The sequence below is a fragment of the Azolla caroliniana genome, unplaced genomic scaffold (assembly GCF_043228905.1).
Source record: "Azolla caroliniana isolate FFs.n. ecotype wild unplaced genomic scaffold, voAzoCaro1.0.p SCAF_21, whole genome shotgun sequence".
Classification (NCBI taxonomy): domain Eukaryota; kingdom Viridiplantae; phylum Streptophyta; class Polypodiopsida; order Salviniales; family Salviniaceae; genus Azolla; species Azolla caroliniana.
In genome coordinates this window covers 5,815,494-5,959,672 of record NW_028230456.1, presented here as the reverse complement: position 1 = coordinate 5,959,672, position 144,179 = coordinate 5,815,494, and the positions used below count along the sequence as shown (strand labels likewise).

The 144,179-nt window shown below is 41.5% G+C and overlaps 8 protein-coding genes and 1 long non-coding RNA gene across 10 annotated transcripts; 4 read left to right on the top strand and 5 right to left on the bottom strand.

Annotated features, from left to right (window-relative positions):
• Window positions 1–31,524: 31,524 nt before the first annotated feature.
• Window positions 31,525–32,522, bottom strand: LOC147850511 (uncharacterized). The gene is made up of 2 exons (XR_015531692.1): window positions 32,036–32,522; window positions 31,525–31,913 (listed from the first exon to the last, which is right to left on the bottom strand). It is a non-coding gene; the product is annotated as an uncharacterized LOC147850511 (long non-coding RNA).
• Window positions 32,523–57,792: 25,270 nt separating this feature from the next.
• Window positions 57,793–59,651, top strand: LOC147850510 (cationic peroxidase 1-like). The gene is made up of 4 exons (XM_087336482.1): window positions 57,793–58,123; window positions 58,267–58,464; window positions 58,755–58,920; window positions 59,057–59,651. The coding sequence occupies exons 1-4, from the start codon at window positions 57,896–57,898 to the stop codon at window positions 59,467–59,469; spliced, it is 1,005 nt and encodes a 334-aa protein (XP_087192608.1). The 5' UTR covers window positions 57,793–57,895; the 3' UTR covers window positions 59,470–59,651.
• A 3,279-nt stretch (window positions 59,652–62,930) lies between these two features.
• LOC147850509 (pentatricopeptide repeat-containing protein At3g53360, mitochondrial-like) lies at window positions 62,931–65,577 on the top strand. The gene has a single exon (XM_087336481.1). The coding sequence runs from the start codon at window positions 63,318–63,320 to the stop codon at window positions 65,238–65,240; it is 1,923 nt and encodes a 640-aa protein (XP_087192607.1). The 5' UTR covers window positions 62,931–63,317; the 3' UTR covers window positions 65,241–65,577.
• Window positions 65,578–66,023: 446 nt separating this feature from the next.
• LOC147850508 (pentatricopeptide repeat-containing protein At2g33680-like) lies at window positions 66,024–70,442 on the bottom strand. The gene is made up of 2 exons (XM_087336480.1): window positions 70,118–70,442; window positions 66,024–69,793 (listed from the first exon to the last, which is right to left on the bottom strand). Exon 2 carries the CDS (start codon window positions 69,371–69,373, stop codon window positions 67,025–67,027), a length of 2,349 nt encoding a protein of 782 aa, XP_087192606.1. The 5' UTR covers window positions 69,374–69,793; window positions 70,118–70,442; the 3' UTR covers window positions 66,024–67,024.
• A 9,726-nt stretch (window positions 70,443–80,168) lies between these two features.
• On the top strand, window positions 80,169–86,727 carry LOC147850507 (uncharacterized). Its single transcript, XM_087336614.1, has 14 exons — window positions 80,169–81,463; window positions 82,070–82,130; window positions 82,219–82,281; window positions 82,377–82,440; window positions 82,537–82,630; window positions 82,708–82,791; window positions 83,098–83,187; window positions 83,395–83,422; window positions 83,950–84,386; window positions 84,730–85,012; window positions 85,100–85,161; window positions 85,246–85,361; window positions 85,551–85,638; window positions 86,361–86,727. The coding sequence occupies exons 1-14, from the start codon at window positions 80,189–80,191 to the stop codon at window positions 86,565–86,567; spliced, it is 2,952 nt and encodes a 983-aa protein (XP_087192740.1). The 5' UTR covers window positions 80,169–80,188; the 3' UTR covers window positions 86,568–86,727.
• Window positions 86,728–95,581: 8,854 nt separating this feature from the next.
• Window positions 95,582–100,229, bottom strand: LOC147850506 (ATP phosphoribosyltransferase 1, chloroplastic-like). Its single transcript, XM_087336501.1, has 12 exons — window positions 100,018–100,229; window positions 99,424–99,527; window positions 98,163–98,222; window positions 97,980–98,093; window positions 97,827–97,892; window positions 97,586–97,693; window positions 97,409–97,492; window positions 96,579–96,680; window positions 96,375–96,488; window positions 96,170–96,250; window positions 95,944–96,063; window positions 95,582–95,847 (listed from the first exon to the last, which is right to left on the bottom strand). Exons 1-12 carry the CDS (start codon window positions 100,202–100,204, stop codon window positions 95,749–95,751), a joined length of 1,239 nt encoding a protein of 412 aa, XP_087192627.1. The 5' UTR covers window positions 100,205–100,229; the 3' UTR covers window positions 95,582–95,748.
• Window positions 100,230–112,447: 12,218 nt separating this feature from the next.
• LOC147850505 (ACT domain-containing protein ACR9-like) lies at window positions 112,448–118,186 on the top strand. The gene is made up of 6 exons (XM_087336447.1): window positions 112,448–112,840; window positions 114,079–114,297; window positions 116,197–116,302; window positions 116,397–116,709; window positions 116,862–117,146; window positions 117,400–118,186. Exons 1-6 carry the CDS (start codon window positions 112,684–112,686, stop codon window positions 117,544–117,546), a joined length of 1,227 nt encoding a protein of 408 aa, XP_087192573.1. The 5' UTR covers window positions 112,448–112,683; the 3' UTR covers window positions 117,547–118,186.
• A 4,043-nt stretch (window positions 118,187–122,229) lies between these two features.
• On the bottom strand, window positions 122,230–126,502 carry LOC147850504 (uncharacterized). Its single transcript, XM_087336534.1, has 10 exons — window positions 126,442–126,502; window positions 126,075–126,319; window positions 125,084–125,287; window positions 124,896–124,993; window positions 124,140–124,233; window positions 123,837–124,046; window positions 123,461–123,714; window positions 123,281–123,371; window positions 122,804–123,002; window positions 122,230–122,704 (listed from the first exon to the last, which is right to left on the bottom strand). Exons 2-10 carry the CDS (start codon window positions 126,237–126,239, stop codon window positions 122,472–122,474), a joined length of 1,548 nt encoding a protein of 515 aa, XP_087192660.1. The 5' UTR covers window positions 126,240–126,319; window positions 126,442–126,502; the 3' UTR covers window positions 122,230–122,471.
• Window positions 126,503–128,286: 1,784 nt separating this feature from the next.
• On the bottom strand, window positions 128,287–139,369 carry MLH3 (MUTL protein homolog 3). Of its 2 annotated transcripts, XM_087336582.1 has the most exons (25): window positions 139,351–139,369; window positions 139,170–139,272; window positions 135,880–136,029; window positions 135,551–135,602; window positions 135,422–135,469; window positions 135,192–135,346; window positions 135,059–135,116; window positions 133,641–133,698; window positions 133,464–133,556; window positions 133,185–133,353; window positions 133,076–133,091; window positions 132,780–132,985; window positions 132,622–132,697; window positions 131,038–132,534; window positions 130,867–130,961; window positions 130,610–130,759; window positions 130,325–130,522; window positions 130,195–130,239; window positions 130,061–130,114; window positions 129,877–129,971; window positions 129,377–129,428; window positions 129,236–129,298; window positions 129,064–129,136; window positions 128,898–128,983; window positions 128,287–128,783 (listed from the first exon to the last, which is right to left on the bottom strand). In XM_087336582.1, exons 3-25 carry the CDS (start codon window positions 136,003–136,005, stop codon window positions 128,559–128,561), a joined length of 3,690 nt encoding a protein of 1,229 aa, XP_087192708.1. In that variant the 5' UTR covers window positions 136,006–136,029; window positions 139,170–139,272; window positions 139,351–139,369; the 3' UTR covers window positions 128,287–128,558. The 2 variants fall into 2 exon arrangements, with proteins under 2 accessions (XP_087192708.1, XP_087192709.1); XM_087336583.1 differs by lacking the exons at window positions 133,641–133,698; window positions 135,192–135,346; window positions 135,422–135,469; ... (2 more) ...; window positions 139,170–139,272; window positions 139,351–139,369 and having other exon boundaries at window positions 133,464–133,592; window positions 135,059–135,077.
• Between the last annotated feature and the right edge of the window lie 4,810 nt (window positions 139,370–144,179).

Below are 144,179 nucleotides of genomic sequence, written 5' to 3'. Positions count from 1 at the left end.
GGATGTAGTGTCGTTGGGAGATCATAATGTCGGCTGGAGACCAAATTTCTTCGATGCCAAGGAAGTAATGGAGCTCCTTCATGTCTGTCATCTCGAATTTGCTGGAGAGGAGGGACTTGACATTGTTGATGTCGACTAGATTTTCACCTCCGATGACCAAATCATCCACATATAGGATGATATGACAATTAGGCTTCCAAAATCGCTTCTTATGTAGAGGGAGTTGTCGGATTTCAACATTCTAAAGCCGATTCGATGAAGATATTGTGTTATCTTCAAATGCCAAGCATGTGGTGCTTGCTTAAGGCCGTAGAGTAGCTTCTTTAGTCAACAGACGACTTTCGGATGGGTGCTCGATTCGAAACCGGGTGGTTGTACCATGTACACCTCCTCTAATTCACCTTGAAGAAAGGCGTTCTTGATGTCCATATGATGGAGGTGCCACCCTTTTGCCGCTGCAAGTGCAAGCACGGTCCGCATAGTCGTCATCTTTGCCACTAGGGCAAAGGTCTCTTCATAGTCGACTCCATGTGTTTGTGCGTATCCTTTCGCTACGAGTCAGGCTTTGTAACAGTCCAATGAGTACCCTACGAGGATACACTTCTCTGACTTGGGATCTAGCTTTTGTCGCTTTTCGTCGGGAATGTGCACATATGCAAGTGAGCCGAATATCCTTACATGGGATAGATTCGACTTCTTCCCATAGTACTTCTCGTGAGGGCTAAGTTTGTGCACTCTAGATGTTGTGCACTGATTCATGAGGTAGATGGAAATATTTGCTGCTTCGGCCCAATATGAGTGAATCGGCATGTGCTTCTCGTTTCGCATGGCCCTTGCTACTTCGAGGATGTGCTTATTTTTGCATTCGGCCACTCCGTTTTCTTGCGGTGAATGTCGATTCTCTTATGCCATAGCTCTATGTCAATGTTAGCTTTGGTGCCTTTTGCAAACATGACCAATTTTACCTCGTTCGGCTCGAGGATAAACATTTGACCTTCCCTTCGACCATGAGCGATGAGTCGGCCCTCTTTTTCGATGAGGCAACCACCTTGGTTGAATTGGACTTGCATGCCTTGCTCCACAATTGGTCGACGAAGACCAAATTTTTCCTTATGGTCGGTACATGCAAGACATTTTTTATGCAAGTTCGTTCGCCTTCTTCCCCGAATGGGACATTGCCGATATGCCGAATCGGATGAGTAGTGTTGTCTTCGGTTTTGACATAATCGGGTCAATCCGGCTGTCAAAGTTCTCAAAACCATTCTTGATGAGAATTCATATGGTTCGAAGCACCGGAGTCAACGAACCATACATCTTTTGGACCGGAGGCACTAGTTGAAGTAGAAGTTAACATAGAATTTGTTCTATGTCTCATCACGAACATTCCGCCATGGTCGTCATAGTCGAAGTTGGTGGCGTAATTAGTTAGTTTTCGGCTTGTGGAAGCCGACTCACACTTCTTCAAAAGACATTATAATTGAGTGCAGATATTGTGGAAGCCGAATTTGGCACTCTTCTTCGTGGTGGCCGATTTTGCCACAATATCTGCACTCGATTGAGTTTTGTCAGCTTGGACCAGCATGGAAGCTCGCCCTTCTTCCGAAAGTTCCTCGACTGTTTCTATTTTCGTGCTGAAATTGGGAGTTATTTTCATACGTCGAACCTCATCCGCCTCGTCCATGGTCGAATCAGCCTCTTCTTGCTCGACCGCGTCCTCTTCCTCCATCTAAATGTGTGTAGAGCATTTGGCCTTCCGAGGTGTTACTCTTCTTTCGAACATGATTTTCTTCAACCAATAGCATTGATTGAAGATCGAAGAAAGAGGGAGGATTCTCCTTGGCTAGGACAACGGTTCTCATTGTGCCAAACCGTGGTGCAAGGCCGCCGAGGCATATTTGCACCATCTCATCATCATCCACGTTGACGCTTATTGAGCCGAGAGAGTCACAAAGTGCCTTGATCTTCAAGGTGTAGCTTGTGATGGACATATCCCTTTGTTAGATGTTGTTCAACTCTTGGAGGAGTTGAAGCTTTCATGTCTTCGTATTGGCAACGAATATCTTCCTTAGATTCTCCCATGCTTCCTTCGGCGACTTGGCTTCTCGAATGTAGCCAAGCATGTGGTCACGGACACCTGTCGCCAAGCAATACATCACTCGGCTTGTGGCTTGCTCCCATGTTGAGTATTCAGGAGTCGTTAGGTCAGGTCGATTTTCTTGTGCTCCTTTGATGTAGCTCCAATAGCCTTGGGTGACAAGGTATTGGCGCATCTTGTACTCCCAAGATGCAAAGTTGTTTTTGTCTAACTTCTCACTAAGGAGAGTGCTCACCATTTGAGTATTCATTATCTCGATGTAGATTTCCTTCTCTTTCGAACACGAGCTATGTAATGGCACTACAATAACGATGAGCCGATTCTTCTTGAACGTCGGTGTAAACACAACACATGTGAATGGGCTAGATTGAGCTACCAAATCGCTCTAATACCATGTAAAGAATTGGATATGATTATGTGCAACGGAAGAGATGTCTTGTGTGTGTGTGTGTGTGTGTGTGTGTGTGTGAAGAGGAAAGTAGAGGAGAGAAGCAAGGCACAAGATAGATTAATGAAAAATGAAGTACTCAAGAAGAAGGTGTATATTAACAAGGAGAATATGAAATACAAAAATGTAGCATTACAAGGGAGGACAACCGACACTTTATGAAGTAAGAGGGTGCTTTATATAAGGTCGCCCTCTCTCTTCATTAAACACTCACACTCTCTCTAGAGCTATAGAAGCTCATGGGGAATGGGGAATGTAGAAACTCATTAGTTATGTGTCATAGAATATGATTCTATGACAAATAGTTAATGTGTAGAGAGTAGTGGTGACTTTTGACCTTCGAGTGCTCATAGATTCTCAAAGGGCATGTTCACACACTAGACTAGGTTGAGCTCGATTCTCAACAACTCTAATATACCATCTTCCACTATTACCAAGATAGCCTTGACATTCAATTAAACTATGTATTTAGGATTTCTTTTCCATCCCAATGTATTATCCTTGAAGATTCCAACACCTTTGCTGCCAAGGAATTAATATCTTTTCTACACTCAAGGTGGCTCCAATTAAATAATTTCAAGCATCGCTGCCAAGAAAGCATTAATTGATGGACCATAATAGATTCTAAACATTTAAATGGCCGGGAACTATTAGCAACATGCCACCACGATGCATTAATTTTGGTTTTCCCATGGTGTGTACCAACCTTTTCCACAAAATAACTAATTATCTCTGCCCAAGGTTGGGTACCTACGCACATACCTTTTTGAATCTTCGAGCCACCATATGATCCTCCAAATTTAGTAATGTAATTTCCCCTAACCATTTTGGAGTACAGATATTGTTCCACGATACCCAACTCATACCAGTTTTGATTCTTTCTTCCACAATGTATATTTAAGTGAACGAACTAATTGATCAAGTGATTTCTTTGTCCAATGTAATAATGGCAAAAAATAGGCAATCATTGGAATCATTATCGCTTGTACCACTTTGAGACAAGTGTCACAACATAATGACATCAAATACGTAGTTAGTGAGGATTGAACCTACAACCTCACACCTACAAGATGTCATGCTTAACCATTTTGATATGAGCATGTACTTATATATAATAGTTTAGTATTATTATTCTAGCATATTGGACATTCCAGAATATTCTAATCTTTAGTATATTCTAGAAATATTCTATGGTGTAATCTAGATGGGTATATTCTAGAGATATTCAATCTCAGAACTTGTATAAATACTTGTAACCTCCTTGGTCCCTTTCAAGGGATTCAACACCAGTCATTGACACATCAATCTAGTATTCTCGTTTTGCCTCATCTTTGTCTCCTTGATTTTTATTTTTTTCTTCATGCCCTCATGTCGCTCACAACATCTAGAGTTCCTAGCCTCGTCACATCTAGCTCCAAGATCATCCGTCGCTCGTAGCCCCATCATCTGTGCTCCGTCCTAGTCCGCACTTGGTGTGTCCGTGACCATTTGAATCCCTTCCAACTGGAAGCATCGCCCATCTTCATCATTGCCCTTGCTTCTAGAATTACCATCATCACTGTTGTTGCTTCCAAATTTACTATCATCAACATCCTTGGTTTTAGAGGCACCATCGTCACCATAGTCACAGTCGTTCCTTCTAGAGACACGTCCTCATCATCATCGTCTTCATTGCCTTGTCTTCGACATCATCATTTTCAGCACCTCTTGTTGTCTTCCTCAAACTCTACTTCGCCCAACCTTCATTGTCATCAACACTACTTTGTGTGATCTTTGATTATCATCATTGTTCCGCCCTCTTCATTGCCATTGTCACCATTTATAGGTATCATTTTGCTTCACGATTTTGGCTAGGATTGATTTCGATCGCTCACCTTCACAATTTCGGTGGGGGTTACAATCGCTCACTTTCCTAGTGGGGATCAAATCATTTTTCGGTTGCACTCCACTCTCCTTTAACGAGGATCGATTTTGATCGCTCACCTTCTAGTTCTAGTGGGGGTCCCAACCACTCACTTTCCTAGTGGGGATCACGTTGGTTTCTCGCTAGCGTTACCATTTGTGTCGTGTTTGGGGTCAACCTCGACTATTTACCCTCTCATAATAGAAGAAGTCGAGTCGACCGCTTCACTTGCACTCCTTCACCTGTTCGTGTTCGAGTTCCCGGTGAGGGCCACATGGTCACTCACTCCCGTTCATGTTCCAGTTCCCGGTGAGGGTCCCATGGTCGCTCATTCTCGTTCGTGTTCTCGTTCTAGATGAGGGCCGCACATGGTCGCTCACGCTCGTTCATGTTCTAGTTCCTGGTGAGGACCGCATGGTCACTCACTCCCATTCGTGTTCCAGTTCTCAGTGAGGACAACATGGTCACTCATGTCGTTCGTGTTCGAGTTCCTAGTGAGGGCCGCATGGTCGCTCACTCCCGTTCATGGTCCAGTTCCCGATGAGGGCCGCATGGTCGCTCATGCCCGTTCATGTTTCTCGATGAGGACCGCATATGGTTGCTCATGTCTGTCGGTGTTCTAGTCTTTGGTGAGGACCACACATGGTCGCTCACACCCGTAGGGGTTCCGGTTTCTGGTGAGGACCGTACATGGTCACTCAAGTCCGTTGGTGTTCTAGTCTCTAGTGAGGACAACATTTGGTTCCTCACTCCCGTCGATGCTCCAATTCCCGTCCACCCCTACACCACGCTTTCGAAAAGGCGTTTTGGCCTAAAGGGGTGGATAATGTCACAACATAGTGACATCAAATACGTAGTTAGTGAGGATTGAACCTATAATCTCACATCTACAAGACGTCACGCTTAACCATTTCCATATGTGAATGTACTTATATATAATAGTTTAGTATTGTTATTCTAGCATATTGTACATTCCAAAATAGTCTAATCTTTAGTATATTCTAGAAATATTCTATGGTGTAATCTAGATGGGTATATTATAGAGATATTCAATATCAGAACTTGTATAAATACTTGTAACCTCCTTAGTCGCTTTCAAGGGATTCAACACCAATCATTGACACATCAATCTGGTATTCTCGTTTCGCCTCATCTTTGTCTCCTTGATCTTTATTTTTGTCTTCCTTCCCTCATGTTGCTCACAACATCTAAAGTTCCTAGCCTCGTCACATCTAGCTCCAAGTTCATCTTTCGTTCGTCACCCCATCATCTGTGCTCTGTCCTAGTCCGCACTTGGTGGGTCTATGACAACGAGTACTAAACAGCCATGCTTGAGACTTCCAATGCATAAATTTGTCTAAAATGGTCCGCAATATCCAATAAAACTTTGAGACGAGATATCAACACCAATAGGGTAACCTAAGTGCTAACACACATTGCCTTGATCCAATATTGGGCCACACCATCCAAGATCAACCAAATCACTCTCGGTGCATCTAATGAGCATCGACTTTTGCATATAATGCTCTCTCTCTCTCTCTCTCTCTCTCTCTCTCTTGCATACAAGTTGACACGGAGTAGAAAGGATTAAGAAGATAAGGGAACGTGAGCTACGTCGACTAGAAGCTATGGTTGGGGTACCTTTTACATTGGGGCCATGGGCCACATCCACATCGAAACCCTTTGACCTCTCGTTTCTCTTCGAGAGACTTGGATGGAAATGAAATTAGGCCTAGTATAACATCATTTTCATTGTAGAACATGTTTGTTATTTTACTAGAACTATTTAGCTTAAAACTCTATTTTTATTTTACTTTCAATGAATGGGTAAATATCCCATTTTTTGTTGTAAACCAATTGTCTCATGGACCAATTTTGGCGTTAGAAGACGTTAATATATCTTTCTTTCTCTCTCTCTCTCTCTCTCTCTCTCTCTCTCTCTCTCTCTCTCTCTATTCTATATTGTTGGTTGATACCACACATTCACTTGCATCTTGGTGCTATTTGTATCAATTGCAAAAGTTTATGTAGGCATATATGCACAATTAGCAAGATTCTTGGGCGTTTGTGTATGTGTGTGTGCGCGCGCCTCTCTCTCTCTCTTATGTATTCTTGGTTGATAACACTCTCACATCTTGCAACCATTTGCATATATGTATGTACAATTGGGAACATTTGTGTGTGTGTGTGTGTGTGTGTGTGTGTTTGTGTGTGTGTACGAGCAATTGGGAAGATTTGTAGGCGTTTGTGTGTCGCTCTCTCTAATTTCTGTATTATTGGTTGATACCCCACATTCGCTCACATTGTGGAACCGTTTGTATCACGGAAAGGGGAAGATGCATTTAAATGGGCAAACGAATGCTCAGATGCAGTCAAAAGACTAATAAGGATAACTTGGCTAAGATCCCATCATTGAAGCAACTAGACTACACACGTTTGACTTGATGAATATGTGCACCAAATCATGTGGATGTGTATGTGAATCACGTGAGCTTGTACGTGTTTAAGTGGTTGTGATTCAATGATTGTAAAACTTAGCCCAAGTGTGTGTGCATGAATGTATGATTGTTTGTTGTGTAACTATGTGTATGAGAATATGTGTACATGGTATACGTAAGTATGTGTGCATTACTCTGAAGTTTCTTGGTAAGTTCTAGGTTAACCTATGGGCAAGAAACTAGTCACGAAAAATACTTTACATGGCTGCATAAGATAGGTTTATCCTCTAGTTGTGCTCACTAACTCAAAAACATTGTCTATGGGACTGCATTGAATCTCAATTGGTATGGAAACGCCTCTTTAGAATATTTGCTAACTACTTTTCCCCATCGGCATTCACATGAGGAATGGTGGTTTGGACATCACTTGTCTACTCTATTTTCCATTACAACGTTGAATCTATGGACCATGGTTTTCACACTATGTACGTGTTCATGTACTTCAATTAGTGTCTTTGCAAATTTTAGGGATAAGGAAGGAGGTGCAATAATTATGGGAGATATTTAGTACTACTACATATAACATTTGGAAGGGTTGGTGCTCTGTCATTTTTCATCAAATTAGATCCTCATCAACTGAATTGGTAAATAATATTTGGTTGGACATGGTTCATACTTTGAAGGGTCAATAGGATTGTATTATTGGAGATTCTAACAATAAAGTTGCTCAACTCCATCAATTTCTTACTTTGTGGAAAGCTACTCTAGTTATGTCCTTGAAGAATGAGACTCCTTTTTGGCACTTTCAACCACCAAGGTAGGTTGTTCCCATCGTCGATCACTTAGGAATCACAACTTTGTAAATTGTTTACAATAATGAATGGATATCTTTTCAAGAAAAAAATAAGAGTATGTGTGCCCTTGTGTATACTTGTGATTGTGCGTGAATAATTATGTGCATTTTTCGTGTTATTGGTATTAATACAAGCTTGTGTGTGCGTGTGTGCGCACATGTGTGTTTGCATTAAGGTATGTCTAATTTTGTTTGTATGTCTGTATAATATTTATTGGAAATGGAGTGGTATTTTGAGATTTGCATTTAATGTTGGGCGTCGATTGTCAATGCTAACTTGCAACTATAGTGATAGTTGCAAACTTGCATAATATGGAGGAGCATCGGACGAGTTGCTCCTCATTTCTTCTCTATTGTTCGTCATTGAGCAACAAAACGGCGCCTGTCATCCCTCCCTCCTTTAACCTATGCTCATATGGAGGTTTCCACCAGGAGGGTCTTTGTGGAAGCCTCCACATGACCGTTTACCGGAAGAGTAAAGGAATACATGATCAAGTGAAGGCCTTTGAGTAATGTTGCAATCACTCAAAGGTTTTTTTCTCTCGGGTAATTTAGCTACCCAATGGTCCCTCGACCTTCAAAGTTTATTCTTTTCCCACCCCCATGGGATGCTGAAATGTGAACATTGCCTGATTGGTTGAACACCAGAATTCCCAACATCTAGTATTGCATGTTTGAATCCCACCATTAATGAAATTTCATTTCCTCTTTGAGACTTGGATTTCTTGTCTGATTTTTTTTTGTGTGGTCTTCATAGAAATGGCTCGTCAATGATCCATGGATCATTTGGAAGTTTGGGTCCAAATCTTGCCTCCCACTAAAAGTAACCAACATGGGTTGAATTTCCCCCCATGTGCTCAATTTTTCAAGTTATAAATTTTGCCAACATCCTTGTTCATCCAAAATCACCAAGATCATGATATATAATTCTTTCGAAATACAAATATGTTAAAATTCTAAGGCATGTGTAATTCTTGTAGATTATAAAAAACTTGAGGAATAAAAATCACAATAAGGTAGATTAAGGTAGATGAGTCCTCTACATTAATTAACCCTTTCTGTGGTGTGATTTAGAAATCAAGATAAGGATGGATTTCATGGGGTAGATTCCTCGAGTTTCGGCTTGACGAGTTTACATGGACATCCACACTGCCTTTTGTTGTTGTAGCCTTCCCATGAACCCTTGTGAATCAATACCTTGTGATCTCAATTAACATTGAAGCCTAATCACATGAACTCCAATACTGTGAACTTGACAATGAGTTCTCTTGCTCATTTTGATGGCATTTTTTGAGCTCCTTTTCATATTAAAATAGTAGTACCTCCAACCTCGTGTATTGTGCACCACTTCTTTTTCTTTTAGCATCCACTCAATCTTATCCTTGCATGGGCGCTTGTAACCAACAAAATGTTCACTAATGTGTTCATATACATCTTTCACTTCATTATTGTCACTTATGAGTTATAAATCATATTTGGCCCTATATTGCATAGGGTGCTAGTAGCAAGTTCAAAAGTAAAAGCAAAATCCTCTTTTCTAAAGGGAGCACGCGACACAAACAAATTGTTGAAGAGATGGAAAATGGCTACACTACTTGAAAGTTGAGACTTTACACATTTACGATATGATCACGATATCTGACACATGCATATCATATAAGAGATGTTATATGACAACATTACTAACGGTACATATTGATGATAGGCTCGCAATATCATCAACTTACTTGTGGAATGAATGAATTACTTATTAGCTTAAAACTTAATCGTACATGATGCTAATAATACTTCTAAGAGTTGCCATGTTATATGTGTTGTATGTGTTAATATAGAATTTAGAAAAGAGATCTCATATGACATTGTTAATTGGTACATTCAATCAAATATCTATGTTTCTTAACTTTCTTTAATTCAATCCTTGTTATCTATAGATTCTAAGTATTAACTAACAATTGAATAGATATTTAGATATCATATAAATGCTGAAGCATTCAAATATCTTTCTAAGCCCCAAGGACAATACATGTTAAACATTGAAACATGCCTTAAAGATGCACCCACAACTAGAATGGGATGAGGATGCTAAGAACAATTTGCAATAATACTACACATATCCTTGTTAGGAAGTCACCGATTCTAATATTGTTTCCGCATTGTGAAAATGGAATTTGGCGATGCCTAAGTAGTGTATACCATCTACATACTCTAGCCTACGTCATTTAATGTGAAAAGAAGAGACAATCTCCGTTGCACTCAAAATTGTCATCTTCAGATCGAGAATGGAGTTTAGAGTTGTTTAGTGATAGCACATTACATCTACTCACTCTAGCCCTTTCCATTTGGCATGAAATGGTCAAACACCCGCATTTTCACGTATAATCATGTTCTCTTTTTTTAAGAAAAAAACACTCAAAGGCTACAACTTGAATTTATCTGCCCAGAAGCTTCCAACTGTTTATGTACAATAATCCCAAGACCAAATATAGGAACTTGTCAAGGGTGTTGGAATTTGTTGATGTATATTGCCATGGTGTACTGATATTCAAGAAAGGATCCATGGAAGTTGATAGTTCAATTGAGGCTCTTGACCTGACATTGCGAAGAGGGCAACTTTCTCCGTAAGTAAAGAAACTTCTCCCTTCTCTTATTAACATTCTCTGGAGAACCATGCATATTGTCATATTGACCACTGACTACTGCTAGCAAGTTCTCCCATATCTCAAACAGTACATCTAAGAGATGAAGATTTGTTGCATCATAAAGTCAGTTATATCTACATTTCCATAATGCCCATAATGTTACCATAGTCACTATTTCCCAAACCTAGATAGATTGCATCTACTTTCGAGGTTGTTGAAAGGAACTAACTAATATCAACCTTCTATTATGTACCATCATGGCCTCGTGAACATTGTTTGCCTCATACAAAATCAAGCTAGAATGTAAAACTCCCCAAATCGTTGATCCCCATGAAAACTGGCAACCGACATTGATCGTTACAAATAAAGAAAGGACTTTATTCCATACTTGCTAAGCCAAAGGAAAAGACTAGAGGACATGCTTGGTAGTCTCCTGAGCAACATGGCAAAAGCCACATTGCCTAAACTTGGGTGTCACATTCCCTTTCAATGAATGACCAACAAGTAATGCCATATGCACTAATAACCATCTAAAGAGAATAAATTTAGTTAGCCCCTTGAATGACCAAATCCATCTCCAATAGGTTTTCAAATGCAAAGTTGAGATATCCCAGTTAGTCCAATGTTTCTAAGTTGTTGATATCGTTACATTCAGAGACATCAGGAATGACCTTCCAAGTTTCATTGAGTACTGAAAGAAGGGAACTTTTATGCTCTGTTCCCCCAAGGAGTGTGACCAAAACCAACCCCCTAGATCCCATATTAATCTTGCAACGGGTTCTTTTGCGCACAACCACAACATATCACACATGTGAGTGATGGAATGATTGGATTAGGACTTGGGATTTACGAGAAAGATAGACCACAATATACAAAACAGAAACAAAATACATAGTACACAACTTTTACATGGAAACCCTAAAACAGGGAAAACTATAGGGCAACATATTTTTACTATAGACAGAAGTACAAGAGAAACAGATTACAAATCTTTGAAGATCAGAGAATCCCCACTTAGGGTTTTGGCAAGTTCCACTAACTATGCCTACACTCACTCACTCTCTTGTCTCCTTCCTTTGTTCTATAACACTACTATATTGCACTATTCTTTTCTACACTCTAGTTTTGTCCTAGCTCCACTTATATATATATATATATATATAAAAGAAATAACCTATTATTATATTATAATAATAGTAGTAATTAATCGGCCAACTGGTCGACTCAACCGTCCGACCCACAAGTCAACAGTCAGTCGATTTAACTAGACTTCGACTCCTATGTCGGTTATCCAGTTAGTTCAACTAGCGGAGTTTGTCATTGACCATCAGGTCGGCCTAGTCTTCCACCATCAGGTCAGTCTAGTCTTCCACCATCAGGTCAACCCGACTAGTCAGCCTAGTCTTTCACTTGGATCATCCATCCAATACAATCGACTCTCCATTTCCTTTAATTGGATTATTCCTCTAATCAGTCGACTACCAAGTCAACTCGTTGGTCGATCCAATCGACCATCCTGAATTCAGCTTATCGATTCCTCCAATTCGACTGCCAACTTCTCCCTTTAGGAGGGACAAAACCCTAACATGGAATGATAAGGATCAAGCAACCATTTATTCCTAGTTCTAGCAATCACTCTGACAAGTGCATTTCGCAAGTGTTGTAGATAACTGCAATCAAAGGCATAAGGTTGCAATCTACTATTGTCAAGAACCATAAAATAAGAAACACATCCATTAGGTGAGACACCCTTGACAACCAACAATGTGTCATTTAAGAAGCATCAAACCACAAATGTTCCTGGATGGGTTGGAAGGTTGCACATATAGTCATGTTCTTGGAATGAATAAGGGAGCTTTGAGAGGCATATGGAGAGAAAATTGCATCCACACACTTTGCCTTGATTAAGGTTTGAGTATGAGGATCATCTATCAACTTTCATACCCATTTGACAGATGTTTCCCACAATCAATCATCACATGCACCAAACATGGACAATTTCTTCCGCTTGGGCACACTAAGCTCAGTCTCCTCGGTAACATATATGTTCTCTGTACACAAGCATATAAGTGATCTTAGGGAAATACATGAATCACATTTATTTAAATCCTCTACATCAACCAATGAGACTTGTTTGTAATTTTCTTTGTGAGTTCCATTGTTCATGTTTATGGGCTTTCAAGCATGGAAAAGTATGAATATCTCTATCTCCAAGGGAATTTTGAAAAAAGGGCATATTGTTCCCTAGGTAAAAGGATAATTAGCAATGTAAATGTGTTTATTAATACTAAGTGGGTACTAGAACTTTTGTTTCTAGAAATGTTCTCTCTCGTTAACATGATTGCTCAAAAGTAAATCTTGCCTTAAGATAAATGAAACATCTTGTTGAGTCTTATGGAGGATTACGACCTTGACAATAATCTCTTTCTACACCTTTAAAGATAGTATAAAATGTATATTATATGTTGTTATAGGTGGTAAAATAGAAAATTAAATTAGATGAAGACAATTCACATGTGTGTGAAGACTATCAATGAAACATGAAAGGGCACGAGGACAATGAATGAACCTAACAAGTTCACAGGAATTAGATCACAATGGCTATATTTAAAAACTTCCCATTGTAGCATGATGAAGGGAATGATTTATCATTAATCAAGAAGTTGCATGCATTTGTCTCTCTCTTCCCAACTTTTTTCGAAGGGGGATGCTCCTCATGGCTTTGTCCCTTCTTGTTGTTAACCATATTCAATTGTACAACATTCGTGCCCAAACCAAGAGCCCGTGATAAACCATAGTGTGAAATTGTGTGTGTTTTACAATCTACCATACTAATGGATATGTAAAACAATATGCATGTTGGGTAAAGGGGAGAACTTAGAGGTAAACATAGTTCTACAAGTGTGGATTCTATGCAAAAGAAATGGTTGCCTACGGGCAATAATTTTATATCGCTTTCTATTCCGAATACGGAGAAGGAATAAAATCATCTAGAAGGTGAGGGTGATGGTCAATATTTTGCTAAATTTTTCGAAGATGTTATTGACAAGGATTTGCAATTAATCCCGCTTATATGTCATGATGATCCATTGCATGAGGATAACAATAAGGTAGTGGAGCAAAGTCTCATGATCACTAACCTAGAGACTATAGAGGAGTCTCACTAGTTGGTGCCAAAGGTGATAGACTTGCAATCAGATGTTAGGATGCATCCAGAATTTAAAGGTTGTATGACGAGATCAAGAACTAAGAGCATGGTTGTCATTGGTGGTAGTGCATGTGTAAATCATGAGGAAGAACATACTCGATTGAGCATACATAAGTCTATTGTAAACAAATCCACTAATAAGATGGTTGCTAAAGGCTTGAGAATTTCAACACAAGCATGTGAGCTGAAGAAACATTCGGGGGAGAGTAAATGTAAGGTTTAAAAAAAGTTATTATTAACATATGGATAATTTTTTGGTGCTATCATGGAACGTGCACGGATTAGGAGTTGCTTTATGTAGAAGATTCAAGGCTAGAATACGTAGGGAACTTCATAAATTTCAGGTTGGAAGTTGTGATTTGATTATGTTACAAGAACACCATTTAGATGCAAGTGAAATACAGTCTTATGGTAATATGCTTCGTGGTGATTTGAGGTATTATTGGATTCCGGCATGTGGACAGTCGGAAAATAAAGGTGGTGTATGTATGATGCTTAGTGATAAATGGATGCAATTTGTTCTTCATTCCCAACAAGTGGTGGAAGGAACGTTTCATTATCTACTCCTTAAAATTAGTGATGTTGTTTACAGTTTTTTGAACATTTATGCACCAAATGTTAGGGGTGCTCGTAAGGGTTTCTAGACACAAATTGTCCAACAATTTCCACATGTTGATCCTTGGTGCATGGGCGGTGATTTTAATATGATTGACGCAACATGGGATAGAGTGGGTGGTTCTAATGTTGTTCTTGTTAGGATTTCGGTCCCTCCGGATGGGATATGAGAACCCGGCAACACAGACCCGATGAGAACCGGATGATGAGTACACGGTATGGAAGACCCGGTGAGAACCAAATGATGAGTACCCGGCAAGGAAGACCTGGTGAGAACCGGATGACGCAGGCCCGGTGAGAACCTCTCACTAGATGAAGGGACATATCTGGAAATATGTTTCTGAGAGCCCATTGGGGCTATATCTATAAATAGTCCTAATGTCATATTAGTATAAATATGACCTAGGGCAAACAGAGTGATGTGTGTGTATCATTATGTTGTCATTGTTTTGTATAGTGGTATTGGTGTAACTATTGTACAAAGTGTAACAAAAGAAGAGGAAGAGAAAGAGCGAGAGAGAGAGAGAGAGAGACAAAAACAAAGTAAGTCTCTGTTGTAACCACCGCCTGGTGAAGAGAGAGTGAGCACGAGGTTGTTGCCTCTATGCCCCCTGTTGTATTCTTTCTACGTAGTGATAGTTTGGAGTCTGTGGGCTCCCGTGGTTTTTCCCGTTCAGGGTTTCCATGTTGTCGTGAAGAAAACCGTCCCCAGGCGCAAACCGTGTATAGTGTGTGTGAACCGGCCCTTACACGTGGGCACTTCCCTTGTCGTATAGTAGATAGGTAGGCACAAAGGTGAAATCCTAAGTAGCAATATTTGTTGCAATTCCGTGCTCGGCCACAACCGAGGAACAGGATCGATTCGCAGAAAACGGGAAATACAAGAATGCACGAAGAACAACAGAGAGAAGAGCACACATGATGTTTACGTGGAAAACCCTAAATGGGAAAAAACCACGGGAGTCCTCTAACTCCAACTATCACTATACACAGAGATGTACAATGGTGAGGCTACAAGGCAACAACCTTGAGCTCGCTGTCCTCGCCACAGGCGGCGGTATTACACAGAGGCAACGACCTCTTCGTCTCTCACTCTCTCTCTCGGCTGCTCTCACTTCTCATGAAAAATGAGCAACAACATAAAACTGTTTGCCCTAAGTCATATTTTTACACATATGACTTTCGGGCTATTTACAAATATAGCCTCAAGGGCTCTTGGCAAACATATTCACAAATATGTCTCCGCATCCGGATCTCTCTCCGGGTACATTCATCATCCGGTTCCGTAACCGGGGTCTTCATCATCCGGTTCCGTAACCGCAACCGGGCTTGCCGTCATTCATCTCCGGACATCCCATCCGGAGGGACCGAAATCCCAACAAACTCCCCCTTCACTTCGGCATGGGATGTCTCTCCAGTCCGATCCTCTTCCGGCATGCTTCCAGCTTGTCGGGTGTGAGCACCTTGGTCAGCATATCTGACCCGTTCTCGTCCGTGTGGACCTTCGTCAGCTCGAACTCCTTGTCTTCTATCCTTTCCCGGATCCAGTGATATCTTCGCTGGATGTGCTTCGTCCGGGAGTGATAAGCCGCGTTCTTCGCAAGGTGGATGGCACTCTGACTGTCGCAGTAGAGTCGGTACTCCTCCTGCTGGATACCGAGCTCTCTAATGAAGTCCTTCATCCATATTATTTCCTTGCCGGCTTCAACAGCTGCCATGTACTCCGCCTCCGTGGTTGACAACGCAACCGTCTTCTGCAGCCTCGACTGCCACGAAACGGCTCCCCCTGCATAGGTCATCACATACCCTGATGTGGACCGGCTGGTATCTGCATCAGCCGACATATCCGAATCGGTGAAGCCGTCGAGTTCAGGCTTACCGGAGCCGAATCGGAGGCACACGTTTGCCGTGCCCTTCAGGTATCGGAGTATCCACTTGACCGCGTTCCAATGCTCTTTGCCGGGATTGCTCATGTACCGGCTCACCACTCCGACTGCGTATCCAATGTCTGGTCTTGTACACACCATTGCGTACATCAAGCTTCCGACAGCAGAGGCATATGGTACTTTCATCATGTCCTCCTTCTCAGCCTTTGTCTTGGGGCTTTGCTTGCTGGACAACTTGCAGTTTGCCGGGAGGGTCGATCCGACCGGTCTTGCTTCCGACATGTTGAACCGTTTAAGCACCTTTGTCACGTACTTTTCCTGTGACAGCCACAACTGCTTCTTGCTCCGGTTCCGGATGATGTGCATCCCTAGTATTTGTCTCGCCGGGCCCAAGTCCTTCATTGAGAAGGTTCGGTGAAGAGCCTTCTTCAGCATCCGTATCTTGACCTGGTCCCGTCCGACGATCAACATGTCGTCCACGTACAGGAGGAGTATTAGAGAGTCTCCTCCTTCAAACTTCTTCACAAACACGCAGTGATCAGACTGCGTTTTGTGGTACCCTTCGTCGGTCATGAAGGAGTCGAACTTCCGGTACCATTGCCGGGGAGCCTGCTTCAGTCCGTAAAGGCTCTTCTTCAACCGGCATACCAGGTGCTCCTTCCCTTTCTTCTCGAATCCTTCCGGTTGCTGCATGTAGATCTCTTCTTCGAGGTCACCGTGAAGGAATGCCGTCTTCACGTCCATCTGTTCTACCTCGAGGTCCATGCTTGCTGCTATGCTCAGCACCGTCCGGATGGAGGTCATCTTCACTACCGGGGCAAATATCTCGTCGAAGTCGACGCCCTTCTTTTGCTGAAACCCCTTCACCACGATCCTGGCTTTGTATCTCGGGGGGTTTCCGGCATCTCCCGGTTTCAGCTTGAACACCCACTTGTTTCGAAGTGCCCGCTTTCCTTTCGGCAACTCCACAAGTTCATATGTGTGATTCTCATGCAGGGAATCCATCTCGTCCTGCATGGCACTCAACCACCTGCGGCTCTGGGTGTCATGTTTTGCTTCTTCAAAACTTTCCGGCTCCCCCTCGTCTGTTAGCAGCACGTGCTCTGGTTCCGGAAATCTCCGGGGGGCCCTTCTCTCTCTTAGAGGATATCTCCGTTCGGGAGCTTCGGTAACCGGTTCTTCCGATTCTTCTTCTTCATCGGAATCCATTTCGGGATCGGGGCCGGTTCCGGTATCATTTTCATCTTCTTCGGCCGGTTCTGTTTCTTCACCGTCTTCGGCCGGATCCTCGAGTGCTAACCGGTCCCTTGCCGGTCGGGACTGCTCCTCGTAGAGTTGATCCTCACCGGTCGACTTTGAGCTCTTCATCTTCTTCTCCGACTCCCAGTCGGCGAGTGTCTTGTCCTCCATGAAGATGATGTCTCGACTCCTGAATATCTTCTTGTCGACCGGGTCCCATACTCGGTAGCCGAACTCGTCGTCACCGTAACCGAGGAATATGCATGGCCGGGTCTTTGGATCTAGCTTTCCTCTCCGGTCCTTTGCCACATGCACGTATGCGAGACACCCGAACACCTTCAGATGCCGGTAGGATACTTCCCTACCGGTCCACACTCTCTGCGGCGTGTCTCCGTCCAAAGGTACTGAGGGTGATCTGTTTATCACGTATGTCGCCGTCGACATCGCCTCAGCCCAAAACCCCTTGGGTAATTTCGCATGCGCCAGCATACTCCGGACCCTCTCCATTATGGTCCGGTTCATCCTCTCGGCCAGCCCGTTCAGTTCCGGCGTCTTCGGCACAGTAAACTCGAGCCGGATTCCCTTCGAGCGACAGTACTCCTGGAACTGCCCCCGGTATTCCCCTCCGTTATCCGCTCGTATCGCTTTCAGCTTCTTGCCGGATTCCCTTTCCACTCTCGCGTGGAGTTCTTTGAAGACGGACAACACTTGGTCCTTTGTCTTCAACGGTGCCGTCCACAGCTTCCGGCTGTGGTCATCAATGAATGTCACGAAGTACTGGGCTCCGCCATGTGACTTCGTTTCTACCTGACACACATCAGTGTGCACCAGCTCCAATGGTGCGCTACGTCTCGTCGGTGGCCTTGAGTGGAAAGAGGTCCGGTTTTGCTTACCGGCCAGGCAGTCGGTGCACTTCTCCAGGTGCACATGCTTCACTGGAATAAGGTTGTCTTCTGCAAGCCTCTTCATCCCCTTCTCACTCATGTGGCACAGTCTCTTGTGCCACAGCTCACCGGCAGTGTCGGCTGCCACGTTCAGCTCCTCCGGACAGAGCCGGGAATTCATCAGGTACAGGGTGTTGACCTTCCGGGCCCGAGCCACTATCAGGCTCCCTTTGCTGAACTTCATGACACCGTTCCGGATGCTACCCGTGTAGCCTTCATCGTCTAGCCTCCCGGCCGAAATCAGGTTCAATCGAACCTCCGGAACGTGTCGAACATCCTTCAGCAGCATTTTGCATCCGGTCGGGGTTGTCAACCACACGTCTCCTATGCCGGCAATCCGGCACGTACCTTCATTCCCCATCCGAACACAGCCATGCTCACCGGCTGTGTAGGATGAGAAGTATCTTCTCTCCGGGGTCAGGTGGAACGATGTTCCGGAATCGACCACCCAGGTCGTCTCATCGCCGGCTACGTTTAGTTCACATTCTTCGGTGATGAGCATGATTTCTTCCTCACTTGCCGCGAGTGCCGTTGTTCCTTTCCGGTCCTGCCCTCGCCGATCCGGACCTCTCCGGTCCGTGGCTCCCCGGTATGCACCGTTTCTCTCCGGTGACTTCTTCGAATCGGTGTCGTCGGCTCCGTTGTCCTTTCGGTAATGCCGACAATTCTTCCGGAAGTGCCCCGGCTTCCCACAGTGGAAGCATGTTGGCCTTCCTCTTGACTGCGACCGGGTCCCCGACTTCTCCCGTCTTTGCGGACTCCGGTTCCACTGTCTTCCCCGTTCCGATTCGGTAAGCAGCGCCTTCGAGTCGGAGACCGGTTCTTTATCTCTCCGACGCGCTTCTTCGTTCAAAATACTTGTCTTTACCGTTTGTAGAGACAAGTTATCTTCGGTGCAGGAGGTGCTGAGAGTCACCACCAAGTTCTCCCAGCTGTCCGGCAATGTACACATCAGGATGATGGCTTGCATTGCATCCTCCAACGGGAACTTGATCGCCGCAAGCTGGTTCACGAATCCCATGAACGTGCTTACGTGTTCCACCATACTCTCGTCGTCCCGGTACTTGAGGTTCACTATCTTCCTCATCAGGGAGGTCCGGTTCAACGCATTCTTCCTCTCATAGAGGCCCGACAGCTTCCGCCACATCTCATATGCGTTGGTGTCGTTCGCCACATGCTGTAGAACGCTTACATCGACATATTGTCGGATCGTCGCTACGGCTTTCCGGTTCAGGAGCTTCCACTCCGACTCAAGTACCCCCTTCGGTATTTCCGACCTGTCAATCGGTTCGTACAGGTCCCGAACAATCAGAAGATCCTCCATCTTGATCTTCCAGTCGGCGTAATTCTGCGCATTCAGCACCATCATGCCCGGAGGCCCACTACCGGCGCCTTCCATTTTCTGTGTTACCGTCGCTCTGATACCAATTTGTTGCAATTCCGTGCTCGGCCACAACCGAGGAACAGGATCGATTCGCAGAAAACGGGAAATACAAGAATGCACGAAGAACAACAGAGAGAAGAGCACACAGGATGTTTACGTGGAAAACCCTAAATGGGAAAAAACCACGGGAGTCCTCTAACTCCAACTATCACTATACACAGAGATGTACAATGGTGAGGCTACAAGGCAACAACCTTGAGCTCGCTGTCCTCGCCACAGGCGGCGGTATTACACAGAGGCAACGACCTCTTCGTCTCTCACTCTCTCTCTCGGCTGCTCTCACTTCTCATGAAAAATGAGCAACAACATAAAACTGTTTGCCCTAAGTCATATTTATACACATATGACTTTCGGGCTATTTACAAATATAGCCTCAAGGGCTCTTGGCAAACATATTCACAAATATGTCTCCGCATCCGGATCTCTCTCCGGGTACATTCATCATCCGGTTCCGTAACCGGGGTCTTCATCATCCGGTTCCGTAACCGGGGTCTTCATCATCCGGCTCCGTAACCGGGGTCTTCATCATCCGGTTCCGTAACCGGGGTCTTCATCATCCGGTTCCGTAACCGCAACCGGGCTTGCCGTCATTCATCTCCGGACATCCCATCCGGAGGGACCGAAATCCCAACAATATTCTATAAGGGAAATCGAGGAGTATCTCTGTCCGAAAGGACAGAGAATTAATGTGATGTAAACGGGTGAAACGACCTCCCTCCTTGAGCTATAAAAGAGAGGGAGACGGGGGAGAGAAGATATTGCACGCTAGAAGGAACGAAGTGCTGTCAGACTGGGACCGAGCTCTTCTTCTCTGTCGTTCTCCATAGCTTTCTTTTGCGCAGGTTCTCAGGAGGCTGATTCTGCTCCGTGGAACGCCCATGCGCTTCCGGCAGAATCTCCATCTTGCTCTCCTGTGTGCGTGGGTGATCAGGCGTCGGCATCCACCTCGCCGACCTGATCGGCTGTAACCGTTCGAGTCGTCTACATACATACTCTAGTGTTCTCAACTCGCGTCTCCTGTGTTGTTGTGCCGCGTCCCCGTGCGCTTCTTTGTCTATACGTGAGTGAGCGTCTCTCTCTCTCTCTCTTTCCTCACCTATTCCTCGGTCCAAGACCCCAGTGGTCCCGCCTTGTTCTCCACGCACGCGTGTAACAACGCGACATATTTGGAGAACCCGACGTGAACAAGCGGCAGAGGAGTAGAAGATGAGGGGGTCGGACCTTGCAGAAGCCATGGCTTCGGCTGTAGACCGTATAGTGAGTGCGCGCGAAGGCACCGACGCCCTTGATAGGGCTATCGAGGCGGTTTTCTGTACGATCGGTCGGTTTAGTGGGAAGGATGCCACGAGCTACTTGGCGTCCTACCGGGCTGAGATGGTAATGAGGGACATTCCGGAAGAGAGGCGTCTAGCCGGATTCCCTCGAGTGGCGATGCCGGGTATCCATACGGAGGTGCTCGAGGTATGGGCCGAGAGCCGGACCTGGGAGGAGTTCGAAGGTCGGCTCCTCGAAAGATACGGGCTTGAAGATGCGCTTCGACTTTCGAACCGGGACTTCATGGAATGGATGGAGACCCCCGACAAAGGAAGGAACGCGTCAGTGCTCCTTCGGGAGTTTGAGGAACGCTTCGCGCGCCTCTCGGTGCTTGACCGGACCGTTCTGGACACAAGCCGTGTCCTATTGTTTGTTAAGTCGGTTGACGAGCAGGATCGGGAGCAGGTAGGCCTCCTATTGGAGACTGATGACGAGCTGACGGCCGACTGGGCCATGGTGAAAAGGGTCTGTGGCCGTTTCGACAAACGGCGGGAATGGGTTGACAAAGGATCGACAGGGGCGGGCTCAGTCGCAGCAAAGAAGCTCGAGCCAACACCACCAACGCGAAGGGAAGAGACCCGAGATTGGCTCGAGACCGGGTCGGCTTCAACCGGCATGGTCAAGGGCTCGTCCGGGGGAGCAACTCTAGAGGAGCTGACGCGGATGGTAAAGGATCTCCAGATTGCCCAGGCACGGAGGGATGGTGGCGAACAGGCCTGTGACCGACGACCTCTGGCTGAAAACAGGTGCATGTGGTGTGACGCGGTTGGGCACATCCAGAAGGACTGCGGGGACTTCGCCGAGGCAATGAGAAGCAACGTGGTGTACCTTTGGAACGGTCGGGCAAGGGGGTATGAAAAGGCTGATGGAGGAGGCGGCGGCTCGTCACACTGAGACCGTCCACTACTCGACGTCAGTTGGTATTCGGGTCGGAGGTGGCGATGCCCCGAAGACGAACAAAGCCGGGTTCTGGCTGACGATGCTGGAAGGCCTCGCCGGCGCACGACTGAGGAAAGAAGAGGTGGACCGCGCGGAAAAACGGGCCCGGGAGGTAACCGGGTGGAGTGACCCTGTGGATAAAAAGACGGGCTTCGTCGAAGCCGCTTGTCAAAACTACGAGGCTCTGGTGGAGGACAAGCGAGTAGGGAAAACCGGAGGGGCCGGGCCCTCACAGCGATATGAAACTCAATTCGGGCAAAGACGGAATGAGGCCGTTGTAACCGGCGCCCAGGATAATCCCAAGAAGGGCGGGTACCGGCTGGGCACAGAAATCGAAAGATCCACGGACCTGCGAAAGGTCCTGGAAGAACGAATCCTCGACAGCAAGGTGGAGCTATCGCTGAGGGAAGTGCTCGGGATCGCCAAGAAGGAGTTCCACGACTCCATCGTAGACTTGGTGAAGAGGAAGAGGCTGTCGACGGAGACCGAACCGGAGAAGGCGGTGGAGGTGCGGACAACGCACATAGAGGACATGGCGCTGGAAGACGAGTTGGTGGAGAGCCACTATTCGAGGCCGCACTGGGCCAGAGCAACCACGGAGACCCCCGTGAAGATAGGAGATGTTCATGAACCGGTGGTGGCGTTGGTGGACCACGGTTCAGAAATCAATTTGATGTCCATGGACTTCTATAAGAAGGGGAAATGGCCGATCAACACCAAGCACGGGTGGAAGATTCGGGCAGCGACGCGTGCCACCGAAGAATTGCATGGAGCCTGCCCGAATGTACGAGTAAAGATTGGCGATGTCGAGATTGACCATCACTTCTTTGTGCAAGAGACGTCCTCAAATCCGGTTATACTAGGAGAATCGTACATCACGGCAGCACGAATGGAGACCAAGGTGCTGGACAACGGCTCGGCCTATGCAAGGGTCAAGAGCCAGGATGGGCGTCACTCGGTCCAGTTCCTGACGGTGAGACGGAACCATGAGAGGAACCGCGAGACCCTCGGGGGCGAAAGCCGGGAGGATTTTTGAAGAGGGCTATCAAGGCGTGGGGCCGCGATAGTCCGAACAATCCGGGAAAACCCCACAAGTGTATGATAGCGAAGAAGACCTGTGTTATAAGTAGGGAATTTTGGTTCTCCGACAACGGAGGGTGTGCGATAGTCGACGTTGTTGGCCGGAAGAAGAGAAGGGCGGAGGAGCGACTTCGGGCATGTGGCGTCCTCGACCTCGGAGAAGAAATCAACGGAGCCGTGGAGGCGGTCTCTTTCGACGATACCTTGGGGGAGCTGCGGGAGGTAGTCGGAGGAGTCCTTAAAGAGGACCGGATGATTCCGGTATGTTCGGAAAAGATGTACGAAGTCATCGCGGACTTCAGTAGAGGGCTCGAGTCGGATCAGATGGCCCGGGTGGACACAAGGTACAAGACTGTGGACCGGAAGGTGAGGCCAGTCGCGGCTCCCTTGTAGGAGGGCAGCGAGTTGCGAATAAAGGGGGTTGCGTCGGACCCGAGTTTACAAAATCCGGCCCGCATAGGACACACGTTCACTGACATAACGCCGCGCGAGCTCAAAATCGGTGGGGGCGGCTTCCTACTGATGGCGGAAGAGGACCGTTTTCGGGGAATGCTCGGAAGGCACGGGAAGGCTTTCACATTCTCACCGGAGGAGATCGGGTGCGTAGACCTGAAAGTCGTGGAACCAATGGTGATATTCACGATACCACATGTGCGGTGGAGTCTCAAACCGATTCCAGTACCCAGAGCTCACATCCCGAAGCTGATGGAGCTGTTAAAGCAGAAGGTCGAGATGGGAATCCTCGAACCGTCGAGTGCCCCATACTCGAATCGGTGGTTTACTGTGCCGAAGAAGGACGGCACGTTGTGTTTTATTCAAGACCTGCAGCCGGTCAACAAGGTGACCATTCGAAATGCAGGAATCGGACCGACAATAGACGAGTTCGCGGAGGCCTTCGCCGGAAGGTCGATTTACTCGGTCGGTGATCTCTACTCGGGGTATGATCAGTTCCAGCTTGCCATAGAGAGCAGGGACATCATGACAATGTGAACTCCTCTCGGCCTAGTACGAATGTGTACCCTGCCGCAAGGAGGGACGAACTCGGTGGCTCACATGGTGAACGCTGTCGTAGTGTATTCCACACACTACGTGAAAACCATAAAATAATATATCCGAATTTAGATACATATGAATAAATAAATAATATATCAAAAGAATTTATCACGTGCATAGGGCAAGATTCGAACCATGCACCTCCACGTAGAAAAACCCCAACTTTACCATTGTAGTAACTTATCTTTAGTGTTATAAATATAGATTTAATACGTATAAGACCTTTATTTACACATACCTTTATTAAAAGGTAAAAATCATGTATTCTTTAGAGTGTGAATATTTTATTTACACGTGACATTAAAAGTGACTCATGCACATCTAGCGTGCACGAGCCCTATATTTAGGAAATGACAAAACATCACATGCACATTTAGTGTGCATGGGCACTTTAGGTGAAAAAGCATGAAGCCATGCTTAGCCTCTTCCATCTTTATATAAGGAGGAGAAAAATATGTATATGGTTGTTGATTAATATACAAGGTGGGATCAATCTAATATATTCGTGGGATTCACGAATTTTGCCATCTAAATTACTCTTATAATCTAAATATTGTTTTAAAATACACAAAACTCGTGGGATTCACGAGATTACTATCTTACTTCTCTTCCTACTATTCATAACTAGCCTTAAGTTGTATTCCTCTTCCTCCTAGTCCAAAACCTCTGCGGTTCCCACCCGACTCACGCAACGATCCGGAGCCGAAAGGCACGACACAGCTGGTGAACCCGACGTGAAAACGGGTGGCAAGGAGATGGAAAATCAACAAGAGGCTAGCAACATGATGATGATGTTCGAGCGCATGCTACAAGAACAACGCGCGATGTCGGAGATAGCGGCCTCAATGGAGCGGCTCGTGCAACGAAACGGGCAATTCAACGGGAAAGACGTGTTGCGGTATCTTCGGGATTACAAGGCGGAGATGCTACGGTGCGGAATATCGGAAGGACTGCAAGTGACGTCCTTCAACCAGGTGGCGACCGACGGGCTTCAAGCAAGCATTCATGGGCTACGACAGCAAAATCCGACATGGGAGGCGTTTGAAGTAGATCTAAAGAGGACGTTCGCCATCGAGGATTCCTCCAAGGCGACGCGAAGGGGATTCGAAGATTGGGTGGAGACGCCGGACAAGGGATTGAAGGTCGTTGATGTGTTTTCGGCATTCGAAAGCCGGTTCGGGAGGTTGTCCGCGAGAGATCAAGCTATCCTCATACCGGACAAGGTGATCATGTTCTTGCGAGCCGTGGACGTCCGGGACCGGAAAGATCTCGAAGTGCTCTTGGAGGACACGACCACGGAGAGCGGCCTCACCGAAACATGGGAAAGCGTGCGGGATATCGTCGCGCGATACACGAAGAGGGGGCAATGGCTTGCCGACGAGGAAAAGAGGGTTTCGGAACCGATTCCGAAACCGAGAACCGGATTGGAAGACCATCAACTGAGGGCTCGAGAGACTACAACCGAGAAGGGGATTGATGCATCTACGGTGGAGCAACTATTGAAGGAGATGGAGAATCTGAAGATCGCGATGGTGAAGAAGTCGGATGACCGCCCCACAAGCTCCAAGTATACGGACCGACGGTGCATATGGTGCGATAGCGCCGAACACGATCGGAGGGATTGCGACGAGCATAAGGAGGCGCTACGGCGGGATCTCATCTACTACGAGGGAAACCGGATTCATTCGATGGACTCTCGGAAGCCACTCCGACCGAACTTCCGGAAAGGCGGCATGAAGAAGGTGCTCGAGGAGGAATTGGCGGCGAGAAGCAACTATGCGACAACCGCGGGAATATGTGTCGGGGAGTCATCGAGAGCAAAGACGTCTTTTTGGCCGGAAGTTCTAGAAAACACCGAGAAAATCGACTCCAACGAGATCCGAAGCACCGTGGAAGGCGTTCAGGAAGCTACGGGATGGGAGTGCCCTGTCGACAAGAATAGCGTATACGCCCTGTGTCAATTGCATAAGGTGTATGTGGACGAGAAACGACGACGAACGGAGGATGCGGCTGGTCCATCGAAGATACCGGAAAGCTGGAACTCCGGAGGTAAGGGAAAAGAAAAGTCGACTCCGGCATTCAAGCTCGCCTCGGACATAGAACAACAAACCGACTTGAAAAAAGTGTTCGAGGAAAGAATCTTGGATAGCCGGGTAGATTTCTCGCTTCGGGAGCTACTCGGAATAGCAAAGAAGGAGTTCCACGATCTTCTCGTAGATCTCGTGAAGCGAAAAAGACAAAGTACAGAGGAAAATGCTCCAAGGGTGAATGCGAACACCATTTTAATGAACGACACCGAAGTGGAGGACGAAATTCCGAACTCCCACTATACAAGGCCACATTGGGCACGCGCGACTACGGAAACTCCGGTCCGAATCGGCAACATCAAAGAAACCGTGCTAGCATTGATTGATCACGGATCGGAGATCAACTTGATGTCCAAGGAGTTCTACCGGAAGGGGAAGTGGCCTATTAACACCAACCATGGATGGAAGATTCGGGCGGCCACCAAAGCAACGGAAGATCTATTTGCGGCTTGTCCGGATGTGACGGTGAAGATCGGGGATGTCGAGATTGACCAAAATTTCTTCGTGCAAGATGAGGTTTCACATTCCGTCATCCTCGGCCAACCCTTTATCATGGCATCACGGATGGAGACGAAGGTGCTCGATAGCGGTGCGGCTTTTGCGCGAATTCGGAGCCAAAACGGTGGGAAATCCGTCCAATTCCTAACGGTGCCGGCAAATCACGAAAGGAACAAGAGGGAACTCTTGTCCCAAGTGAGAATGGATTTTTAAAGCGGACTGTTGCGGAGTGGGGAAGTGATAGTCCGAGAAGCCCTGATACCCCACACAGGAGAAAACTCTCGGAGCAAAACATGTACGAATCGGTCCGGATGGGGCATCTACTTACACGACCGTAACCGGAGGATTGAAGAAAGGATACCGACAAGTGGAGGATAAGTTGCGGTCGGCATCAATAATAAAAGAAGATGAAGAAATCGTGGGGATAGTCGAGGAAGTGTTCTATGGGAGCACGCTACAACGACTTGAAGAGCTTGCGGAAGATAAAAGCAAGGGAACCGGGTAGTCCCGGTGGAATCGGTCGAGATGTACGAGATCATTGCAAAAATGGAGCCGGATACGCTCCGTAAAGAAGAAGCAATGGTAAGTACGAAATACAAGACCGTGGAGAAGAAGGTGAAAGCGGCCGCGGGACCACTACTCGCCGATAGCGAACAAAAGAGGAAAGAAGTCTCAGGAGATCCGACACTTCGGAAGTCCGTGGATATCGGACATGCCTTCACGGATGAGACCCGGAAGAAACTTCGGATCGGTGGAGGTGGGTTCTTATTACAGAAAGAAGAAGAACGGTTTCGCGAGATGTTGGAGCAACACGGCAAAGCGTTTGCATTTACATCAAGGGAGATAGGGTGCGTCGATCCGAGAATAGTGGAGCCGATGGTGATCTTCACGATTGACCATGTACCGTGGAAACTGAAGCCGATTCCAGTGCCACGAGCGCATATTCCGAAAGTCATTGACTTGCTCAAGGAGAAGGTGGCGATGGGGATTCTAGAGCCATCAACTGCTCCGTACTCAAATCGATGGTTTACGGTTCCGAAGAAGAATGGGTCACTCCGATTTATCCAAGACTTGCAACCGGTGAATAAGGTCACGATCCGGAACTCGGTAGTCGGTCCGATAGTGGACGAATTTGCGGAAGCTTTTGCCGGTCGTGCGATATACTCCATCGGAGACCTATACTCGGGGTATGACCAATTCCAACTAGCCGTGGAGAGCCGAGACATCACAACCATGCGAACACTGATAGGATTAGTCCGAATGTGCACACTACCACAAGGAGCGACAAACTCGGTTGCTCATATGATGAACGCGATGAACAAGGTGCTTCGAGACTGCATTCCGGAGATAACGATGCCGTTCCTCGATGACATTCCGATGAAAGGATGTGCGGTCGAAGAAAAAGATGAGACTATGGATGATCGGGGATGCCGAAAGTTCGTGGTCTACCATATTCATGCTTGCGAGAAAGTGTTGCGAAAGCTAGAAGATGTGCACCTAACACTTTCCGGGGAGAAATCGGCATTCGGGCAAGAAGAAATATTGGTGGTCGGACATCTATGTGGGCCCTACGGCCGAAGACCGTCACCAACAAAGATCGATGCGATTCAAGCTATGGAGGAAGTATGCGAGTCAACATCCGAAGTCCGAAGGTTTCTCGGTGCATGTGCATTCTATCACATATGGATTCCGCACTATGCACATATAGTGGACCCGCTCTACCACTTGTTGCGGAAAGGTAAGAAATTCGAATGGAAACCGGAACACACCAAAGCCATGAAGAAATTGAAGAAGACACTTCGGAGGGCGGAAGCACTTAAGAAGCCGAGCTACGACCGACCGATCATAGTAACGGTTGATACAAGTCCAACCGGTATCGGGTGGGTCATCAATCAAGCCGACTCGGATGGTTCGCGGTATCCGATCCGATTCGGAGCAAAGGTTCTCAACGAAAGGCAACGTGGATATGCACAAGTCAAAAGAGAACTGTGGGGAGTCGTGTCGGCGATAAAATCGGATTGGGATTATTTGATCGGAGCCGAAGTGGTGATCGAGACGGATTGTCTTCCGATACTCGGGATGATGCGGTGTTGTACGATACCAGATGTAGCTATACTAAGGTGGGTTGCATATGTCAAGTCGCTTAATCCGGAGGTTCGACACATCTCGGGGAAGGAAAACGCGGTAGCGGATACGTTATTAAGGGCTCGGTTCGGAGACGACATAACCGAATCGGATAATGAAGAAGTTTCCGAAGACTACTTCGCGTCGGAGCACATATGCCGAGTGACGCCGGACCTGGCAATGCTCAGGTGGATAGCGTACATCAAGTCTCTGAATCCGGAAATACGACACATTTCCGAGAAAGACAACGCCATGGCCGACATGCTTTCAAGGGCGAGGTTTGAAAACGACGGCGGCATGGTTTCAGAGGACGAGGAAGTCGGCGTGGACTTCTTCGAGGCGGCTCACGTAACCACCGGCAAGGAATGCTCTCCAATGCTTAACGATTTCGACGAGAGCAAGTACGACGGGGAGTGGCTGCAGATCGGCGGGTTCTTGAAAACAATGACACCGGACGCGGCATGGACAACGGACGAGGCCAACCGGATTCGGAAGAAATCCTACCGATTCTTTCTCCGGGACGGATACATATGGAAGCACCCGAAGAAGAGGAACGGCATCCCGCTCCGAGTGGTGGCGAAGAAGGAGGAATAGGAGGATTTGTTGGCGGCGTTGTCGTGAAGATTTTCGGCAATAGTGTGAAAATCCCATAAAACGTACGAAATCGAGTATGAATCACATAATACAATAATTGTGAAGATAACATTTTTTATCTAAGTACAAAAGGATGGACGTTTCGAATGCACTTTATTACACGAGAAACGGACAACTAAATGTCAAGATATGAGGGTATAAAGTTTGTAAAAGGAAAGGAGAAAATTGTGAGATATCCCACATAGGCACGACAAATACAGTTCTCATCATATATAAGATGGAGCAAAAGATATTATCTTTGTGTCTATGTGTGGAGCTAGAGAGTTCAAGGTAACTTGAACTAAGAGTGGAGGTGGGCTAGCTACTCGTAAAGGGTTTTGGCCAACCAAAACCGGACCGACGATGGAGCCGGTGATCCGACGGTATCCGGCGACGACATCCGGCGAACCGGCGACTAGATAAATAAATATATAAATATATATACATATTTACATATACAAGTAGGGCAAGTAAGGATTCGAACCTTGCACCTCCAAGTTAAGAGTCAATTGGCTTACCATTAAGCCATGCTATTTAGTTAAAATTATATTTCTATCATTGTACTTTTACATGTAAATTCTCATACATGAGAACTAAAATGAGTGACATGGTTTTCATGCAACACATGTAATACATAAGCGCCAAATGGCAAACATGCAATTTATGCATGTCTTGTACCCTCACATGCATCATATGCATGAGAGCATCTATAAAAGAGGGAAGGGGGAGGAGAAAAAACACGGTTTTTTTTATGAAAATTAAGACGAAGAAATTCGTTATCAAATTGATCGTGTAACTTGTTTCTTAAATCTAAAGTTAAAAGTTCAATCAATCTCTCTCAATCGTGTAATCTCAACTTCTCTCTTTCCCAATCTATCTTAAGTACTTTCTGTTGGTAGACAGGTCCCTCCGGATGGGAAGGGAGAAGAACAGTGCCGACGAACAAACTCGGCCGAGGCCGAAACGGTATGAACCGGATGGGGAGAACCCGACTTCGGAGAGTCGGATGGTGTAGGCACGGTATGAACCGGATGAGGAGTACCCGACTGCGGAGAGTCGGATGGTGTAGGCCAAAAGACCTTTTCTTACATAAATTGAAATTTGAATTCTCTCTCTCTCTCTCTCTCTCTCTCTCTCTCTCTTCTCCTCCCCTACTACTCTCTTTTATACTATTCTTTAGTTACCATACTATTTACCCTAACTATCCAACCGCCGAAGGTTATACGCTCGCACTCCTCGCTTAGGCCATACGGCCCACAAGTACTAAAGATTCGACATATCACATGGAGGTTCATTCACCGGAGATAGGAACCCACAATGGATCTGCATCGACAATGTTCGGGCAACCATCTAGTGAAGAGTTCCCTCAACCCACGGTAATGACGTCTGCAGCGATGGCATCGGCTACACCGACCCCTATCAAGCGTAATAGTGCGAATAAAAGACCACAAAAGCGTGCTCGAGATTATATTCTCTCTCCATCACTCATCAACTCCACTCCTGATACTAAGGTTTCCAATACTAAGGTATCATCTTCTAATACATCATTTTGCTCAAAATACTTAGAAGAATATAAAACTAGAGTATTCGTCGAATTTAAACAACTCTTCAAAAGAAAGAAACAAGCCAAAAATACCCATAATAGGATGTTGAACTTATACTCTCATGAATTAACCCCTAATAGTCTTAGAATTCATCCCCCCAAGCTAAAGATAGATCATGAAGAAATTAACAATAGCATGCATAAGGACTTTCTAACCCTCACTAATCAATATAATAAAGATCTAACAAGTAGTTATATTAAACATCTAGACTTACTAGTGCACTCCTATACTAAAACCCTAGATAATTTCCCTAATACCGTTAGATCGGATCTACATAACTTTGCTAACATCCTTCAAGAACCCCAACATTTTGAGGATGTATCATCATATGTTGAGCCGGCTAATTTTCAAGAAACGATTAATACGTTACTACAAGATTTCGGCTCTAAAATCCTAAAAATGTGTGATGATTTTGCACTAAATCACAACATTGATGATACACTTAAGAGAACGGCCACGGAACTTAGAGATAAAACAAGAGCACAAAATAGATATGAAAACCCTAATATTAGAGATATAGACATTACAATGTATGAAGGGGAAGAAGAAAATGATAATGAAATGTTTTATGACAGTCCCTCGTACATTGCTCCCGTAGAAGCCGAGATAAATAACACTAAAGATTCTGTCCCCCATACTATTAACCTAAATAAAAATTCTAATCACACACCCACACCCAACCCCAAAAAGAATCTAAACTTTACCCTAAACCCTAATCCAGAACCTAAGTCTAACCGAAACACTAACTCTAATTCCAAAAATACCACTAACCCTTTTCCTAACTCTCACCCTAACCCAAACCACCGCTCCAATAATAACTCCAAACAAGCGCAACGTCCTCGTCATCGAGCATCTAACCTCCTTTTCACCTGCAACACCGCAACTAATGAGGTTAAACAAGCATTTAAACCTTATCCCAACCATGGAGGGCCTCAAGTTCTTTTTCATAACCCAAACTTTGCCAATAATGAACCGCACCATTCTCGCTCACCACAAGCTTTCGCAACGATAGGCCTCGGTCATCTCCCCGCGCATATAAGTCCTCCGGCTCCTAACACCGTCCCCGAGCTCCATCCACCATACTATCGTCAACCGCACCTGCCAAACATTACAAGACAACAATTTCAACACTCTGTTACGAATCAAAGCCGCCAACAAAACTTCCCGCCGCCGCCCCTTCTCCGCCGTACACATGGTACGCCCTACAATAATTGGACATCACAGAAACGTGATCCACTGCACAATAACCAGCAACATGTCACGGTTGATCGCGGCCTCTTTCATCAATCGTTCCCCCCCCCTATTGTAAATGAGTATGGGACTGTGTTGGACAGCCATCTCGTGCACCCTCCCCCCTCCCTACATGGTGCGTTATTTGGGACTGCGCAAGGCAGCCAACACACATTCGCGCCGCCCCTCCTTCCCACCCCTCATCCATGCTCACAACAGCCTCACCAACAACGTTTTCAGAACCCTAATTACTCCCATTTCTTTGTTCCCTCCTCACATCCCCCTTTGTCTTCATATGGAGGCAGCCTCTATGAACAAATGCCTCCTCCCCTCCCCTCTCCCTCTCAATTATTTCCATATCTCATACATGCCCCTGCATTACTTCCCGATAATCTAACTCATGCCCCCCCCTATTTTGCCCCTAATTCACATACTACCCCTCCCCCTCCTTTATCTAATTTTCATTCGTCCCCCCCACTTTTCTTTACCCCATTTGTTGAAACCCCCCCCTCTAACTCATACTCTACCCCTCCCTCGTATCTTAATAAACCTCCTTCTTATTATCCCCTCTCTAATATAAAAACCCCCTTCACCCACCACACCACCCCTCCCTCCTATCCTAATCATAAACATTATAGAAATACACCACACTCCACTAATCCTCCCCCTACCACACACCATAGGAACCCACCTTCTAGCCGACCAAAAAACGACTAGCACGGCGTGCTAAGCGTGTTAACAAACACTTTAGACACGCCGTGCATCCTTGTAGACGCCTATTTTATCTTCTTAATAGGACCACCTCCACCCCAGACACTTTTATGTGGTTAGGTAATACAAATACATCTTTCCCCTTCCGCCCACGCCATAAAAAATCCAATAGTAATAGACTACGAAAAAAGTTTTGGAAACCACTTAGTGCTACCCTTCGAATAGAAAGTAAAATTCACAATTTATCTAAACACCCCCTTACAAATAATGAAACACAATTACTAAGCTTAGGACTCAAATACATTCCACCATCCTCTCTACCTTCCACTAATACTATCATTAAAGAATTTGCCAGTTTAAGTAGATCTTTACGTTTAAAACATTTCTTTAGAGACATGGACTCACCCCCCCTTAATCCATTTAAACTACCAAATCCTAACTGGAATCCACCATCTCAATATCCCCCTCTTGAAAATATTATTAAAAAACATGAAACCCTCCTTTTGTCTAAACTCCAACAACCTAAACCCAAACCCGTTAGGACACCATTTCACCTTCGCACAGCCCTTAAGAGCCTTAGGAAAAACAACCAAATTATCGTTCTTCCGGCTGATAAGAACATGGGAGTATGTGTTCTAGACAAAGATACCTATTATGAAAAAGCTATAAATCACCTCTCGGATACCACCACCTATAGAAAAGTAACCCATTTTCCATTAGAAGAACTCTTATATCGCCTAAATAGTATAGTGCAAAAAAATCTAGGGACACTTTCATTTATCGAAGCTAATTACATACTCCATAAACCTGTAAAGGGATATCAAGTATCTAATATTTACTTTCTCCCTAAACTCCATAAAACACCCATTAGCTTTAGACCCATCTGTTCTTATAATAACTCGATATTCGAGCAAACCTCGAAATGGCTACATTTTCAACTATTACCCATCCTAGTACTCCAAAAACAATACCTAAAAGACTCACACTCACTCATCCAGAAACTAGAACAACTAACCCCCCCTCCTAACAGTTTCATCTTCTCTTTTGATGTAGAATCCCTTTATCCTAGCATCCCCCCTAAGTTAGGACTCAAAGCACTTCGCCATATCATCTCTCCCCATTTTTCCTTAGCCAAGACCAATCTTATCTATACCCTTAGCGCTCTAACCCTAGAGTATCACTATCTAACCTTCGATAACCAAGTATACCAACAAATCAAAGGAACGGCCATGGGTAGCAACTTCTCAGTTGTCTATGCATGCCTTTTCTTATCACACCTAGAAAACTCACAAACCACACCCCATCTCTTCTATTTTACTAGGTACATAGATGATGCATTCGGGGTTTGGACAGGTACGAAACCCCAACTCTTAGACTACCTCAGTTTCTATAGCCTTATGACCAATAACTCTATTAAACTTACGATCCATACATCCCCCACTAGGCTCCCTTTCTTGGATATTTGGATCAATCTAGAGTACTCTAAGTTCTCTTTCAATTGTTTCCAAAAACCATTAAATTCCTATCAATATCTTCCCTTCTCCTCAGACCATCCTATACACGTCAAACAAAATTTTATTTCGAACGAATTAAAACGCTACCTAGTTAGAGAAAGCACACCTATAGGGTACCTAGAAATGAAAAAACGTTTCTTCCTTAGACTCATTAGCCGAGGTTACCCACCAAATTTCATCCTTAAAGCCTTTAATAAACATCCTTTCTCCCTTAGGAATACTCTCATCCATAAGCATAAAAACAAATCTTCCCTTACACCTACCATATTCAAGCTTAGGTACTCTAAAAACTCCCCTAAATTAGGTATCCACTCGTTCTTAAAAGACTTACACACCGACCTTAGCCTAGATCCCCAACTAAAAAACATTCCTAAGCCTTTCATATGTTGGACCAAGTCCAAATCACTCTATTCTTATCTAGTCAAAACTAAATATATTAGATCCCCAAATCCTCATTAAAACATCACACTTACTATTGCTATCATTCTACTAGAACTAAATATAATAGATCCCCAAATCATCCCTTACCATCAAACTCATTAAGCTATCCCTCTCTACATTCACTACCTCCCTAACTCCCACATCCTCCTTTATACACATTCAAATCCCCTCTCATCCATACCCACCACTCCCCTTCACTCTTCTTGCATCTTCCCCTATATAAGCCTCTCACATTTTTGTATATGGTCTTTAGCACTGATGAGCTCAAATAGAGCGAAACATGTTTGCCAAAAGACCTTTTCTTACATAAATTGAAATTTGAATTCTCTCTCTCTCTCTCTCTCTTCTCCTCCCCTACTACTCTCTTTTATACTATTCTTTAGTTACCATACTATTTACCCTAACTATCCAACCGCCGAAGGTTATACGCTCGCACTCCTCGCTTAGGCCATACGGCCCACAAGTACTAAAGAAACGGTATGAACCGGATGGGGAGAACCCGACTTCGGAGAGTCGGATGGTGTAGGCCCGGTATGAACCGGATGAGGAGTACCCGACTGCGGAGAGTCGGATGGTGTAGGCCCGGTATGAACCGGATGAGGAGTACCCGACTGCGGAGAGCCGGATGGAGCCCATCGAGGCTACATTTGTAAATAGCCGAAAAGTCATATTAGTATAAATATGACTTAGGGCAAACTTTTAGTTTTTCTTAGGGAGTAGTAGTGATTCTTTGTTGTTGGTGCAAGAAGAAATCAGAGCACGTAACTGTACAGAGAGAGAGAGAGAGAGACGAGGTCGTTGCCTCTGTTGTAACCGCCGCCTGTGGCGAAGATCCGAGAGCACGAGGTCGTTGCCTCAGTGATCTCACTGTTGTATATTTCTACATAGTGACAGTTTGCAGCTTGTGGGCTGCCGTGGTTTTTTCCCCTATTTTGGGGTTTTCCACGTATACCTCCTGTGTACCATTTCTCCTCTTTTTTTTGTGTCGCGTTTCATTACCTGTTTTTTCTGTGTATGTAAAGAATCTCGGTTGTGGCCGAGCGTTGGACATAAGGAACGTCAAGTTCTCAACACTTTCTCGCCAAAGCTTGTATCGACTCTAAATCCTTTTGGTCCAGAACCCCAGCGGTTCCGCCTCACGATCCGCGCGTAGTGACGGATCTTCACGACATAATTAAGTGGTGAACCCGACGTGAAAGAGGCGGTAGGAAGGATCAAGTCGAGATTAATACTTGGAGATGGCGTCCTCAAGCAACCAAGCAGGAGAGCTCGAAAGGATGATGCTAATCGTCGAGCAAATGATGAGATCTCGGGACAACGACACGAGCGTGGAGAAGGCTGTCGATCGTGTCGTAGAGCTCGAGGGCCAATTCGATGGAAGGAACGTTACGAAGTTCCTTGATGCATATAAGAGGGAGATGAATCAAAGGGACGTGTCCGAGGCACGTCAAATCGCAAGCTTCAAGAGAGTTGTCGCCAACAACATCCAAAGACGCGTCATCGAGCTTCAAGAAGGAAAGACAACATGGTCCGAGTTCGAGAAAACGATACTAGCGGAGTTCGTGACTGAAGACTCAACGAGGATGACTCGACATGCCTTAATGAAGTGGATAGAGAAGAAGAATAAGAAGATGAGCGTCTCGAGGGTGTACGACGAATTCGACCAGATGTTTAGTCGTCTCCCCAATACGGATCAAGTATTGCTTGAAGAGGACAAGACTTTGTACTTCTTGAAGGCTATGGACATAAAGGATAGACGGGAGTTGGGGACTCTTCTCAAAGATGATACCCAAGCAAATGGGCTCATAGCGGATTGGATCGCGGTGAAGTGGGCATGCAATAGGCTCGACAAGCGTCGCCAATGGGTTGATGACACCGACTTGACGGGACCGACTACCACGGAGAAAGCAAGACCGCCGAAAGTAGCTGAGCCGCTGAGACAAAGTAACGTGGAAGAAAAGAAGATTGATGACGACATGATTGAAGAGCTAGCGAAGAAGTTCAAGAAGGTCACGCTAGCCAACATGAATCGTCGGGGCCCTAAAGGAAAAGAACCCTTTAGATGCGTGTGGTGCGATAGCATGGACCACATGAGAAGGGATTGTGCGAGCCTTCGAGAGGCGATTCGACAAAATATCGTATACATGATCTGCTCAAGCGAGACTAGAAGACCCCTACGGGTGAATTTCGGAAGAGGAGGAATGAAGAGATCTATGGAGGATGCCGATGCGACTCATGTGGATGCGATGCACTATGCTGCGTCGGCCGGAATAAGAGTCGGGAAAGACAAGACTGAAGCTGCTAGAGCGGGAGCAAAGTTTTGGACTTCCGTTCTCGAATATGAGAAGAAGGGAAAAATCACATCGAACGAGGTAGAGCTTGCGGACCGAAGCGTGCAAAGCATAACCGGGTGGTCGGATCCGGTGGACGACAACACCATACTCGCAGAGGTGATGTGCGACAACCACGAGGTGTTCGTCGAAGAAAAGAGAAAGAGAATAGAAGAGCAAGGCCCATCTAAAAGACATGAAACAAGGAACGCGAAAAAGAAGGACGATGCGGAGACGAGTCGACCTTTACAATCGGAGGAACGAGAATCAAGCCGAAAAGGGGAGCCGAGCATACGAGTTGAAGAAACAATGCGGCCCGTGAAGGTTGGTGTCGAAGACCCCACTCGGAGGACAAGGACTATACCTACCTATAAGCTAAGCTCGGACATAGAGAAGACGACGGACCTAAAGAAGATTCTCGAATAACGAGTTCTTGATAGCCACGTAACTTTGTCCTTGAGGGAATTGCTTGGCATTACGAAGAAGGAGTTCCATGACACGATCGTGGACCTTGTAAAGAGAAAGAGACAACAATCGGACGAGGAAGAAGAGAAGCCGCAAAAAGCAAAAACGAATGCCATAACGATGGCAAGAGACGAAATCGTTGAAGATATGGTGGACAGCCACTACACTCGACCTCATTGGGCACGAGCGACAACGGAGACGCCGGTGAAGATCGGGGAGAAGAAAGAGACTGTTGTAGCCTTGATCGACCACGGCTCGGAGATCAACCTCATGTCAACCGACTTCTACAAAAAGGGAAGATGGCCAATCAATACAAACCACGGATGGATGATTCGCACGGCAACAAAGTCTACGGAGGACTTGTACGGAACTTGTCCCAATGTCAAAGTCACGATCGGGGATGTGGAGATGGATCAACACTTCTTCGTACAAGAATCGGCGTCGCATCCTGTCATCCTAGGGCAACCTTATATCACATCATCTCGGATGGAAACCAGAGTGTTCGATAATGGAGCAGCCTTCGCATGAATAAAGAGTCTTGACAACCAAAGATCGGTCCAATTCCTAACGGTGCGAGCCAATCATGAAAGGAATCGAGATAGTCTCGGAGGCGAATCCTCGGATTTTTAGAGCGGACTATTGAAGCATGGGGCACAAATAGTCCGAGCAATCACAAGACCCCACAAGAAAGAAGAGTGTGTGGATTGCAAGGAGAAGCAACATGTGTCACACCTAGTGGCGCATGTAAACTAGTACTACCCGACAAGAAGCACAAGCACCGGATACAAGAATTCGAGAAGATGCTGAAAGAAGAGAACATAATAGAAGAAGGGGAGTTCGTGACTCATATTATGGAAGAAGCCTCATTTAACGACACCATCGGCGAAATCGAGGACGTCGTGGACTTGAGCTATCTTCACAACCAATGCGTGATTTCGGTTATCTCCGTCAACATGTACGCTATCATCGATGAATACCGTCGTGGCATCTCGATGAAGGAAGCTGACATCAACACGAAATATAAAACGGTGGATAAGAAGATCAAGCTAGTTGCGGTTCCGCTACCGGAAGATAGCTGGCAAAAGATGAAGGAAGTCGCTAACGATCCAAGCTTAAGAGATCCGAAGAAGATAGGTCATGTCTTCACCAAAGAGACGAAGGGGAAGCTACGAGTTGGAAAGGAGAATTTCCTTCTCCCTGAAGAGGACCGAATGTTTCGCGATATGCTTGAGAGACATGGGAAGGCTTTCGCATTCTTCCCACGAGAAATCGGATGCGTCAACCCAAAGGTTATAGAGCCGATGGTGATCTTCACGGTGCCTCATGTGCCTTGGAATTTGAAACCGATACCGGTTCCGAGAGCACACCTTCCGAAGCTGATCGAGCTCTTAAAGGAGAAGGTGAGTATGGGAATTCTAAAACCGTCGAATGCTCCTTATTCCAATAGGTGGTTCACGGTGCCGAAGAAGAATGGATCATTGCGATTCATAAAAGATCTTCAACCCGTCAACAAGGTGACAATTCGAAATGCCGGAATCGGTCCGAGCGTGGACGAATTTGCCGAAGCGTTTGCGAGCCGGTGTCATGAAGAAAACCGTCCACAAGCGGAATCGGTGCACCGGAGCGTAGGAACCGGCTCTTCATGCACGTGCGCCTTATGTTGTACATAAGAGAGAATTAGGTACATAGAAGATCCTAGGTAGGTAGATTCGGTAGGAAGGAAGTTAATGGGAAACGGCTCCTTTCTTGCCTATAAAAGGGGGGAGACGAGGAGGAGGAGGGGATCGCGGTTAGAGAGGACGAAGTGTTGTCGGGTTGTCGGCCGAAGGCTTCTCTCTCTTCCATACTCCGTAGCTTCTTCCTGTGCAGGTTTTCGGGAGGCTCGCGATGCTCTGAGGAATGCCCGAGTGCTTCCGGCAACACCTCCAACCTACTCCTTTCTTTCTGAGCGTTTATGAACAGGCATCGGCATCTGTTTGCCGGCCTGTTCGGTTGTAACCGACTTCGGGCTTCTTGTTGTTTGTCCTTGTTAATATATATATACATACATTCGTGTCTCTCTACGTCAGTGTCCCACTCGCGTCTTTGTGTCGAAGGGCCATGTCCCTGTGAATCTACGCCCACACGTAGTGGGTCCCTTCCCTTCTCCTTTGTCTCTTGCTCTTCGGTACAAGACCCCCGAGGCCTCGCCTCATTCCACGCATCCGCGAGGAATACCTCGACATCTTGGTGAACCCGACGTGAACGAGGCGGCAGAAGAGCAGAAGATGAAGGGGTCGGATCTTGCGGAGGCCATGGCTTCGGCCGTGGATCGAATATTGAGTGCACGCGAGGGCACCGGCGCCCTCGATACAGCCATTGAGGTGGTCGTCGGTACGATCGGCCGGTTCAGCGGAAAGGATGCCACGAAGTATTTGGCGTCCTACAGGGCAGAAATGTTGATGTGGGACATTCCGGAAGAGAGGCGTCTTGCCGGGTTCCCTCGAGTGGCGATGCCGAGCATCCATGCGGAGGTGCTCGAGGTACGGGCGGAGAGCCGTACCTGGGAGGAGTTCGAAGGCCGACTCCTAGAAAAATACGGGTTGGACGACGCGCTCCGGCTTTCGAAACGGGACTTCATGGAATGGGTGGAGTCCCCCGGCAAGGGAAGAAACGCGTCGGCACTCCTCCGGGAGTTTGAGGAACGCTTTGCGCGACTTTCGGCGCTTGACCGAACCGTTCTGGATACGAGCCGGGTCCTACTGTTCGTCAAGTCGGTGGACGAGCGGGACCGGGATCAAGTCGGCTCCTTGCTGGAAACCGAAGACGGGCTGATGACCGACTGGGTTGCGGTTAAGAGAGTCCGTAGCCGTTTCGACAAACGGCGAGAATGGGCTGATAACGGGGCGGCCGGTGCCGGCTCGGTCACAGCAAGGTGGCTTGAACCAGCACCGCAAGGGCGAAGGGAAGAGACCCAGGAGTGGCTCGAAACCGGTTCGGCTTCGACCGGCATGGTCAATGGCTCGTCCGGAGGAGCAACGCTGGAGGAGTTGACGCGGGCGATAAAGGATCTCCAAATCGCCCAGGCTCGAAGGGAAGGCGGCGAACTGGCTCGTAACCGACGGCCGGCAGCAGGGAACAGGTGCATGTGGTGCGACGAGGTCGGCCACATCCGGAAGGACTGCGGCGATTTCGCAGAGACGTTGAGGAACCGGGTGGTGTACCTGTGGGAAGGCCGGGTGCATGCCAGCGACACCAGAAGGGCCCTAAACCGAAACGACGGGCGAGGAGGTATGAAGAGACTGATGGAAGAGGCAGCGGCCCGACACGTGGAGGCCATCCACTACTCGGCGTCGGCCGGCATTCGGGTCGGGGGCAGCGAGGCCCGAAAGGAGAGCAAAGACGGATTTTGGTCGGCAATGCTAGAAGGCCTCGCCGGCGCACAACTGAGGAAAGATGAAGCAGACCGCGCTGAGAGACGGGTCCGGGAAATAACCGGGTGGAGCGACCTGGTCGAGGAGAAGACGGGCTTCGTAGAAGCCGCCTGCCGGAACTACGAGGCTCTGGTAGAAGACAAACAAGTGGGGAAAGCCGGAGTGGACGGGCCCTCACAACGATACGAGACCCGATTCGGGCAACGACAGAACGAAGCCGGTGGGTCCAGCGCGCAAGATAGCCCCAGGAAGGGTGGATACCGACTGGGGACGGAAATAGAAAGGGCCACGGACCTACGAAAGGTCCTAGAAGAACGGATCCTCGACAGCAAAGTGGAGCTGTCATTGCGGGAGGTGCTAGGGATCGCTAAGAAGGAGTTCCACGACTCCATTGTGGACTTGGTGAAGCGGAAGAGGCTGTCGACGGAGACGGAACTGGAAAGACCGGTGGAGGTGCGGACGATGCACATCGACGACATGGTGCTGGAAGATGAGTGGGCGGAGAGCCACTATTCGAGGCCACACTGGGCTCGAGCGACCACAGAGACCCCGGTAAAGATCGGAGATGTCCAGGAACCGGTGGTGGCACTGGTGGACCACGGTTCGGAAATAAACCTGATGTCCATGGACTTCTACAAGAAGGGAAAATGGCCGATCAACACCAAGCATGGGTGGAAGATACGGGCGGCAACGCGTGCCACCGAGGAACTGCACGGGGCCTGCCCGAACGTGCGAGTCAAGATCGGCGACGTCGAGATTGACCAGCACTTCTTCGTACAGGAGACGTCCTCGCACCCAGTCATATTAGGGGAACCATACATCACGGCGGCGCGAATGGAGACCAAGGTGCTGGACAACGGTTCGGCCTACGCGAGGGTCAAAAGCCAGGACGGGCGCCATTTAGTCCAATTTCTGACGGTGCAGCCGAACCACGAGCGAAACCGCGAATCCCTCGGTGGCGAGAACCGAGAGGATTTTTAGAGAGGGCTGCCAAGGCGTGGGGCCAAGACAGTTCGGACACTCGGGAAAGACCCCACAGCTGTATGATAGAACCGAAACCGAAGAAACCTTGTACGATAGGTAGAAAATTCTTCTTCTCCAACAACGGAGGGTGTATGATAGTCGGCATCGTTGGCCGAGAAAGGGCAAGGGCGGAGGAGCGACTTCGAGCGTGCGGAGTTCTCGGCCTGGACGAGGAAATCAGCGGGGCCGTGGAGGCGGTCTCCTTCGACGACACCTTGGGGATGCTGAGGAAGGTAGTCGGAGAAGACCTTAACGAAGACCGGACGATACCGGTATGTTCCGAAGAGATGTACGAAGTCATCGCGAACTTCAGTCAGGAGCTCCGGTCGGATCGGACGGCCCGAGTTAGCACGAAGTACAAGACTGTGGACCGGAAGGTAAGGCCAGTCGCGGCACCCTTACCGGAGGGCAGCGAGTCCCGAATCAGAGGGGTTGCGTCGGACCCCAGCTTACGAGATCCGGTCTGCATAGGACACACCTTCACCGACGGGACGCTCCGGGAGCTCAAAATAGGTGGGGGCGGGTTCTTACTGCCGGCAGAGGAAGACCAGTTTCGGAGAATGCTCGAAAGGCACGGGAAAGCCTTCGCATTCTCACCGGAAGAGATCGGGTGCGCAGACCCGACAATCGTGGAACCGATGGTGATATTCACGGTACCGCATGTGCCGTGGAATCTCAAGCCGATTCCAGTACCGAGAGCTCACATCCCGAAGTTGATGGAGCTATTGAGGCAAAAAGTCGATATGGGCATTCTCGAACCGTCGAGTGCCCCATACTCGAACCGATGGTTTACCGTACCAAAGAAAAACGGAACATTGCGCTTCATTCAAGACCTACAGCCGGTCAACAGAGTGACCATTCGGAACGCAGGAATCGAACCGACCATAGACGAGTTCGCGGAGGCCTTCGATGGAAGGTCGATTTACTCGGTCGGTGATCTGTACTCGGGGTACGACCAGTTCCAGCTAGCCGTGGAGAGCAGAGACATTACGACAATGCGAACTCCCCTCGGCCTAGTGCGAATGTGTACCCTGCCACAAGGAGGGACCAACTCGGTGGCCCACATGGTGAATGCAATGAACAAGGTACTGAGGGATTGCATCCCGGACATCCCCATGCCATTTCTAGACGACATCCCGATCAAGGGGTGCCTGGTGGAAGAGAAGGACGCAACACTCAGACCGGACGGATGCCGGCGATTCGTGGCAACACACATCGACGACTGCTAGAAGGTGCTACAAAGGCTAGAGGATGTGAGGCTCACCTTCTCCGGGGAGAAATCGGCCTTCGGGCAATCAGAAATCCTGGTGGTCGGACACCTATGTGGACCATATGGCCGGAAGCCGTCTCCGGCAAAGGTAGAAGCCATCTCCGCGATGAAGACTGACTGTAGCTCGGTTACGGAAGTTCGGAGGTTCCTGGGGGCATGCGCATTCTACCACATATGGATCCCGCATTACGCCCACGTTGCGGAGCCGCTATACGGGTTGCTAAAGAAAGGGCGAAAATTCGAGTGGTGAGACGAGCACACAGAGTCAGTCTGGAAGCTGAAGGAAGCTCTGGCGGCAGCACCGGCACTCCGGAAGGCTGTCTACGAGAAGGGTACCCCGGTATACGTAACGGTGGATACGAGTCCGTCCGGGATCGGATGGGTCATCAACCAAGAAGACGAGGACGGCATTCGGTTCCCGATCCGATTCGGCGCGAAGGTCCTCAGTGAGCGACAGCGAGGGTACGCCCAGGTTAAACGCGAACTCTTGGGTATCGTTTCGGCAGTAAAGGCCGACAAAGACTACCTGATCGGGACAGAAGTGATTATCGAGACGGATTGCCTGCCAATTCTCGGCATGGTTTCTGGATGCGCGACACCGGACCTGGCGATGCTCAGGTGGATAGCGTACATCAAGTCCCTGGACCCGGAAATACGGCACATTTCCGGAAAGGACAACGTCATGGCCGACATGCTTTCAAGGGCGAGGTTTGATGACGAGGGCAGCATGGTTTCGGAGGACGAAGAAGTCGGCGTGGACTTCTTTGAGGCGGCGTACGTGACGACCGATGGGATGAGCACTCCGGCACTTAACGGCTTCGACGAGAGCAAGTACGACGGCGAGTGGCTGCAGATCGGTGGTTTCTTGAGGACAATGACGCCAGATGCGTCATGGACGAGAGATGAGGCCAACCGGATCCGGAAGAAAGCATACCGATTCCTTCTCCGGGACAGATACTTATGGAAGCACCCGAAGAAGAGGAACGGCGTCCCGCTCTGGGTGGTGGCGATGAAGGAAGAACAGGAGGAGCTGCTGACGGCCTACCACGACAGCCCTTGGGCTGGACACCGAGGAACGTGGGCCACGTTCGAGAAGATAAAGGGGAAGTACTGGTGGCCGGGACTGTACCGGGACGTGCATCGGTTCGTGACAACTTGCGAGAGCTGTCAGATGCACTCCATAGTCCGACATCGGGACGGGCTTCACCCTACGTACCCTCCGACCATCCACTTCAAATGGATGGTAGACCTAGTGACGATGCGGATGGCAGTAGGACAGATGCGGTATCTGGTCTTGGCTCGGGAAGATCTGACGAACCATGTGGAAGGCCGGGCCCTTCAGAACAAAACGACCGCAGCCGTATGTCGGTTCCTGATCGAGGACGTGATATGCCGGTACGGGTGCGTCGGGAAGATCGTGGCTGATCGCTGGGAGTTGGACGCCGAAGAGGCCGAGGAGCTGTTCGACCGGCTAAGAGTCAAGCTCTCGCTTACCACTGCGTACAATCCGGAGGCGAATGGAAAGGTGGAGCGCGGACACGGACCGATCGTCAAGGCATTAGTTCGGGCATGCGGAGGTCAAGTCGGGAATTGGCCGCAGCTACTGCCTTACGCGTTGTGGGCTGACCGAACTACGCACAGTTCGGTAACCGGATTCATGCCGGCAGAGCTCATGTTTGGGCAGAAGCCGATCATGCCGATGGAACGTACGATCTTCTCATGGGCAACCGTGGACTGGAGAGACGAGATGAGCCGGGAGGAACTATTGGCGGCGCGCATACATCAGCTTGAGCGAAGGCCGGAGGTCGTGGAGCAGGCTGCGGGAAAGCCTCGGGAAGCAAGGATGAGGAACAAAGCTCGGTTCAACCGAACGCACCGGCTCCGACCGAAGAAGATCGAGGAAGGCGACTGGGTGCTAGTCTACGACAACAGCCTCGACAACCAGCACTGAGCGACACGGAAGTTCGCAAGAAGGTGGTTCGGGCCTTACGTGGTACAAAGCACCAACGACAACGGGACGTACCATCTGGCGGAACTCGACGGCACGAGAATGGCGATACCGGTAGCTGGGAAGCGGATCAAAGCGTTCAAGAAGCGTCACGACGACGAGCCGGATCCGCTTAACCTGGACCGGGACGACGAACGATCCGAAACCGAGGAAGAACCGACAGGCGGGGAATGAAGGCTGGACCGGTTTTCTCCGTCCCAACTCAATTTGGCGCATGCCGGTGGATGCGCTGTTAGGTGGGGGCGGATGTCGTGAAGAAAACCGTCCACAAGCGGAATCGGTGCACCGGAGCGTAGGAACCGGCTCTTCATGCACGTGCTCCTTATGTTGTACATAAGAGAGAATTAGGTACATAGAAGATCCTAGGTAGGTAGATTCGGTAGGAAGGAAGTTAATGGGAAACGGCTCCTTTCTTGCCTATAAAAGGGGGGAGACGAGGAGGAGGAGGGGATCGCGGTTAGAGAGGACGAAGTGCTGTCGGGTTGTCGGCCGGAGGCTTCTCTCTCTTCCATACTCCGTAGCTTCTTCCTGTGCAGGTTTTCGGGAGGCTCGCGCTGCTCTGAGGAATGCCCGAGTGCTTCCGGCAGCACCTCCAACCTACTCCTTTCTTTCTGAGCGTTTACGAACAGGCATCGACATCTGTTCGCCGGCCTGTTCGGTTGTAACCGACTTCGGGCTTCTTGTTGTTTGTCCTTGTTAATATATATATACATACATTCGTGTCTCTCTGCGTCGGTGTCCCACTCACGTCTTTGTGTCGAAGGGCCGTGTCCCTGTGAATCTATGCCCACACGTAGTGGGTCCCTTCCCTTCTCCTTTGTCTCTTGCTCTTTGGTACAAGACCCCCGAGGCCCCGCCTCATTCCACGCATCCGCGAGGAATACCTCGACACCGGTCCATCTACTCCATTGGCGATCTCTACTCCGGATATGACCAATTCCAATTGGCGATCGACAGTCGGGACATTACAACCATGAGGACTCTGATCGGGCTTGTGCGGATGTGTACCTTACCCCAAGGCGCAACGAACTCGGTGGCTCATATGCTGAATGCCATGAATAAAGTCTTGAAGGATTGCATTCCGGACATCACGATGCCATTCTTGGATGATATTCCGATAAAAGGATGTTTGGGTGAGGAGAAAGATGAATCGAAAGATAAGGAAGGTTGTAGAAAGTTCGTTGCGGATCATATGAAAGATTGCGAGAAGGTGCTTTAAAGGCTCGAAGATGCGAATTTGACATTTTCGGGAGAAAAATCCGCATTCAGGCAACCGGAGATCTTGGTGGTAGGTCACTTGTGTGGAGCATACGGCCGGAAGCCCTCGCCATCCAAAGTGAACGCAATCCAAGACATGAAAGAAGAATGCGAAAACCAAACGGAGGTTCGAAGGTTCCTTGGATCGTGCGCGTTTTATCATATATGGATTCCTCACTACGCTCATGTTGCCGAACCGTTATATGGACTACTAAAGAAAAGAATAAAGTTCGAATGGCGAGACAAGCACATAGAGCCGATGCGAAGATTAAAGAAACTGCTTCTTGAAGCTCCGGCACTAAGGAAGGCCGATTATGCCGAAGGGAAACCAATTTACGTAACCGTAGATACGAGCCCAACCGAAATCGGGTGGGTCATCAATCAAGAAGGTGAAGATAATGCGCGATATGCTGTCCGGTTCGGAGCAAAGGTTCTCAACGAACGGCAACAAAGATATGCCCAAGTCAAGCGGAAACTTTGGGGTATTGTGTCGGTAGTGAAGACGGACAAAGATTACCTGATCGGGTCAGAGTGATAATAGAGACAGATTGTCTCCCAATTCTCGGAATGGTCTCGGGATGTGCGACCCCAGATCTTGCTATGCTAAGGTGGATCGCCTACATCAAGTCTTTAAACCCAGAGATCCGTCACATCGCAGGGAAGAAGAACGCCATGGCTGACATGCTGTCAAGGGCAAGATTTTCAAATGGAAGTAACATGGTTTCGGAAGATGAAGATGTCGCCCTCAACTTCTTCAAGATGGCTCGATTGTCGGCGGAAGACCAGGACACGCAAACCCTCCACACCTTCAACGAGAACGAGTACGAAGGAGAATGGTTACTCATCGGTAGATTCCTAAGAACATTGACGACAGATGCTTCGTTGACAAAGGAGGAGGCCCTACGAATCCGAAAGAAAGCTTACCGATACTTCTTGAAGGGAGGATTCATTTGGCGACATCCAAAAAGAAGGACAGGAATACCACGTCGAGTGGTGGTAAAGAAAGAAGAGCAAGAGACGCTGATGATCGAATTCCACAAGAGTGCTTGGGCAGGTCATAGAGGAACATGGGCGACGTTTGAAAAATTGAAGGAGAAGTACTGGTGGCCAAGCATGTACAAAGATGTACTCCATTTCGTGTCCACATGTGAAACTTGCCAAATATACTCAAATATACGTCATCGTGATGAATTAAAGCCGACATACCCACTCACCATTCACTTCAAATGGATGGTGGATCTGGTCTCCATGCCAATGGGAGTGGGACAAATGAAGTACTTAGCGCTGGCAAGGGAAGACTTGACAAATCAAGTGGAAGGACGAGCCTTGACAAATAAGACGACTTCAGCCGTTTGTAAATTTTTACTTGAAGATGTTGTTTGCCGATATGGATGTGTAGGGAAGATAGTGGCCGACCGAGGGGAGTTGGACGCGCACGAAGCGACGGAGCTCTTCGAAAGACTAGGCGTGAAGCTCTCCCTCACGACTGCCTACAATCCGGAAGCAAATGGGAAGATCGAGCGAGTGCATGGACCTATCATTAAAGCCATCGTACGGGCATGCAACAGTCGAGTCGGGAATTGGCCACGACTATTACCCTATGCCTTGTGGGCCGATAGAACGACACATAGCTCGGTGACAGGGTATATGCCGACGGAGCTTATATATGGACAAAAGCCGATTATGCCCATCGAAAGGACGATCGCCTCATGGGTAGCAATACCGTGGGAGAACGAGATGAGCCGAGAAGAGTTATTAGTGGCGCGGATAAGGCAACTTGAAAGAAGACCTGAAGATTTAGAAAAAGCGCGAAAGATGATGAAGGCAACCCGAGTAAAGAACAAAGTTCGGTTCGACAACACACATCGACTTCGTCCCAAGAAGATTGAAGAAGGGGATTGGGTTTTGGTTTACGACAGCACCCTTGACAATCAACACAGTACAACAAGGAAGTTCGCAAGAAGATGGTTCGGGCCGTATGTGGTGACAAGTGCCAACGATAATGCCACATACCACCTTGTGGAACTAGACGGATCAAGGTTGGTCGTACCCATTGCGGGAAAAAGAGTAAAGCTTTTCAAGAAAAGACAAGACAAGGATCCTGACCTCGATTACCTCGACGATGAACATAATAGGCCGGATAAAAATGAAGACATGGAGGAATCTAATTGATCATCGTAGCCGAAATCTCACTTCTTCTCTTCTTGGCACGTACCGAAGGACGCGCGGTTTGGTGGGGGTGGATGTCGTGAAGATTTTCGGCAATAGTGTGAAAATCCCATAAAACGTACGAAATCGAGTATGAATCACATAATACAATAATTGTGAAGATAACATTTTTTATCTAAGTACAAAAGGATGGACGTTTCGAATGCACTTTATTACACGAGAAACGGACAACTAAATGTCAAGATATGAGGGTATAAAGTTTGTAAAAGGAAAGGAGAAAATTGTGAGATATCCCACATAGGCACGACAAATACAGCTCTCATCATATATAAGGTGGAGCAAAAGATATTATCTTTGTGTCTATGTGTGGAGAATAGAGAGTTCAAGGTAACTTGAACTAAGAGTGGAGGTGGGCTAGCTACTCATAAAGGGTTTTGGCCAACCAAAACCGGACCGACGATGGAGCCGGTGATCCGACGGCATCTCGCGACGGCATCTGGCGAGGCACCGGTAACCGACAGTATCCGGCGAACCGGCGTCCGGCGACTAGATAAATAAATATATAAATATATATACATATTTACATATACAAGGAGGGCAAGTAAGGATTCAAACCTTGCACCTCCAAGTTAGGAGTCAATTGGCTTACCATTAAACCATGCTATTTAGTTGAAATTATATTTCTATCATTGTACTTTTACATGTAAATTCTCATACATGAGAACTAAAATGAGTGACATGGTTATCATGCACCACATGTAATACATAAGCGCCAAATGGCAAACATGCAATTTATGCATGTCTTGTACCCTCACATGCATCATATGCATGAGAGCATCTATAAAAGAGGGAAGGGGGAGGAGAAAAAACACGGTTTTTTTTATGAAAATTAAGACGAAGAAATTCGTTATCAAATTGATCGTGTAACTTGTTTCTTAAATCTAAAGTTAAAAGTTCAATCAATCTCTCTCAATCGTGTAATCTCAACTTCTCTCTTTCCCAATCTATCTTAAGTACTTTCTCGCCAAAGCTTGTATCGACTCTAAATCCTTTTGGTCCAGAACCCCGGCGGTTCCGCCTCACGATCCGCGCGTAGTGACGGATCTTCACGACAGCGTACCACGATAGCCCGTGGGCTGGACACCATGGAACGTGGGCCACGTTCGAAAAGCTAAAGGGGAAGTATTGGTGGTCGGGACTATACCGGGACGTGCATCAGTTCATGACGACTTGCGAAAGCTGTCAGGAGCACTCCATGATCCGACATCGGGACGAGCTTCACCCGACCTACCCTCCGACTGTCCACTTCAAGTGGATGGTGGATTTGGTGACGATGCCAATGGGGGTAGGACAGATGCGGTATCTGGCGCTGGCTCGGGAAGATCTAACGAACCAGGTTGAAGGCCGAGCCCTGCAAAACAAGACGACGGCAGCCGTGTGCCGGTTTTTTATTGAGGACGTAGTATGCCGATACGGGTGCATAGGGAAGATCGTGGCTGACCGTGGTGAGTTGGACGCGGAAGAGGCCGAAGAGCTGTTCGACCGGCTAGGAGTCAAACTTTCTCTCACCACAGCGTACAATCCGGAGGCGAACGGGAAGGTGGAGCACGGACACGGGCCAATTGTCAAAGCGCTAGTACGGGCGTGCGGAGGCCGAGTCGGGGACTGGCCACGGCTGCTACCTTATGCCTTCTGGGTGGACCGGACTACGCACAGTTCAGTAACCGGGTTCATGCCGGTCGAGCTTATGTTCGGACAGAAGCCGATCATGCCAACAGAGCGAACGATCTCCTCGTGGGCCACGGTAAACTGGAGGGATGAGATGAGCCAAAAGGAACTGCTGGCGGCGCGGATTCAACAGCTCGAGCGGAGGCCGGAGGACGTAGAGCGAGCCGCGGAGAAACTTCGAGTAGCGAGGATAAGGAACAAAGCCCGGTTTGACCGAACACACCGAGCCAGGCCAAGGAAGATCGAGGAAGGCGACTGGGTGCTAGTCTACGACAGCAGCCTCGACAATCAGCACAGGGCCACGCGGAAGTTTGCAAGGAGGTGGTTCAGGCCTTACGTAGTAACAGGCGCCAACGGCAATGGGACGTACCATCTCGCGGAGCTCGACGGTACGAGAATGGCGATACCGGTAGCGGGGAAGACGATCAAAGCATTCAAGAAACGGCACGACGGGGAGCCGGGGCTAGGGGGCATGGACAGCGACGACGAGCAGCCCGAGTCGGAGGATGAACCGGTAAACGAGGAATAAAAGCAAGGATCGGTTTTCTCCCATAGGAACCCAGTTTTGGCGCATACCGGTGGATGCGCGGTTAGGTGGGGGCGGATGTTGTGAAGAAAACCGTCCCCAGGCACAAACCGTGTATAGTGTGTATGAACCGGCCCTTACACGTGGGCACGTCCCTTGTCGTATAGTAGATAGGTAGGCACAAAGGTTAAATCCTAGGTAGCAATATTCTATAAGGGAAATCGAGGAGTATCTCTGTCCGAAAGGACAGAGAATTAATGTGATGTAAACGGGTGAAACGCCCTCCCTCCTTGAGCTATAAAAGAGAGGGAGACGGGGGAGAGAAGATATCGCGCGCTAGAAGGAACGAAGTGTTGTCGAACTGGGACCGAGCTCTTCTTCTCTGTCGTTCTCCATAGCTTTCTTTTGCGCAGGTTCTCAGGAGGTTGATTCTGCTCCGTGGAACGCCCGTGTGCTTCCGGCAGAATCTCCATCTTGCTCTCCTGTGTGCGTGGGTGATCAGGCGTCGGCATCCACCTCGCCGACCTGATCGGCTGTAACCGTTCGAGTCGTCTACATACATACTCTAGTGTTCTCAACTCGCGTCTCCTGTGTTGTTGTGCCGCGTCCCCGTGCGCTTCTTTGTCTATACGTGAGTGAGCGTCTCTCTCTCTATCTCTCTCTCTCTCTCTCTCTCTCTCTCTCTCTCTCTCTCTCTCTCTCTCTCTTTGTCCTCACCTATTCCTCAGTCCAAGACCCCAGTGGTCCCGCCTTGTTCTCCACGCATGCGCGTAACAACGCGACAACGTTAACATCTTGTGCATTCTCTTCTGTTTGTGTATTTACTTCCATTTCTCATTCTGCTTTCTGTGTTTGATTATCATCAAGTGATCTAAGTCTCAGTTGTGGCCAAAGATTATTCCGCATATTCTCGTCAATTCTTACAAGTTGTGAATTGGTGTCGTGGGAGAGGTTATGCTTCATGTTGAGGATACAAGATGCTTGGCACCTCCCCTCATTTCATAGACTTAGTGGCTCATTATAGTTTTCTAGATCCGATAGGTGTCAATTAGGAGTTAATCTATCTCGGCTAGATAGGATATATATGTAGATGATTATTTTAATGATATTGGAGGAGAAGTTGGGATTATTGGGGGTTCTCTATTTTCTTACCATGCTCCGGTGATTTTGAAGTTGTTTAGCATTTAAAAACATAAAAGGTTTTCCACGAAAATTCCTAATATATCCTTCTTTTCGAATGATATTTTTAGAAGAAGTTTTGGGTATATGGAATTATGAGATGGGGACTCAACTATCTATAGTTTCTAAGGTACAAAAGGCTTTGTATTTAATTGCTGAATTTTTTAAGGATAAAGAGTTGTTGCAATTACACTAGACCAAACAAAAGATGCTAGCTTCTAGGTGGACGATTGTTGCTCTTCAAAAACTACAAGAGAAGAACCCACGAGCTATGTGGGTTGGAGCTTAATTGCATCGAACACATGCTGAGATGCAACAATTTGAGGATGTTATAGCTCAACACAAATTTCGTGCATCCTCGGCGAAATGGTCTCATCTTGCAAATAAGGTTAATGCTGATTTTTTTCATGTAAATAAAATTGGTCATACTAAGAATGTAATGAGGCAATTAGAGAGAGATGATGGATCATTAACATCGAATGATGTTGAGATGAGGAGAATTGCCTCATACTTTTATAAATCTTTGCTAACTAGGCAATCATTTACGCATGAGCAATTGGCCTTAAGATCTACATTATGGTGTGTTATGAAGAAGAAAGTTAATCTTTCTATGGTTAATGAATTAGTTAAACCTTTTAATGTTCATGAGGTGTATGCTACAATTAAGACCTTAGGTAAGAATGTATGTCCTGGCATTGATGGTTTTCCTCCTGATTTTTTTCCTTGCTATTGGGATCACATTAGAATCAGTGTAACAGAAGCGTTACAAGAGGTTTTTACTTTGGGTGATATGCCTTATCAATGGAATGCAGGGTTAATTTTTTTTATTCCTAAATTGGAGGGGGTAGTAGTTGACATTAAGAAGTGGCAGCCTATAAGATTTATGCTAGAGTCTTGCTTTATGTATGCAACCGTTATTAAATGATATTATTCATAAATCGCAAACGGGTTTTATGCAAGAGCGTTCTATTTTTTATAATATTTTCATGTTTTGGGAGCTTACAACTTTGGCAAAAGAGAAGGATGTTGACCTAGTGGTGCTATTATTGGACTTCGAAAAGGCATACGATAGAGTTGATTGGTCTTTCCTCGAGGAAGTTATGTTACAACTAGGATTTCCAATGGCTTGGGTAGTGGCGGTAAGAGCCTTGTATATGAATGTGTCTAGCTTCGTATATGTGGCGGGAGAAGTTGGTGCTCCCTTCTCTATTTCAACGTCAATTAGGCAAGGGTGTCCATTGGCCCCTTTCCTATACTTATTAATAGTTGAGGCTTTTCATGTGTATTTTAATAATCATGCATTAAGAATTAAAGGGTTGCAATAGGGATTAGATAATAAGCAAGTGCTTGATAATGAATTTGTTGATGATACAACTTTATATGTGGATGGGAGGGAATAGAATTTGCGTAATGTTCAATGCGTGGTGCAAGAATTTTGTGAGCTATTAGGTGCTATTATAAATTGGAATAAGTCCATTGGAATAAGAATGAAGAATAATAGAGTTGCACATTGGTTGCCCCATCAGGATTTTCAATGGCTTCAACATGGGAGGTAAGTACGATATGTTATTTTGGTCTTCGAGGCATTTATCATTGCCTGGAAGAATTGTAATTGCTAATCAAGTGTTTATGTCTTCGATGTGGTATATCCTCTCATCTTGGTTGTTTTCAATATTTGTTCTATCTCAGGTACAAAGGCTTGTCCGCAATTTCTTATGAGGTGCATATGATGCAAATGTAAGATCTAAAGTTGTGTAGAAGGTAATAATATCTCCTCCTCGTGAGAGCGGATTAGGGTTGATAGACCCAATGTTTCAATGTAGAGCATTATTTGGGAAATTTGTTGTGAGAAGTATGATGTTAGGGAATGAGCCATGGAAGTTGTTACTTCATGAACGTATGAAGGAATTGGTTCCGTTTGGAGGTGGACATTGGAAGCGAAATATGAGGTGGTGGTTTGTGCAAGAGGATATGCCTTTGACTTCTATTTTCACTTCGGATAAATTTTTTAACTCTTTGTTAAGAGCTTGGAAATGTTTGTTGCCTAATCTTGTGCATAAACATCCTATATGGGAGGACGAGTGGAAAAGGCAACCAATTTGCTGGAACCCCTTGATTAGGGATGATTATGGTAATATGTTGGGAAGGATCAGATTAAATTGGGCGGCAGTTGATGAGGCATTTGCAGCTAATGTTGGTACTTGGTTAAACTTTAATTAATCCTCTAGGGATGTTAAGAAACAAGTTTTGAAATCAATAAGAGGTGGTACGTTAATGTTCCGAGAGATAAGTAACGCTTGTAATAGGATTTTGCCTTCTTCTTTTAATTCAAACCATGTATGGTACGGGAGCAAGAGCTTACACATCAAATGAATCGTTCTTAGCATATATAATAGTTTCAGAGGGAAAATTGCAATGGGTCTCTATGGAGGATGACCTTCTAAATTTAGTGGAGTGGAAACCTATTAGGGTGATTGCAAAAACATGGAAGGTATGTATTATTGATCCCCATCCTGAAAAAGTAAACCCTTTCTGGGATATTTGGGTTTGTGGTAGTAAGCCCTTATTGGAGTTAGAGTGGGATCCAACGGAATGGTGGTGGAGAGATGTTAATGGTAAGATGGTTTCTTTCTTTGACTACTATGTAAAATTAGGTAGGGAATTCCAATGAAGGAGGAATCCAGTTATGCCGATTGCAACTAAGGTATGGTTAAATAATAATATTCTTATGCATTTAGTATTGGCATTTTGGAAATGGTTGTTGGCTCTATAGATTCCTCGCAAAATCATTACATTTAGATGGTTATGTGTCCATTATGCACTTCTAGTCTTGGAATGGATGCATAGGGAAGAGAGAACCAAAACTTGCTCTTTTTGTGGGCTTCATTTGGAATCAATGAAACATGCCTTATGGACCTGTATGGCTGCATGTTCTGTTTGGAAACGTATGTTGCACCTCATTGATGTTGCATATGGACCTAATGTGATTACATGGGGAAATGTCTTTTGGATGGATGTAAATGTGGATAAGCATAATTATGAAAGAGAAAAGATAATATTTGCCCTTCAAACTAGGGGAAGGCAAGTTAAGGACATACCATACTCAAGCTCAAACCGGTTGAATGTAGATGCCACAGTATGGGCTACGATATCATCAGTGGTTCTATGGAATATTTGGATAGATCGATGCAAAAATGTGTTTCAGCAAATAAAGCAAAATCCTATTCATTGTGTGAAGGAAATTTGGTCAATGCTTATCTCAATTTTAAAAGGTCAATATCACTCCTTCACTAGTAATGAAGATATGATTTTTCTGAAACAACAATCCTTTAAATGCAAGTGGAAGGATTTGTTCGTTTTTGTGAGAGAAATGACAAAATGGATTGGCAATATGTACCCCCTTGATGGTTGTTTCCTCCATGAACCCGCCACTAGATTGTATCATTATATCTTGTATACGCTTATTGGATTGGTAATGGAAACTATGGTGTAGTTTAAATTATTATTATTATTATTATTATTATTATTTAAAAACAATATGCATGTTATTTGAACATATATATGGAAGATAAATGAGTAAGCTCATATGTTCATAAACTTGGCATCACAAGCTCAAACATTGTAATTTCATGATTGATCAAGGTATATTTCAAATGAAAAACTTCATTATACAAGAGAGTAGAAATAATGTATAATCACTACTTATATAATGTATATATGGGGCAAACAAATATTTTATATGTGTAGCTTATTTGCAAAGGAAGGTGGAGCAATTTGAAGATAAGGAAAGGCAAATAAAGTTATAAATATTGGACAAACAAATATTCTATTCCTCTATTGATTGTGGGGTTCAGGGATAGTGGAATGTCTATGAATAGTTTGACTACTTGAAGATAGGTAAGCCGCAAATGTTGAATGGTTTGGAATTTGTCAATGCCAAATTTGGAACTAATATGTTGACCTCGTTCTTGCCATATTAAAACACGTGCAATGACAAGTTAGAGTGAGAATTGAAGGATAGAGAAAGTAAGAGAGGACATAATGAACAATCATTACATAGGAGAACTAGTCAATAGCAAAAGAAGCGGAAGAACAAGACACATGTTCTTAAATGATTACAAGAATGAATGTACACAAGAACACGAAAAACAAGGATAATAGAAGCTTATTGTTATCTTCAAATAGCTTAGCTTAGAGATTTCATTCATGTTTCTGATGTGGAATTCTCAATTGCATTACTCAAAACTTACACGTAAGTTCAAAACACTAAAAACACTCATTCTCTACACAAAAGATTGAGCATTTAGTAACTTCATTTTGGGATTCTATCACGATTACAATTATTTAGTTATTTTTTATGCTTACTGTTTTATACTTTTTGACATGAAATAAGCAACATGTAACATATGGAAAGCATTTGAATGTTAGTGTGTAGGCTACACTTCTTATGTTTAATGGCAAGTTCATGGGTAGATTCTCATTTGTATAGTTCTGAAGAAATCAAACTTTGGGAGAAGGGTAAAACCCCTATCTTTAAAGGGTTTTTGTGACCTTCAAATATATACGTTGATAGGAATACTTGTTTTTCACTTAAGTAATATTACTAACACTTGATGAAACTACCATTGGGCAGTCTTAAAAAAAGTCATGATATGTTTGCGATAACTATTTGAAACACAAATGAAAATAGTTAACTTTGAGGTTATGAATATTAATTGCGTAAAATATGATGTTTTTATTGTATATGTGGGCCGTTTATGGAAATGGAATCTCTAGTGTGGTTTGGGCCCAAGGTGTAGCCCTTTGTGTGTGTAACAAAATTCAATTTATATTTTATAAGCTCAAGAATATGCTAACTTTTCCATGAAAGAAGCTTTTTGTTTCTACTCTCATGAGTGGAGTTGACCTTGACCTATAAGAGATTAGTCACTAGTGAAAAACATGTCACTAGACTCTACATGGGAAGAATGATTAAGAGTGAGTCAAAAAGAGTAGGGTAAAAAGTTGGAGAATCTTAAAGTTATTCAAGCCACAACCGACCTTTATCTTTGTTTTGATGGTGGACAGTATGTTCCCTAATTATTTCACATGCATAATATGTCACCACTTGTAAAATATTTGCATTGAATTATGTGGATCATAGATCGAGTGGAGTTTGATGGGCACTAAGGAGAATTATTTTAAAAAACACAACAAAGTGTTATGTTATTAGTGGTAAATTAGCTATGTGATGGTGGAGACAAATTGGTCATGGTCAAAAGTTAGGCTTAAGCCCAATTAAAATAAGTAGTTTCATGATGCCATCATGGTGAGGATGGGCCATGGCTTCCACCATTGTGTTTGTGTGTGTGTGTGTGTGTGTGTGTGTGTGTGTGTGTGTGTGTGAGAGAGAGAGAGAGAATTTGAAAGGACCCCTTCATTATGAGGAAGAAACAGTGAAGTCAATTTTGCTATAAAAAGGATGAGGGCTCATTCCATGAAGAACACGTCAATTACAATTAAAGTCTTAGACATAAGTTCATAACATAAGCTCAATATTTATTATCATCTACCATCAATCAACGCTACTCCAATTTAATATACTAACATGAAGAGCACTTTTTATAATAAGAAGAGCATTATGAACTTCCTATTGATAGGAGTCCTTCTATTAATTTCAGGTGTGAAAGCTCAAAGTTTAACATATGGCTTCTATAGCAACTCATGCCCAAGCCTTCAATCCATTGTTCGAAGCTCCATGAAATCCGCAGTCCAAAAGGAAGCACGAATGGCTGCCTCCATCCTACGACTCTTCTTCCATGATTGTTTTGTTCAGGTACTATATTAATCATAAAAGATAAAGAGTATGTTAACTCATTTCGCAATGTAAAAGTAGTAACTACTTTTTAATAAGATATGTGCAATGTATCATTGTCTTATGTACACAATATACCAATATATGTTTATTGGTTAATGTAGGGATGTGATGGGTCCGTATTGTTGGACGATGTTGCGAGCACCGGATTCACGGGGGAGAAAACTGCATTACCAAACAATAACTCGTTGCGTGGTTTCGATGTGGTAGACACTATCAAGGCCAATGTGGAGGTTGCTTGCCCCAACCTTGTCTCTTGTGCCGACATACTCGCCTTGGCTGCTCGTGATGCAGTCGTATTGGTATACATTCTTAAAAGACACTCCCTTCCATGCTATCTCAAGCCATACCAATAGGCTAGAAATTCATGAGACTTATTGTTTTCCCCCTTTGACATAAAGAAGTTCAATACTCGTTTTCCAATCTAATCTCAAGGAGATAATTGGCATATTTTACATGAACAATGAGGGATGACTAAGTATTGATGTCTTACACAAAATCATGGATTTATTATAGAAAGGTTTATGTTTTATCGCAATTTCGTGGAAAGAATATGATTGACATTTTCTATATTTGTCGATGGTTGATATAGAGTGGGGGACCAAGTTGGTCGGTTTTGTTGGGTAGAAGAGACTCTACTACAGCAAGTTATTCAGAGGCGAATGCAAATCTTCCAAGTCCAAATGACGATGTACCAACATTAATTTCTAAGTTTCAAGCACAAGGATTGTCAATGGAAGATTTGGTCACACTTTCAGGTGCGCTTGAAACTTGCTAATTGATCAATAATCATGAAAGACATTGACGTGTGTTTTAGCTTTTAAGCCTATAAAATTAGTCATTGATATGTAATAAGTAACTTTGACTAACCTATATGCCCAAACTATATGATAGGTGCTCACACTATTGGACAAGCACGTTGTATCGTTTTTCGGAATCGCTTATATAACTTTGACAACACCGGTGTTGCTGACCCTACCTTGAATGCGGCATACTTGGCACAATTACAAACTATTTGCCCTTCCTCTGGTGGTGATGAGACAACATCTCCCTTAGATGCCACTACCCCCAACCGCTTTGACAATAAATATTTCACCAACCTTATAAATGCCAAGGGACTTCTCACTTCGGATCAAGAGCTCTTCTCTTCTAATACTTCCACAACTTCCATTGTTCAGAGCTATAGCCAAAGTTCTCAAGCTTTCTTTGCCAACTTCCCTAAATCCATGATAGCAATGGGAAATCTAAACCCTCTCACTGGCACCTCAGGTCAAGTGCGTGCCAATTGTCGCATCATAAATAGCTAGTTCCCATGACATGTGATGAATTTGTTATACGCATGCCCATGCATATTACATAAATTTGCACCTTATAATTTGAACCTTTTCAACACAAATTTGCTTTATACATAGCTTAAAAGGTTCAAATGATGAGACAGAGAAAGCTATATATAATTTTTCATAATACAATGGTTTTAACTTATTGCCAATGATATAAAGGTGGACCTAAATTTTAGACAAGTACGAAGAAAATATTTCATAGTTGATAAAATAAAAGTAGTATTTTCTACGCAGACTTTGGATCATGGTTAAATGGATGAAATGCCTTTTAGTTAGAGGGGGGTGCACTCTACCAGTTTATTGACACAACATAAAGCACTTCACGACTTTGAATCATATTGATGTTAGCACAAGCATATTTGAATATCACCTATATGCAATCATATAATGGTAGACCTACATCTGAGGTAAAGTGGACAACCACGTATGGAAGCATATACCAAGCCCCAACTAGATAGACACGTACAAGTAATATGTTTCATGATTGATATAATACAAGAGGTATTATATACGAAGACTTTCATGGTTGCAAACTTACATGGATGAAAGTCTTGAACTAGAGGGGATGTGCTCTATTGATCAACCAATCAAACAAAAGCATTTCACGACTAGAATTAAGAATCATTGGATGTCATTGTAATTATTGCTTAAGGATCATTGAAAATCATGTCAAATGAAAGAAGACCATAAGCCTCCTCATTTATTGAGATCATATAATATACATATATGTACTAACACAAACCATAACATGTGAGGGAATTAGGTGGTTAATATTTGTGTGAATGTTGACCTAATATTTAAAGACCAATTTTTTTTAACCAATTGTATTCTATAAGGAGCAGCCTATCATTTAAGGAGCCTCCATACGTGGTTGTCCAATGCCTAGACAACTTATTTAAGGAGCAGCCTATCATATATTTCATTAATGAGTCGTGGATAGCTCAAGGTGCACTAAACCATTGACATCATAGGATACACTAAAACATCAATGTCACGAGGTGCACAACATAATTGACACATGAACCTCTCACTTTCTTTTTTTGCTATGCATTATACCATTTGTGGGAAGCTCAGTGTAAATTGAGAGCCCACAATAAAGGTCACCCAATAGGTCACCATATACTTGTCTTTTCTGCATCTTTTTAGATATAATAAGAATGTAAGGTTGACATAGTTGAAAGCATGAAAGTTAGTTACAGTGTCAAACATAGTATGGTTGGTTGAGAAACATCTACAAATTCGAGTTCTTTGTCCACTCAAACGAAATCATTTAAGACTTGGTGAGGCCATGATGTGCAACCAAACAAAAACTAGTCGGATAACATATGAGGTATAAGAATGTAAAGGTTGACATAGTTGAAAGCATGAAAGTTAGTTCAAGTGTCAAACATAGTCTGGTTGGTTGAGAAACATCTACAAATTCGAGTTCTTTGTCCACTCAAACGAAATCATTTAAGACTTGGTGAGGCCATGATGTGCAACCAAACAACAAAAACTAGTCGGATAACATACGAGGTAATGAGTACTTTGTCTATGGATAACTCTATGGGATATGAAACATTAGTCTTTCATGTTCGTATCACATACATGTGGCAATGACAATCTTATCAACAGATCAATCAACATTTTTCCAAGGTTCAAAATGATCAAGGATGTATTTAGGATTTTCTATCAAATTTATGTGCAATATGGATATGTTCAATATCATCAGCTTGGGTGCAATGCACGCTTGAAAAGGCAAGAGGTTGTTGGTCATGAAGTTCTAAAATATTCTTTATGACTTATAGAATACCTTTTGAAGGCTTTAGTAAGACGAACTAGTGATCAAGAACAAGCATATGTTGTGCCAATCGAGCCATTGTGGAAGAGTGACATATTTGAAGCAAGTAGAGGAAGTGTCAATTGACATCAACATCCAAGACTTTTCTTGATAGGAGAAGGCATTTTATTCAACTTGGATGAGTACGTGTTTGGTTCTATTTTTGACGATTTTCAATCATTTCTATAAATCTTGTGGCTTTCAAACAATCAATTATCCTTTTTTGTGGTTTTGTTTTGTATCCACCTTTTCTACTTTTGCCTTCGAGTCATCAAGATTTGTGTCATGTACCATCTTAAAAATGTTGTTGGCATGATATTATTGATTATATGGCATTGAGCGCCTCTTATTGACAAGGCGTTGACATGGCGGTGCCTTTTTGTGATCATTGTTGGCTGTGCGAATATATAAGCCCTTGATCTAACACATAAAAACCTCGACAAATCTTTACTCTTGTAGCAAATATAAGAACAATGTCGTGATTGAATATATTGGATATATAGTTTACGCTCCATAACACATCCATGTATCACACATACAATTGCCATAATACTCCTACACATAGACTGTCCAAGTAAGAACCTCCAAAGGAATTTCCTTTAACGACAACAAGTTCTATTATATTGTGAGTAACCTAACATTTTCTATGAAACCAAAGCTTTTTGTCATGTTGAAGGACCCCAGGTAGTCCTTCGGAGTTCTTGACGCCATAATCTAGACGTGAATGATAGCTTCCATTACAATATGTGTCTATAGTAGGATCACGTCGTGAAACATATTAGGAATTAAAGTGACAGTGAGAGAAAGAAGGGAGTTGATCCAACAACAGGCCACCCTCATCCAAAGGGATCGAGTCAGACCTGAGTTGTGAACGGCATCCATCCCATACTATTGTTATGGGCTTCAAGTCGTACGTGGTACTGGCCTGGTCTCCTTACAAGAGTCTGGCCCACCATAAATGTAATTTGGATGTTTGCACTCTCTAAGACACAAACACAGAAACACTCACACATGCACATACATGGACACACACACACACACACACACACACACATGGCCACACATACACACATGTGTTTGTGCGTGCACATACACAATATGTGTACATGAAGACACATATATTTACCAACATACAACTCCACACATTGCACATTTTTACTTGTAGTACATAAGAATCCATTCAAGGCTTAAGCCTTGTGATAGAGTTATTTACAAAATTTCATCATATTTTAGATCTATTTAGACAAATGGTTCCTTACATTTGTAGTGAAGGTTAATTCATTTGTTATGTTTAGAGTTACAGGTGGGGTTATTTATAGAATTTCATCATATTTTAGATCTATATAGACAAATGGTTCCTTACATTTGTAGTGAAGGGTAATTTATTTGTTATGTTTAGAGTTAAAGGTGGGGTTATTTACAGAATTTCATCATATTTTAGATCTATATACACAAATGGTTCCTTACATTTGTAGTGACGGTTAATTTATTTGTTATGTTTAGAGTTAAAGGTGGGGTTAATTACAGAATTTCATCATATTTTAGATCTATATACACAAATGGTTCCTTACATTTGTAGTGATGAAGGTTTTAATTATGGAGTTTGTTATGTTTAGAGCAGTCCTGATGGATTAAAGGCTCGAAGTAAACTTTAAACCCAAAATCTCTGGATTCTTCTGTTTTCACACAAAGCCATTGGAAATTCAATGGTTTCTCCATGGAAGAAGTGACCCATTTTAGACCCAGCACACATCATCACGCAGGAAAACCTCCAAGGATTGATCTTGTTGAGAATAGTAATGTGAATCCATGGAGTGTTCTGCGTAAAAAACATAAAGCAAAGATATCACAAATGCATGTGGAAAAAGAAAAAGAGAGTATGCTTCTTTTTTTAGCGTTTGTTTAGAACTTGTTCACCACAAAAGGAAATCGGTAGAGGTATTGTAATACATGGTGAAATTATAAAGAGGGGGGGGATTTGAAATTAGACAACGGTATGATCACCATGTATGGAAAAAGTGGTATGCTTGAAAAACCTCAACAAGCCTTACATGAGATTCTCTTCAGAAATCTAGCAACTTGGTCATCACTTATAACTGGGTACGCCCAGGAAGGAAGAGCTTATGAAGCATTGAATTGTTTTGAACAAATGCAAAATGATGGTGCCTCTCCTGATGTAGCTACATTGGTGTATATAATAAAGGCATGTGGGATCTTAAGGGCTATCAACAAAGGGAAGGAAATTCACAATGATATAATTAATAAGGGCTTGTTACATGACAATGTTGTGCTTGGAAATGCCTTGGTTGATATGTATGCTAAATGTGGTATGCTTGCCAAAGCACACCAAGTGCATGATAAGCTTCCAATTCGGAATGTGGTGTCTTGGTCTTCACTTATTGTAGGATATGCCCAACAAGGAAAAAGCCATGAAGCGCTGAACTTTTTCGAACAAATGCAAAGGGAAGGTCTCACACCAAATGCAATCACCTTTTCTTGCATCTTGAAAGCTTGTGGTAGCATACGAGCTATTGACAAAGGCATGGCAATTCATGATAAGATTGTGACGTCTTGTTTGCTAGATAATGATATTGTCCTTGGAAATGCTTTGGTGGACATGTATGCCAAATGTGGTATGCTTGCAAAAGCACAAGAAGTTCATGATGAACTTCGTGTTCGAAATGTAGTCTCATGGAATGCACTTATATCAGGATATGCACAACAAGGACAAGGTTATGAAGCTCTGAACTGTCTCGAACATATGAGAAACCAAGGATTTTCTCCAGATGCAATCACCTTTGTTTGCATCTTGAAGTCTTGTGGTGCCATTAGAGCTATAGATAGAGGCAAACATATTCATGATGAGGTTATAAGTAGGGGTTTGTTGAAGAACAATATCATGCTTGGCACCACTTTGGTAGATATGTATGTCAAATGTGGTGATATTGCAATAGCGCATAAAGTTCTTGAAGAGCTACCACTTCGAAATAAAGTTTCTTGGTCAGTGCTTATTGCAGGGTATGTAGAAGGGGGGCAAGGTCACAAAGCATTGAACTGTTTTGAACGTATGCAAAGTGAGAACTTCTTCCCAGATGAGATTACCTTTGTTTGTATCTTGAAAGCATGTGGACACATTGGAGCTATTGATAAAGGTAAGAAGTTTCACAATGAGATTGTAAATCGAGGTTTGATAGCAAATAACATCGTGCTCGGCACTGCTTTGGTGGACATGTATGCCAAATGTGGTGCACTTGCAAAAGCACAAGAAGTGCTTGAAGATCTTCCTGTTAGAAATGTGGTCTCTTGGTCTGCCCTAATAGCAGGGTATGCACAACACAGTCAAGGTTATGAAGCATTGAAGTGTCTGGAAAGGATGGAAAGGGATGGCCTCTCACCCAATTCAGTGACTTTTCTGTGTGTGCTTAATGCATGTAGCCATGCAGGACTAATGGATGAGGCTGAAACATATTATCTAAGTATGAGCAATAAATATGGCATTTCACCAAGTATTGAACACCATACTTGCATGGTCATGATTTTTGGGTGTTCTGGTCAATTCGATAAAGCAATCTCAGTGATTAAGACAATGGAATCTTTCGACTGCCACCCAGTTTGGGTTGCTTTATTGGCTGCTTGTAAGAAATGGGGAAATGTGAAGCTTGGAAGATTGGCTTTTGATCAGACTGTACAACTAGATAATACTTGTGCTGCAGTCTATGTCCTTATGGCTAGCATTTATATAGCTGCTGGCTTGCAGGAGGATGCACAAAAGGTTGACACCATGAGAAATAAATTGGCTCTTTGCAAGAGCCTAGTGAATAGTACATGGATTGATTCAAATGGAAATGTTTATCCATTTTCTACTGGAGATATCATACGTTATCAAACCCAAGATATGCATATACAGGAAGATAATTAATACCAGGACCACCTCACAAGAAGATATCATGATTATGTCTTCTGATATGATACTGATGTAAATTAGAATGTGCATTATGTAAAAATAAGATAACACCTTTATCCATGAATCAGCATGCTATAACATTACTTAAATCTCAATAAAAACAAACAAGCTATGGATCTGGTTGGAGATGTACACAAGTCTTTATGTTTTATATGTCCCTATGAGATTTGTACTATATCACATTGGTATTCACATTGCTTGTGTTCACAAGATTTCAAAGGATTCATTTTAGATTTGTGAAGAGGCATTTCTAAAAGCAGATGTTAAACAATGATATAACAAATTTAACAGACATTTCTGGACTTTTCAATCAAAGATTGCAAAAAGTATGTGCCCCTTGTCAACAAGCCTCAAAAAGTGAAGCTCAAATTCCTGTAATTGAAGATTGCGGATTCTAAATGTGATAGTGTCACAACCTAGTCGTGCTCTCTCTCTTTCTCTCTTTGTGTTCTCCCTCTCAGAATAAGAAGAGACATCTTGGAATAAATGCTTATCCTCCCAACCATAGGGCATGGTTGTATATAGTGCTATGGTGTATATCCATCTCTTGCCCACACACCTAGAGACATCTTGGAATAACCCAATAACTCTTTAGGTCATGACAAACAGTATAACACAAAATCATGTGTTAGAAGTGATAAATGAAATCCATTATGCTAGAGAAAACTGTTTAGACTTTAGAAAAGAATGAAATCAACAAATCTTTTCTAAGTCTAAACGGTTATTTCATTCTTCCCATCATCAAAAAATCTTTGATTAAATTCAAGGGGAAAAGAGTACAAATCTTATTACTACATAGTGGTATTGTGGTCATTTTTTAAAACTGAGAGGTATTTTGGTAAATACCCAACAAGTTATTGGTGGGTATCTTGGTATTTTTCCCCAAATGTAATTGGTAGGGAGCACATAATTCAACTACTGCAATTCTGAGAAATGATCTCAAATGGCTTCAAAATATAAACAAACTCTGGACAATGGAAGATTAGTCCATGTAAGCCATGCATATGAAAAATCAGAGGTAAAATGCTCAGGATATCTTCTCAGAGGTTGGAAAGGTATCATTGATAGAAATCTGGCATTCTGGATGATGGGAAGAAGGTGAGAAATAATACCTCCTTTTAATGATTGGTTTTATCTTACTATTATTTCAGTTTTGTTCATGCACTAGTATTTTTGTCAAGACTCAAGAGATAGCATAATGTATTCCACTAGCAAAACTCGCCGAACTTGGCCCCAAATTTGCCTTGCCTTTGTCTTGTTTCGCCCTTTTCTTTATTTATATTCTTTGATGCTGTCTACCTTAGCTTGCTTATGGTGTTCCATTAGTGCCTAATAAATATGCAACCATTTGCTTCTTCAAGAGCCTTTGCATATTCATTCATTTCACATTGCTGGTGATATTTCTTACCCACACGTTGTGATCAGAATGTTCAAAACTAATCTGTTCCTTTGTAAGCCAGGCATACATGTACATATTGTCCCAACAATCTGGAACTCAAACCTCCAACAAGTCTCCTTCCACTGTCAGGAGGAAAGGTTTCCTTGATATAAGAGGGCATTGGAATTGCATATTGTAAAACCAATTCCATGTTTTGTATATCATTAATGGTAGATTTTGTCATAGAATTTACATTTGTTCCGCACGTACTCTTTTCATTTGATGATTAAGCTAGCCAGCTTTCCAATATGAACCCGTGAAACATTTCAATGTCAAGTTGAATAGTGCAATTTTATCACCATCAACAGTCCCATAAAAGCAATTTATGAACATAAACGTTACTATCTCCTTGCTTTCTCCAATCAGCATTTTTCACGCTCATGGCTTCCACTTTTTCAGCATCTTCCTTCATGCCAGCATCTGCATAAACATTAGACATAAGGGCATAAGCTGCACCACATTTACTATCTAATTGGATAATTTGATCAAAAGCCAATCTTGAAAGCTTTTGATTTCCCCATTTTCTACAAGCACCCAAAAGTGCAAGCCAAACCACAACATGATCAAATGATGGCATTGTCTCTATCAACGCCACTGCCTCATTAAAATGCCCAGCATATCCAAGTAGCACCACCATGCAAGTATGGTGCTCTAAGTTGGGTGTAATGCCATATCTTTTTCTCATATTGTCAAAATATATTTGAGCCTCTTTCAATCGTCCTGATTGACTACATGCGTTCAGCAAACATAAGAAGGTTACATCATTTGGCAAAAAGCCTTCACATTGCATCCATTCAAAACAATCCATTGCCTCATATACTTGCCCGTGTTGAGCATAACCGGCAATTAATGCAGACCAAGAAACTATGTTTCGAACAGGAATCTCTTCAAGCACTTCTCTTGCTTGTGCAATCATACCACATCTTGCATACATATCCACCAAAGCCGTGCCAATAGCAATGTCTTTCTCTAACAAACCACTACTAATAATCACATTGTGGATCAGTTTACCTTTAACAATAGCTCCTACGTTGCCACATGCTTTCAGAATGCAAATCAAAGTAACAGCATTTGGTGAGAAGCCCTCTTTTTGCATCCATTCAAAACAATTTATCGCTTCATGGCATAACCCTTGTTGGATATATCCAGCAATTACTGCTGACCAGCAGACCTCATTTCGAGCAGAAAGCCTCCCAAGAACATCTTGTGCTTTTGCAAGCACACCACATTTCACATACATATCCACCAATGCAGTGCCAAGAACAATATTATTCTCTAGCAACTTTTTTTTAATGATCTCTTCATGAACTTGTTTTCCTTTTTCAACATCCCCTACCCTCCCGCATGCTTTCAAAGTGCAAACAAAAGTGATTACATCTGGAGAGAAACCCTCTCTTTGCATCTGTTCAAAACATTTTATTGCTTCATGGCCTTGTCCCTGTTCAGCATACCCTGCAATTAGTGAGTTCCAAGACACTACATTTTTAACATAAAGCTTCCCATGCAATTCTTGTGCTTTTGTCATCATACCACATTTGGCATACATATCCACTAATGCATTCCCAAGCGTAATGTTTTTTGTTGGCAAACCTCTGGCGACAATCTCATCATGAATTTGTTTCCCTTTCTCAATATATCTTGAAGTTGCACATACCTTCAATATACTTACAAAAGTGACCTCGTCTCCGTAATGGCCCTCACTTTGCATCCGTTCAAAACAATTCAATGCTTCATGATCTTGTCCTTGTTGAGAATAGCCTGCAATTAGAGAAGACCAAGAAACTGTATTGCGTATCAGAAGACCATCCAGAACTTCTTGTGCTTTGGCTAGAACACCACATTTGGCATACATATCCACCAAAGCATTCCCAAGAACAATGTTATTCTCTAAAAGTCTCCTTCTAATAATCTCACCGTGGATTTCTTTTCCCTTTCCAATAGCTCCTATGCTCCCACAAGCTTTCAAGGTACACACAAAAGTGATTGCATTAGGAAAGAGACCATCCCTTTCCATCCTCTTAAAACAATTCAATGCTTCATAGGCTTGTCCCTGTTGGGTATATGCTGAAATTAATGTATTCCAGGAGGCTATAGTTCGAGAAGGAAGCTCATTAACCATGTGCAAGGCTTTTTCAAGCATACCACATTTTGCATACATATCCACCAAAGCATTTCCTAATGCAATATGTTTCTCCAATAAGCCCCTTCTAAGAATCTCCTCGTGTATTAGCTTCCCTTTGTCAACATTCCCTATACTTCCACAAGCCTTAAAAAGGCAAATAAAAGTGACCACATCTGGAGATAGACCCTCAATCTGCATACCTAGGAAACAATTCCATGCTTCATAACCTCGCCCTTGTTGGGAATACCCTCTAATGAGAGCATTCCAAGTGTCTAAATCCCGAATTGGGAGTTCATCGTGCACTTCTTGTGCTTTTCCAAGAATGCCCAATTTAGCATACATGTCAATTAAAGAGGTAAATAGATGTGGACTCTTTTCAAGGAAGCCCTTTTCGCGAATTTGAGCATGTAGCCTCTCTCCTTCATGTATATTCTTTTTCTCGGCACAAGTCTTTATTAAATCTACTAAAGCAGGAATTTCCTTAGGGTCTTTCACCACTAGTCTCCCTCTGGAGTGAGAGTTCTTCATGGATGGATATCACCATAGCTTCTTTTACCCATAGCTTTTCATGGGCGAATATCAATGTTGCTCTTTTTATGGATAGAGATATCAACGTTGCTTCTTCTTTTTCCCTCATATTCTCTCATGGGTGCGTATCACTATTGCTTCTTCTTTTTCCTCGTAGCCTTTCATGACCATTTGCTTGTTTTTTATCATCATAATGGATTATCGACATTGCTTCTTCTTCTTCTTATGCTTATTCTTTTGATTGTCTTCATGGATCGACATCAGCATTGTTTTGCTCTTCGGGGCTCATCAAGAATCCTCCAACAATGAGATTCGTGAACGAATCTATGCATAAAACTCTGTTTCTTTGATCTATGTTTGTCCTGTTCCTGCATCAAATCCCTTTTTCTCTCTGTCACTGCTCCCAACTCTGCATTCATTCTGTACCAAAAACCCAATCCAAATTATGTCAATAAAGATTGTATTGAAGCCAAAAGGAGCCAAAAGAAACTTTGAATTTATATTTACCGATATATGCCACTCATTTAACACAAACAAATTCACAGAAATTATATTTACCGATATATGGCACTCATTTAACACAAACAAATTCACATGATATTATATTTACCGATATATGCCACTCATTTAATACATTAATATGCCACAAATTTCGCATTCACAAGAGAGTCTATTCTATAGTAGCACTAGACAATGTGGACATGCTAAGGTAACTCTTTCTTTTGATATGCCATGCATATTAACCTGGAAGTTTGCTCTCGCGAGGAAATCATTCATAGTGTGAATTGCCGCAAATGTCCGAAGAGAGCTTGTCTCACACACTTCGTGTTTAGTCATTCATCCCGATGAAGACATTGCGAAAGACAACCGGGGAGATACTCGCTCTTACCATCGAATCAAATTTACGGTTTCATCAGCAATGGCTATACCTACTTTAGTGTAGGAGGGCGAGACGAGTGGTGTTCATCTACATCCGGAGTTACAACTCTTTCCTCATTGGTGTGAAGAAGAAGAATTAGGCAAGGTCGCATGTTTGGCTTTGTCCGCTCCCAAATATTGAGATAATTAGGATTGTTTTATTGTCTCCTAGTGTTCTTTTCCACGAGATGACTTGATCCCATTTGTATTTGTTTATTGTCTCCTCGTGAAGGGTGTTACCCTCCCGTCATTTTTTGCTTAACTTATAGGAACTCTCTTTGAGTTTTTGTTTTTCAATTGCTTGCACATGCTCACTATGATTGTAAACCGATTTGTAGTACATGACATTGATATGATGAAATTGTCACGAGAGCACCAATGGATCAAAACCATCATACTTGAAGGAAATGATATAAGAGCAAATGTCTAATAATGTGACAAATTTTGGTCTATTTGTCAAAGTAGCACACCTTTGAGCTTATCACTTAAATGTTCCCAGATTGGTGGCATTGAGTTTGCTTCCTTTGAAACTTGTTCGTTGAAAATCATGTATTGAAGCATGTCTATTTCCACTTGCCACAACTCACCAAAGTAGAGTGGATTGCCCTTGAAATTGTTTAGCCTCCAGAGTTTATTCTCCGTTAGGGATTTGTGCTTGGATGTGATTGACCATGGGAGTTTTATAGTTTATTTTATATTTCTATAAATTGCACTCAAATTGGTCACGTAATTCACTTAAGCAATATACTTTCATTTGCGTTCTATAGATTGAGGCTAGGTTGGAAGCATGGCTAAAAACAACTAAAAATAATGGATTTCCCGTCTAACGATTGTGTGGATGAGTAAATATTCACTATTTGCAATTGCATTGATGGCTAAGAAAGCAACTTTACTACCAAATTTTGATGAACAAATATTGCCTTGGGCAAGAGGACTATATGATTTGTTTCATAAGTGTAAAACCAAGTCATTTGGGTCATGGGATACTAACCATTGGGATGTAGTGTTTAGAAAGCTTGATAGGCATATCAAAGGATGTTCGGTCAACTCAAAGCTTCTAGAGCATTAGAAGGAAGTATTGCACCACATAAAATGCAGAGGCGGGAATTTAAAAATTAGGGAACCCACTTCACCTCGAAAGCTTACATTGGAGTGTTATATTCGCAATATCAGTAGCGGATCAATGGTGCAAGGTTCTTCACAAAGATCAACTTACGATGAGCATATAACCTCGCTAGAAAAGCTTAATTTTTAGCAAAGAGGGGGCTGAAATCAATTGCACACGTGGTAAATGACCAAGGTCACCTCTTAGGCTTCAATGACATGACATGTCATTATAGTCTTGGGCCACATCATCAAGTTATATGGAATCAAACCACAAAGTTGGTACTTTCCTTAATACATGTGCCCCCTCTAGACGGAGATCAGAGGATTTAGGACCCGAGGTTACAAAAAGGCAACATTGTTATTCCAATGGATAAGATTACAACACATTCAGTGTATAGGTTGTAACATGCCCCGTGGTTTCAAGAACTTGCAAATGCATTGTGGCAACTACACAAAACATAGTCTTAGTGGGAAAACATGCTTACGTGCTTAATACGTATGCATTTATCGTCTTCCATTTAAGCAACAGGTATTCATATGGAGATGCCTATTGGATGTGCTCTCGATTGATTTGAATCTTCAAAAGAGATCGATAGCCTTACCGCATTGTGCACGATGTGGTGCCCAATCAGAAATAGTCTCACACTTATTATTGCAGACCATCTTGACAACCTGTGATTGTAAGGTCTTTGATCGAAACCAATTGCATAAAGTTAGCTTCTTCAAGCAATCCCTCAGGCAAGCTCTGTTTGATTGTTTGCAACTTAGAGACATCACACTGCAAATTTACACTCTTTACTTTGAGTGCTTCTAAGCTCTTTAGCGTCTAATCGATACTTGTATACTTATCTTTATTCTTTGTGGGGTTTTCACCTCACTTTGAGGTTTCCCACTAGTAATATAAGTGTTACTAAAAAGAAAAAGTCTAACGAACCACAGTGGTGGGTAAGGAGAACATAAAAAAATGACCTAATATTCATATATGATGGCCATGGATTGGTAATAACAAATACTTGAACTAAGGATAAAATATCTCACCTTGGCATGATAACAAGAAAAGGTCCAATTGTGTTTATTGTTGTTTATACTGCAGAAGTGGGAATAACTTTGCATACATGACATGCGTATCAAGACATCCTTATTTGAACCATCACTCTTTTTTCTAGTAACACTTTGATTACTAGTGAGAAACCTCAAAGTGAGGTGAAAACCCACAAAGAATAAAGAGAAATATACAAGTGTTGATTAAACACTAAAGAGCTTAGAAGCACTCAAGGTCAAGAGTGTGTAATTTGTAGTATGATGTCTCTAAGTTGCAAACAATCAAATAGAGATTGCTTGAGGAATTGCTTAAAGAAGCTAACTTCATGCAGTTGGTTTTGATCAAAGACCTTATTATTGTGACCCGTCCAAATGGTCCAGAGTGCCCAAAATCTTGTCCATTGGAGAAAATAGGCATTGTTGGATAGGGTGCACAAAATTTGTCCAAATAGCTAAAAGTGTTTCCCAAACCTTCGGCCAATAAATTTGTGAGAAAGAGATGCACTTAGTCTCTGGACAAATGTCATAGTGAATGGGCATGTCCATAATAAGTGTGGGACAGTTTCCAATCGTCTACCACATATTGCACAAAGCGGCGAGGCTATCCTTCGCTTTTGAAGATTCAATCCAATTGGGAGCACACCCAATAGGCATCTCCATAGGAATACCCATTGCTGAAGTGGAAAACCACACCTCCATAAGATTGTAAGCATGTTTTCCCACCAGGACTATGTTTTGTGTAGTTGCCATTATGCATTTGCATGTTCGTGGAACCATGGGGCAGGTTGCAACAACATATACACTAAATGTGTTGTAACCTTATTTATTTGGACCATCACTCAATCGTTGGCGGGTGTGATGAATGCACCATTATGGTGCCCCAATTCTTGGCCCTAGCCCTAGTTGGTGTGCATGTGTCAGTTGGCCACGTGTTGGCGTGAAGAACACTTCAAGCCCATGTGAGATGTTTGGGTGATGCTTGCTTGTTGTGCGAGAGAGACCAACCACCTAACAATCGACAATGGTTTGGTTTAGTTCAAGAGTGTCAAAAACTCAAACCGTTCAAATTGTTTGAAACTTAAGCCAAACCAAACCAAACCACGAAATCGTTTTAACCGAACCATTATAGAAAATCCAAATCATTAAACTACAAAAACCGTGGTTTCGCGGTTTGGTTTCGGTTTTCAAGTTATGTCAATTTTCCAAATTTTAATTATTCTTTTTTTCAATATTTCCAATTTTTTATTTTCAAAATTTTAAAGATTTTTCTAAAATGTGAGAATTAGGCTTATGACAAGGTTGTTCAAAAAAATATTTAAGAAAATAATAAAGTGGCAACCCTAAGCCGTCAAACCATTGACCCCCCCCAAACCAAACTGAACCGAAACAAAACCGTTAAAAAAATACTTGAATCTGAACCAAAACCGAACCGTTTAATCCATTAAGCCGGACCATTGCCAATTGCTAGAGCCACCCAAAAAAGGTCTCCAAACATGCGACATAAGACAATGTTCCCGTGGCCAAATGGATTTGTGCCAATTAATTATAAGGAATGAGGATTGTGAATTTGTGCCAATCAATCAATCATGGATTGAGTAATGGATCTGTGCCAATCAATCATGAATCTAGTAATGGATCTGTGCCAATTGATCATGAATTGAGTAATTGATCTGTGCCAATAATTCATGAATCCAGTAATGGATCTGTGCCAATTGATCAATTGTTGAATGATTGCAAAAGCAACACTAAAGTTTAACTAAGATTTGTTTGATCCAAAATGAACGCCACAACCAAAACAAATAAAATAAAAAAACAAAACCCAAAAAAAAAGCAACCACAAATACAATTTTTGTTTTTTTTTTGGAGATTCAGTTAGCTATCTGTCTGTTTTTCTTCTCTGCACAAGTGAAAATCACGAATCAATCAAAATTCCATTCTAAGTAAGGCCATAGAAAATAAATTCTGTTTTTTCTATGCCACAACCTCTGTTTAGCGTTATGATACAGACGATGATGATATTGAAACCTCTGTTTAGCGTTATGATTAGGGTTAGGGTTTCAATATCATCATCATCTGTACCCATAAGTTAATTAGTAACTGCTATGTGTATAACCCTCGCGCCAATTCTTGTGTTTAGGGTTGGGGTTGGGGTTTCGTCGTCATCATGATCATCTGAACCCACTGTTATGCAAGTGACCCTAATGCCAATTCATGTGTTTAGGGTCAGGGTTTCGTATCAGAATCATCTGAAAGGCAACGAATGTAATCCTAATGTCAATCCACGTGTTTGGGGTGAGGATTTTATCGTCATCACCATCATTTGATAGACTGGCATTTGGTGGAAGCAGTTGTTTTTTACCCTAATGGGATCTTCTCCATCTGGCTCTGTTCTTTCTGATTTTTCTTCTTCTTCAAAAGCCCTCCAATCATCCCCATCCTTGTCTTCTTTCCTGATTGATTCTCCAAGAGACGAAGAGGAAGAAAATCCTTTGGGATTCTCATCAATTGATAGTACAATTGGATACAGAAATCAATATCAAACACATAACACAAATGGTATAATAAATCAACATCACACAGGCAAAGTGGCACAACTTACAGCAATTGGACACACAAGTCAACGTCAACAGCATACCACAATTGGAAGCACAAATCAACATGATTCAAATAAGTTCATCCCGTCCTCATCCCCAGTGACTTCTTCTTCATTCAAGTCAGAGCATGACATTGCTCCTGTGATGGAAAGCTATGGTCTCAGACAGAGAAGAGGACGAGAAATGCAACGGCATGTTCGGAATGAGAACATCAATGGGTTTCAGGAATCATGTCACACACATGATGGATCGTGGCAACAAAATGCATATAATTTGGACGAACAGAATGAAGACGAAGAAGAAGATGATGGTGATGATGATGGAGGAAAAGCTCATAGGATGCTACACATGAATGCACATAATGAAAGAGGTAAGCATGCAAAAAATCCTAATAATGATGGTGATGATGATGATGACAATGACAATGACAATGACAATGGTGAAGATGATGAGAGGGAAGGAAATCAGAAGTCGCCATCATCATCCTCGATACAAAAAGAAGATGTGTCTTCTTCATCATCATCGGCGAAGCCTCATTCTTGGAAAGAGGAGACGAAGAAGAAGAAGACGACAAAGAAGAAGAAACTACATGACTATATGTGTTGTAGATGTGCATCGAGATTCACGGTGGATTGTGCAGCAGTATGTTGTTGCCCTTTGGCACTGGTTCATCTTGCGGCACTCACATTCATAAGGCTGCCTGCATCATTGCTATGGAGAATGCTTGTGAATCTGAAGTCCCGGATGTGTGTCAAGAGACCTCCGACTGAAGATGTGGAGTTTGACGAAGGAAGCTCTGTGAGAAGACCCAATGGAAACTTTAACAATGGTAAAGAAAATGAAGGTCTTGAACCTTCATCTCATCGTATCATTCGATTTGAGAGTCAAAAGCTATGGCAACACTTTGGAACCGGAGACTTGGATTTTGGAGGCTTCACCATGAGAGGAGACTGACGACTAATCATCAAAGAAAGAGTAATTTTTCTGTGTGTGGGAGATTTGTGGCCATTTTGCTTTTCTATTAATCTTTTGTTGTCCAGAGATATCAATTTGTTTGATCATAAATTAGTGATGGCATAATCTAGTTGGTGATGGTGCTAGTTGTGTTTCTCAAATCGTGACATTCTGGGAGGAATGAAAGTATGCTTAGAGAATGGATAGAATGGATAGAATGGACATGGTATTGAAAATGGAAGTTCCTTGCAACATGAAGTTCGAACTTTTCTCACAAAATGCAGGAGACCATGTATGTCCAAATATATGTATATGGCTTCAAAGCTGTTAATTATTTGGGTCAAATGGGAAAGATGTACATGAAACAAGCAAAAGATCTGTACCACAGTCTTCTGGTAATGAAAAATGAAACATCTCATGCTGTTGGTATTGTATTGATAGCTTGCTTCAGAGGTCCATTTTTCGATCGAGAGAAACTTTGATATTGTTCGGATTGGATGCAACAAAGAATATCAAATATATGCCAAATGATGTCACATATATCTGTGCATTTTGAAAGCATGCTGGCACAATATACAACATAGAATTTGAGAAATTCTCATGCCAAACTCCCAGGAAGCATTCCACAAATGCATGTTGCTTTATGTTGGCTGATTTTTGATACAGCAAATGTGGATCAGTTATAGACGAATGGAAAATTATCTATCCAATATCTGGTTGTTTAGAATTCTTTGGTCTCTTAACATACATGGAACTTGGATTGCTCAAGGGTGTATACTTCACCAACATGTTGAAAAGATGCAATAAGATGGGCTATCAATCAATATATGTTATTTCATTTGTATTGAAAAGGGGTACAATGCAATATTTGTATTGAAAGGGGTTACAATGTAATTGTTTGTATTTAAAAGGGGTACAATGCAATGTTAAGTATATGGAATCAGAAATTTCTGCCTACAGGACCTTTCCATACAGTTTCTTCTCTCTTCTTTCTTTTGTGGTCAATCACCGTGGAATCAGGGATCAAGGTCTGCTCAGCTTTCTTCCTATCTCTTCTTGGCCAGTAAGCAAATATTTGGGTGGGCCTGTAGGCTCAGGGGAATAGAGCACGTGGCCACGAACCACGGTATTGGGGGTTCGAATCCCTCCTCACCCACAAGAAACCAATCCAAACACTTAGAATTTGAATGAATCTCAATCTTGATGTGATTGCCTAGATGCAATCAAAATGAATGCCAAGGTTGTCCACACATGGATATGAGAGAATCCATCATTGGTCGTGGGTATGTGGACCTAGGCCTTGATGAAATGGTACTTGCTTATTTTGAAAAGAATGCCAAATAATTCACAATGAATGCAAAACACATTCTTGAATGCTGTCCTTATATTATGTCATTCATTTCTTGTGAAGAATCCTATTGTGTCATGTATGAAATGTTTTAATGTGTTTTTCCATCCATTGAGCTACAAATTTGGTTAATGGGATATGTTTTACTGGTGCAAGTATACTTAAGCTGTGAACTAAGTAATGGAAAATACACCTTTCTGAACTGAATTTGTTTGCATGGAAGACTATTGTAGAACTTGACACACAATCTTTTCAATGTGCAATGGCACTTGATAGGAGATAATTTGCACCTTATATCTCCTTGTTAAACACATAGAAATGGAAATCTAATGCGTGGGAGAAAGGAAGGAATGTTGAATGCTTATGTTAAAGGGGTTAATTATGAAGCCTATATGGATTGTCGTTGAGACCTTGAAAGTGGAGAGATGTTTCTTATTGATTAGTCACGTAAATGATCAAGTCTCGTGGAAATGTGATGCATCCATGATATGTTGTTAGTGGTTACATGTACCAAAATTCGTGAGATTGGAAAATAATTATCTCAAGAGATATTGTCAAATCGATCTGATGACGATTTAGCATTAGAAACTATTTCTCATAATTCTTCGAACTCCGAATGAATAGATAAGATTCATGAGCTTAGATGAGCAAACTTCTTGCATACTTAAGAGATAGTGGCATAGTTAAAATATCCACCAAGGTGTTTTAGGTTAGGCTTGTTGTAAATATTATTTGTATTTCTACTTTGAGATTGTGCACACTAGCAATGTGCTCCTACAAATATAGATTTACAATCATTTTGATAACCCTACAATTACTGTCTCTTTTAAATATAAAACAATGCCCTTTGATCTCATCACCATGCTTCCATTTTTGCACAAACAGCAGATGAAAGTTTTCTGATCAACTTTTGTTTTTTGTAAAATTGATGTTGTTGGTGGGAAATCATCATTGTGAGGAAAGAGGATTCTCAAAGAGAAATTGCAAAGGAGCAAACAACTTACTAGACATATCATGTCGCTATCTTATTATCTTACCAAAATACATATCATGCTACCTTGACAATGTAATTGACACATGATATATATCATGCTACTCTTGTTGCTATTAGATGTCTCGTGGCTCGCCTACAAAACCCATAATGTTGTTTTCTAGTTGATAATGTATATCCTTATAAAAAAAAACAATAAGAAGATCAAACCTTGAAAAACTTGTGGTAACAATGACAATCGAACATGAAGATGATCTTAATTCAATCGTTTATTTCGATTAGGGGTTGTAGATTTGGGAGATGTGGTTGATAATGATCTCAAAGGTTGTCGAAATGTGAAAATGTCAAACGATGTTATGTACATATATCATCCAATTTATGGATTTGGGAGAAATTAAAAGATATATCATTGTTGCATGGATCTTTGCAAATGGAAACAAATATTTAACCTTGGGTGGATTGACAAATACCGAATGGTGAAGAGGATGGTGCACACTTGTTACAGGTCACTACAAATATATTGTATCATCATGTAATGGTATCATTATCTTGGCTATCACCTAAAGTAGAAAAGGTGTGGAATGCATGTAAGTGGAATGCAAGGTGGTGGCATATATATAACAATGTGGTTGGCATTCCCATTTGCCATTTTGTGCATAGGTATTCATGTCGACAATCATGATTGGTGGGCTCCCATTAGGTTCAGTCTTAAAGAAATGAGGACTAGGGTCAGGTACATGCTTCTTTTGCACCATTCCATTGGAGGGCAATACACATAGGTTCATTAAATGTCCTATAGCGCGGATCATTTGGAAGTACTTATCAAACATTTAGCAAGCTTAAACCCCCTATTACTTGAGGCCTCAACAATGGGGTTTTTTCTTAGTATGTTCAAAAATGGTCCAAATGACAAGGTGGAGATATTGTTCCAATGTTTAAGATATTGGGGACTACAACACAATTGGATATATGCATAAGGCATTCATGTTTGATAGTAGACATGGGATGGGGTGAAAGCCTATATGAAGAAGTTGAAAGGCATTCTTATGTGGAATTTCTGCATGTTAGAGCATGTGGGGATCATTTCCTCAAGTGCACATCGAGGTTTTCTAATGGCTTTTACAAGATGTCCCTCTCTCCCTAGGCGGAGAAGACTAAGAAGTTGTAACAAGTGGATTTTACATACAGTTAGTATAAATTGTGTGCTTTTAGAGAGAGAGAGAGAGAGATTTTAATGTCCATGGGAGTTTGCTCTAGAGGTTTCGTAGAGAGCAAGCGCAAGAGCAAAGAGCAAAGAGCAAAGAGCAAAAAAGCAAAGCAAAAAGCAAAAAAGCAAGAGCAAAGAGCAAAGAGCAAGAGCAAAAAGCAAAGCAAAAAGCAAAGCAAAAAGCACAAAAGCAAGAGCAAAGAGCAAAACGCAAGGCAAAAAGCAAAAAATGCAAGACAGAGACAAAAAAAAAAGCAAGAGCAAAAGGCCAAAAAGCAGGAGAGAGGAGGGAGAGGGGTATGGGCGATGGAATATCGGAAAACTGAGATTCGCAGAGGAGACGAAGAAGATCCGACGGCCCACGACCTCTCCCGCCAAAACCACCCCATCTCTCTCTCTCCTTTCTTTTGGTTTTTCTGATCTTCTTCTCCAAAAAACAAAAACAGAAAAAACTCTCTCTCTCTCTCTCTCTCTCTCAGAGACTGACGATCGACGACGATCGACGCAGAAGAGAAGGCGAAGAAGAAGCTTTCTGCTCCTGCTGCTCCTGCTCCTGCTCCTGCTTCTTTTGATCCAGCTTCTCCTACAGCTGCTGCTGCTGCATTCTTCCATGGCGGCGGCGGTTCCCTCCTCCTCCCCCCAGGAGGAGTCCCTGATGACCAGCGACCGCGCCTGGATCCTCGTCGGCCTCCTCCTCCGCCATGGCTCCTCCTCCTCCCCTTCCCAGCTCTCCCGCCGCTCCCCTCCCCTCGGCTTCACCCCTCCGGAGATCCAATGGCTCTGCACCCTCCCTTTCTCCCCCCTCAGCCTCTCCCGAAACGGCGACGTCACCTTCTCCCCTTTCCTTTTCGACCTCTTCGATGCCGCCAAGCACAGGTACGCCCCCCCCTCTGCACCTTTCCTGTTCCAAGACTGCTCATTCTCGTCGCCGCTTCCCAAGGAAATGCCGCTTCCCCTCCCTAGACTTCTATGCTTCTCTCCATCTTCGAGAATATTGTCAGAAACGCAAGAGGATCTTCATGAATCTCATCTTATAACCTATGGATTCCAGACGGACTCGAACCTCTCCACCAATTCACATGGTAAGCTTTTCCCTCAGAAAAGATGTATTCAGGAAACACCTCTCTCTCCAAGGAAGAAAGCAAACGTTTCAATAACAATGAATTCTCGTCCATCTGGCATGAACGATTTGTCTGAGAAGAGGTGTTCAAACGCAACTGACATAGAAGTAGAGGATTCAAATGCTTCAAGTTTATCTTTGGACATTGAGAAAGCTTATAAGTTCCCTACACAATTGGAAAGGAAGCAATATCGAAATATGAATAAACAATGTTATGCAGCGGAATCATCCACTGCTGCATCTTTAGTAAATATCAAAATAGAACTTGATCCCTATGTATCTATGGTAGCAATGACATCTAATAAAACAATCCCTATAAACGGAAGGTGTAATTTTGAGAAATCTATTGTGCCAGACTGTATGGATGATAAGTCAATTCTTTACGGTTCAGTTATTACGGAAATACCGAATGATGTAGATCTCAATGTGGCCCAAACAACAATGCATACTTCATCGGCGGAGACAGTAATGAATACAAGCATGTTAGTGGCAGATGTAAATCTACTGGGAAATCAAGTGTGCACAGACGGTAGTGTTAATGCTTTGAAAGAGTCCATTGATCATTCTATGAATCAGAAATGGCAGATGGAGATTGGACTGGAGAATCTTGATATGGATGTAAATGCTACCATCAGTCCTCAGAATATGAAGGAAGCAAAGATGAGGAGTAAGGCAACAAAGTTACCAAAGAAACCAGAGAATGCTAAGCAAGCGAGCAAGTTAGGCAAGCGAAAGAAAGCAAGTGGCCATCCAAGAAGCCAAGAGACAGGCCTTGCTTGCTTTCCAGTAATGGAAACTTGTTCAAGTCAGGTATTTTTATGGCTAGGCCTAATTAATGTACATGGGAGGTTGTTAAGCATGTCATTACATTACTCATAGACACACATAGTCTCTCTCTCTAGTGTTACCATATGTTTTCAGGGTGTTCTACAGTAAAGATGCCTTTCTTTCATTTATTCATATGCACACATTTGATTTCATTAAATTTAAGATGACTTCTGGAAACAAATTATGAAAAATTGTTCAAGTCAGGTTCCTATTGGGCCAATTAGTGTACTTGGGGAATGCTAGGCATGTTTATTACATTGACATACACACTGTCTTTATAATTGTATATAGACTGATGCTTAACATTCCCCATTTAGTGCATTTGGGGAATGCTAGGCATGTTTATTACATTGACATACACACTGTTTTTATAATTGTATATAGACTGATGTACACATTTGGTCTCATATCCCATCCCTTTGGAAAGATTTCTTTGGTTACTATAGAGATACATTATTCCATAGTCGGTCACTCTCATACTAAATCCATTAATATATATATATATATATATATATATATATATTCCTAGACTGTTGATTATATAAACTCTATCAGTAAAGTCCTCACTATCTTTTAATGATTTTGTAGCCACTTGATGACAAATTGCCTTCCTTTGAAGGATTTATTGTGGAGTCCATTGAAGGATCGGGTACATACACTCATTCAAGCTATGTTAGTGAAATTGTTTAATGATCAATAACAATAGAAATATTGATCAAGTCTTGTATCTTCTGCAGGGGGTTATGGCACAGTATATAAAGCAATGAGTAAAATTGATGGCAAACTACGTGCAATAAAGTGTGAGCATCTCTGAATGGAGTCAAAACTCTTATATTAATATTTTAATCTCAACATCTAAGTCATTTTTTCTAATTGGTACTAATGTTGTTTGTAGATCCCTATGAGAAAACCTCTAGTAAATATGTGCAAAACGAAATCAAGGTGCTACAAAAATATGGGTGAGTTAGTTACTGATTTCTTGGGCCACTGCAGTGTTAAGGTGGATTCCATTGAATTTTTTTTTTGAATTCTCACATCTTATTTGCATTTTGTAGTGGCCACAATTATATTCCTCGATGTGTAGATGTAATAGAGGAGTCTGGCCGACAGTGCCTTGTTTTAGAATATGTAGAACATGAAAAACCTGAGGTGAATATGTTATGTGAATTTTTTATACTTTCTAATCCTAAACAAGTAACTTATGAAGTACTTTTTTTATTTTTAAGGTCTTGAAGAAAGAGATTACAATCTCGGAGTTGCAGACATACGGGTTTTCCCTTTTCAAAGCTTTGGATTACCTCCATAGCAAGGTGTGTTGACCACCTTGAAATATACAGTGATTTATGTTCTTACCTTTCTGAGCTAATTTCGTGTATATGCTTTCCTTTTTGAACTATTTGTGGTTATAAACTAGTCTCCCTGATCTATTGGCTGTTGTCTGCTTTACCTTTTCTCAGTGATTTTTGTTTATTTTGCGTTTATGTGCTTGCCTTTTCCTAGAGTATTTTTCTTTATGTGATTTTTGTTTATATGCTTGCCATTGTAAAACCAAATATGTTTATGTGCTTGTCTTAGGGTTTTGTGCATGGTATTCACATTGTTGCAAACGTGTGCAGGGAGTCATTCACCGAGATGTGAAGCCAGGAAACTTTCTATTTTCTCGGGAGAGACGGAATGGCTGGCTCGTTGATTTTAACCTTGCGACGGTTTGATTCTATTTTATTGACTTTTGTTTTGTGACAGTAATTAAATATGATAATTAGACCATTGGATTATTCTCCAGTTATCTGCATCAGTAGTATACTTTTGTTTCAGTTATAATATATGATTATCTAATTATGGTTATGGCCTATTTGGATGCTTATATTGTGTATTAATCTAAGGCATGATTTGGTTTGCTTCCAATAATGCAGGTTCAACAAAAGCACGTTTCTTCAGGCGGTCAGTATCTGAAATATCATTAACTTTTGTATTTGTAATTTTGAATTCAGATTGTGAAATAAGGAGGATTGAAACAGTTTTCTTTATTTGGTAGCTTGATTGATATGTATGCCATAAATGACCAAAATGAAGGCCCATTCCATATTTTTCAGATTTCAGGTCTTCCATTGAGAGGATCTCTCTATGAATGAGTCATCATTCCATAGTGAAACTTAAAATTGATATTCTCTAGTCTAGGATATATCCAATTGTTCAATATATGTGTGCAATGAGTGTCAATATATTTATAAACATATAAGACTATAGTATTGTGTGTTTTTGGTGATGATTATGTCCTAAAATAATAATCTGAGTGGAAGGATTTCATCATCTTTCCACTAGATGATAGTAGTAATGTTATGTCCTATGCATGCGTTGATATTCCAAGCTACTATATAAGTGCTCCTTTACTAAGTGTAATCAGATTTTCTTTATCCATATGCAAATTGCAGAAATTTCATCTAGTTTCTTTTTGTATGGTTTTATAGGAATGAAGTACCAAAAGAAAACCACAGAAGGTGGTGCTGACACATATAAATATGTACAAAAGTCTCAACAAGAGACTGAGTCAACCTCAAAGCACATAGTTCGGGAGCACCGGTCAATGCCTAAATATTGCAACAGATCAAATCGTGAAACTGGACATTTTCAAGATAAAACATCCACTCCATCTAGTACTCCAACGTGTGATACGAATCTATCCAGCCGATTAACACAATCAAATATTTCTGAATCACACAATTATATTGAGTTGACACCAAACCGTCAACGGAACAAGTCACATTTTCCAGAAGTTAGTCTAGATAGCTCTGGTCATGTTTTTCCTAAAATTTCTTCTATGAGGTCATCTCCTGCAAGTGGGCAAAGTTCTTTGGTGAAGGGAGCTACAAATGCCTTGAAAGGATCCAAGCCAAGCACGCAATGGGTATGTCCTAATGCATTTTTATACATTTGCGTGAATTTTGTGTAAGAAAAAACTCTTAATCACGTCTGTTTTCCCCAAATGCCTGAGCTTTGTTTATTTCACTAACTGCCCTTAGTTAATCCATAACTAAGAAAAAAAGGATGATTTGACATATAATTACTCTAATAACATGTAACTGAGAGAAATAGGATGAATTGATCACATAATTGACCAGATAGTAAATTTAATTTCTCTTTTGGTTATTGGTTAAAGGCATTTGGAGAAACACAGAATATTTCAGAGCTTTTTGCCTTAAAATGTGTAGTTGGAGCTTAACATCCAAAAAATCTTTGTATGTTTCCAGTCACCCCTGGGGCAGCAACAGAATGGTGATACACAGAATTGTGAGCAAATGATTCCAAGGTTCGGTAGACGGGAACTATGGGAATTTGTACAGAAGAATCAACAGAGTCCACAACCACCTGTTTCTGCTTTACCGAGTTCTTATAAAAAAAGAGTTGCTGCACCTCAGAAAAGAAAACATCAAAAGGTTTTAGTAGACCAGAGCTTATTGCAAAGCACTATGCCTATTTCGAGATTGTCGTACGTAAAAACTCCTGAATTGGGCCATCCCTCTAAAGCTCGAGGTAATCCATGTGGCATTATAGAAGCAAATGTTCTGTATATTCTCTTTGTTGATTCTTTTGATAATTATCATGTTTGTACTTCTTCAGTGATGCAAAAAATGAGAAAAGAAGGGCCATGTGCTGGTACTAAAGGGTATCGTGCTCCAGAGGTAATTTTTTAAGGGATACATTTAAATAGGGAAGTATTATATAGTCAAATGGTGTAGGTCCTAATGTTCATACACAAGTTTCAGGTTCTTTTGAAGTCTCCTTTTCAGAATGAAAAGATTGATATCTGGTCAGCTGGGGTCAGTCTCTTTCAACTTATTCTTGGGAAGTCACCATTTTCATTCTCCAGCAACCTAGACCAGTAAGAACTCAATTTGTAGTCGGGGAACTGATAAAGGAGACATTACAGTATGCAATAAAGTTAACCAAATACTCTGTACTACATACAAAATACTATAGACATTTATTACTTCCAAAGAAATGTCTACTATACGTTCTCTATCTTTCTTACATCAGAAATTTACTGCTAAACAGTCACATTCGCTTACAGGTCATTATTGGATATATCACAATTTTCTGGCAGTGATGCAATCTGTACACTGGCAAAGGAACATAATCGCGAAGCTACTCTCCCCAAGGTAAGCTTTTTCATTGTAATATGATATGATTGCCATCCTTATTCGTTGTCATCATAGAAATATAAGATTCTGGATGATATGGAGCATGTTTCCTTGCTTACTATGAGATACTTGAGGCAGGGTATGATTGAACATTTTATTAGCTTTTATGGACATTCTCATACGCACCAGGTTATGGACTATTATTCCATGGAAACGTTGCATGGGTATCTGTTGGACAATGTATTATCGTTTCACCACATGACATAAGTTATTCTATTGCAAATTTGAACGGATCTCTGCTAATGAATATAGAGCCCTGTTCGTCTTAAAATAATTGTGTCCCCCCCTCCTGTGGACTAGATACCTTGGTGATAAACAAGAATTGGGTTGGTCACACCGAAAATTTGTATGTTACACTTTAATACAAGCCTTTCTTTAAGGTTTATAACTATGTAACAGGTAAGTCATATCCATACGCATGGTAAGAGAGTTTTAATATACTGTCATAATTTTTATTATTGTACTTGAAGCTACCATAGGTTGCCTTTGCCACTAGGAATGCCTAGTTTCTTTGCATTTCTCTTGCTGCAATAATGAGGGTTTACCGAAGGAAATTTCTGTTATTAATGTCAAATTGAGCAGTGGTTCTCGACTGATTTTGATGCCATTTAATGTTTTGAAAACATACATGATTTCTTGGCATTTTCTAATCCTTGATTAACAATGAATAACATTTACAGGAGGTTAGCTCATCCAAACTACAGCCTTGTTCAGTGCAGAATTGGTGTGAGAAAAACATAAAGAGGTCGGATATATTGCCATTGGTGCCACCGTCTCTCTTTAATTTGCTTGAGAGATGTTTGCAAATAGATCCAAGAAATAGGATTAGTGCAAAGGAGGCATTACAACATGAATTCTTCACATCTTTTCAAAAGACTTGTTATTAGCATCACTATCTTGCAATCAAGAAAGGCTATACATATTGCGTTCAAGAAAGGATATATATATATATTATAAATTGCAAGCAAGAGGGCACACATATCTCTTGTAATTTGTTTTGCTTAGCAACGTGTACACCTTACTAATTGAGTTAACCTTTGTCTTCAACACCAATTGTACGAATATGTATCTAACAAGGTTGTATTAAACAAGACATTATGTGCGAAGCACAATGTGATGAACTGCCTCCCATTTGTAGAGTGTTGGGTGTTATGAATGAATTAAAACATAAAACTCGCCAAGTAGGCTTTAAATATTGGTAAACAAAAAACATCATGTAACCTTTATAAGGAGAGTTAGACTTTAATCTTAATATAACGGCTTTCTTCTTACTATTAAGAGGGGTTATTTAAATGCAAGCCAAAATCTTGGTTGATATACTGAATGCAGTTCTAATTCTACTCTCAAAATTGCACTAGTTATTGAACTCCCTGTAGTTGACTATGTCCCTTGAAGCGCAAGACAACTGCAGCTTAAAATGGAGGTATTGGTAGTCAACTTCAAAGTTGACATCCGGATTAAGATAGACACTGATTGCTTCAACTCATCAAAGAAACTGAATAATTTCCAATAATTCTGAGTGATATATAATGGCTTAAGTGTGACAATCCACACGAACAATTCATGTTGATGTTGACCATTGTGAGACAATGGCTCCTCTCCATTTGCCAAGTACTTGTACATTTCATTTCCCATATCTTTCTAATTGGACAAGTTTATAGGATAACATGTTCAAATGTTGTCTCATCTTTGAGAACAACAAACCAAATAAAAAGGGAAGAAACAATTGATCTTGTGGCCACGTTAGCATGAAAAGCCCTAAATAATGTAAGAGACAACAAAGATTACATTTTTTGCCTCTTCTAAGCTTCCTTTGTCAGTTTTCATCTTGAGCTTCATTGTAATTAGCTTATCATATTGTTAAGATGTTGTACTACTGATCCTAGGAGTTGGGATCAAAGTTTGACTTCCATTCCTTTTTATTACACCATATATATTTTGTCTAATTACTAGAAGCCCATGTGCAATTACCAAGTCATCTACATCTCTCTCTCTCTAGGTGCAACTATGGACCATAGGGGTTGAATGCATGACCTTCTAGTCTCCAGTGGACAACCTTAGAGTATCATCTCACCAACTTGAGATTGAGAATGGTCATGCTAACGGACCCAAAGAAGAACAAATATGTAGATCATGTCACATAGTGATAGAGGATGAGTATCACTTTACATGCAAGTGTCCACCTTACATTGAGATAAGTTAAAAATAACCAAGACATACTAGGAGCCTCTCCCACCTTCTCCCAACTATTGGATACCCCATATATTAATACACTAGGTAGGTATATCTTAGAGCTAAAACAACATAGAGATAATAAATTACAAAATGTTAACCATAACATTTTTAATATTCACCAACATGTAACCATTGGAATGTTTCAAGTATTGATTTCATGAGATAATTATGAACTATCTTGTTTGCCAAGTAGTGCACTAAATTGAAGTTTAGTAGCAAAGAAAGAAATTAAATGAATGGCAAAATTGAAGTTTAGAGATAATGATACTTTCTTAAGTTATGATTTCTATAGCATGGACGATTCTCCGGGAAGATGAATGTTTGGTTGAGGCTATATTAAAACCTATTAGAATTCTAGCTAAGGTAGATAAGGTTTGAGTCCTCAACCCTGATCCTAATGATGTTCATCCATGGTGGGATTTATGGGTAGTGGGGAGAAAACCATTATGTGAATTGGAATGGGACCAAGGTGAATGGAAGTGGCTACGTAGATCATATTCTGGGGAGGATGTTAGGCCGATTCCGTTTTTTCAATATTCCGTTCGATTGGGAAGGGAGATGATACAACATAGGGTACCCCATTGGCCGACAACTGCTACAACAGGGTTGACTTATAATGTTGATCCTACTCACATGACAACATTTTGGAAATGGGTATGAGCTATGCAAATTCCAAAGAAGATTATTCTATTTAGATGGTTGATTGTTCATTATGCTGTTCCTGTTAGGGTTTGGATGTATCGTAAAGATGTGGCAAGATGTGTGATTTTTGAGGGTTAGAAGTGGAGTCTCTTCAGCACCTTTCATGGTCATGTATGGTTGCCAAATTGGTTTGGAAAAGGTTTTTACGTCACTTGCATGAGGTGTATGGCTCTAGAGTATATAAATGGGGGACAATAATGTGGGTTGATATTAAGGGTGAGGTACAAGATTATGAAAAAGAAAATGCTAACTTTGCATTATATACAAGAGGTCAATATGTTGAGGAAGTGTTGCCATGTATGCCTATTAATTTGGTCCAAAATGGAGTGGTTTAGGAGACAATTAGTTCAATAACCTAATGGGTTTTGTGGACTAGTAGATGTTGAAGGATATTTCAACAAATTCAATGGAATGTTGTTGATGTAGTAAAGGAGATTTGGGTGACCTTGGTGCATACACTAAAAGGAGAATATGATACTATCAAAGGTGTTTCAGATGTAATCTTTCAAAAGCAAGAGGTTTTTAAGAAGAGATGGGAAAGGATGAAGGTATTATGCATGATTAATGGCAGTATACGTTGGAGGCATCAGGCACTGATCTGGGCATTTCCTCCACCGACATAAGGCATGTGGCCATGTATAATGGTTATTACTAAAGCTTTGGGATATATGTATGTCTATAGCAGTCCGAGAGTAATTGAAAGCATAGTCTGTAAATTTGGGTTCGTCTAGCATAACATTCATTTTCCTACATTGGAAAACGAATGTGAATTTTATTCAAACATTCTTGTGTGCGTTTTTTGTCTTTTTTAGGTTTATTTACCTCATAATAAATAGTTAATCCAAAAGTATGGTATTTACCATTCTTTGAGGGTGTTTACCATACTCGAATGCGAATGCACGTATGGTTCATACTATGGTTGAAAGGGTAAAAATCTATGTTGAAATTTCTGTTGAGAATTAGGTCCCTTTCGGATGGGCCGAATTCTAGACAGGTATCAGGGAAGAAGATCAAATATGTAAATAGGTTTTGAGTGCCTATTTAGTCCAGTTGTGTAAATAACGCGTATGTTATCTAAGTATAAAGATTACTAGGGAAAACTTTATGAGTAGAGTCGTCTTGTTCATAGTTTGAGTTGTGAGTGTAAGTGGTTTGTGTGTAACTAGCGCGTGCAAGGTCGTTGTATCCATAGCCAGAATCGACTAAATGCTGTCGTGAAGAAAATCGTCCACAAGCGGAATCGGTGCACCGGAGCGTAGGAACCGGCTCTTCATGCACGTGCGCCTTATGTTGTACATAGGAGATCCTAGGCAGGTAGATTCGGTAGGTAGGAAGTAAAGGGGAAACGGCTCCTTCCTTGCCTATAAAAGGAGGGAGACGAGGAGGGGCGAAGGATCGCAGAGAGTCGAGGACGAAGTGCTATCGGATTGCGGGCCGAAGGCTTCTCTCTTCCATACTCTGTAGCTCCTTTCTGTGCAGGTTTCGGGAGGCTCGCGCTGCTCTGAGGAATGCCCGAGTGCTTCCGGCAGCACCTCCAACCTACTCCTTTCTTTCTGTGCGTTTACGAACATGCATCGACATTTGTTCGCCGGCCTGTTCGGTTGTAACCGACTTCGTGCTTCTTGTTGTTTGTCTTGTTTATATAATTTTACATACATTCGTGTCTCTCTGTGTCGCTGTCGCACTCGCGTCTCTGTGTCGAAGGGTCGTGTCCCTGTGAATCTACGTTCGCACCTTGTGGGTCTCTTCCCCTCTCCTTTTCTCTCTTGCTCTTCGGTACAAGACCCCCGAGGTCCCGCCTCGTTCCACGCATCCGCGAGGATTACCTCGACATCTTGGTGAACCCGACGTGAAAGAGGCGGCAGAAGAGTAGAAGATGAAAGGGTCGGATCTTGCAGAGGCCATGGCTTCGGCCGTGGATCGGATATTGAGCACACGCGAGGGCACCGGCGCCCTCGATAGAGCCATTGAGGCGGTTGTCGGTACAATCGGCCGGTTCAGCGGAAAGGATGCTACGAAGTATTTGGCGTACTACGGGGCGGAAATGTTGATGCGGGACATTCCGGAAGAGAGGCGTCTTGCCGGGTTCCCTCGAGTGGCGATGCCGAGCATCCATGCGGAGGTGCTCGAGGTACGGGCGGAGAGTCGTACCTCGGAGGAGTTCGAAGGCCGACTCCTAGAGAAATACGGGCTGGACGACGTGCTCCGGCTTTCGAAACGGGACTTCATGGAATGGGTGGAGTCCCCCGGCAAAGGAAGAAACGCGTCGGCACTCCTCCGGGAGTTTGAGGAACGCTTTGCGCGCCTCTCGGCGCTTGACCGAACCGTCCTGGATACGAGCCGGGTCCTACTGTTCGTCAAGTCGGTGGACGAGCGGGACCGGGATCAAGTCGGCTCCTTGCTAGAAACCGAAGACGAGCTGACGACTGACTGGACTGCGGTTAAGAGAGTCTGTGGCCGTTTCGACAAACGGCGAGAATGGGCTGACAACGGGGCGACCGGAGCGGGCTCTGTCACAGCAAGGAGGCTTGAACCGGCACCACAAGGGCGAAGGGCAGAGACCCGGGAGTGGCTCGGAACCGGTTCGGCTTCGACCGGCATGGTCAATGACTCGTCTGAAGGAGCAGCGCTGGAGGAGTTGACGCGGGCGATAAAGGATCTCCAGATCGCCCAGACTCGGAGGGAAAGCGGTGAACCGGCTCGAGACCGACGACCGACAGCAGGGAACAGGTGCATGTGGTGTGACGAGGTCGGCCACATTCGGAAGGACTGCGGCGATTTCGCAGAGGCGTTGAGGAACCGGGTGGTGTACCTGTGGGAAGGCCGGGTGCACGCCGGCGACACCAAAAGGGCCCTAAACCGAAACGACGGGCGAGGAGGTATGAAGAGACTGATGGAAGAGGCAGCGGCCCGACACGTGGAGGCCATCCACTACTCGGCGTCGACCGGCATTCGGGTCGGGGGCAGCGAGGCCCGAAAGGAGAGCAAAGACGGATTCTGGTCGGCAATGCTGGAAGGCCTCGCCGGCGCACGGTTGAGGAAAGACGAAGCGGACCGCGCCGAGAGACGGGTCTGGGAAGTAACCGAGTGGAGCGACCCGGTCGAGGAGAAGACGGGCTTCGTAGAAGCCGCCTGCCGGAACTATGAGGCTTTGGTAGAAGACAAACGAGTGGGGAAAGCCAGAGCGGCTGGGCCCTCACAACGGTACGAGACCCGATTCGGGCAGCGACGGAACGATGCCGGTGGGCCCAGCTTGCAAGATAACCCCAGGAAGGGCGGATACCGACTGGGGACGGAAATAGAAAGGACTACGGACCTACGAAAGGTCCTAGAAGAACGGATCCTCGACAGCAAAGTGGAGTTGTCATTGCGGGAGGTGCTAGGGATCGCCAAGAAGGAGTTCCACGACTCCATTGTGGACCTGGTGAAACGGAAGAGGCTGTCGACGGAGACGGAACCGGAAAGACCGGTGGAGGTGCAGACGACGCACATCAACGCCATGGCGCTGGAAGATGAGTGGGCGGAGAGCCACTATTCGAGGCCACACTAGGCCCGAGCGACCACGGAGACCCCGGTAAAGATCGGAGATGTTCAGGAAGCGGTGGTGGCATTGGTGGACCGCGGTTCGGAAATAAACCTGATGTCCATGGACTTCTATAAGAAGGGAAAATGGCCGATCAACACCAAGCACGGGTGGAAGATACGGGCGGCGACGCGCGCCACCGAGGAACTGCATGGGGCCCGCCCGAATGTGCGAGTCAAGATCGGCGACGTCGAGATTGACCAGCACTTCTTCGTATAGGAGACGTCCTCGCACCCGGTCATATTAGGGGAACCATACATCACAGCGGTGCGAATGGAGACCAAAGTGCTGGACAACGGTTCGGCCTACGCAAGGGTCAAAAGCCAGGACGGGCGCCATTCGGTCCAATTTCTGACGGTGCGGCCGAACCACGAGCGAAACCGCGAATCCCTCGGTGGCGAGAACCGAGAGGATTTTTAGAGAGGGCTGCCAAGGCGTGGGGCCGAGACAGTCCGGACACTCGGGAAAACCCCACAGCTCTACGATAGAACCGAAACCGAAGAAACCTTGTACAATAGGTAGAAAATTTTGCTTCTCCAACAATGGAGGGTGTATGATAGTCGGCATCGTTGGCCGAGAAAAGGCAAGGGCGGAGGAGCGACTTCGAGCGTGCGGAGTCCTCGGCTTGGACGAGGAAATCAGCGGAGCCATGGAGGCGGTCTCCTTCGACGACACCTTGGGGATGCTGAGGAAGGTAGCCGGAGAAGACCTTAACGAAGACCGGACGATACCGGTATGTTCCGAAGAGATGTACGAAGTCATCACGAACTTCAGATAGGGGCTCGAGCCGGATCGGACGGCCCGGGTTAGCACAAAGTACAAGACTGTGGACCGGAAGGTAAGGCTAGTCGCGGCACCCTTACCGGAGGGAAGCGAGTCCCGGATCAGAGGGGTTGCGTCGGACCCCAGTTTGCGAGATCCGGCCTGCATAGGACACACCTTCACTGACGGGACGCTCCGGGAGCTCAAGATCGGTGGGGGCGGGTTCCTACTGCCGGCAGAAGAAGACCGGTTTCGGAGAATGCTCGGAAGGCACGGGAAAGCCTTCGCATTCTCACCGGAAGAGATCGGGTGCGTAGACCCGACAATCGTGGAGCCGATGGTGATATTCACGGTACCGCATGTGCCGTGGAATCTCAAGCCGATTCCAGTACCGAGAGCTCACATCCCGAAGTTGATGGAGCTATTGAGGCAAAAAGTCGATATGGGCATTCTCGAACCGTCGAGTGCCCCATACTCGAACCGATGGTTTACCGTACCAAAGAAAAACGGAACGATGCGCTTCATTCAAGACTTGCAGCCGGTCAACAGAGTGACCATTCGGAACGCAGGAATCGGACCGACCATAGACGAGTTCGCGGAGGCCTTCGCCGGAAGGTCGATTTACTAGGTCTGTGATCTATACTCGGGGTATGACCAGTTCCAGCTAGTCGTGGAGAGCAGAGACATTACGACGATGCGAACTCCCCTCAGCCTAGTGCGAATGTGTACCCTGCCACAAGGAGGGACTAACTCGGTGGCCCACATGGTGAATGCAATGAACAAGGTACTGAGGGATTGTATCCCGGACATCACCATGCCGTTTCTAGACGACATCCCGATCAAGGGGTGCCCGTTGGAAGAGAAGGACGAGACACTCGGGCCGGACGGATGCCGGCGATTCGTGGCAGCACACATCGACGACTGCGAGAAGGTGCTACAAAGGCCTACCACTCAAGGACCAAACACAGCCAAAGGAGATATCATTGGCTCCGAGAGCAGGTAGAAGAAGGGGAATTTGTTGTGACAAAGATCCACACATCGGAGAACGATCTGACATGCTGACAAAGGTTTTGTCGGCTGAAAGGCTAGAAGCATGTCAGAGTAGGGTCGAACTAGTGAAGTCCCATCCTAAGTGAAGGGGGAGTTTGTTGAGAATTAGGTCCCTTTCGGATGGGCCGAATTCTAGACAAGTATCGGGGAAGAAGATCAAATATGTGAATAGGTTTTGAGTTGAGCCTATTTAGGCCAGTTGTGTAAATAGGCCGTAAGTTATCTAAGTATAAAGATAACTAGAGCAAACTTTATGAGTAGAGTCGACTTGTTCATTGTCCGACAGTGGCTTGTGTGTAACTAGCGCGTGCGAGGTCATTGCCTCCATAGCCAAAACAGACGAAGTGTGTGAGAGTGTCTTCGTTGTAACTGCCAGTCAGTGAAGTGAATGAACTCAGGTCAATGCCTGTGTGTTCATTTCGTTGTGTATCTCTTTTATAGTGATATTTTTTGGTGTTTGTGGGCACCTGTGGTTTTTTACCCTATTTGGGGTTTTCCACAATATATCTTGTGCACATATTTTTCTTGTTTCTCTTTGTTTTGCTTGTTGCCCCTATTCTGCATTCGACTTGGTTGTGGCCCAATTCCTGTTTTTCTATCAATTTCATGTCAATCGCTTTAAACATAATATAAACCATTGTTGGAAAAAAAATCAATGGTAGAAGGGTTGGCCAAGTGATGGAAGATATGTTAAGAGTATGTGTGTCTTTATTAGGTAGATTCAGAAAATTATTTTTATTTGGTGGAGTCTGCATATAATTCACGAAAGCGTTCAATGAATAAGTTTTGCTCATTTGAGCTGAATTTTATTGGTCAATTACCATTTTGTATCCACAATCCAAGTGTTGTACAATATTTGAAGGATACAATATATATTTAGAACCTTTTTCATGGACGATGATGGCCAATTCTTTAAGGGAGATGGTGTGTCACAACCATAATTGTGTAATTGCCATCTTGTGTTTTACCTCCTTGCAAATGGGAAAGTAAAACTTTTTCATCGATGAGAATAATTGATCCTTTAAGGGGGATGGTATGCCACAACCATTACTATGATGAAACCATTTCAAAACACCATGAATATATTCATGTCAAACAAAGATTGGGAGGACAAGGGAATGCGCACCTCTTTTTCTCATCTCTTGAAGTGTATGAAGACACACATACCTAAGTGAAGGTTTAGTATGCATAATGCATTCATGTCACGAGGTTGGGAGGACAAGGGAATACACCCATCTCTTTTTGGAATGTTCTTTTTAAAAGAGCGCAAGACACAATCCTTAAAGAGTGCAATATTCCGTTAGAGAACAATCAATATGAATATGTCTGACATAAAACAACTTCTTGATGTGACAAGGGGATTCCGAAAATGTGAATCCTTCTTCGTGATTTTCACCAAATCAGACCAGTAAACAACATTTGAACCATATCCTTCATTCTAGCCATGTACAAAAATTCGAGGCATGGCCCACGATTGTAAAAGAACCATGTTTGAAATTTCGTTACAATTGATCAAGTAGGGCCACAGATAAAGCAGGGCAAACCGGTAAAAAAAAAACCACAAGACAGGCAATGGAAGTTTTTTCGTTATTTGATTATGACAGAGCCTCTGGAAACTTTCAATCTTTGATCTATTTTTCTAAACAGTTTATATGAAGTTTATATGCTCAAAATTCAGCTACAATGAATGCCCTAAACCGAGAACATGCATGGTGATGATGATGCAATGGCAATCCTCAGAATTGTTTGAGTTTCTCTAGTAACTCAAGCCACCGAGGCGGTTCCTCATCAAATATGTAAGTCAATGGAGATACAAGAACTCCACTCCCTCCAGCCTGTAAGTCAGAAACCAACAAAATCAATTCATGAACAGTGGGTAGTCGTGTAGTATGATAAAATCGCAATCACATTATGATCAAGAAGTATTTTACCTTTCTCAACTGTTTTACCGCATCATAAAGACGAGTCTTAGGCACACAAATGACAATACTATAATAACCCTCCTCTACAATCCCATTTGCTTTATTATACACTGGACTGACGGTTGGTCCCTGCATCATTCATGCAAAAAAAACAGGTAATTTATTTTTCAACCTATGAGGGCTTCAAAAGCTCATTAAAAGCATGGATAGACTACGAAATGGGCGGGATAACGACCTGTAATCCATGGAAATCTGTGAAGTTCAAGATATAATCTGCAACCTCTTGACTTGACTTCCCACGCATATTAGCAACCACCTGCAATTCGTATACATAGATATGATTCCTTGTACAGACAAACAAAACCCCCCAAAATTGAAATGAAAAGCTATATTATTTGCACCAAAATACACCTCGGAATATATTCATTAGAAAGTGTTACCGTAAATTGACCCTCTGCCCGAAGGTGAGCTTCCAGCCTCTCCAATATCTCATGGGTGATTTCTAAAGCTGTAGGCCTCTGGAGCAATGCTTGCTTGTTTGCAACTAGAACACCCTGTAGAAAATCCATCAGATGGCCTTCTATTCTAAGGTGCGTCATAAAATACAGCGAGAAAAGAAAATTTATAGGAAATCGGAATCTCACCTGACTCTCCAACACTAATCCCCCATCTATTTGCTTTAAATTATTTTCACGTAAAGTGGTGCCACTACTCACAAGGTCAAGAATGGCATCAGCTGTACCCATCTGCCAAGTGTTACATCACGTAAGCTATCATCAATAGAGATTCCCAAGTGTTACATAAGTTTTAGCCTTTTTAAACACATTCCACTCAATGTGAGTGCATTTAACCTGAAAAAGTTGCTTTCAACATATCCAGTTAATTAGAACATGATATGATGATTTTTATATATATCCAATAAATTTGATGAGATGATTCTCAACTGTCCTCTACAGCAACTGATGATCACCATGTCAGGCTATTAAATGTTGGAGTACCGGTAAGTGTGCCATACTGGACTGCATTTTTTAGGCATGTCACTAAGACAAACAGTACTTCACCAACACGCTTCAGTTTTGTTTTTCAATCTTTTCCTGGTTTATGGTCAAGGAGATCATAAAAGAAAACTCCAGTAACTAATTTCCATAACTTATCATTTTCTTTTTGAAAAGATTCATATCTTACATTTCAACAAAATAATGGTAAATAATTTGGAAACTGTCGAAAGCCATTTCCCATAAATTTGTTAAGGTTTTTATTGTCAGATACAGAGAGAGAGAGAGAGGCCTCTCTATTGTCATGAGGAGAATATTGTACACCCGCACATTCATATTGTTCACAGGAGGCTTACCTCACTCACAAAAGAAAAACTTCAATTTAGATGAATCAAGTAGAATTTTATTTCAAAACAATAGGTATAGATAAGAAAGATAGCACATAAAAACAGTTACAGCGTATAGAGAATAATCCTTACTGCAGGTGCAGCTTCCAGGGCTCCATCTGCTGTACTCAATTTCACGTGCTTAAGACCAACCTTTTTAATGAATTTCTCTCCTAGCTGTATATAAGCAAATTTATTCAAAATCGGTTTTTTCACCATTCCAATTAATGTACAAAAATAAGCATAAGAAGTATGAAAAGGAAAACCAACATGAGTGTAGCCTGTCACAATTCGCAATGGCCTTTCTGCACACCATTGAGGCATCGCAAGGAGTTCTGCCATTGATGAAATATTCTCAAATATACCATATGTTGGGACCTGCATTTTTTTTGTACTTTAGAGAAAATAAATGAATTTCCGGATTTGATGATCATATTATTGAACCCAAAAGATCAAGCTTTCCTAATTTGACTCGATTATCATTGGAATCAAAAATAAACTCAAAACTTACACATATAGCCAAATGACACTTCCCAAATGCAAGGGCATCATGTACTATAATTAAATCTTCATCTCCCTGGTCAATTGAGACAAAATAATATAGTTGCCATTCACTGGTAGAGAATAAAGAATTAAGATATAGAGGGAAAATAAAATAGCCTACCTCGCCATACTCGCACACCATATCATATCCTACAATTCCCAGATCCACATCCCCTGACCTTATCTTCCTCACCACATCCGACGCACGCTGAAACCAAACTTCCAGCCCTGGAAGCTGCACATAGCCATCAAATATATAGTGCTCATAGATTTGGAATATGGTTTAGGGATTCAAGAAATTTACACTTGGTATATCCGCAATGTACTGCCGAGCATTAGGCTTATGGATAGAGAGTTGGCAGTCCTGAAACAATTACATACATCTGTAAATATCCAAGAAAATAACAGAAAGTAACCAACTTAATGTAAATATGCAGGAAAGTAGCATACCTAATGTAAATACCTGGGATAATATATTCTATAGTGAAGATATGAAGATGCAGTTCTCATGTTTAACACATGTGTATACTAGACATGGTCCAGATGTTCTATACAATTGGATACATAATATATCCTTGCTGGATAACATGATATAATAGTGTCATTCCACAACTAGTAAGCATAGAATTTATATATTCCATCATTTTAATCCTTAGGTCACGATATTTACATATGAATGTATGGACATGTGTTGCTATGGGGAGCGTGGCATTAAAGGCCCTTAGGTTGCTCCTATTAAACTAGAAAAACATTTTAAACAACCCTATAAGACTCAGAATATCCAATCTAAAATATTGGTAATGGGCCAAATGAATGTAAGAGGCATGGCATGTTGTAATTTGTGGGGAACTACTCTTTCTTAGGTAGGAATGGTCAATGGTCAACAGGCTTATAATGTGAAAGGACCTTCTAGGGTTTCCAACTTATATAAAAGGGTAAGAGCTCTCATGTAAAAGGGGCCTTTGGGTACCCCAACTTTAGGGCTACCTTTTGGTACTCATTCTCTCCCCTTCACATCCACTAAAAGCCACTTTCTGGTCAATGGTCAATGGGCTTATAATGTGAAAGGGACCTTCAAAGGTTTCCAGCTTGTATAAAAGGGCAAGAGCTCTCATGTAAAAGGGGCCTTTGGGAACCCCAACTTTGATTTATGATCCATCTTTACAAATGAGTGTATGGCTTGGAAGTAGGCCATCTGAATATATGTTCAAAAATAAACCCAAGATCATTGATATACTATTGCAAGAATAATAAATCCCCTTTATATTTCAAAAATGATTTTATACATACCCCCTAAACTTTAGATATTTTACAATGAAATCCTTCAAATATTGACGAAATAATTTCACCCGATTTCAATGAAGAATTATTACTTTTAATAAATGATCCAACCAAAAATTTAGATGAAATTTACATTTTTAAAGCTGAAGATCCTTAGTATGAATTAGTATACACATGTATCCCAATATAAATTGAAAATTAGAACAAAAATTCGAATCAGAGGAAAAAAATATGGTTTTGTTTCTTTCAATTCGAGGAAAGAGAAACATGGAAGTTGGTAGTACCTTAAGCAAATTGATGGTGTCTTCAGCCATCCTGCCTTTGCTTGGAAGTGCAAGGCGAATGGACGATCGTTCATTTTTCAGAAGGATCTCTGGCTTCACCTTATCTGATTATTAATCTCGTGAGTGACCAATTCACCTTTTAATATAGATACACATATACATAATTATACACACATAGATAGTTATACAGGTTTTTTTTTGTAATACATTGTACAAATATAAAGATACACACATATCTAAAATTGAGAAGGATCTCTGGCTTCACCTTATCTGATTATTAATCTCATGAGTGACCAATTCACCTTTTAATATAGATACACATATACATAATTATACACACATAGATAGCTATACAGGTTTGTTTTTGTAATACATTGTACAAATATAAAAATACACACACATCTAAAATAGAAACACACACGTCTGAAAATACACACCCCAACACATACACTTATATCATATGTATACAGACACGCACATTGTATATACAAACCTACAACTACACATCATATGCCTCAAAGAGGAAAGCAGTTTGGAAGAAAACACCAAGAAACAAAAAAATAAAAAAATAAAAAAATTAGTGACTAGAAGTACCTGGAGTAACCGTTTGAGGCTGAACAATGGTGGAGGATGAGCAAGTGATGGAAGGAAATGGGCGGCCAACAGTGGAGCAGAGGTTTGAAGGGCGGGATCTGAGAGGGGTGAGAGAGAGCCCATCGGAGGGGAAAGGGTTGTGCTTCTCCACAGAAGCAGGGAAAGCGGTTTGGAGGATAGCAGCCATAGCCCAAGTTTCTTTAAGTGGGCACAAATGAGGCAGGGGCAGGGGCAGGGGAGGAGAGAGAAAATGTACATAAACTCAATTTATGAAAGCATTTGCTTGTAGCTTCAGGCTTTTGGTGGTGGTGGTGGTGGTCATGGTGATGATACTCATGTTAAGAAATTGTTAGATGACACATAGTATGAACCATACGTACCATACGTGAAAAACACCCTCAAAGAATGATAAATATCATACTTTTGGATTAACTATTTATTATGAGGTAGATAAGCGTAAAAATGAAAAAAAAACAAAAAAAAACATTAAAAAAATGGGAAAAAAACAAAAAAAAAAACACAAGAATGTTAGGATAACATTCGCATTCGTTTTCCAACGTAGGAAAACGAATGTTATCTTCTCTCTCTACTGCTTCACATGTGTCTCCATATACTATTCTGCTTCTATTATCAGTACACATATACACAATATACATATACCAAATACACAATACACAATACAATATGCATATATATACATCTACCATATACACATATGCATATACATATACCGTATACCATATACCATATACAATATACATATACATATACATATACTATTCTGCTTCTATTACCAGTACACATATACACAATATACATATACCAAATACACAATACACAATACAATATGCATATATATACATCTACCATATACACATATGCATATACATATACCGTATACCATATACCATATACAATATACATATACATATACATATACATATACATATACCAAATACCAAATACACATACACATACACATATGCATATACATATACTATATAGATATACAATATACAACATACATATACATATACCAAATACACATACACATACACATACACAATACACATATGCATATACATATACCTAATACACATATGCATATACATATACCATATACAGATATACATAAACAATACACCATACACATACATAATACACAATACATTATGCACGATACACGACACACAATATGTACACATACACATACACATCTACGTGGCTCTCTAATGTTCCAAACATTGTGGACTTCATCCAATTACGGCATTCCCTATTGGCATTTTCAGCCGCCGAAATGGTTGTTTCCCCCGCCGATCACATAGAGGTTTTAAAAATATTGTAAATTGTTTATACTAATGACAGGATATCTTTTTATAATAATAATAATAATAATAATAATAATAATAAACATTGTGGACTTCTCGTGATTGCTTGCCTGCGTTTCTTGTTTGTTGCTTTCGCCCAATAGCTATCTATTATACACACACAAACACGACCATACACGTCTGTGTGGTTTAGTTTTGACCTGTGTTGTAGGCATGTATGTTGTGTTTGTTTTCATCCATCGAGGAACCACTTGTATATTTTTAACATGATTCCATTCCTATATATCTCGTTCGTCTTCATTTACCCATGAATCCACTTGTATATATCTTAACTTGATTGTAGGCATATATATGTCTCGGCTTGTTTGCATTGATCCAAGAACGAGTTGTATACGTTAACCCAAACTAGGTCTAAGCATCTAAGTCGTTCTTATTTATTGAAGAACTAGTTGCATATACGTATTTATCTATTGATGCACACCATTAGGCCAAACCAAAGTAATAATAATAAGGCTTATGAAAATCATATATCTTTCCTATCTTGTTTCACTGTGCACACAATAGTTTTATATACTTATCTAACATGTGATATGCCTAGAATAAGGTTGTCCTAGAGCGATGGCGGGAGCGCGAGCAGCAAAACAGGGCGCGCAGACATGGCGAGCAGGAGCAGGCGCAGGTACATGATGAAGAACGTGTGCGCTGTCCAACAGAGTAGGAGCAGGAGCACAACGCCAGCTGCTGTCCAGGTACTCCCACACCCACATTCCTCCCTCCCTCCCCCAACCAGAAAACGCACATTACTTAATTAATTAAAAAACACACAAAACAAAGGGGGAAGGGAAGACCAACATAGACAGCCTCGCAAGACACATAACTCGCTATGGAGGGAGGAATCGAGCTTCCACCAACGCCCATTTTGCTCGATGAAGAAGGTGGATCATATCTCGACATTACGTTGTCCCCTGAGGCCAACCGTTTCTTATCGTAGGAAATCGAACGTCTACGGCGTACCTCCTTCGTATGTAGGTTTCTGGCAGGTAAACCAAGTCGGGGCATGGTTCGGGACATGTTCCAGGTGGCTGTGATGGAGAACATGCCTGTGATCAAGAGTGTCAGGGGTTTAGGGAAAAACTTATTCCACATCGAATTAGGTAATGGCTCGCTGGCACAACCATTGGTCAAGCTCAAGGTACTCAAATTGAAGTACGGCAAGGTGTTGCTCCAGAGCATGGTCACCAGGGTTCAATCTGATTGAAGAGTTACGGAAACTCAACAACCCTAGGGTGATCATCGCAACATTTCCCGTCCTCCCTCCCCATTTGTGCCATATGCTCCCTCTTTTTGGCGAACAAATAGGGATGATATGTCCTCAAAAAGTGTCAATGGCAGACACAGTTGCGGAGGTGCCCAAGTTGCGCATCTTGGTGCCTTCCCTCCATAGACTTCCATCAAGGATTAGACTCTACTCTGAGGAGCTAGGTCTCACAGTGGTGAAAGTGGTTTATGAGGGACTCTCGGGGCAGTGTTTCATTTGCAAACAGACAGGACACCTAGCTAAGGCGTGTCCTCGCAAGACTGGAAAGGGAAGTTCGGGACCTCGACCCTCGGGCAAAGTCGGGACAACCAAGGGTGACGAGGCTCCTTGGATACCCGTTAAGAAGAAGGGGAAACTTGGAGGCCTAGGTGCATCCTCTTCCACCCTTTTTCGTGACCACCCCTTTGAATATAAGTCCCGCTACCTTGTCACCAGCAAGCGCGGACGAGCAACCCTTGAAACGGGTAAAGATCCTCTCCGGGAGTGCCGATGCACCCGACCTACAGGTGAGAGCTACCAACAGATTTAGGGGATGGCGACCCAGAAGCGTTGGCAGCAATGATGTCCCCATGCGACTCCGCATGCCTTCCCCCACGAGAGCCTGAACTTGTGTTCTCTACCCCGATAGAGATGCAACCCCAACTTGTACCGTCCACCCCGGAAGAGAAGTTGGCAAAGGCCCCCCTCCCACTGGAACGTGAATGTGGTAGTGGCCTCAGATTAGTGAAATCGTGGATCCGGACGGACAAGCTCAAGGACAAGGGAAAGGGTAAGATAGGCCGACCAACACTTGGTTTGGCGACGACTCTCTTAGATAGAGGGATGCAAGAGGTGCCACCGCTTCGGAGCACAAATGTATCGCGGGATCTATTTGAAGCGGGTTGGGAACGATCGACTGAGAATTCCGCAGGGGATTTGTAGCCTGCTGTGGAGACCATACCCCCCGAAATAGGTGTTAGGTTGCCCCATAACATGGGGATCGGCCCAAACATGGGCGTGAACGTCACCGCTTTTGGATGAGGATCCTAACGTGGAATGTACAGGGCCTTGGTGGAGGCCGACAACACCAAGAGTGCAGAAGACTTCAGGAAGAGTTGAATCCCCTTACTATAGGGGGCCATATTGACATATTGCTTTTGCAGGAACACCGCCTCTCGCAAGAGCGAACTCAGAGCTTAGTAAACCCCTTGTCGGGTGGGTGAACCACATGGTGGTCAACTGCACAGGGTTACCTCCACCGAAGAGGAGGGGTCTACATCTCGATCAGCGATAAGGCCCGATACGAAGTAACATCATCTGGCACGTTGGTGGAGGGTCGAGCCTTATACGTGCTTCTGAAATGGAATCGCCTACAGGTTGGGGTGCTAAACATTTATGCCCCTAACTCAGCCCCCGAGAGAGCAATCTTTTGGAGGATGTTAGTGACAACATTACCTGATGTCGAGGCTTGGGTAATGGCAGGTGATTTCAACATGACTGAACACTTGGGAGATAGGAAAGGAGGGACCCAGAGGCCTATTTATGGTGCGGTGCTGGATTCATGGGCTTTCCTAATTGGCAAAATCGGGGTGAAGGATACATGGGGCTCTTCCCTTAGGAGAAGCTCACATTCGCTGCACTTTTCCAGAGCCGCCGGGAATGCTAGGGGCGGTAGTCTTGCACGGCTAGATCGCATATACATCAACTCATCCCTCGAAGAGCTTGGGGGCTCCTTTGCTATCTTGGCAGGTCTTACCTTTTCAAATCATCAACTGGTGACACTAGACCTTAACCCACCCAACGATAGCAAGGGCAGTCTCAATGTGAAGATCCCCACAAAGATTATGAAGAGTGAATAGGTGAAGGCCGGTTTACAAAGTATATGGCAGGACACCATGGGCAATGAATCAGCCAGCGGAGATTTGCAAAAAAAAATGGCCCTCTCCTCCTTCTTACAACAGGGGACCAAGCGTGCCCTCCAGCAGGTTAGAGCCATTGAAACAAAATTAAGGAAGGCCGTTGCGGCAGCGCAATGGCTGCTACAGGTAGACCCTGGCTGCACTTGGTCTAGAGCTAAGCTGGAGGAAGCAAAGATGAAGGTACAAGAAAGGACTTTGGAGAAGAACTGAATGTTGTTTCGAAGAAACGCAGCATGGCGGGATAGAAAAAACGACAAGGTCAACCGACATTTCTTTCACTACAAGGCACCCAAGGGTGGTGGTGGACGTATACAAGGGTTGCGAAAACCCGACGGCTCGATAACGGAGGACAAGACTGAGATTTTGGAAATGGCAACACAATACTATCGTGACCTCCTCGCACCTATGCATGTGAGGCAACACATGGAGTTGGCTGATCGAATGATGTCTTGCATTCACCCCAAGGTAACCCAGTGATGGAAGTTGTGCTCGATAGCCCCATCTCTCGTTTAGAACTCTCGGAGGCGCTTAGGGGATTGCGAAGGGGTGCATGCCCCAGCCCCGATGGTCTCTCACTAGATTTCTTCGAGATTCATGCCATGCTCTCGGTGCTTGTTTCAATCCATAGAGAGCCTTTTTCAGCCTACATACATATTTTGGATGCTTCTTATCTTCAAAACCTAGTGGTTGACACATATACACTTCTTCTTCTAAGTTACCATATAAAAAAACATTTTTTACACCCATATGGTGTAGAACCCATCTTTTGGCTGCACTTACAACAAGTAGTGTCTTCAATGTTGCCATCTTTGCAACCGGTGCAAATGTTTCATCATAATCAATTCCTTGCATCTGGGCATATCCCTTTGCAACAAGTTTTGCTTTATGTCTACTAACATTTCCATTTGAATCATGCTTTGTTTTGTAGACCCCTTTGCAACCTACAACATTTTTTTCTTTCGGTAACTTCACCAAATCCCATGTTTTGTTTTCAGCCAATGCATCTATTTCTTCTTGCATTGCATTCACCCATTTCTTATCTAATTTTGCTCCTCTGAATATCCAACAAAAACACATTTTTCAGCTTTTGGATCAAGCTTACTTCTTACTTCAACAGGTACATGAACATAGGCAAGGCATCCAAACACTTTAAGTGCCCTAAATTAGGTTTCCTTCCATAGAAACATTCTTCAAGAGTTACTTCATGTATTCTAGATGTTATACATCTATTTAGAATGTAGTTTGTTGTGTTTACAACTTCTGCCCAGTAATACAATGGCATATTTTTCTCTGTCATTAATGCCCTTGTTATGTTCACCAAAGTTCTGTTTTTTCTCTCAACAACTCCATTTTGTTGTGGAGTATATCTACATGTAAACTGTCTCCTTATTCCTTGATTACATAGAAAATCAGAAAATTCATTTGAGAAGTACTCTCCTCCTCCATCAGATCTTAAACATTTTATCCTAGTTCCAGCCTGCTTTTCTACCATGATTTAAACTTACGGAAGCAATCAAATACTTCACTTTTCTCTTTCATGAAATAAACCCATGCTTTCCTTGAGCAATCATCAATAAAAGTTACATAGAACCTGCAGCCACCAATTGATGCATTTTTTGTCAGTTCCCATACATTTGTATGTACCAAATCCAACAAATTTTTGCTTACATGTCTTTCATGAGGGAAAGGCAACTTGTTTTGCTTTCCATATTGACATGCTTCACATATTTTGCTCATCCCACAATCTTTCAACTTAGGCAATCCTGCCACTGCATTTTTCCTCAACATATTTTTCAAGGTTTGCATACTTATGTGACTGATTCTTTTATGCCACATTTCCACATATGAGATTACACTCATGCCTTCTACAAATATGGTTGTAATCTTTTTTGGCATATCCACATCTAACACAAACATTCTTCCTTGACATTTTCCTTTTGCAATAAGCTTTCCCTGTTTCTCTATAAAGCATCCACTTTGCTTAAACTTAACTTGCATTCCTGCTCTACTATCTGTCCAACAGAAATCAGATTTTTTGCAAGGTTTGGAACATGCATCACATTCAACATATACTTTGTTTTTCCTTTTTCTTCCCACAATGGGATATCTCCAACATGCTCGATTATATGAGTGGTGTTATCACCTGTTTGTACATAACCAGGAATCTCTAGTTCCCTTAAACTTTCAAACCAATTTGCATGTCCTGTCATATGATTAGATGCCCCAGAATCTACATATCACATAAAATCTTCATTACATCTCTATGAACATTCAGCCATTGTTGTTGTTTCATGTTGCATCACAAATGTACCATCTTTATCACAGTCTTCACTAGTTGAAGCATAATTATTTTGTTGTCTCTTCCCTCTTTTTTCATCATTTTGCTTTTTATAGCATTCAGCATGTGTATGGCCTGATTTTCCACAATACCAACAAACATCATCATTCAAATAAGTTTTCTTACCTCTACCTCGATTGCTCCCCCTACCTCTGATGTTGTTTCTTCCACTTACAACATGTTCTCTTCCTTGATAATTGTTGTTGGTTCTAGCTGAACCAAATCTTCCATGGCCTCTTCTAGCACTATTGTAGAGGGCTTGCCCCTCAGTCTCAAATTTCCTTTGTTTACATCATCCATCTGATTTCTTTCTTCCAGTACAAGCATTGAAACCAAATCTGGAAAACTTGGGATGTGCTGGATCGTTTAATGCTCAAGACAGAAAAAAGGAAGGGGAAGGAGGCTTACCTCTGTGTAGCAAACCAAAAAGCTTCTTCTATTTTCTATTTCATTACACGCAAAGCTCAACTCGCTCTCGTCAGTTTTATGTTTTTCTCCTCTTACAACTACTCTCTTCTACTTTTTACCTAAGTATGTAAGTGACTTATATATGCAGCTAATTAGTTGTGACTAGCAAAATCGTTGTGCATAGCTAAATAGTTGTTTCACCTTTATGTCCACTAGTAGTTAATTTCTTAATAGCTACTATAGAAGATCTCACTTACCAATATGCATCACATACCTTTGTTGAGCTTGTTTCTCAACAGTAGAATGGTTGCGTATATTTATGAGGCGTGCCTTTATAGTTAACTTGTAAATACGTGCACAAAATTTAGGCTCTTTTGGGCATGGAACTTGCTTTGGAATCTTTGTTATATAAGCCGGCATGAGGAAATGCTACAAAAAATTGTGCTTTCATTTCCCGTGATGTCCTTGAACCTCCCTTGTGATGCCCCTTGAGAAACTCATCAGTGGACGTGTAAACCATAAAATCTTATGATTAATTTAGACTAGATGTTTTTGTTTAGTTATGTTACTAGTGATTCAAATTAGGTAGCAACATGATTTAATTGTATGGGATGACAAATAAACCAACTGTGACTGTTGTATCTTAAGTTTTTTTTAATGCATTGCATATTGGCCATCACAATGTAGTTATCGAGGCAACAATGATACTAAATTTACAATTCTTTTTTTCTATCACCAAATACCAAAGTAATGGATGGTGGCTTTCGCTTTAGGTGAATGGCGTATTTGATTTATATTAGTAAAATGTCTAGAATATACATTAGAGCATCGTCAAGCATTGTAAGTGAGTACATTTGTAATGAATATTTGTACTATAGTTTCAAATATAGTGTGATGACATTGGCTTACTGTAATAAACCTTTGTGATATGCAACTTCTCTGTTCCTATTGTTCTTACATATTTTTGCTATTAATGGTTTTGTAGGAAAGAGTCTCATCATCTAAGAAGCTCATTAATATACTCGGATTAAAAAGGTTGATGTTAAGTATGTTAATACTTTTAAAATAATTGAATTGGTATTAAAACCTTGTTGAAACGTCAATTGAAATTATAACATATTAGAAACTAGTGACACAATATTATTGATAACACATTGCACAACAAAAGAAACTTTATATGTGTCACTATCTTGTTTCTAAACTATCGCACATTTTTCTAATGATACGTGTAATTGATACAGAGTTGAAACGTTTCTATCCATGTGTTGTACAATCACATCCATCGAGCAGTAGCGCATATATTTTGAAGCATGATTCAATGGAGAATTTAAATTTGAGTTTTACTCCACGTTTTCTTATCACGTGGATGTTTGTTTTCAACTTGAAAGCAATGACACACTTACAAAGCAATCAAATGATTAAATGCTCAAATACAGTTAGAAACATTAACTCTCAAGTATTAAAGGTAAGGCTATGAAGCAACTACAATTTCTGTATATATGTAGTGGGGTCTATCCCTTCAAAAGATGTATGCAAATATATACAAGTTACAATGTGTGCGACTTTTCGCTTATATATTTGGCTTAAGTGGCAACATCATCAAATGATCACTTTTTAGATCTCGGATTTTGATTGACGATGTTTAATCCTCTAGATACAACTTCTTTAACGCATTATGGTGATTTGGAAACTGGAAATGCCCCCTAAAATGGAACAATTTATCAATGATGTTGTTCATTCTAAATATTGATCATGTCACTCTAAGATGTTAGGACCTTTTTGTACTTGATGATTTCTTGCTTCATCTAAATTCTACGATACGATCCAATTTATTTGGCTTCTCCACGTGGATAACTCCACTTCGGAACTTGACTTATAGATTGTAACAACCACCTAGAGCTAGTCTCTATGGAAAGGCTGCACCTAATCAATAATGCTCTAGCTTGATCATATTTAATATTAAATATTTCTGATTGACATCTCTTTCAAACTTATACATGAGAGCCTTATTTTATCGCAATCTCCCAATTTTATTAGCTTATAAGTTTATTTGATGCACCAATGGTTTAGTAGCATTTTACATCTAACATGTAAGTGGATCCCACGCCATGACTCATGACCTCATTGAAAGCCTAAACCAAATGTGGTCATAGTTTTGTTTCATGTTGTATGTCTTGAAAATCCCTTTTTGTACTTCCATGCACCTTTACATTGTAACGCTTTAGAATTGATTATTGTAAAAGTTTATTGGTGTTTGGTGACTTGGTAGTAGGATTTTTTTAGTATTGACATGTAATAACCAAGAGAATCATGTTTGTGTTAAAAACTAGCATATTGCTAGAAAATTTAACATTTACTTCCATCTGCATAATCATCGCATACTCAAACCTCACAAGCAAATGTTTCTCCCTCATTTGAAGCCATACAACACATGCATGGGTATAAAAGGGCTACATACCTAATCAACATGTATACCTTGTTAATGTAGATAAAACTATAAACCTACATGCCTTGGTGCAGTGAAGTAATACTAATAATAGCTACGAAGTATTAGATTAATGAGTATTTCATATATTCAGAACTTTTATTTAACCCACAAAAACATTTCGAGTGTATGAAGCTTGTCACTTTGGTGGTGAAGAGGGGAAAGTGTAAGAGAGTTGTCAAGCTAATGGTCATGGGACATGTATATATATTAATTGTGTCTAATAGGATGTGGCCAATGTAGTTGTTTAGAAATACAATGCATATGTGTTGGTGATTTGAAGAAATGCATCAAATTTTACCTTGTAGATTTAGGTCAAAGGAGCAATTATGATACGTACAATAAATAAAACATTTCATTCATCCTACTTTCTTCTAAGATTTAACAAGGATGAGGGCGATGATCATACCCTATATACCATCTAGCAATCACGCAAGCTATGAACGTACATATTCACATTATAAATTTGAATCTTAAAGTGTGGAACATCAATGAAATAATGTCAAATCCATTGCACCAACATAATATCAATGCCATATTGATGTCATTAACCTAGACTTCAGGAGTAATGGCCCCCAACAATATGAGGCTTATGTAAAGCTCAACGAGAAAGGTGATTATATGTGCAATGAGTCTTGGATCAAAAATATTATTATTAGTTAAGGGAACTCAAACTAATAATAATATTATTAGTTAAAGCACATAGTATTGATGATGTCGACACAAACTAATAGATTAATTACCAATGGACCCCTTTCCGCCCCTTGTTAAGCACTTGGTGTATGCTTCGCCACCTACGCTTGACCTACATGGAAATTGACATTGGCATGATAAGGTAATGGGAACACTGTAATGTGGAAAGAGGACACAAACCTTGTGTAGTGTATTGCCCACGATGTGGAAAGCCAACATATGTATTAATTTTTTACTTATTTTTTGTCATCATTTTTCACTTTCTATACCTACGCTTCATTTATTTTTGTTACCCTATAGGTAGGTTGTTAAACTAACAACTCTAAAGCCTTGGGCTCAAGGCCCAATCAACACACCTCTTTTTTTCCTAATTTTCTAGATGCCATTATAGAATGTAGGGGTTGAACACATGACCTCATGGTCATTCACTTGCTCGCTCACACACAATCTCTCTCAATCCTAGAGCCTTAACCCTTGTATAATTAATCACTAGCCCAAGACTCGAGTGTATAGTTTAAGTGCTTAGGTTGGGTAATACATGTATGTGGTGTTGTTTATATTTGATTTCCAACATTCATTATCAGTTAGGTGATTAATCAAGTAATATGCTTTTGTATTTACTAAGTGCAGTAGTTAGAGAGTATAAATAATTAGGGAGTTCGCCAAAGTGGACAAGTCACTATGTTGGACACACTCGAAGGTAAGCACTCACCTCATCGACACTAGTGTAGATATCCACATGAACCCTTAACAACGAATTGGCAAGAAGGTAGCTACCAAAACAAGTAAGTAATGACAATATAAGATAAGGGAAATTAAATGGACAAATAGGTAAGTATAGACTATAGCCATGTGAAGATATAAGGCATACATGGACACACATGCATGGAGCGACCATAATAACGTGATCCCCCATTGGCCTTAGAGGTGAGCAATATGGACGAATTTAATAGGGCGTTGAATTATGGGGGGTAACGACATATCGAACAAACAAAGGATATACGAGGGAAGGTCAAAGGATGTACAAATAGATGGATATAGTCAATCACATAAGGATAAGGGCGGGGGAATGGATATATGGATAGGCACAATCATGCAAGGATATAAAAAAAAAAACTCAAAAACATGGACAGTTATGGGCACAACATGCTTTGCACCCTACATTCGAATCCGACAAAAGAATGTGATGAACCGATGGGGCCGAATGTCAGATAATGTCGATGAAAGTAAACACAAACATATATGATGTGTAAGCAATGGAAGGTCTCGTGGGGACAACTAGAGGATAAGGGAGGCCCTGAGAAGGACAGGTCAGACACAACACATTACTCGCGCACACACTCGCTCAGGTGGACAAGTACAGATAGATAGATAGATAGATAGATAAGATATATGTAGATAGATATAGATAGAGTGGTGGGCATTTAGTGGAATTCAGCCCAGAATCTAAGCAAAGCACGACTATTAGATCTATGACTAAATACTTGTATAATATTGTACATGTATATGTAAGTATTATTGTATATATGGAAGGCTATATATATATATATGTAGATGTATAGCTTCCCTTCTCCTCGTGTCTCTCTCATTGTGAGAGCGGCTTTGAGGATCTATCCTCAAAAAGGAGGGCTGGCTCATTAGATTATCATAATATATGTATGTATATATATGTACCTCTGCCTTTTGTTTGAGGGTTTTTTTTTTTTGGTTTTGTTGAAGACCAATTTTTGGCAAAAAAAATTCTCAAACAGACAGAGAGGGAAAGAAGTAAAGCTTCTATGTCATTGGGTTTTAAGAACCGAGGAAGAAAAGCTGTAGTATGTTTTAATTTTTTTTTATGAAGGTCATCACTCTTTTCATAAGACAGACTGAAAGAGCAAATTAGCCTTTTGTTCGTTGGTAATGTAGTTTTGATTCGAGCTCTCATTCAAGCATTGAGATTTCAGGGACAGAGCAGAAAAGGCTGCAATTGGGCACAACTTGCAGTTTTAGAACTGTTTTTTCCTTGAAAATTTAGGAGAAAAGCAAGGAAAAGCAGAAACTTTAGCTTTAATCAGTCCACATTTGGTTATTTTGGCCCAAATTCAGCCTCAAAATTTTCTGGGAAAAATTATAAAGAAGCTCAAGGAGGAATATTCACCTCCGTATTGATTTTTTCTCACAAGAAAATCTAACCTTGTATTGAAAATTCTGTTGGAATGGGTGTACCATTGAATGACGAGATTGTTGTAATTCAAAAGGGAAAATATGAAGGGGATCTGAGCCTTGTTACAGTCAATTGTCCAGACAAGCTTGGTTTGGGATGTGACCTCGTGAGGATCTTTCTGGATTTTGGTCTAGATGTTGGACGGGCAGGTGAGTGGAACTTGTTTCTTTCTATGTCAGTCTATTTCTAACTTTGAAATAGGAAGAATATTAGATATTGTGTTACATCTCGATGAGTATGAGTTGTAATGGGTCTTGTTTCTCGTCATGGATTGTTCAAAAGCGTGATGTTTGGTTTTCATCTTTCGCTGTTAAAATTTCCATAGGTTAGTTTCTAGTCATACATTATTAAATATCTTGACTGGTTTGTTTTTCGTCATACATTGTAAAACCTTGCTGAGTTTATTTCTATTATACATTGTTAAAATTTTGATGAGTTTGTTCTTCATTGTACTATATGATAGAGATTCGACAAAATAGGCCTTTGTCAAATTTAGTGAGTGGTTATACTTCATTCTATGTTACCTTTAACTTTGAAGAGGGGGCAAAAGGTTCTAGATCTTATCTTAGAGAGAGTTTCCTTGATGGGTTTGATGGGACCTCAAGGATCGTTATGTCTTAATGTTGGCTGGGCAGGGGAATAAAATTTCTTTGTATGTCATTTTTTGTCTTGAATAGGAAGCAATGGGGGTCTAGCTCTTATTAGAGATTGTTAAATGTTCATGTGCTTGTTTTTCATCGATAATATTGTTGAAATCTTTATGGATTTGTTTCGCATTAATAATGTTTTTTTATATCATCCACGTTGAAATCTTGATGGATTTATTTCTCATTTTACATCGTTAATTGTTTTTCATCTCGATTTGTTTCTGATTATATATTGTTAAAATCTTGAAGTTTGTTATTCGTTATACATTGTTAATATCTTGATGGATTAGTTTTCATCATAGCTTATTACAAATTTCATTTGAAGGGTATGTGTTTCATCAATATTGATGGCTTTTGTCTTTTTATCATACATTCTTCAATCGTGATGGGTATATTTGTAATCACAAATTGTTAAGAAATATTTTGATGGGTCCACGGGTCATTATAGACTATTAAATCATCAGTGTATCATGGATTGTTGAATCATGGGATAATCACCGTCGGATGAAATCATGATTTCTTATTTTTCATTGTAGTTTGGTAATCAAAATCATGATGGGCTCGTTTCTCATCATTGACTGAATGAGCATCAAAGATTAACATCATATTATCGTTGATTGATTTCGTGTCATTGATGGAAATTATGCTTGGCTTATTTCTCATTTCTTTTTCAGATAGTGAAATCATGGCGTCATCCCTAAACCTAAGTTGCTCATCATCTTTCGTTTTGCTTTTTGCAGACCTGTCAACAGACGGGAAATGGTGCTTTGGTCTATTTTGGGTTTCTAATAGAGATGGAACAATGAAAACCATCAGGTGGATTGCTTTGAAAAAACGGCTTATTGCTGCATGCCCCTCGACGAGGCCGCATATTTTGTTGCCCCAATTGTCAGAGCCCAAGCTCAATGTCACACATGTCTTGCAGACTTCTTCTCGTGATCGCTCAGATCTACTCAATGGTAAGATGCTTATCCAATCAATCAACATATAACCTCCTAACTTGCTATCTTAACTCTAATTTGTAATGCCTCTGCTTGCCCACTGATTTGCAGAAAAAAACGCCTTAGTAGATGCTGTTAATGAAAATTTTGCCTATCCTTCAAAAGCATTGTGGATGGATTCCTCACTTGCTGGATGGATAAACTTGTTGCTACCTTAGGATCACATCATGAGAAAACTGTTCATATGATATTTGATGTATTAAAGAAGAATGCCTTGTATTTTTGTGAAAATGTAATGACCCTAGCAGAAAATCCTGAAAATGAATTAAGGTTGTAAAGTTGATCTCATTTGATAAATTTTCAATGTCTGAAATTAGATCACAATGGATCTGATTTTCGAAATTGAAATCTGATTAATTATGTGGTATGCTTGGACAAAATTTCTGCATATGCAGTGAATCATTAGATTTCTTATTGAATATAATATCAAATTAGGCCATTTCAATTAATATTATGATACTATCAAATTCAATAGATGATCGATGACAATTTTAAAATTTGATTTGAGTTTCTCTTATATTTTCGAATCAAAAGCAAGGAGCAGTATCCAGTTTCCATTTCTGCTAAATGTTGATTTCTTTCGGATTTAGGTTGTTTATAGGATGTTAAAGGAATTGATTTTGTTGAATTGTTCTATTATTATTATCATTATTTTTTCATTCTAATTATTAATGGGAATTTGACTTTTAAAATGATTTTTTATTTTATTGTTAAGAGCCAATTAATTAGCTCTATAGTGTTATCATTTCAACCATTCTGACATACAAAGATTCCAAGTCTTCACATATTGATTTTTGGTAATTTAAATTTAAAAATTGATTTGTTGTTAATTTCAAAAGTTTTCTTTAAAATGTCTGTGTTTCATTTGGATTATTAATGTGAAGTTTAGAATCCTGATTGTTAGCATGTAATTTTATAATCCAAGGTTATTCCACAAGTTTAATTTTCTTTATTTCATAATGTCTGTTCGTCTGTTTATCGGTGAATTTAGGTCCTATTTATTCAGTTATCTCTATATTCAGTAGACTCAAACTGTAGGCACTAAAGAATCACTAAAACTTATAGAAGGCTACTTTATTGAAGAAGGCTTGGGTGGGGTTAAAGAACTCTCATCAAGATTGCAATTTTACTTGGATCAAGATTCTAAGCAATTGATCGTTTCCTTTTTAAAGAGGTTAAGGGAGATTTTCTGAAATTTCCTATTTTAACCTGGCTTGTTAATGCCTTTTATTTGCTCACCCTTCTCTCTATTTCTCTTTTCTACCTCAAGTCTTTCTTATCTCAGCTCGTAGTTATTTCTTATCGTAGTCCTTTTATCAGGTCATAGCCAAAGGAGAGCCCCTACAATATACACTACAACGTAGAGTCTCAGCTTTATGTGAAATTTGGGTGGAATATTATGTTTCTTGCCTTTTCTAAGGTAAGGTTTAAAGATACCATGTATTGCCAATTTTATTTCTTCAAAATACATCAAAAGTTTTGATTGAAAGAAACTTGTGGTGTCCTTTCCCCCTGCAGTTTGATACCTTCTTCAAACAAGTGTTAAACCTGTGATTAGTTCTGGTTCCTTCAACTATGACTAGAGTCTAAGCTATACAGAACAAGAAACTATTTTGCAAAATGAGGCTGTGTGCTACATCAAAAGTTTTGATTGAAAGAAACTTGTAGTGACCTTTCCCCCTGTAGTTTGATACCTTCTTCAAACAAGTGTTAAACCTGTGATTACTTCTGGTTCCTTCAACTATGATTAGAGTCTAAGCTATACAGAACAAGAAACTATTTTACAAAATGAGGCTATGTGCTATTGCAACCATTTCTTATACTCTCTTTTGTTTTTTTTTTTGGTTTATAATAAAGATGTTGCTCGGATATTTTGGGAGCTCCAGATTACAGTTCAGAAACTGAAGGCCACAACCACTCCAGATGGCAAGGCATTGAATATTTACTATCTCACCGATACCAGGTTTGTTTTATGATAAGATACATTATGATTTCTTGATCATGCCTAACAGTGGTGAATTGGCTTTAAATGGAAAAAGTATGATGTCATTTTACAGGGGAATGCTGAAGGAGAAAAAGAATCAAGATGAGTTATGTGCAAAGTTGAGAGCAGTCATTGGTGATCCAGTTGGTCACTATGAAATAAAGCAAGCTGGACCAGAATGGGGTGATCTTGATTCTACCACCTTTCTGAGCATACCGTCGTATGTTGAAGACCTTTGTTTGAAAGGGCCATCAGGAACCGATAAAGTTTCTGTTGGTTTAGATAACTCTCTCAGTCCCAGGCATACATTGTTGCAGATCTCTTGCAATGATCGTAAGGGGTTGTTGTACGACTGCATGCGGATATTGAAAGATTTTCAAATGCAGGTATTTCAAACAGAGCCATTTCTCTTTTCAAAAATAGAAAAGAATTATTCTAATTTTTTTGTGAAGAAACATTACTTTTTCATGGTATTCAAAATGTCAGAGCCAGTCTTTTTCTTTTTCTTCTATCTGAGGAAATATTTACACCATTTTAGGTCGCATATGGACGTTTTACAGTTAGTGATGAAGGTACTGCAGAAATTGAGTTTTTCATCTCACAGAGGGGTGGCCAGAAGATTCTTGATCTTCAGAAGCAGGAGACTCTTTGTGCACGGTTAGAGCTGGAGATTGTTATTCCTGTGCAGGTCATGATTGCAAGTAGAGGTCCAGATATGGAGTTGTTAGTGGCTGCACCAACTCAGATGTGTGGGCAGGGTCGGCCTCGAGTTCTTTATGACATTACATGTGTTCTCAGGACGCTTGGAATCTCCATATTTAAGGTAACCAAGATAAGATGCATACCGAGAGATGTGTATATGTATATGTTTTTGTGTGTATATTATATCTAAATATGTATATATGTTCACACACTTGCACATACACACATGTGTATGTACATAAAATATACATGCTTAAGGTGCCTTATTGTAGTACTGATGACTGTTTTGAAATGGATCTATGGCCAGATGTCCGTTTTCTATTGAATCTTAATATTTTGGTGTTGAGGTTTGTATTGCTTGCAATGTTTTGCAGGCAGACATTGAATGTTATCATTCAGCAGGTGACCGGCGATGGGAGATCTACAGGATTTTATTTGTTGAAAAATCTGAATTGGATTCATCAAGCAGCCATATTCGAAGCCTTATAGCCCAGGAAGTCAGAAGCAAGTTAATGGGATGATGAACCTTGCACTTTGGTGTCAAACAGCTTCTGAACTCCGGGTACGGGTTATCCATCATGGTGCTTATGGATAAACAATGGTGCTTGTGGTACTGTGTTCTCTAAACTATGTGTTAGACTGGAATATCCAGAGAAGAGTAATGCACTTCCTTTTCGGTCCAGAAAACAGTAATGAAATCCTTTTGCCTAGCCTACACATGCATTTGTAATTAAAAAGTTTAGATGTTCTGGATGGTTACCCAGATGTTCTTGGGCGTGGTAACCAGTGTTGAGCGAGCAGCAATGGATGGTACAGGAAGATAATTCAATCCGCTGGCTTTGTCAAACATCTAGACGTATACTCAGAAGGCTACAGTTTTAGTACAGGAGACAAACCTCAATCTGGGCATTGTTTTCTTCCATGGTGTTGTATCTATGGCTGAACATGGGGTAAAACTTGTACTGCATTGCTAACTAACTTCAGATAGAATGTCAGCAGAGTACTGATCTGCTTTTTGTTTTGAGCACACATGTCCATTTGTTCACTTAATGTTCTGATGGTTAGTTGAACTCTTTGAGTTTAGCTGCAAAGCTATCCAGTGGCTCAATGCACATATGAGAAAGTGACCAGCATGCTCTCATATTAGGGGCATTCATCTGATTTTGTCTTGTATAGTCTATGCCATATAGATATTTGCCCCAAAAGGTAAGCTGACCATTGCATCGAAATATATGCATACTCCAGTATTGCGACAAATATGATATTTTGGGTTTATTAAGACCACCTGCAAGGGAAGCTGGTATCAATGCAATTGCAACAAAATGATGTGATGCATTGGTATGTATGATTTGTATTTCCTGTGTTGGCTACTGTGGATGCAGAGGCAAAAATGCCGATTATTGCATCGAAGCATGCCAGTACCAGCGATTTGCTATAAATATGACATTTTGGGTCTTCAGGGAAGTAATGTCTACCACCAATGGATCTTTAGCCAGAGTGGAAATATGCAGTGTATCACACCACACAGATGAGCCATTCATTATTGTGGACATTGCCGTGTATCACATCAAATCACACTAGTATCATGTATTTCATTCAAAATATGCCAATCATTGCATTGAAACCATATGCATCCATAAGAGATTTGCTACAAGTATGTCGTTTTGGTTCTATATAACACCCACCTACTATTATGTCAATTCCAACAAGATGATGTAAAGTGCTGGTGTATCACATCACGTCAATTCCAACAAGATGATATATCACATCAAGTCACACAAGTACCCGAGATCTACAGGGGAAGTAATATCTACAATGAATGGGTTATTTGTTAATGTGGAAATATGCTGAGCATTGCGCCACAAATGGGTCATCCGCTGTTGTGGGTGTATGCCGAGTATTGCATCAATTACAATAGTACCAGATAATGTATTCCAAATATGCCAAAGCTTTGTTTCAAAGTATATGCATCCACCAGAGATTTGCTACAAATATGATATTTTAGGTCATTAATGCCACCTACAACGGAAGCCATATCAACTGCAATTTCAACAAAATGATGTAAAGAGCTGGTATGCATGATATTGTGATTCCTGTGTTGGTTACTGTGGATGCAGAGGCAAATAGGACTCTGGGTCTCAGCAAAGCGTGCGCTTTAGCTATTTCGTTTTGGTTGTATTACAAATGGGTATTTTTCTTGTGGGAATATGCCAAGCATTGCACTACAAATGGGCCTTTTGCTAGTGTGGACATTACAAGTATTGCATCAAATAACACTAGTAACAGATATTGTATTCCAATTATGCCAAGTATTGCATCGGAGAACCAAGCACTGAAGATTTGCCATAATATGATATTTTGGTTATGTAATATCATCTTCAAGAGAAGCACAATGTACCACAATTTCAACCACTTGTTTACTGCGCTTGTCTACATAAAATACAAACAACGGAAGAAAATGCTGAATCATGGGAGAGCAGCGGTATTGCTCCTGAAGTTGTCATTGGGTGACTGTCTTGTATGACTATTGGTCTTGATAGGAAGAAGAATACAAGATGCAATAGATATAATAGAACATGCTAAAATTCTCCACAGAAATAACCTCCATTCTCATAGATATTTTATTACAACTTAAGACATGATTATTATGTACAAAGAACAATAAAGCGAAACTTCGTTTGAATAATAGTCTTTGATTGATTGTATCTTACTGGAATATGGGTTTTATGTGGAGAATTTGAGATCAATGGATCTTATACTCTTTCTAGTGCTAAATCGTATTCTTATCAAACCATATGGTGGCCTCAAGTCTCACTAATTGCACTACTTGTTTTTTGGTGGGGGTTGGAGCCAAGAAGAGCTCCACCCCCCTCCCAAGGGGTTGAGCTTGAGGAAGATAGAGAAAGAGAAAGAGACAATTATTTGTATTCATGTCCCCTATGGTCGGGTTATGTATGTACATTATATGAGGATCACAATCCAAGAACATCCAATGAGGCTCGTGAGTTGTAGGTTAGTTACATAACCTTCTAACAACCTAGACCCACTTTATAACACTCTTATTTTTGCATACATTCACATAAATGTGCACGTGTTTACACATATAACAATATACTCACACTTACTCTTTTGTGCACACTTGCACAAACTTACAACATGGCTTTTAACACAAGACTTTGCACTTATCTATCCACGTACCATCACTTATACACTCATACACTAATAATCCTATGGATAACACTATTCTAGTGACATTACAAAAATACATGAGATTATTATACATACACAATACACAAAGAAGTTACATGTCACATGAACATTGCAATGCCTTTTGTGGGTCATTGTTATAGGCATAACCTTGAGAATAAGTCTAAATCTAATGTTAATGGTTTAAGGATAGGATAAGTGGGAAACCACTTATCCTAGGGCTTGGGATGCCCCATTCATCACAATATCGTAGATGCTCTTGAGCTTCTAGGTGAGGCTAACCGCTCTTCTTTAGATTTGCTATTCAGTTAATAAGATTTAGTTAGGTATGTGACATCAATAGTATTTCATGTTTGTCTCATGTCCTCTGATATAGGGTGGTTGATGTGATTAAGCACCCTAAGTGCATTCTTTTCCTTAACCACTTATTATATTGCTCACTATTGATTCATTTGTAATAGTTGTGAAGTGAACAAAATACTAGGAAAAGTCACACATGGATTGAGATGTGCCCCAGTCTCTTTATCTTTATCTTTTCATTAGTCCCTTGAACTAAGGTTATCAAGAGTTTAAAATTTTGACATGGCTAAACAAGTTCTCATTTGTACTCCCTTGAACTACGCTTTAGGCTTGATGTTGAGAAAGACCTTTCTCCAAGGCTAAAGGTATTGAGACTATCAACCGCCAATTATCACTATCTAGTTAATTTGGATAATAGGAGAGCGGTTGGCAATAGTGCTCAAAAAAACATTTTCCTAAACAAATTTGAATAATAAAGTGAATCAATAATATATTGGTTTGCATTTTATAAATCCCCTTGAATAATTTACAAGATTTGAAAAGGCCAACAATGCAACAAAGTGTAACCTCTACATTACATGGGTTAAACATTTAGGAAGATAGATACTTTCTTCTTGACAAGACTAGCACCATTTAAATCTACTATTCTCTTCAATCCTTCCACCAATTTGGTTTGGAGGGATGGGAAAAAGGAATAGGCCATGGCTTGAAAGCTACGACATCGTCCATTATGATCTATGGAAAAACATAAACCCCTATGAAAGTTTATAATTAATTTGCAAGAGTATTGTGGTAAGTGAGCTTGCTTATAAATAGTGATGTTGCCTTTTTCGTGATATCTTAGATCCTACTACCTAGTCTATATGTGAAGAAACTAAATAATACCAATCAGGCCAAAAACAATCTATCAGTACTTCATGATATGCACATACACTTTATACATACATATATGAATGCAAATGACAAAATAAGTACTCGTTTTTTAAGTTGCAATTAATAAGATGTGGTACTCGGCTATTTCACCAATCATGGTAGACAACTTGAACCATAACCCCAATGAATAACAAATGTTTTGTTTGCCCCCATTATAAAATAGAAGTATGATATCCTTATTCAAACTTATTTCACATGCTTCACCTTACGTGCAAGATAAGCACCATTGGAATATGATGGTGTTTACTTCTATATTTTAAGAGTGTTTTTCTAATAACATGTGATGTAGAGGGGAATGGACAAAAACTTGTATGAATTTCGTTCCATGAAGAATTAATATCACCAAAGGATTAGTAAACCATTTTTTTGTATGAGTTTTATTGTATTTTTGTACTTTAATTGTTCAAAAATTATGCTTCAAAGTTTTAAAATTGAAAGTAAAAATAGCTTGCCACATACAAACCATTTTGGAATTTGAATAGATTTAGATGAAGGGACCACTTCCAACATGTTGATAACCATCAAGAAAGCTGCCCTTAACTACTTTTAGTCTCGAAATTATATAGTTGACCCTAGTTGGAACTTCAATCAACCTGGACACGGCCACATATGAGAGACCAAAAGGTTGTTTTCCTTTATATTACATTCTTCAATAAACTTATCTGAATTCATGCTCGATGCCATAAGAGAAATAGTCTTTCAATAATTAACAGCAATAGAGTCCACCATCATTGACTTTTCATACTCTACCAAAAGACCGTGGATAAAGTTAACACCAGCTTCATATTTATATAGGTAGCTTCAATAGATCTTTTTACAACATGCTGTTACAGCTGGCTGCATTTAACCACTTGTCCAAACATGTCGGATCATGTTACAGTTAAAACCAACCCAATAAACATTGTCACGCCATTTACACATGGTCAATTTAGATTTATCTGTGCCCAAAGAGCTCTGCCTAATCCCACCTGTTCTAGAGAAGAAGAGCCCATCAATGAGAACCACTTCAATTCTTCAGTGATGTATGTAAAACCACATAGACAAGCTGTCTAAGGCCAGACTGCAGCTTTTCAATTGCGACACTTCCATCACTCTCCAAATCACTAGTTAAAGTATGTGCTTTCTCTTCAATAGATTTCTCCCACATGAATTCATGCTTTGCATCATCTCTTTCACCATCCTTTATTGCAGCATCACTTTTCAGAACTGCCTGAAATGCTGCAGTTACATCACCAATGCCTGCACACAAAAGAAGTGAAAAGCAGGTTTAAATAATGTGTCCCTAGAAGGCAGCTTTGTTCCTAAACCCCATTGACAAGAAAATTTACAATATTATACCAGTTACAAAACTAACTGAAATAATTTCAATATCATCAGCCATAGCCTGTGCTTGGGCCCTGATTAACTTAGCTTTCTGTAGACAATCTTTGGGCCACACTGAACTGTCTTTGTTCTCTTGCTCAGCAGTAGACGATAGAAGTGACTTTGCTAGATTTAACAACTGAGAGATGCCAGATGCACACAACTCTGATAGTCTCTGCAAGCCCAGCATGTTGAGAATCAATCAATAATTACATTGCATGTTATGATGCTTCTAAAATGCTTTAGATACTGAACTTGTTACCTAACATATATACACATATATAACATTTATTACCTACATGTGCATCTGTGTGTGTGGTGTGCGCGATGTGTGTAAATTCATAGTTGTGATATCCCCTTTCTAAAGAGACGATGATACCATTTCCGATTACTATGTCTAATAACTTCTACATTCAAATGTGAGAACATTAAATCTTGAAGGATGACACATACATGCACTCCTTCAACTTTGATAGCCTCTAAACGATCTGTTGTCTTCTGGATGACTTCAGTAATAGCCAAACCACCAAGGGCTACAGTGAATCTGAATATATACACAATTATGAGTTCATCAATCCTCTGCATTTAAGATCTTAAAGAAAATAAAGCTCGCTAACAGAAAAAAAGAATTACCCTGCAGCCATTTCAGCAGCTTTCGCTACGCTAGTCTCACGAATAGTCTTAAACTCACTGTTATCATCGATCACTCCTAACTCCACTTGCTTACCTTTGTCAACTTCTGAGACCTCATTACCATTTGCTCCCAAGTCCATGATTTGTTGCAGCTGCCTTAACGTCGCATCAAACAAGGACTTTTCCTCACTTAACAGCTTTGACTTGGCTCTATTGCATAGAAGCATATGATGATTTGATATTGCTTCAAGTTCCTGCCAAACAGAATATCATATTATCCAGATATATTCTGCCTATTGAAGGGATTAGCTCAGAGCAAAGAAAATCCTTTCATACTAAGCACTTATCCTGCATTTGCAAGATTAAAATTACTGACCTCCAACTGCTCTGGGCCTCCGTATATGTAGAAACAACGATCAAATGTCACATCATCCATGAAATGTTCATCCTCCTCTATGGCATCTCCATCTGATACTTTTGGCTCATCTTCAATTTGAATTCCAGCCTCTGTGACAATCATATCCATGGCTTCTCTGCCAACATACTCAAGAACCTCCAAGCCCTTAGCTGTGATAGCTTTTCCACTCTTCATTTCAATGGACAAATGAATTGTGGTCACTGATAACGCCAAACATTCAAATATAGAATACTTTCAAGAAAAAGGATAATGTATGCCAACCTCTAACAGACCAGGAGCAAGAGTACCAGCCTTGTAAGTAAAGCTTCCCTGTTTCTGTAAACTTTCTGCCAGATTCTCTGCTGAATGCTCAAGCCTGCACATCAATATTTTCATCTTTCTCTTGTCAACACATATATTTTTTATTAGGAGTCAATGTTAGGACTAGAGATGAGAGGTTTTGTTCATGCACAGACTAGATAGACAGCTATGTCTGGACATTACATCTCTTCTGCATTTCCATTCTTATTGGATTCAAGATATTTTCCATCCATTCTACCAGTGGTGGTAAGGTCAAGCCATATGGGTGTACACATTCTTCACCAAGGTACATGGTCAAGATTGCCGTTGTACAAAACACACCTAAGATCCTTCATTTGCCTATGGTTCAAGACTGATTGATAATATCAAAGACATCACCAATATCAAAAACATCTTCCATGAACTTCCATTTGCATATTATCACCAAGATTCTGGCAATATTCAAAACATTTTCTAAGATGTTTGTTCGTATACGGTTTTTTCCCTGTGTATTCTTACAGTCAAAACCATAAATCTTCCAAGATCTTCCATTTGCCAGTATTAAGATTTCAGCCATATCTTAAATATTTTTTGAGTTCTTCGATTTTTCATTTGCTCATGCCAAGATTTTCCCCATATCATTAACACTTTCTAATTCCCTATATCTTTGATTTGCACCAACCCAGATCTTGTTTAATCAGACCTGTTTTCCCTATATCATAACAGATCAGAACATACTTTTGAATAAAATTTCTGCTCCCTTGCCAAGCTGTCCCAAATGCTTGCCATGCTCCTGAAGCCAGATTCTCAACTGATGCATCAATAGCTTTCAGACTCTGCATATACAAGTAGAAATAGATTTTGAATAGAGTGATGTGTAATAGAGTGGCTATTTACATATAAACAAGGATGAAGGCAATACTTACATGAGTGAGTGGAGTGTCTTGACCAGCCTCTTCCAGCTTCTGTAAAGCTGCATTTCTAAGCTTATCCTCAGGAGATTCAAGCTCCTTATTCTCTGTAGAAGGTTCTTGAGTACCCTCTTCTTCTTCTTGTAGCTTAAGTGAATTGGTAACATTATCCTGCAATTCTGCAACTCCTTTTGCTGCATCTTTTGCTACAGCAATAGCCTAGGACATTATTTTCACCAGATAAAACATCAATGTAAAGACAGATCAAGGTAAAGAAAGAAAACGACAGATCAAGGTAAAGATAGAAAAAGACAGGTCAAGGTAAAGAAATGACCCATAAAAAATACCAAGATTGCAAAAAAAGGTAAGAATGAGATAAAAAAATGCCAAACCCTCTAAATATAAGGAGTTTTTTTCCTGGAGCGGATCAAGATAAAGAAAACGATTCTAATGACAGAGAACAAGGTAATAAAATAACTCAGAAACGAAAAATTTCCTACGTTTCAGATTATCTTCATGCTTTCTTCTTAAAAAGGTCAAAAGAACACAAAAATGAAAATTTCTCACTATATATATGTAAAGCCAAATATTCTTCCCATTTCATTCTTCGATTGGATACAAAGAGGAAAGGCCTTCCTATTTCACTATTAGATTGGACCCGAAAAACACAGGAAGCACCCACAAATATCATTTCTCTCATGTTATACTTGTGCAGTATTTTCTTACAATGGATCTTCTCTATATTTCCATAAGAAATAAGATATAGAAAAAAGAAAAAATGCTCAAAAATATTTATACATCTACCTTTTCTACCTATTTTGTTTTTCTTAGTATGATTTTTCTGTGTATCATAGTAACTGACACAAAAAATGACACCTCCCATCTCCAGTGCATATTCAATATGCTTACCCTATTATTTCCTTTCTACAAAACCATTTCGATATCAATATCAAACAGACATACAAAAACAGAGAGAAGAGAGAGTGAGTGAGATAAAGACACATACATTTCTGGCGAGCTCATCTGCAGTTTCTGCTGCAGCTTTCTGAATACCCGAGAGAACAGAGAAAGCAGAGGATCCCCAACCTCCCCACCCACCCCCCCATCCTTTCTTCTCTTCTGCCATCTCTGATGCAGAAGGTGTCTTCTCAGAAGAAACAGAGTCATCCATAGCTTCCTTAGATCATAAAGTAAATAAAATGACAACCTTTTCTTCTTCTTCTTCTTCTACTCGAGGAGAATCAGAATTGCCTGCAAAGCGCAACAAGATCAATCAAAAGAGTGAGTGAGAGACAGAGAGAGAATATGCAAGATCAAAGAACCAAATATCCTTTCTGCAATCCAGAAATGTGTGTGTTTTTTTAGCTCATTACCGATGTTTAAGGATCTGGGATTCACACGAAGAAGAAGAAAGGAGAAGGAAAAGAAACAAAGAGAAAGAAAGGGGAAAAAAAGAGGAAGAATTGGAGTCATAGCAACGTTCCGCTAAGATGATGGGGATTTGGGGTTTCGGTTCGACGCACGTTTTTTGTTGTTGTTGATTTTGTCGGGTCATATTGTGACCTCTATTTCGCTCCCCTCGACCTCGGACACTACTAAATTAAGAGGGTGTTTTCGATGACCTGCCAGGCAGCCTCATTCCCTCGGGTTCGTTAGGTTGGTTTCGGGATATGTTCCGATGAATGGAGACTCTGCTCGTGTGTTTTCTTTTCTTCTCTCATTGGGGTGGTAAATCTCAACCCCATTACGTATGTGCAACTTCACCCACTAAAGTGCTACGTGAGCTGGGTTTCAGAATGTCGTGAGATAGTTCCGTCCATATCCGGTATGGGTTTTAAAGCATTAGGGGGACCTTTCCTTAGTACGTGAGGACCAAGAAGGACGCACCTCTGGTGTACCAATTATCATGCCCACGGTAAATGCTAGGTAGCTAAGTGCTCTTTACACTAATTGAGAAAGCGTGTATGTCTAGTGGTGTGACATCCAACAATGGTTCAACGTTTGAAAGCATTGATGCAAAGAAACATTCCATGGTGTTTATCTCCTAGGCAATAGTAGATTGAAGTCTACTGTAGGCAATTTTTTCATTAACATGGGCATGCGTGTTTGCCTTTACAACGCCAATAACTTTCATTGACCTCCTATGTAAAACTATTTGTTGATTCGACACTAACAAGTTTCTATCTTTTGGTTGTTGATAATTTGAACTCATCTATATTGGCTTTATAAGGAACGAATTGTAATAACACTGAATCAATGGACAACTTTTGGACAATCTAAGGCACACAAATGTATACATTAACAATACCAATAAATTTTCATTAACAAAAAGTGGTTCAATGCGTAAGCACTTCATGAATGGACTTTTTTGACCTTGTGGTTGACAGTAATAAGAGCTCCGCAACTTATAAGTTTTGGCTTCACAATGCAATGAACCTTCACCATCCAATCGTTATTCAACAAACCAAAACATTTGATGAACAGTCAATGGTAGTCTAAACTCCAACATAAGCAATGTGTTTAGCTAACAAAAGAATACATGTCCACCTTAACCTTTTGAAAACTTTAGACTAAACTAAGATGGATGAATTCACTATCCAATTGTAGTTTGACGAGTGAAAATCCTTTGGAAATGAAATTTGATCAATAATATCTTTGTTGGCTTTATTGTCTTGACCTACAACATTTTGGGATAACTAAGAAATGGTCCTCCAAGTTCAAGAAGCAAATAGCTTGATTTTCCTTGAGTTGATTGTGCACAATTCGTTTATCGAAGATGCATCCATCTCAAAATGAAATTATTGTTTCACAAGCTTTTCATTATATGCTCTTTGTTCTGTTTGAACATCCTTACAAATGTCTATCTTTGTAGCACAAACGTTCTTAACCATATTCTATTCAATAACAATTAAAATATAGTAGTTATAACCAAAAGCCTTTTCACGAAGTTTCTTTACTTAAAGCTTGTTCTTCGAGCATCTATGGTTTTTCCTTGCCCTTGTAATTTTTCTGAAGCATCCATGGAGCCTCATTTTATCCTTTATAGACGAAGGACATTTGGCAGTCACAACAGATCAGCCACAAAAACTAAGAACCCACTAATTTGGTGACTGGCAAAGAATGCATCAACACTCATCATTCATAAGTTGATACAGCTATTATACATGAAACACGGCATATTTTCCACTGGAAATGTTTCCGCAAGCCCCAGGAATGTATATCAGCAAGGATCTCTTTTGTACATGCCGATACAAATGTCATACATCATTACAAGCATTTTCAATTGGGAATGTTTAACATTTGTCCATTCGCCATTGACGTCATATTGTTCCCATTTTAAGCACAAATCATCTTGCTAATTACAAATGTATCAACTGATAGAAGACTAAGCCTTGTATCCTTTACAATATATGATCTCCTAAATCACAGATATTACACTATTGGTGTAATAGAGACAAATGAACATCAAAAGGAGAACACTTCCAGGAAACTACATCTCCACAGCATGTTTGAGCCTTTCCATTGCACGTTGTAGGGTGGGACAATGCCATTCAAGGCCATGCCATGTCTTCCTCAAATGTGCTCCACGTTCCTCCTTGTGTACAGGTGTTTTACACTCACTCTGACCCATCATAGTACTCTCTAGTCTGCTCAGCTGAAAACTTAAAGCTTGAAGGTTAACAATAGGTACAAGTGTTGGGCGCCCATGAGCACACTGCAAGGAAATTATGAAATAATTGTTAGGACTATTCTTGGTTTTTAAAAAGGTACGAGCCCTCTCATGAAGCTACAAATTTATCTCTTAACTTCAAATGCCCTTATATAATACCTGGAATGCGAGTGATGTCTTCTTCAATCCTTCAACAAGTTGTTGACACTCAGATCTTAGCAGAAAATCACCAAACATGATAGCACCTAAAAGCATTGGAAGCTGATTTAATTACAAAAAACATTCTTCATATTAAACATGAAAACGTTAGGAGAAATAAATGTACCCCTGCAAGCTTTGCTCGCCATAATTCTCAGAACCACAGGTGGAGGAGCTGAAATTCCATCAGTTGCAGCAAGCTGTGTCAATATATTGCAGTATTAATACTGAAGATTTGGTTATAATGATTCGTGAATGCTATACAAACAAAACTTTTCATTTTCATCATGAACGTGTACTTGATGTAAATACTCAGTAAGGTATCTCGTGTCAGTCAAAGTCTCGCCCAAAATCGTGGGTACCTGCAAGAAATTCCATCGTTTTGCTTCAAAACGAATAAGAATCAAGACAAAGTACTTCAGCCATGAATTTTGACTCACAGCCATAATGAGAGCATGCATATTGCTATCACGATCAGGCACTTTACTGAACCTGTGTAAGAAAGAAAGATATATGAACATCTTTTAAGAGGCCAAAATGGCCTATAAGACCAAACAAGATATTACATCTTAAGTGTTGTCTCATCTTTGAGAACAACAAATCAAAATAAAAGAACTATTACTCGGTAAATATAAAAGTAAAAAGGATAAAAAGAGACGACAGAATCTGGTTTTCGGCACATGTTACATTGCTATAGAAAAAAGGGGTGTTCATTACTGTACAATATATTGACCCCACTTGGGTTCCTCTAATATTCAATTAGGCATCTCTAAAGTATTCTGCAAAACATTGATATACATGCGTGTACACGTGTCTTTTACGCATGCACTTGTACAGCATATTATGAGTATGCATGTACAGTATATTATATATGCAAGTGTATGCATAAACATGCTTATTATGTCTCATGAACTTGAAAGGTTATAATGGAGTATCATACTTGCTTTTTTGAGATTGAATTTTGAAGCGCCAGCCCCAATATTCTAAATGTGATTGGTAAATATGAAGTAGCTGCTGATCCCCCACACAAATGGTCTACAAAGAAAGCACAATTGCATTCTCCTTAAGTAAAGCACATGCAGTCCATTTAGCATTCAAGAAACAAAAGAAGATAAATTTTATACCAGCTCTTTTGGATAGTCCAGTAAACTGCTCAAATGCTGTTTTTTGTTTAAGACCTGCACAAAGTAGATGGATTTTATGTGGCAAAAGCTGATGTAATTTTGAAAGATAATAGAATTGATTTAATCTAATTGACCTCTTCACGTAATCTTTCCAACCTGACCCTCTCATCTGCAGCATGCTGTATATAAAACAGTTTATAAAAACTTAATAATTTGTGTATGACCTCATCCACACACATGATGGTTCAAGTACGACTAGGCAACCTGATCAATTACTACAAGGGTCTTATCAGCCACTGCAGCTATAAACTTCTTCCCGATCTGCTGCAAAACCCTTGCATTCTGCAATTCTTCCTTTGCAATGCTTTTGGGAAATAAACACCTTTTACTAGACCCCAAAAATACAGAAGATATATCAAGTATATGCAATTCATTACTTCTCATACAAGGATTTTTCCATTCCTGCAAGCATAACCAAATAATGATCACAGTCTGAGAAAGAAATAGCCAATAATATAAATAACTTAAGAATCACGGTACTGTGAGAACCTTGTATATTTGTGCTGCAGACACATCAACATCAACTGAACTACTTTTATAATGTTCCAAATCCCTCCATTTTGACCGATGAGAAAAATCATCGTCTGCATCTGTTACTGAATTGTCTTTTAGATCATTATACCTTAGGATGCAATCACCCTGTAAAACTCTAAGCAGCATGTTCATCATTACCCTCTCTATAAGAGGAAATTATTGATAGCTAAAAGAATTATAAACAGCTAATTTTTAAATCATGAGCAGCGGACCTTTTGTTTAACCACAAGGTTGCACATTCCTTTTTCTGGTAGTCCATCCTCATCATCGCGCAATGTTGACCCTTTACACATATTGCCTTTAGAATCTGCAGAAATTTGGGTTTACGATTCGATCCAGTGTATTAAAAAGAAAAAGAACACCTTGTCCGTCAGAAATTCTACCTATCAGAGTCTCATTTCCTTGAAATTCCATTGATTTGTTCTGATTCAGTGCTACATGCCTTGACAGTTTGAAAAATGGTGGCCCAGAAAGTGTTCTCCTCAAGCTCTTATGCTTATTATCCTCAGCTTTAGATGTTAAACATGGTTTATCTGGAGGGTTATCATGTACAACCATGGAAGATGCTAAAAACATCTGGGCTTTGTTGTGAATGTTTTCATCGAGGTTGAAATCAGCTACATTGCTGCTCTGTAAGGACAGATTTCCATTTTTGTTGTTTTGTATTTCGTAAAGATCACTGCACAATCTATCTTCTCGCAGATTGGTTTCAAAGAGAGGGCTCTCGAAATGAGGAGAACACTCTTCGTCTGTCATTGATGTTATGCTGAAGTCACTGATTCTTTGCCTTTTGATATGGCAAAAAAGATCGTCAGTATAGCTAGGATTAAGAGCTACATTATACAAACGTCTGCGTACCCTTGGTTGATGAGGTGAAAAATCTCTTCTAATCAGTGACGGCATCTCAACAAATTCCAGAATCTTACCATCTCTATCAAGATTAGCTTCTTCCCTACTCTCTTCTCCTGGATTAAGAGGGATTTCTGAATGGCTATCTAATGGCACCTCTCCTATCCTAGAATGAGAATCATCTGCATCCAAATGCATGACTGAATTTTTCATATCAGAAGCTACCATTTCAAAATATTTCAATGGTGAGTAATGATGAGATAGGTCATCTTTCATGCCACTAGTCCTCTGATTAGACATCACAACATCTTCAATTAGATCAATCGGGATTTTACCATAGTTACTGTTTAAACCCCAACCCCGTTCAAAATCAATGTCTTGGCATTGAATATTGTTCCCGTTACCCCACTGCAAAGTATCCTCCAATAAGCCACTGGTAAAATTGTGGTTACCATGTATTATATCCAAAGGTTGATAGTCAACCAATTCAAGATTCTTCTGGGTTTTGGACCGTTTTCGATCACTTGAAACCTCGCAGTTGCTTTCTCCTAAACTCCAGATACTTTCAAGATCAATGTTTTGGCATTGAACAGCGTGCCCATTTTCCTGGTTCAGAGCATCTTCCAATAACCCACTAGTAAAGTTGTGATGGTCATGCATTATATCCACAGGCTCATGATCAAATAATTCAAGATTCTTCTGGGGCTTTAACTGTTTTTCATTGCTGCATTGCTGCATGCTCCAGGCCAAATTCATGGTATTGTGAACATATTTTTCATCTACACCATACTGCTTCCTTTTTCTATGACCCATTTGCTGTTTGGGTGCATTGAATATAAGTTCATCTCTACATTTATCAGAATCAAACTTGTTACTTCGTACACTCCTCTGTCTGTATTTCAGATTTTCCTCACTCTTAAGCATATCTACATTGAAACTCGGATAGTATGTTGGATCAATGTGCTGCCAATGCTTTCTTTTACGAGTGCTTGACTTTGTCGAAACGCATATCTCCTCTTTCAGCTCTATCCCTGACCATGTACTACGGAGATCAGACATTGAGTAACATCAAAAGAGTACATACAGTTTAAAAATTGACATCAATTCAATGTTCATACCTCCTGAAGTATCAATTGACACACTCCAAACAGTCTCCAAGGCCTCTTTTACAAAGTGAATGATATAGTCCCAATCCTAGACATGTGATCATGAAGATATAAAGAGAAATGGAATCATATTAGAAAAATCTTTTTTTATTGTAGAATCAGACTCATACCTTGAACTCCACAGATGTTTTTGTTGCTTCAAAAGTGATATCATAGCAAGAAAGAGGACAGCTCAAATCCAGCAAAAATGTTGGAAACCCCTGCTTTGATGGTTCAATCCAAGCCTCATTAGGGTTTTGACGTTCCACAGACCCAGAGAGAAATGAGTTGATAAGTTTATGAATGGGTGTTCTATGGACAAAACGGCCATTAATATCTAAATGATGTTAATATTTAAACAGCATCCATCAATCTTAAGTAGGTGATAAATGGAAAATAACAGAATTGTTATGATTGAGAAGGATACACACAAATTGCAAGGCCTGAAATGAAGTTAAAGAACCAAAGGTGACATCAGAGAATACGAAGAAAGAAAACACCCAAAACAAGAATAATGTCTCACATCTGCATGATACCTTTATAGAAAGCTTGCTGGTCTCCATCACTGAGATAAACCCACTGAGTTTCAAATCTTTATTTCTATAATGCATTTTAACAAGCTGAGAACGATATTCTTCTCCAAAGAGCTCACAGAAACTATCCAGAGAAGATGAACAAGAGTTTGTCTGAACCAATTTCCCTTGCCTGAAAGCTTGCAACACTAGAAGCTCAAGCTTTGACATAAATTCCGGAGGGCAGATTCAACCTATAATACTGATGTATGTATATGCACAAAACCAAATGACGACAGATACCTTTCCAAATCAATAGCTGTGAAGGAAACACTAGGATGTATCAAGACAAGCCTTGTGATCTGGTCCTTCACTCCGTGCAATACCTTTCTAGAACTGACAATGAAGAATGTTGGCATCCATCTTTAAACACTGACCCAAGCCCAAAACATAAAGCTAAAGCAGAAATTAGATATTAACCTTGATTCAATATTTTTTCTTCGTACAGGCAAATTGTAGAAAAGTTCGCGCACAACAACTTTGATAGGATATGCCATAAAATTAACAGAGTCAGTTTGTATATATGGACACCAATAACAGATGTTTGTGGACAAACACAAATTAAAGCACAAAATGTGCAAATGGCACATGTATGAAATGCATGTATAAACATATTTTTACTAGACTTAACATACAATCAAGTGAGAAAAATTGGTCTACATCTTGTGATATATGAGACAAATCAGATGAACAGAATGTGCCCTCTATGCCCTCTTCAAACCTTGAAAGAAAAATATATTAATATCTTTTAAGAGGCCAGAATGGCCTAATTCTTGATAACATTGTTTCTCACCATTCCCTGCACATGCAAAACTTATTTTTTTCACCATCCACATAGTTGATTAAACAAATTATGTGTTTCAATTCTGGTCATATTTGGCACTTGCAACTAGACTCCAAGTGTATTTAAGACTCTGTGACTAATTAACGTGTTATCAAATGCATTCACATTCGTCAGGTTGTCAAAGTTAATACCTTGATGCAGGTATAAAGATTATTCATATACAAGTATATGAGAAATATAAGGTGTAGCAAACCCATAAGAGGACTGCTGATTGTAGACCACAATAAGACACTTTACACACAACTGAGAATGGATACATCATCAAGCTTTCTTATATGGACATATGTCTACCCTATCCGCTAAAACTTGATCTCATCAACGAAGGACAACAATACAATCACATGATCTCATCAACAAAGGACAATCACAGCTTTCTTTAGCTCCATTACTCCTACTCATGCTACAAGTCAATCAAGGGTTACAGAAATGGGCTCCCAACCAAGACATTGCAAAAGGGTTACAATAGATCAGGCAATAGCAATTTATCGTGCACGTATGGCCCGGCCTCGTGAACCGCAATCTCCCCACCCTTGTCATCCACAAATGAAGGCCATTATCTTCCACCATCACAGGTGCCTCCCTCGCTTTTGAAACCTCTCCATTCTAGATCGACCTATGCTAGAGATCTTTCGAATACAACAAGTACAATATATTTTACTTGTGAATCTTACATGTATAGATGACGACATTCTTTTGTCAAATCTTAATTCTATTTCTATTTACTCTTTTATTTATTTACATTTATTTTGGTTTGCCTTCTCAAAGATGAGACAACATTTTAAGATGTAATCTCTTGTTTGGTCTTATTGACCCTTTTAGCCTCTTAAAAGACATTAATATATCTTTCTTTTTTTCTCTTTTGATTCTCGTCCTGTCTCATAGATCGCAACCGGTCTCTTGTGGATGTTAAAAGATATTATCTCAAACTTCCATCTCTCGCAGTTCCAGGAACCATGTAGAGCTTGTCACCTTTCAATATTGGATGCTTACTAACCTGTGGTACCAGGAGCCCTTTGTTCACTGCAAATTCCCATTGACAGCATTCTAGAGCCCTTCATAGTCATGAAAGATCAGTTATCACCATGTAAAATACTAAATCAAAATAGATGCATCTCAAAGTCACCAACCTTGATTACTTTTTTGTAGGTGTTTGGGCTTCCTCGAACCCTGGTTATCAGTTCAATAATAGCAACTTCTGAAAGTGAACTCAATGCTTCTCCACGGAAACCTAGAGTTGCTACACCATTCTCAAGGTCTTGCAAATCATGTAGTTTAGAAGTGGCTGTTGAACATACGCAGTCCTCCCAATTAAGTTACCTCCATAGAAACTATTTTATGAGATGGTTTTTATTCATACCATGCCTGTCACCAATCAGCACTAAATCCTCCCTGGTGATTCCAGAACCTACATCCAGGAAAAATCACTTCTGGAATGTAAAGAAGTAAAGTTATCTATGACAACATAAAAAAATCATGTCAAATTTACCATCATCCTCAACCTTGATGTAGAATGATGCAACATCCACATAGATAGATATCTGCAAACAGACAAGATGCATTAGCTAATTTTGTCACAGGGAGAAAGAGAAAGAAAGAAAGAAAGAAAGAAAGTTGTATTAACATCCTATGGAGGTCAAACTCGACCAATGAGACGAAAATGATGTCTGGTATCCATTGCATTCCACTTCAGAGTACCAAATGACACAAAAAGAAGCTAAAAGTGTGGTGATCAAAACTATCCTAAATCCTAAACCTTAAACATAAACACACCATTATTAATTCATGGGGAGATATGCTAGAAAAATATTGATATACCTTCTTAGCGCCAGCATCCAAACTGTTGCAAATAAGCTCTTCCACTGCCTGAGGAAAGTTTGATAGAACTGAACTAGAGTGCAAGTGATTGATGAGGCCCTTGGGAAGATGTGAAATGAGCCCCATCTCCCTTCCTGAGTTCAAAATGAGCTGCAGCCAGTAGGAAATCAAATTCATAGACATCAATTCCCAACAAAATTAGTAGTTATAGGAATCAATTCCAATACAATACGTTGCATTGTTACATAATAGAATACTCTTGATCAGTGATCATGAAATTTCCCATTACTAAACCCACTTAGTTTCCTGTTTGCAAATCAGTAAAAACAATGTGCCAGATCTAGCTCCCTTTTCAAACTGAACCAGTTTTTAGAGACTGGCGGTATTTTCTTCCCAAAGACTTCCCTTGCAGGTGTATTCATGAAAACAATTAAGGTGACAAAAAAAAAGGTTTCTATGTATGCCCAATGCAACCTCAACATCAAGTGAAAGATTAAACAAGTATGATATCAGTAATAACAAATTAAAAAATCCAAAATATGAAACCAAAGATAATCTTAATAAAGCTCTTCAAAGAGTTTACAAATACATGTTGAAAGTAAGAAAAATGTCTTGAATCATCTCCCCAAGGGCGCATGGAAAATTGGATGCCAACTACAAAAAAATTATAACAGCAAATTTCTTTCATCTAGCTGAAACCAAGTCATCTGGAGATGATTTCCAAGATGGGATGTTGAAGAATATTTGGATGTGTTCATAGAATATTTGGAACTGCAAATAGAGGATATGAATCCATGTTTTACTCGGCCATATTGGAAGTCTACACAAAATGGATGGATTCACAAAGAGACTGAAGTACATTAACGTCTACATGGCCCATTGTGCTCCCAAAGCAATGGGCCAACTCAGAGTTTCCTTACACCAGGTAGAGATTGAAGCAAGACGTGTACTTCACATACCTAGAACCAAAAGACTTTGCAAGCTAAGTGAATGCAAGGTCAAGCACAAGGAAATTTTAACTTTGCAAGCGATGTACAGGAGAGGTTGACTGTGAGGACCATTTTGTGTGCATATGCCCAGCTTATGAGCACATCATAGAAAGAAAGAAAGAATATATATATACATATATATTGTGGATGACACCACCATTCAAAAACTTATGGGCAAGGCTAGCCCACAGAATTTTAGCCAAAGCTTGCTCAAGCTTCAAAAACAAGGGAATCGATCCTTATGTTACCACACAAAATGCAATGGCAATTGCACATCAATGACTTCTTCCATAGACGTCCACCTCCACAGACAATGTGCTGACGAGTCATCGTAGAGTGAGTAGAGGAGTGTTGATGGCAATGGAGACAGCAGGAAACAGGATACAAGTCACCTGATACAGATCATGGAGATTATTGTTCACTGAGTCTGGTTCCCCAAAGAAAACCTAGATGCAATTGGTGAACTTCATCACAGCATCACTTCACCACACCAACCAACCTTGGATACTATGTGTCCTCACCACTACTATTCCCATACATATTTGTTATGCACTTCATGCTTGTGAACCAATTTAAGAACCTTTCACTGCATGCATCATGATCATCATCATGGATCGACCAAGAGCTCTCTCATGGTACAAGTAAAGCACCCACCCACATGAAATCCTCCATGCTGAATTGGCAGCACCCCCATGATGGTAGAAGCATTATTCAAGATAGTAACACACAGAAGCATCATGATACGCATAGGGGATGACGTGGTTCAACAACAATGACCTTGACATTGAGAGTTTCCCAAACTTTCAATATTGTACATCTTTACATCTTCACCCAGAGATGGTGGCCTACTACAAAAATCTTTTTATCAACTTCTCAGAGGATGTATTCATACAAAAACCGAGGTACATGAATGCCTACATGCCACACAGTACTCACAAAGAAATAAGCCAACTCAGAGTTTCCTCCCACCAACTAGAGATCAAAGCAGGATGAGCACTGTGCATACCTAGAGCCAAAAGATTTTGCAAATTATCTGACGGAGATATTGAAAGCGAGGAACATTTTGTGTAGAGGCCCAGCTTACAACCACATCAAGCAAAGTCCAGAAGGCCACCAACAGAGGACAATCATAGCTTTCTTCAGTCAAATCACTCCTCATCCCACAAGTGAATTAAGGACTACAAAAGTGGATTCTCGACCAAGACACTCAAAAGGGGTTACAATAGATCATGCAATAGCAATGTGCCATGCACATAGGCCACAACCTTCTGGACCACAACTTCAACACCTTGTTACCAGAAAAAATATAGGCCATTATCACCCAGCACCAAAGGTGCTTCCCTCGTTTCAGAGATCTCTCCATCTTGGAGTGGCCCATGTTGGAAATTTTCGGAAGACAAAAGTTTCGGTCTATCAAAGTTTCGAATCTGAGGTTCTTCGATATATATATTCTTCAGTACCTACCATATGTTTAGATGTATTTATTTTCATTTGTTGTTCTCAAAGACAAGAAAACATTGTCAGATGTAATCTCTTGTTTGGTCTTATAGACCATTTTGGTCCGTTAAAATACCTTAAATATAGCTTTCTTTCTTTTTCATGCTACCAGTCAATCAAAAGACTACACAAGTGGATTCTCGACCAAGACATTCAAAAGGGAATACAATAGATCAAGCAATAGCAATGTGTTGTGCAAGTAAGCCACAACCTTTTGGACCATGGTCTTGTCATTCTTGTCGCCGAAAATAAAGGCCGTTATCATCTGGCACCTAAGGTGTTTCCCTTGCTTCAGAGATCTTTGGGGCAGCCCGTGTTGGAGATTTTTCAATGACAAAAGTTTCAGTGAATCAATAGATATATCGATTCTTTAGTGCCATAGGTTTACCTGTATTTATTTTGATTTGTTGTTCTCAAATATGAGAAAACGCTGTAAGTTGTGCTCTCTTGTTTGGTTTTATAGGCCATTTTGGACTCTTAAAAGATGTTAATATAGCTCTCTCTCACTCTCACTCACTCTCTCTCTCTCTCTCTCTCTACACGTGTGTGTGCAACAATCAATATGGAGCTCTCCATGGATCGAATGGATTATCAGTATGGAAGATAAGAACTGAAATGTGTCAATTTTCCACGAAAAAAATAGGTTACAAATCCATGGAAAAAAAAGAACGGGATTCAATCTCCCAAAATAATGTTCCAGAAAAAAAATTTGAACATGAGAAGCTTCAGAAAAAACTTTAGCATACGAAATTATACCAATTAAAGGAAAGGAAATATAAAATTAAAAATTAAAAAAAAACCTACTTCGTTTAGAATATTAATTCTTCTATTTCTCCGTCTTCTTCCGTTTCTTCCGTTTCTTCTTTTTCTTCTTCCGTTTCGTCTTCTTCTCCGTCGGTAACAGCTACTGTACGAAGATAGAGAGGTCTTTAAAAGGAGATTAAAGAAGAGAGAGAAGAAAACCATCAGAGCGTAAAAGACTTACATCGCACGCTTTCTTGTTTCTTTTGCTGCAGCTGCTCCTACATTCTTTCTTCGTCTTCTTCGCGGAAGCTTTCATGTCTGTACTGTCTCAGTCTGCATGCATTCATTTCTTGTATAATTCCCAGCCTTTTTCTTCAAACTCCCTAAATGCCCCTGCATTTTCCATTAATTCCCCAAATACCCTTCCCTTCCTTGGTGAAACCCCACTCCCCTAAATGCCATTCATTCAACGTGCATTTGCTTAGGACTGTCACACCATCCCTTCCTTTGCATCCCATGTTCCACACTCCCAATTTATTAGTAGGAATCGGCAACAGTTCAGTTCCGTCTTCACCGGTGGTTTGTCCTAGTCCGAACCAATTTGGTTAAGCCTTACCCGGTTTCGGAGTTTTCAAACTTGAATCGAACTGGCTCCTAAACCGGTTAAGCATAAATCGGTTTATCCAAACCAATTAATCATTCACTGGTTTAGCCCTAAACGGTTCGATTCAACTTGAGTCATCCCAATCCAAGCTCAAGCCTAAACCAAACCAATTTGTTTGGTGTAGGCTTGAGTCAAGCCACCGATGATTCTTACTCCCAATCGTATGTACTCAAAGGAAACATTAGTGATTCGCAATGTATTGTTGTTGCATTCCCTAAACAATGGTATATTCTCAATATCGTTGCACAAAGAGGAAATGATATTTTCATTAAAAAAAACATGCGCAAAGAGAATAACAACTTTTTTATTTATTATAGGAGGAATTCTAATTCTTATTACGTTCTATGTATTCATTGTATCTTCCTTAGATGGTTATGACACCCATCATATCATAATCGCTACATGAAACAAATGTGAAAGTTTGACAATCAATCAATCTAGCCATTTTATCTAAAGGTAGATAATCCATTGCACATAAGAGAATCAAAGTTGCACCACGTGATAGATTGGTTAAGGTGTTTCTTTTTTATGGAGAATGTAGGTAGTTGTATCCAAGGGTTTTGATGGTTTAAAAAGGGCTACAAGCTTTTAACGGTGAGGGACTTTATAAGGCTTTATTCAAAGGAAGCCAATTGAGCACCCAAATGGATTCTATTAGAAGGAAAAAGCAAAAGAAATTAAAAGAGAAACACACTCACGAGTCACGAGTCTCCCCTATATTATTGTGACAAGTAAGCATTTGATTAGCATAGCACATTGCTTATAAGAAAGATTATAGTGAAAAAAATCTTTGGGGCAAAACTATGAAGATTTTTTATGTGAGTTGTGGCATCAACAACGAAGGGCTCTATAAAAGTATTTCATAATTCAGTAAAGTTGATGAAAACAAATTTGACTCAATTGCTCAAGTTGTTACATCACTTAAATCATCAATATAAGAAGTGGCAATTCTTGTCAAGTTACAAGAGTTGCAAGTACTAGAAGTCATAATTTGGCATCAATATCTAAGGACTTGTCATAAATTTGATAAAGTTGATGAAGAATATTTTGATTGAAATTCTCCTCGAATCATTTGATCTAGGTTATCTTGTAGGTTATTTCTTATGTATAATAATCACCCACACACACTCAGATCATGTTACACAACAAAACATTTCCTCAAATTCTCTTGTCTCTTCCACATCTTAAATTGAATATTTGTGTTCTTCACTTTACTGTTGTGTGATTGTTCCAACAATTTAGTATTGTTATTTTAATGATTATGTGAATCAATTACCTTTTTACGAACAAAGATTACTCGATTCAATCATAAATTGTTTCAGAGATGTTTTCCCTAAGAAACAGCCACTGAGATTACTACCTAAACGTAATGTTGACCATAAAATAGATATCATATTAGGTGTTGTTACTCTAAGCATTCCACCTTATCGACTTCGTCGACTTCAGGAGGATGAGATTGTTACACAACTTATGGATTACTAAAGGATGGGTCTCCACATTCGTCACATAAATCTCCTCGAGGTGCGCTAGTTATCTTAGTCAAGTAAAAAGAAGGAACATGGCAAATTTGTGTTAATTATCGTTGTCTCAATAAAATGATTATAGGTTCCATGTAATTTTACTATGTCTCCTTCTCGTCAGCTAAACATTATTTGTGGCAATGCCTATGGGAATGTTGTTGTGAATCTCATAGTATGAACCATACGTGCATTCGCATTTGCGAATGATTGAAACATTTGCGTAAGAAAAACACCCTCAAAGAATGATAAATACCATACTTTTAGATTAACTATTTATTATGAGGTAAATAAGCCAAAAAAATGGATTAAAAAAAACATTAAAAAACTGGGAAAAAACAAAAAAAAACACACAAGAATGTTTGAATAACATTTGTATTCGTTTTCCAACGTAGGAATATGAATGTTATGCTAGGCGAACACAAAATTTACGTACTATGGTTGTGATAGAATATCTATTTGTAATCTACAAAACATTTAGTCTCCTTATGAATATGTTATCCTCCTTCAACCATAAGTACTTCAAGGCAATTTATAGTTGAGATTGTCTCTATGCACTCGTACAAGCAAAGGCACACACACTTTTGAAATTTGCACATCCCCTTTAAATTAGGACAAGAAAATTGAGCATCATCCTAATAAACTTTGATAATGTTCAACTAGTGTTTTTTGTAGTGGACATTTTTTAATGATTTCATACCTCACCCATTGTACTTGTGTGGTAGTGTGAAATAGTTTCTTTGGAATGTATTCCTTCGATTGTCATTTTTGGATTAATTTAGGTTTTGACGTATCCCATGTATGATATAATAATAACCTTTTTGGATTTGAGCCTTTGATGCAATGCACACCATGAATCATGATCCACTTCTAATTAATAAGAAGCTTATTTTTTAGGGGCTGAAATCAATTGCATATGTGGTAAATGACCAAGCTCACATATTAGGCTTCAATGACATGACATGTCATTATAGACTTGGGCCACATTATCGAGTTATAAATCAAGTCACAAAGTCGGTACGTTCCAACTTCCTTATTACCTCTAGACGGAGATCACAAGATTTTGGATTGGATGTTACAAAAAAGGCAACAATGTTATTCCAATGGATAAGATTACAACGCATTTAGTGTATAGGTTGTTGCAACCTGCCCCCTGGTTTCAAGAACATGCAAATGCATTGTGACACATACAAAAAACATAGTCCGGGTGGAAAACAAGCTTACATGCATATGGAGCTTTGGTCTTCCACTTAAGCAATGGGTATTCATATGGAGATGCCTATTGGGTGTGCTCTCGACTGGGTACTCGAATATTCAAAAGCAATCATTAGCCTCGCCGCATTGTGCACAATTGGAAACAGTCCCACACTTATTATGGACTTGCTCATTCACTACAACATTTATGCAAAGATTGAGTGCATATCTTTCTCATAGATTTCTTGGTTGAAGGTTTGGGAAGCACTTTTGGCTATTTGGACAAATTCCGTGCGCCATATCTAACAATGCGTATTTTCTCCAATGGACAAGATTTTGGGCACTATGGACCATATGGACAACCTGCAATAGTAAGATCTTTGATTGAAACCAACTCCATGAAATTAGCTTGCAACAACTTAGGCAAACTCTATTTTATTGTCTGCAACTTAGAGACATCACACTGCAAATTTACACTCTTTACTTTGAGTGCTAACCTCTTTAGTGTCTAATCGACATTTGTATACTTCTCTTTATTCTTTGTGGGTTTTCACCTCACATTGAGGTTTCCCACTAGTAATAAAAGTGTTACTAAAAAGGAAAAAAATTAATAAGAAGCTTGTAGTGAGTTTATATGCTACTAAACTTTGGTGCGTAAGTGGTGACAACTATGATGTTTAAGGACAATTATTGATAGTTGTCCCCCCCATTCAAAATGTATTGCGATTGGTCAACCACTAAGAGTGTGGCCCCTTCATGTCGAGAAAAAACTCTCTCCACTATAATGTTATTAAAATGGGCTTTTTTCCCCCTTGAAAATATCCTTTCATTAGCTATAAACAATTGTTACAAGAATGTTGACCTACCATCAAGCTTCCATTGATATGTTGCACTCTTCCATGGGTCCCCATCCCTAAAGGATAGATAGTATGAATACTCCACCACTCAAAAACCTAGTTATGTAACTGGTGGTGGGAACAACCATACTAGTGGTGCGAAGCACCACATGGGTCTTGCATTTTGTAGTGTGAGAAAAGAGCACTTCTTCCAATGGGCGATAAATTCGAGGCATTGCAACATTGCAACATCTGACTCACCTTTAATTTCATCATACTGCCCTTTCAAGGTATGCACCACATGCATCCAAACGTTCCATACACTTTCCACAGGATGAACATTAGTATTATCAAACACCTCAAAACATCTAACAGTCCAAATAAACCACATTGTGGTGGTGCATAGCAACGCCCATATGTCTTCCATTGCCTTTAACATATAAGAAATTTCCATATGACTTCGTTGCACCATCCTTATCCTTCCTATTTGAATTCTAATAATCGTATCCTTTGGACATGCCTCATATGGCCACAATCATTTGTGCTATTGTAGCACATACTACCATACCCCACGAAAAACCGTCATCCCTACACATAAAGGTTAGAATTTGGAACACTCTTCTCCAAACTTGTCGTGTAGCCTGACATTCCCACAAGCAATGTTCCAATGTCTCCATTTGGCAACTACAATAGATGCATGTGGCCGAACCACCTAATTGTTGCAACCATTGGCTGACCTTCTTTTTAAAAACTCTCAATTTCCAATGTTCCTTGACTGCATTGACTTGTGGGTCGATGATCCACTTAGATCTATCCTAAGCAAGGACCCTTATTTTAGAGAATGTAGCATATTGCATGG

Excerpts from the sequence above, each read along its gene's own strand:
- LOC147850510 (XM_087336482.1), top strand. The coding sequence starts at position 57,896 with ATGAAGAGCACTTTTTATAATAAGAAGAGCATTATGAACTTCCTATTG. Across the intron at positions 58,124-58,266 it reads TCCATGATTGTTTTGTTCAG|GGATGTGATGGGTCCGTATT; the intron begins GTACTATATTAA and ends TGGTTAATGTAG. Across the intron at positions 58,465-58,754 it reads CTCGTGATGCAGTCGTATTG|AGTGGGGGACCAAGTTGGTC; the intron begins GTATACATTCTT and ends TGGTTGATATAG.
- LOC147850509 (XM_087336481.1), top strand. The coding sequence starts at position 63,318 with ATGATCACCATGTATGGAAAAAGTGGTATGCTTGAAAAACCTCAACAA.
- LOC147850508 (XM_087336480.1), bottom strand. The coding sequence starts at position 69,373 with ATGAAGAACTCTCACTCCAGAGGGAGACTAGTGGTGAAAGACCCTAAG.
- LOC147850507 (XM_087336614.1), top strand. The coding sequence starts at position 80,189 with ATGACCAGCGACCGCGCCTGGATCCTCGTCGGCCTCCTCCTCCGCCAT. Across the intron at positions 84,387-84,729 it reads CCAAGCCAAGCACGCAATGG|TCACCCCTGGGGCAGCAACA; the intron begins GTATGTCCTAAT and ends GTATGTTTCCAG. Across the intron at positions 85,013-85,099 it reads CCATCCCTCTAAAGCTCGAG|TGATGCAAAAAATGAGAAAA; the intron begins GTAATCCATGTG and ends GTACTTCTTCAG.
- LOC147850506 (XM_087336501.1), bottom strand. The coding sequence starts at position 100,204 with ATGGCTGCTATCCTCCAAACCGCTTTCCCTGCTTCTGTGGAGAAGCAC. Across the intron at positions 99,528-100,017 it reads GCCTCAAACGGTTACTCCAG|ATAAGGTGAAGCCAGAGATC; the intron begins GTACTTCTAGTC and ends ATTAATAATCAG. Across the intron at positions 98,094-98,162 it reads ACATTGCGGATATACCAAGT|CTTCCAGGGCTGGAAGTTTG; the intron begins GTAAATTTCTTG and ends GGCTATGTGCAG.
- LOC147850505 (XM_087336447.1), top strand. The coding sequence starts at position 112,684 with ATGGGTGTACCATTGAATGACGAGATTGTTGTAATTCAAAAGGGAAAA. Across the intron at positions 112,841-114,078 it reads TCTAGATGTTGGACGGGCAG|ACCTGTCAACAGACGGGAAA; the intron begins GTGAGTGGAACT and ends TGCTTTTTGCAG. Across the intron at positions 116,710-116,861 it reads TGAAAGATTTTCAAATGCAG|GTCGCATATGGACGTTTTAC; the intron begins GTATTTCAAACA and ends ACACCATTTTAG.
- LOC147850504 (XM_087336534.1), bottom strand. The coding sequence starts at position 126,239 with ATGGATGACTCTGTTTCTTCTGAGAAGACACCTTCTGCATCAGAGATG. Across the intron at positions 124,994-125,083 it reads AAGACACTCCACTCACTCAT|AGTCTGAAAGCTATTGATGC; the intron begins GTAAGTATTGCC and ends TTGTATATGCAG. Across the intron at positions 124,047-124,139 it reads TTGCTCCTGGTCTGTTAGAG|AGTGGAAAAGCTATCACAGC; the intron begins GTTGGCATACAT and ends ATTGAAATGAAG.
- MLH3 (XM_087336582.1), bottom strand. The coding sequence starts at position 136,005 with ATGGGGCTCATTTCACATCTTCCCAAGGGCCTCATCAATCACTTGCAC. Across the intron at positions 132,698-132,779 it reads AAACATCTGTGGAGTTCAAG|GATTGGGACTATATCATTCA; the intron begins GTATGAGTCTGA and ends TCACATGTCTAG. Across the intron at positions 129,137-129,235 it reads TTACTGAGTATTTACATCAA|CTTGCTGCAACTGATGGAAT; the intron begins GTACACGTTCAT and ends ATATTGACACAG.